The 139,767-nt window shown below is 41.5% G+C and overlaps 1 protein-coding gene and 3 pseudogenes across 1 annotated transcript; 2 read left to right on the forward strand and 2 right to left on the reverse strand.

Moving 5' to 3' along the window:
- Window positions 1-2,007: 2,007 nt before the first annotated feature.
- Window positions 2,008-9,345, forward strand: LOC124082359 (protein transport protein Sec61 subunit alpha-like; annotated as a pseudogene).
- Window positions 9,346-17,631: 8,286 nt separating this feature from the next.
- LOC124082360 (ruvB-like 1) lies at window positions 17,632-52,724 on the reverse strand (annotated as a pseudogene).
- An 8,398-nt stretch (window positions 52,725-61,122) lies between these two features.
- LOC124082361 (histone H1.10-like) lies at window positions 61,123-61,694 on the reverse strand (annotated as a pseudogene).
- On the forward strand, window positions 61,234-121,376 carry LOC124082342 (zinc finger protein 420-like). Its single transcript, XM_046428819.2, has 5 exons — window positions 61,234-61,610; window positions 65,078-65,140; window positions 90,393-90,489; window positions 114,103-114,229; window positions 119,154-121,376. Exons 3-5 carry the CDS (start codon window positions 90,430-90,432, stop codon window positions 120,722-120,724), a joined length of 1,758 nt encoding a protein of 585 aa, XP_046284775.1. The 5' UTR covers window positions 61,234-61,610; window positions 65,078-65,140; window positions 90,393-90,429; the 3' UTR covers window positions 120,725-121,376.
- Window positions 121,377-139,767: the final 18,391 nt, after the last annotated feature.

Below are 139,767 nucleotides of genomic sequence, written 5' to 3' on the forward strand. Positions count from 1 at the left end.
TTACCCAAAGACATCAAGCACCTAATTTCAGGAACTTGTGAACATGTTAGGTTAAAAGGTAGAGGGTAATTATAGTTGAAGAAGCAGTGGAGAACTGACAAAGATGAAAAGAAGGGAACAATGAAAAAGGGTAGTCTTGGGCTGGGGATGTGGCTCAAGCGGTAGCGCGCTCGCCTGGCATGCGTGCGGCCCGGGTTCGATCCTCAGCACCACATACCAAAAAAAAAGATGTTGTGTCCGCCGAAAACTAAAATAAAATGTTAAAAAAAAAAAAAAAAAAAAAAAAAAAAAAAAGAAAAAGGGTAGTCTTCTAGCTAATGCAGCAAATTTAGTATGTCTACTCTATGTTAGGCATATACTCAAATGCTGGCATCTCTTTGCCTTAGCATCCTGTATATAGGCTTTAGCCCTGAGAGTCATGTTCAAATGTATTTCATCTATACATTTCAGGAGCAGAGGTCTATTCTTCCAAGATTCCTCTGCTCCCTCTGGGAAAAGAAAAGCTAATTATGCCTTTTGTAGTGTCTTTAAGAGAAGTAGTAATTAAATCCTTATACCCAACTTGTAACAGTTCTCTTTTTTAAATTGCTGAGGATGGACTCAATTTTGTGATCCTTCTGCCTTTGCATCCTGAGTCACTGGGTTTAAAAATGGGTGATATCACACCTGGCCCAAATAATTTTGTAATCTTACCTAGCCTTCAACCATAGGTTTTGACCCTCTAAAACATCTTTCCTTTTATGACTATATTTGGCCTGCTAGTATGTATAGTAGATATAAAGTCCTGGTGCATCTAAATAGATAAAAGAATGTGAAGGATATTCAGGTACTCTCTGTAAACTTCATCAGAACGAGGACAATATAAGACTAACAAACCTCAAGAAAGAAAGCTGTTTGAGCAGAAAAGTATCCTGCGTGAACAACTGATATTTAGAAAAGTTGAGAATAAGTTGCATTCAGAATCTTGAATAGGTGATTATGGTTTTATTTTTTCTAAGAATATTAAAAAATCATGTTTATTTTCTTGATTTATTGAATCTAAATAGTAAACCTTTTCATTTCAAAGATGAGTATAGCTTTGTTTTACACATATAGTCTTATTTTAAAATTAAATTATTCTTTGTGTGCTTTGGTAATTATTCTTTTCATTTTCTTCTCTTTCTCTATTAAATGGAAATCTTGATGTTAAGTAATGCTTAACTTACCTCTGTGAGAAAACTTATGCAACCAGTCATCAGATTATGACACAAATACTGGGTCTGAGCAATGGCAATCTTCTGCTTAATTTCAGGTTTTTGTGCTTAAATACCATCCTGTAGCCTACATGACAGAAATATGAAAGCATAAGTGTACTTTAATGAGTTTTACTGGAATTAGAATTATATAGGTTAAATATTTCAAACCTTCAGTGAATATTGTGATAGAGGGTTTGCCAGTAATGATCTAGACTGAGAAGTATGGGCAGTAAAAGTCATCCCAAGATAATGGGAAATTTAATTGTCCATATTTAAGTAATTTAAAATCCATGAACTTATTACCATTTCATTTCCATTGCCCAAAAAAGGTATGTTTAATTTACTACTGTATTGGAAGTCACAATTTAATGCTTGAATGAAGGTCTGATTGTTATAATAGAGTAAATCCATATGTGAAAACTGAGTCATATTAAGTTTGAATAATAATAAAAAATAATTCTAGGAGATATGGATTCCAGTCCTGCTTCCACTCCAACTCTGACCTTGAGAAAATAATTTTTAATCCCTTTGTTTTCATTTACTCATGTCAAAAATGAAGATGGTGTATTGAATACTCCTAAGATTCTTTCCAGTGTTAACATGCAACTGTGCTGTTAAGAATGTTGAGATCTTATAGCCACTTTAGCCTCTCCCTCTATTTTTCTTCTTCTATGCAGTCTTTAAATAGTTACTGAGCACTTATCTAGTGCCAGGTGTTGTTCTGGTTGCTAAGCAGAGAAAGGCGAGGGAAGTCTAAAATGAACTGTCCTTGATGACGGAATGGGTTAATAAGCGAGGTCTTTTAAGGTGAGTATAAAAGCTCAGAAGACACCAGCAGGATATAATAGTAAGGAGCACTGAGCTGTGGTAAGGATCCTTTAAATCAAGAGTTAATGATAGCCTCTTTGTAAAAGTAACATTTTAAAAATCATTTCATGAATTTATAATTAATGTACAACAAAATGCACATATTACAAGCACACGGATTGATGAATTTTAACAACTGTGTGCACAGAAGGAATCACCATACTAGTGGTTAAAGTTTTCTCTACCCTTTTCTTCTGCCCTGCCCTGCCATTAATCTAATTTCTTTTACGTAGTTTAGCAGTTGTAACTTATCCCAAAATTTTATAGTATTTGAATCATTGAATATGAAATCTTTTGTGTCTCACTTAACTCAGTAAACATAGTTTCTGTGATATTTCTACCATGATAATTAATAATAAATATAACAAACATTTTTTGAGTACCAGTTACTGTTGAAGTGTTTTGCTGTCCAGCCTCAGCAACTTAGTGAGGCCCTAAGCAACTCAGTGAGACCCTGTCTCTAAATAAAATATAAAAAGGGCTGGGGACAGGGCTCAGAGGTTAAGTGGTCCTGGGTTAAATCCCTAGTACCAAATAATAATAATAATAATAATAATAATAATAATAATAATAATAATACTTACATTCAAAATGATATCTAAACTTTCATGTCTTGTAAGAATATTTCAAGGACAGTTAACAGGCCACAGAGTAATACTGCCTCATATGTCTTAGCAAGAACCTGCACTGCAAGGATAAAGGAGTGTTGATTTTAGCCAATTGTCTTCTGGTAGACATTTCAGTCCTTTCTCAGTCACAGTTTTCATTGAAGTGAATATCCTAGGCAATCATCTGCACATATTTTAGCAGTTGTTCTTAGCAAATAAGATTCTAAAAATTAAATTGCTACACCAAACCACTTGTTCAGGCAAGAAGCAGTTAGGTCGATGATTACAAGTTCAAGGACAGCCTTGGCAAATACGTGAGACCCTGTCTCAAAAAGGGCTGGGGTAGAATGACTGTTCCTGGGTTCAGTCCGCAGTATTGCCAATTTGGGGTGGAAGGCACTGGGGACTGAACTCAGGGACAGTTAAACCCTGAGCCCCATCCACAATCCTCTTTTCTATTTTATTCAAAGACAGGGTATCACTGAGTTGCTTAGAGCCCCAATTTGGCTGAGGTTAGCCTCCAATTTGCAATCTTCCTGCCTTAGTTAGCCTTCAGAGCCACTAGGATTACAGGCATGCACCATGACACCTGGCTTACAAATTTTAATAAAGTAAAAATTGCAAAACATGTGAGACTTCTTAGGAGAGGGAAATTGACTTTTTTTTTCCTTTTTTTTTTTTTCTTTTGGCCTCTGAACCTGAATCTGTTATTTGCTGGGAAGTCTCTCATGGAAAATATCTGCGTGCATTTTCGTGTTTTCTTGGAATTGACTGTGGAGCTGGGTCTCAGACTCCAGTGCAACATCATCAAATTGAGGAAACTGCAGCTGGGTCCCTGCAGGGCACCTGAGAGATCCCATGGGAAAGACTGGACGTCAGGAAGGAGGTCCAGTGGTGACACTTACAGAAGAGTAAGCAAAGTGACACCAGGCTCTTCCTAGAATTTCAGAAAATCTAAGGTGAATTGAGGATCTGGGGATGCAAAGCAGCTGGGCCCCAGGCGTGGATATGGGGGTGAAAGCTGGGTAGGAGTCAGGGTGTCTGCCAAAACCTCCTGGCTTTGAGGGGGGGGCTGCCTTCAAAAGGAGCGGGAGCAGTGGTGGCCACAGAGAGCCAGTCAGCAAAGGCTTGGGCTGCTGCAGCCAGCCAGAGGATCACTTTGCTCTGGAGCAGGATGGTGAGTGAGGGGACAGTTTTGGAAGGAATGATTTGCTGTCCCTGGGAGACAGCCTGAGAAAATGGCTGGGGAACTGGCATAGCCATCCAGCCTGAGCCAGCAAGTGTGACATCAGAATGAGGGCCTTAGGACTTAGCAAGAGATGAAGGCCACAGACAACTGAGATGTGGAGGTGGCTGCCCTTGGCCACCTCTGGGATCTGGCTGGGGCAGATGGGCTACTTGGGGAGCTTTGAGTGGTGCTGTAAGGAGCCAAAATGGTGGAGCCATGGGGACACCCCCAGGATGGGCAAGAAGAGGGTGGAGCAGGCACTGGTGGCTTGCAGCTAGAAGGGCCACCTGTTACCAGGAGTGCCACCACGGCTCAGCTTGCGACCTGGAAAATGGGGTGTGGAAGGGTCCCTAGGGTGGAGAGAACAGTTGGTCGTTCTTCCCTGAGGTGGGGGACAGTCCAGGCTGGGAGGAAGGTGGACAGTACAGACATTACAGGGCTCTCGCCCCCGGGTGACACTAGCACATGAAACAACTCAGTTCCCAGAGATCAGCGGGTAGTGACTTGCAAGAAATGACCACGTTAAATATTCAGAAATCTCCTAAGGGCCTTACCCTGCCATTACTGTCACTTACCTTTCATTCCAGACACTTGTCAGGCAGCTGCTGTTAAGCACCAGGCACTTCTGTGGGTGCTAAGAATACAAAGGGATAACATAAGACATGTGAGGGTCAGTGTCATCCCAGGGCCCCGGGTCAGATTAGAGCGGAGAAGGAAGATGGGGTGACTGGGGAAGAGTGTTACAGGTCTGTCTACAGAACCTGGCAGGTGGAAAGGCACTGGGACAGAGATGAGCTGGTGTGTTTTAGGGTAGGTGTATGGCTCAGTGGGACAAGTGAGGGGAGTTCAGAGAAGTCATTGGTGGCAAGAGGAGCAAGGACAAGTTCCTGCTTTCTCCCCCTGGGATTGCTTAACTTCATCCTTTACAGAATGCTCAAGCTTTCATGTCTCCAGATTCTCGACCACAGGGACACCATCTGTTGTCCCACACAGCCAGAGGCAGCAGGGAGAGGGGCTGTCAGAAGACCATCACAGGGATGCTAGGGGGCCAGAGAAAGCTACGACAGCATTTCTGTCACAGACATCCCATCCATGTGTCTACAGGACAGATGGCCCATCTGAGTGGCTGTTTAGAAGGTGTCCTGCTGTCCCAACTCTGGGGTGACAGGAAAATGCTATCCCAGGGAGAGACTGGGATGTCTGAGTCCCCAGCCGTTAGCCACTCTGCCCACAGAGGCAACGTCTAGGGAAGCACCGACCTGGCAGCAGGGCCCATGGTGACAGTTTTTCCAACTGTGCTTTTGTCCTAAAGTCAGTCTCATACCATTTCTGAAGTGCTCGGACCTTGGTGAACCTGTGCTGCAGTGTCCCTGGCTGGTCTGTTTCCTGTTCCTCAGGCCAGGCCCCTTTCTGCCTGTTGCTGAGGATGAGGCAGGAGGATCTCAACTTGGAGGCCAGCCTTAGCAACAGCACAGCCTCTGCAACTCAGCGAGATGCTGTGAATGAAATACAAATAGTCTGGGGGTGGAGTTCAGTGGCCAAGGGCCCTTGGGTTCCATCCCTGGTGTCAAAAAATATCCAGACCGCGATTCCTTGACTATGTGTGCTGTGAGTCTCCTGGCTGAGTCTCCTAGCTGATTCTGTTCTCCTGCCTCTGCTTTGGCCAGGAGGAGGCCTAAGACCCAGCGGAGTCCAGCCCCTTGTTCTTCCCTTCATGTCTGTGTCTTCTTCTGCCAACAGCCATAGAATTGGAGGGTGCCATCATTGCACTGTTCCATTTCTGAGCCATGCACACAAAGTCCGAGCCCTTAGAGAGGCTTTCTCCCACCAGAACCTCCCAGACCTCATGAACCTCATCGCCTCCACCTTTTTCTTCTCTGTGGTCATCCATTTCCAGGTGTTTCCAGCATGAGCACAGGTTGTCTGTATTTTTTTTCTTTATTTTTTTGGTACCAGGGATGGAACCTAGGAGCACTTAACCCCTGAGACCCATCCCCAGCACTTTTTGTATTTTATTTAGAGACAGAGTCTCACTGAGTTGCTGAGGCTGGCCTCCAATTTGCAGTCCTCCTGCCTCAGCCTCCAGAGCTGCTGGTGATGACAGGCCTGCGTCACTGTCTCTGGCTTCAGCATAATTGTTTTTCTTTTTTTTTCTGTTTTGATATGAATGGCCATAGAGTGGACTTTAGTAGATTTTGAAACCAGTTTTTCTTGGTTTTTTTTCTGTGTGTGCCCCAAGCACAGTGGGAGTGAGGGAAGGGGCAGGTGCTCTCCAGCACTGTCAGATGTCGGGTCCCCAGAGCTGGTGCCACCTCTCGTGTCTCTGGACCATAGGGGGCAGCGAGGCAGTGAAGGACGCCCTGTTCTGTGTCCTCAGGGCTTCCGGGTGACCTGCCTATCAAGACTGTGCTCTACCCGGGCCAGTACCACACCTACCCCATTGAGCACTTCTTCACGTCCATTGTCCCAATCGTCCTGAAGTCCGCCCTGGTCCCCATCTCTACATCATCTCCCAGATGCTATTGGCCCAATTCAGTGGGCATCTGCTCATCAGCCTGTTGAGCACCTGATCTGTCAGTCAGATGTTCCCAAGGAGCCTCTCCTGGCCACAGAGTGGGTGGCCCTGCTCAACATCTGTGCATCTTGCTCCTGACCAAGTGTCTCACCCACAGATCTCCTCCCCTGTGTCCTTTTCCAAATTCTGTGCAGGACGTTTTTTTAACAGGGACTGAACCCAGGGGCCCTTGACCCCTGAGCCCTGTTCCAGCTCTATTCAGAGCCAGGGTCTCACTGAGCTGCTTAGATCCTTTCTAAGTTGCTGAGGCTGGCCTCCAACTTGCCATCCTCCTACCTCAGCCTCCTGAGCTGTGGGGTGACAGGCATGTGTCATTGTGCCTGGCTGCAATCACAGTCTTTGATCTGCTCTGGGTTAATGTCTAAGATCAGGTTCAGTAGACAAAGCGTCCCAGACCTTCTTCCCAGGACACGTCTGTGTCTGTGTCTGGCCTGTGTTACTACCTGTCTCTGCCAGAGTCCTTTGGCTCCATGTTGGAGGACCCTGTCCATGCAGTAGTGTACCTTGTGTTCATGCTGGGCTCCTGTGCCTTCTTCTCTGAGACCTGGGTCGAAGTCTTGGGCTCCTCTGCCAAGGATGTAAGTATGAACGGATGTTCTTAAAGTGTCACTCGGTTTGTTGCTTTGTCACAGTTGTGGTTTGTGACATGCAGATGGGCCACCCACCTTGGTGAGAGTTCAGAGCATTAAGGACAGACCGACAGAGCTCAGCTATCAGCAGCAGGACTGAGATCCTGAAGCCAGAGTGGAAAATCACACCTTGCCTGGTCTTCTACTTAAGGCACCTTGTTGGTTCAGGGACACTTAACCCCTGATCCACCTCCCAGCCCTTGTTAGATTTCATCTGGAGACAGGGTCTCGCTGAGCTGCTCAGGGCCTTGCTAAGTGGCTAGGGCTGGCCTCCAACTTTTGATCCTCCTGCCTCAGCCTCCCAAGCACTGGAATGACAGGGGTGCACCCCCGGCCCTTAGGGCATTTTTAAAGTCCATATAAAGACGTAGAGCTGCAGAAAAATCCCTTTAAGTGTCCAGCAGCTAGAGACCTTTCCCTACTAACCTACCTCTGAGCCCATCCTCTGCTATGGGCATCATGAAGGTGGCCAAGCAGCTGAAGGAGCAGCAGATGGTGATGCAGGGCCACCGAGAGATGTCCATGTTGCATGAGCTCAACCAAGAAGTGCAGTACCTGCCCCCAGGCTGCAGGTGCAGCTCCTGGGCCTTGAGCATCAGTAAGCCTTGGGGTCTCCAGTGTCCATGGGTCTCATTCTTGGATCACAGGGTAGGCAAAGTCCCTGTGTCATTGGATATTCATGAACCTGCTAAGTGCTGGATGCTGGGGATATGGAAAAAGATGCCTGCTGCCCTCAGCAGGGAGCCAGGAGCACGCAGCCTGGTGACCCAGCATGGAGATCTATAGGGATGGTGCTGGAATTAGGGGACCCTCACCTCTGCTAATGCTGGTGGGATGATGCCCTAGGCATGCAGGAGCATGTGCCCAGGTTTTGAGCACAGAGTGGGGCTCCAGATGGACCTGAGCTGAAGCACCAGTCTCTGTGGGGCATGCCTGAAGGCAAAGGCAGGAGGATGGCAAGGTGCAGGCCAACCTCAGCAACTTAGTGAGGCCCTAAGCAACTCAGTGAGACCCTGTCTCTAAATATAATACAAAAAAAGGTCTTGGGAGAGGGTTCAGGGGTGGAGCACCCCTGGGTTCAATCCCCAAGACTGAAAAAAGACAGATGGTGGATGTGGCTGAGAGGCCAGCAGAGTCGCAGAGGGCTGGTGGTGTTTGAAGTGGGGAGGTCATTTCCAGCAGACAAGGCCATGGCAGAGAGGAGGCCAGAGACCAGCTGGGCCATGGCCAGGTGGCCCGTGTGGCCATCATCTTGGGATGGAGAGGGGGGAGGGTGGGAGAGGCCCCAGGATGCAGGTGCCCAGGGCAGGAGGAGTGCCTGCTGCAGTGGCACCTTGTCCTGAATTGAGTGCTTCCCCTGGCCTCCCTGGTGACCTCTGCCATTTTCTTAGCTCTTCCTCTGCCACTCGGCAGCAGCCACAGTCAGAAGGGCTGTGTCTACAAAGTCAGGTGGCAGCCCAGGTTGTCCTGTGGGTTCTCACTTGGTGACATTTCCTGAAAGAAGCAACTATAGGAAAAGCCAGTTGCAAATTCTATGTTGCTTTCGAGTCCTTGGTAGGGACAGTGGCCATTTCTAGAGACATCTTCAGCATTTGGGTCTCATCCCCATCCTGCCAACCCCCTTACTTAGGACCAAACCCAGGGTCACTTGACCCCTAAGCCACGTCCCCAGCCCTTTTTATATTTTGTTTAGAGACAGGGTCTCGCTGAGCTCCTTAAGGCCTTGCAAAGTAGCTAAGTCTGGCCTCCACCTTGTGATCCTCTTGCCTCAGCCTCCCGAGTTACTGGGGTGATATGTGTAGACCATTGCATCCGGCAGCCTTTCAGTTTGGACTCGTCACAGTTCCCTAGCAGAGACTAGGTCCCGTAGCATTAGTGGAGGCACAGGGGTGTTAGCAGATGATGCTTAAGGGAGGTGGTGGGACCTCCTGAGGTTCTGGTCTCAGTCATGGGCAAGACTGGTGGCCAGCTTGGGGGCTCTGTTGTGGCCCGGGGTGGACTGCTTGCCCTCTCTCAGGTACATACCCATGGCAGCAGCCTCTGGGGGCCTGTGCCTTGGGGCCTCTTGGTCCTGAATGCTTTCCTGGGTGCCATCGGCTTGGGAATGGGGATCCTGTTGGTGGTCAACAACATCTCCCAGTCCTTTGAGATCTTTGTCCAGGAGCAGAGCAAAGTGGGCAGCATGGGCACCCTGCTCTTCTGAGAGCTACGCCTGCCTGAGGACCAGAGAAGATGCTGGGCAGTGCCTCGGAAGGCAGTGGTGGCCGGGGGCAGCGGTGCTCTGGTGCATGGGGATGTCATCGTCTGGCTGACATCTGCCCCTCCTCTCCACTGTGGTGCGGCCACCCTCAGTGGGGCTCCTCTCCTCCTTCTGGCTTTGGCAGCTGCAGCTGTGACAAGGATGGGGAGTGCTGTCCCCATTTTCTGTCTGACTGTGGTTTTGGCCTCCCCTCCTCCCCTCAGTGATGTGTGCAGCCACAGTGGCATCCCTGGTTCCCACAAAGGTGGCTTTTTACTCTGGTTGGAAGCACAAAATCTCTGTGTGTGGCCTTAGGTTGGTCAAGCATTGGATCACACCTCCTCTGGGGACATGGACAGCATCACCAGCATGTCCTCATCGTCACCAGCAGTGGGACTCTCTGGGTGCAGACTGTTCCCGCGGAGGGGCGTTGTGTCCTCTTGGTTCAGGACGATACAGCTCCTGCCCAGCCGTGGGCGGCTGCTCTCCCACCAAGTGTCCAGACAGGCCTCGTGCTGGGGCAGACCCAGGACTGCCATCCCTGCCACCTCGTGGCTACCTTGTGGCCAGGCAGCTTTGTCCTTGTCCGGGGAAGACCTGGGGTTGCCACTTCCACCCTTGCCTGGCAGAGCTCGGTGACCTCAGGGGACCACCCCGCCACGTCCACTTATCCAGACTCCAGTCAGCCGTGTGTCCTCACTGCACAGCTGCCCCTATGCCCCTGGGAAGGGACAACTTCTGTCTCTCCCTGTGTTTCTAGAATGCTCTGACTGCACTTAGGGACCAAATGCAAATAAGAGGACAGTGAGACACCACCAGCTCTTTCGGCCTTTACCACATTCAGCCTCCACCACATTTGGAGGCTGGGAGGAGAGATTCAGGTTAAGGGCCTGAGCTCAGGGTCAGGGGCTCGGGGTCCCTGGGAAGATGCTCTGGTATCTGAGAAAGAAAGACAATGATGTCTGTGGTGACAGGTTATATAGACTATGGAGCTGGGGACCATTCAGGATTTCTCAGAGGCCTGTCTCAGACTCATCTTTAGGCTACCTCAGGAGGGTGCCCTGATTGTGCACGGGCCCTGTCATGGCTCAGTAGAGGTGGCACACTGTCCCCAGAGACCTGGGACAAGAACCAGAGGCCCAGCACCTTCTCCCATGTGGTCTTGTCTAAACCCAGTCCCCAGCAGTGCAGCCCCATCACCAGCCACCTCCCAGCCCATGGGGGCCTCCGCCGTACCTCTCCTGCTCCTGTTAGAGGGCAGGGCCTCCAAAGCCACTGCTGGGGACTCATTGGCCTCTGGCAGGCAGGCCCAGTCCCTGGCTCCAGGGCTGTGGCTTGAGAGCACCAGACTTCAGAGGAGTTGTGGTCCTGCTGGCCCCATGTGGTCTGGGCTTCCAGCCTGTGGGCAGTGATCAGAGTGGGTGGGTGGGCAGAGGCTGAGCCAGCTTCCAGGGGACTGTCACTGTGGATGCCAAAATGGCATAACTAAGATATGATGGATAAATGATAAATAAAGGCAAATTTTTACAAACTTTGCTGGTTTACGGTCTCGTTTCTACTCAGGCTCATCACCAGAGACATGCTGGCCTGCAACCTGGCCTTCCTCCTGCTGGGAGCATCCCCTTGTGCACACGCCTGCATCTCAATGACTCGGGAGGCTGACACAAGTGGATCATGAGTTGGAGGCCAGCCTCAACAATTTAGTGAGGCCCTCAGCAATTCGGGAGACCCTGTGTCTAAATATAAAAAGGGCTGGGGTGGGCCTCCGTGGTCCAGCATCCCTGGGATTCAGTCCCTGATACAGGGAAAAACCAAAACCCCATGTTGGGAACCTCCTGCCCTGGGAAGCGCTGGGCCTTTTCTCTTTGCCCTGGGGACTTGGGGATGCGCCTGGGGCCACTGCAAATCTGCCTCAGAGCCCAGGGTCAAGTAGCATGTGGGGGATGGGGGTGGGGTGTGAACTGGGGCTCAGGCCCCACCTTCACCATCCCCCCCCCAGTGTCTGCCACCAACTTAGGTGGCCAGGTGGCTCTTCCCCCCTGGAGCAGACTCTGCTCACCACTTCCTCCATGAGGTCCCTGGTCAACCATGGAGCCCCCAAGGAAGCAGCTGGTCCCCAATTTACAGATTAAGAAAGTAAGGCCCAGGGAAGTAGGAGGCCAGGAGGCAGCTGGGATGCCAAGCTCCAGGCTCTGCCAACCCCAGGCCCCTGCCTGTAAGGACCTGGTTGAGTTCGGAAATGAGGGGTCCTGGTGGTGTCAGCTGCCACCCCTGCCTCCTAACTCCTGGGTTTCCTTCCCACTGCTCCCTCCACAGCTGATCCCCACTCTGGCCTGGCCTGGTCCTCAGGAGCATGATACCCATGAGCCTCCAGTCCCAGCCTCCGGGTGGGTGGCCCAGGTATGTGCAGAGCTTCCTGATGAGGGCCAGTGCCTGAGCATGTGGCACCATCCAAAGGCCATAGTCTGGGGGCCATCAAACACCAGCCAGAGCTTTAGCACCCACTACACCCACCAATGCATCTCCTGGGAGGCTCCCAGGGGTGCCCTAACTATGCCAGCATCCACCTCACTCCTTGCCCAAAAACTTCTGTGGCTACATCACCCATCTGTCCATTCTAGGAGCATTAAAGCCTGGATGAAAAGCAAATTGACTGGAATCAGGAAAGATCTAGCAGTTTCCATGAGTCCAGAACAGGTGCATGCCTGTAGGGCACGACTTACTGCCCACTTGGAGCCGCACACGTGGCTGGGATGGTGCCTGGTGATCAGCCAGGATGCGGTGCTGTGGGTGGTGATGGAAAAAACAGACCACCTCCAGGAAAGTGCAGGACTCTTTCAAGGCCAGTATCAGCAACTTAGCAAAACCCTGTCTCAAAAACTAGGGCTGGGATATGGCTCTGTGATCGGCCACCCCTGGCTAAATCTCCAGTCCCTACAAATTGAAAAGAATACGCTGAATACTGGGTGACGGCATGTATTCTGAAGTCTTCAGGGGCCAAGGTTTTGCGTGTGCAGTTCCAAAACAAAGGACACTAGAAGTGGCATAGATAGCGCAGAGGTTGATGGAATGACAGGGAACGCCTTATGGCGGGTCTTGGGCTCAATGGCAATTCTTCAGCCTTGCACTTGATAAGTCTCAAAGTCAATGTCAGACAGACACGTTGGTCTGGTTTGGGGGTCTCCAGAGAGGAGGCCTGGGGAGCTTGTTGTCAGAGACCAGAGCGTGGGCACCGCTGGGCAATTTCCACTGAGAACCCCTTCTGTGCCTTCCTGGGTTGTGGTCCCAGGGACTGAACCCAGGGGTGCCTACCTACTGACCGTCCCAGCCCTTTAGAGACAGGGCCTTGCTGATTTGCTGAGGCTGGCCTCCACCTGGCAAGCCTCGTGCCTCAGCCTCCTGAGGCACTGGGATGACAGACACACCCCACCACATCAGGCTCCTTCGGACCTTCTAAGCCATCCCCCCCCCATCGAACGCCTACGGGGCATCGCCTTCCCAGATGGCTCCCCGATGGGCGCCTCCCCACATCTTCTGATGGGAAGCAGGCGGCAAAGGAGCTGAGCGAGCGTGGCCACCTCTTAGGGGCGAAGAGTGGGCAGCGCAGGAGTGGCGGGGGGAAGTGGCCACGACCCAGGGGCGGGGGAGTGAGCAGTGTTTGAATGGGGGCGTGGCTACGCTCCAGGGACTGGGGTGTGGGCGGAGCGTGGGTGGTGCAGGAGGGGTCCGGGTGAGCGTGGCTACGCCTCTGGGGAGAGGCGTGGGCGGGGCGTGGGGGGAGCCAGGACCCCTCTGTGCAAGTGTATCTGCAAGCAGGACCCTGCAGCCTCCGGCTTTGAGGCGAAGGCTGAGCCCCCAGGAACCACGAGGAGGCGACAGCGCATCTCCGCTGCGGGTTTCGTGAGGCCAAGACGACCCAGCAAAGGTCCAAACCTCATCCCCGCTGGTAGCTGGACTCCTCTACGGAGGGCGCGTCTGTTCCCCCGCCTGGTGGCCGGCGCTGCCGCTGCGGGACGCCCCAGACCTCCGTGGGCCCCTGCCGGTCCCGCTGAGCTTGGGGCCACCGCGGAGCCGCTGATTTGCAGGGACGCTGCCCAGGGGACAGGTCACTTCAGGGGTCTCCCCAGTCACCTAGAAGAATGCATTGGAGTCAGGTGGGGTGCACGAAAGCCCCTGGACCCTGGCAGCCTGTTGCTACCGCCACCGAGTCCTGAGTGCGACAAGTTCCCGCTTAGGGTGAAGAGTGCAGGTGGCCTGCGGCCAGAGCTGCCCCAAGGCTGCCTAGCGCGTGTGTCGTGGGTTTGGGATTCGCCCCTGGGATTGGGACAAAACTGAACCCAGGGGCGCTGGCCACTGCTCCATGACCCATCCCTTTGACTTTTAAGACAGGGTCTTGCTAAGTTCAGAGGCTGGCCTCAAATTTGCCATCCTCCAGCCTCAGCCTCCAGCCTGGGATGACAGGGGCCCGGCTCAGTTCTGGGGTTCTCCAATGTCTGGGAAAGTCGGAAAGGGGTCCGCAAGGGACAATAATGGTGGCCCTAGAGGCTGAATCTGTTGCAGGCAGGGGTGGGATCGGGAAGCCTGCTTGGTTGTCACTGCGCTCCCGCCCCAACCCCTGCTGAAGTCCCTCTGGTCCTTGGGTGAGCCTGATGCAGGAGCCTAGCCCTAGGGGTCCCCTTGAGCGTCCCCAGAGCCACATCTGCCCTGCATCCCCTGTGTTCCCCATGGTGTCCTGAGACGTCCCTCCCCAGGGCTGCTGGTGTCCCCATTAATCACATGAGGTTGACAGCGCAGACCTGTGTGCTGGTGGCATGATGGTGGCGGTGACAGCAGGTGATGGAGAGGACAATCGGTGTGTGCCAATTGGCCCATCTTACCGCGCCGCCTGTTGATTACCGCCTATCGCCGTGATGAGGGCAACAAAGGCCTCCTGCACCAGGCTGCAGGCCCGCTGTCTTCCAAGTGGGAGGTGGCAGTTTGGTGAATCGCCCTGGGGAGGGGAGAAGGCACAGTGCTGACAAATGGGTAAGCAGGGAGAGGGGTGGCCACTGCCCTCTGTCCCTGGCTCTGCTTCCCTGAGGCCTGGGACCAAGGGAGGCCACTGCTCCCTCCCCTCAGTGCAGCCCTAGGACAGCAGCCCTTGGTCTTTCTCCCAGTGGGTACACTGGGTGGAGCCAGTAATTTCACCTGGTCTGATCCTATGGGCTCTGGGGCCCTCTGCAGACCTTGGGTTCTTATCCCCCAAATGGAGATTTTTCTTCTAAGCCCAGTGTCTGGGAGGGGATGTTGGAACCGGCCGGGGGGGGGGGTCTCCTTGTTGACAGACTGCCAAGTCCTCTTCCTGGAGGGACCAAGATTGGGGGAACCTCTCCATCCGGGCTGCTTGGGTGGCTGATCACACATCACCTCCCAGGTCCATGGGATATGGTCACACACCTCCAGCGATAGTAGACGGAGGCCCATCTTACAGATGGGGAAACTGAGGCTCAAGAACAGAAAGGAGCCTGGCTTGGTTGCAAATACCTGTCATCCCAGAATTTTGGGAGGCTGAGGGGGGAGGATTGAAATGTGGAGGCCAGCCTCAGCAACTTAGAGAGGTCCTGAGCAACTCAGAGAGACCCTGGCTCTAAATAAAATATATAAAGGGTTGGGGACGGGGTCAGTGGGTAAGGGACCCAGGGTTCAGTTCGTGGTGCTAAAAAAAAGCCCTTCCTGTCCTGGGTTTTCACTCCCACAGGGGCCCCTGGGATCCGGCAGGAAGCTGGGATTGATGGGCCACCCAATCCTGCACTGGGAGGCACCCCAGAGCCTGGGCCCAGCTGTGACCAATTCAAACACTTCAGGGGACCATTCAACCCCCCCCCTTCACCACATTTTTCAGGCTGGAGCTGAAATAGCACAAAAAATGGGAGTGCTGTCATGGCCGCTAGATGGCGTGTCAGCGCAATAAGATGTGACAAATATTCTGCTCTGCCTGGGCTGTGTCCCTTTCATAATGGAAGGAGAGACTTCTCCCCATGGGCGAGGGGTCATTGGAAAAACTGCCTCTGGGAGATGAATGTGACCATCAGGCCCTGTGGCTGGGGAGTCAGAGGAGATCCAGGCCACCCAACCTGCCTACCCAGGGCCATCTCTGCCCAGAGCCAGTTGGCCACCTGAGGAGCAGGAACAGAAGACTACACACCCCTCTGACCACCAGGGCACCTCTGTCCCAACCCACAGCTGGGGCCTGCTGTCACTGCGGCCTTTCGTCTGTTCCTGGGAAAGGTTGGAGCCTGTGTCAGAGGAGGGGCCAGGCCAAAACCTGCCCTTAGAGGTCAGATCTGAAGATGCGCAGGGACCTTCAAATACCCAGGACTCAAGTGAGACAAGTTCCATGCACCAAGGGAGGGGTGCAGCCCAGGACGCTCTGGGCTCTCACTGCCACTCAGCTTCCATCTTTTTGGGGTGGTATCAGGGATGGAACCCAGGGTCACTCAACCCTGGGCCCCATCCCCAGCCCTATTTTATATTATATTTAGAGACGAGGTCTCCTTGAGTTGCTTAGGACCTACCTAAATTGTTGAGGCTGGCCTCCAATTGTGATCCTCCTGCCTCAGCCTCCAGAGCTGCTGGGATGACAGGACACCCCACTGCACATGCCTTCTTGGAACTTTTGGCCACCATGTGAGGTCCTGGGTTCAATGCCCAGTGCCACAAGGGGGAAACTTAGAATTTTAGAACAGTTTCAGATTTGCAGAGCAGTGTGATGGTGGCAGTGCCTTCCTGTGTGTCACCCATCATCTTTTGAATTTGGCACCCAGTCACCACCTGCACCCACCGCCTTCCATTTTACCTGATGCTCCTTTTTCTGTCCTAAAATCCCAGCCATGGACCTTGATGTCCCATCTCTAAAGGCTTCTCTGGGCTGTGACCTTTTCTTCGATGGCCCTTGTTCTTGGTGACCTCAACAGTTTGGGGGAGGACTGGTCAGGTGCTCTGCTTGTGTCCCTCAGCTGAGCTCATGGCCTGACCGGGACCCTGGGTGTGGGGAGTCCACCGTACCCATGTATCTGCCAAGGCACTTGCTGTGGACGCATCCAGTTGGCATTGACCACCACCTCCTGGCTGGTTCGAGGGGACGCTTCAGACCCACATGGTCCCTCTTCTCCTGTCCTCCTGTTGTCCTGGACTGCACATTTACCTCATTGACTTGGAACCCACAGGTGGCCGAGCCCAGCCCCCTGTGTTGACTAAGTTCCTCTGATATCAGTGTGACTCACGTCACTGCTCACTGGGTGACACCCAGAATGACTCTCTCTGGTTGCTCAGGCTGGTCCAGCTGGGCCATTGATAGCCTTCTGTTGGCTCCTGGTCCCTTCAGCTTATCCCCATCACTGACCATCTCAGGGTTAGAGGGCCACTGAGTGAGTGGGAGGGGACAGCCCCTGACAGCTGGCCATTCCAGAAGGTTCCTTACCAATAGGCCAAGCACAGTGTGCATGAGCACACAGAGGCATCCCCCATATGGGCAGGACTTCAGCAGCCAGGGTGTGGGGACATGGGATAGAGTGGATGAGGAGATTGTGGGCAGAGGTGGAGGTAAAGCTCAGGATTCACCCTGGCCCCCACTATCCCCTGTGACAAATGAGCTTGTCCCAGGGCTTGACCTGAGAGAAATCCCAACAGCACATAGTGGGGGACATGGAGGCACCCTTCCTGGGGACAGTGCCCAGAACCCACACCTTTAGCCTTGATCCCAAGCCATGTGAGGAAATATATATAACAATAGTAGATAATTAAGATATGGCCAGCTGGGTATGGTGGCACACACCCTGTCATCCCAGTGGCTTGGCAGGCTAAGGCAGGAGGATCTCGGTTTGGAGGCCAGCCTCTGCAACTCAGCAAGGCCCTGAGCAACTCAGTCAGGCCCTGTCTCTTTATAAAAATGTCCTTGGGTTTAATCCCAATTATTCCTTGCTCCTAAAAAAAATAAATAAATAAAGAGGGAGAGAGAGGGAGGGAGGAAGGGAGATAGAGGGGGTAGGGGTGGTGTCGTCCAAATAACATTTAAGATTTTATTTAAAAACACCTCAGGGGAGGGAGGATTCCACCAAAGCAATCCCAAAATTTATGATTTAAAACAAAAAAAAAGCTCTTTAGACAGAACTAACCACACTGCAGAGCTCAAGGGAGAGGGGAGGCCAGGCCCAGGACGTGTACACTGCCTTTGTGGGGACACAGTCTCCATGGAGTACTGGCCGGGTCCCTTCATGGACTTGTCCTGCTGGTCAGCCAGAATCTTGGCCGAGGATTTGGTGTCATTAACAGCTCGCTGCTCTCCTCTATGGGCTCTTGCTCAATGCTGTCCTTCCTGTTGATCTTGGCCAGCAAGTTGGCTGAAGTTACCAGCTGCACCAAGGACCTGCAGTGGACAGTTGGGCCAGAAGTCCAGCTGGGCCCAGAAGGAGTCCCCCTCAGGTCCACAGGCAGCAGGACTCTGCCAGCTGGGCCCCCTCCAGGCTCTGGCTGGTTGTTGTAGAGCCAGAAAAGGACAGAGCTTCCATGAGTGGGAACATAACAGCCCCATCAGGGAGGCCACCAGTGTGACATAAGTTCTGGTCCTCACATCTTCACCCTAGTCTAGAAATTCCTCAAGCCGGGCACAATGGCTTCCCAAGGGCTCTGGGGGCTGAGGCAGGAGGATGGCAAGTTGGAGGCCAGCCTTAGCAACTTTGTAAGGCCCTGAGCAACTCAGTTGAGACCCTGTCTCTGAATAAAATACAAAATAGGGCTGAGGATGGGGCTCATGGGTCAAGAGACCCTGAGTTGAATCCCTTTACCCTCATCTAAAAAAAAAGAAAACAGGCATCATCGCCCCCAAATGCCACAAAAAGCCTTCCATGAAGCTGTGTGGGGTGCAGTGTCCAAAGCTGCCCCATGTAGCCCAAAGCCTGATGCCAAGACACCCCACTTGGGAGCCCCAGGGAGATGTGTTTTCATATACAAATTCTCCTCTGCTGCACTCAGTCAAGGATCCCTTTTGGGGGCCCTGAGTTACAATGCTCAGGTTAATGAACTTTCCATCAAGTGCAGTTAGAATCTTCTCCCCAGGAAACCTGAGCAAGGAGGGTCAGAGCAGGACCAGCCTCGGCCTCAAAGCCATCAGCCTCTGCAGAATGGCAGACCCACCTCAGGTCCCAGCCCTCACCTTCCAAACCAGTGCCCCCTGTCATCAGATTGGAGCTGTTCCCAAAGAACTGGGATCTGAGGCCTGTCCTTGCCCAGAGCTGTGATGCGGGGCTGTCAAAACCAAGTTCAGAGACAGATCTGCTCTTGGCCACTCATAGAGGAGCTTAGGCTGCTGTGAAGCCTCAAGGCAACAGTGGATTCATGTTGAACTTACATTTTCAGGGTGTAAAGTGGTAATGGGCCCGAGAAGGACATAAAATTGGGGAAGAGCCAGGTGCAGTGGCACATGCCTGTCATCCCAGCAGCCAGGGAGGCTGAGGCAGGAGGATCACAAGTTGGAGGGCAGCCTCAGCAACCTAGCAAGGGCCTAAGCAACTCAGCCATGCCCTGTCTCTAAATAAAAAATAAAAGTGCTGGGCCAGGGCTCAATGGTCAAGGCCCCCCAAGTTCAATCACTGGCATAAAAAAAAAAAATAAGTCCACAAAGGAATAAGGGAGACCCACTGCTTGGGGTAAAATTTGGCACCTTTCTGGGACCTCAAAGGAAGCAGATGCTGACCTCAGCAGGACCAGAGCACACAGCGTGGCCACGGCTTCTAAAGGGATTAAAGACACAGAGAGGCACAGTGGCGGTTGCTCAGAGCCGGGAGCATATCAGAGGCAGAGCCTCAACTCTGTCTTCTTTGGCTTCATCAACTGGCTCATCATGGACAGGATGTCTTGTCACCCCTGTAGGAGAGAAGACTTTCTAGGCAGCTACCAAAGCCCATCCTCCTGACTCCTGTGGATCCCTGATGTCACTCTACTTGGAAGCCTGAGGTGGACAGGCCCAGCACAGCACCCCTGGGAAGGATGAGGGGCTCCTGAACTCAGAGGGATCCCCTCGAGGTTTCCCCTGACCTGCACGAATCTAGCAGAGTCGTGCATGGTGGCACGTGTCTTTAAAAATCCTGGCAATTTGAGAGGCTGAGACAGGAGGACCGTAAGTTGGAGGCCAGCCTCAGAAACTTAGTGAGGTCCTGAGCAACTCAGCAAGACCCTGTCTCTAAATAAAGTATAGAAAGGGCTGTGGACGGGACTCCATGGGTAAGCACCCCTGGGGTTTAAGCTTCAGTTTAAAAACAAAAAACAACAACAACAAAAAAAAACTCCATCCAGGTAGGAAGAAATTGCAATCCTAAGAGTCTCTGGCCTCTCCTGGGCAAAGCTCCAAGGAACAAAAAGCAAAACCAGATTCCCAGCAGAAAGCCCATTCCTGGTTGGGAGGAGTAGGCCCCCTTCAGGATGAAGAGCAAACCTGACTCTCTGTCCAGCGGGGCCCAGAGCAGCGCCAGCTGGGAGCTGGAGGACTTGGTGCTCAGGGTCTACAGAGGCCGGAGCCTCTGTGAGGCTGTCTGAAGCCCTGTGAAGGCTCCCGCCAGGAGCCCCCAGCCCAGGGTGGAGAGCAGCCCCCAGCAGGCTGGCAGGCAGCCAGGTGTAGACAATGCCCAGAGATCAGCTGTGACGGCATCTGGACATTGGGACAAAGGGGCCGAAGCTCATGTTGTGCAAACTGCTGAGCCTCCCAGAGGGCCTCCAGGAGGACAGCACGGCCCTGACCACTGGTTCCTAGGGCCTTGTGCATGCGCTGGGCCAGGAGGGCCTTTCCCTGGTGCCTGGCATGGGCCACATCCAGGTCATACAACGTCCCATCCTAGATAACCTCCTTCTTCTTGTGAATGTTGCCGTTGGGCAGGGCATGTCCTCCTTGGGCTCCAGAGTGAAATCCGTGGCCTAGGAGTCGCACCTGCCCTGCCTCTGCCAGCAGACCACGGGGCACTGGGACCACACAGTGCTCAGTGACAGAAAGGTCCTTGCTGCCCACCGAGGGCCCCCAACAGTGCCCTCCACCTGCGCCCTGCTGCCTGGTGCCACGCTGGGCTCCCAGACTGGCCCGTGCAACACCTGAGACTTTCTGGAAGATTCTCTCCCCTTTCTTTTCACTCCTGATAAAGGATCATCCAGGAGACTCACTGGAGCCAGGGGCCCGGCTCCTGTAGGTAGTGATTTATGGATGACACGAGGCCTTAGGCTCATCCATGAACCAGGGAGGTGCAGCCACCATGGAACATAGCATCAGATAGAGCAGGAGCCACATGGTACAGTCCCAAGGCTCAGGACTCAGGGAGGGACACCAGGGAGATAAAGAAAAATGGAAGATGCCACCTGGTGCAGCAGGAAGAGACAAAGGCTGTCTGGGTCCCTGCCCCCGTACAGGGTTTTGATTTTGCACACTCTGCTGAAGTCACAAGGAGAGGAAGAGAGAAAAGCCAAGTTGACTTAGGTCCAGGGACAGCTGCTGACCTTCCCCAACCCACCCCCACTGAGGAAAGTGAGGCCCTGGTCACCCACGTTCCCCACTGGCAGACCCTCAGGCATGGTGCTGTCCCCAGGGAGCATACTTTCACAGCCCCGCTATTGGCCTTCATGTAGATGACCTCCCTGGCCTCAACTCACTTCTTCTGCAGACTTTCAAAAATTCTGGGGTCCAGCTAAAACCAAAGAAAACCACACAAAGGGGGACTCAGATATCCAGGATGCACTTTCCAGTTACTTTTGTCCCTGAGGGAAGGCACCTTTTCGTAAGAGACCTGAGGGGTCAGGCACAGCGGTACACACCTGTCTTCCCAGGGACTCAGGAGGCTGAGGCAGGAGGATTGCCAAGTTGGAGGCCAGCCTCAGCAACGTATCAAGAGGAGACTCTCTCTCAAAACAATACAAAGCAAAATAAAAAGGGCAGGTTTCTGGCTCCCTGCTTAAGCACTCAGGGTTCAGTTCACAGGACTAAACACGAGAGAGAGAGAGAGAGAGAGAGAGAGAGAGAGAGAGAGAGAGAGAGACACCTGAGGTAGCCAGTGATCCTAGGATTGGGTGGGTATGTGGCAGGGTGCAAGAGCCTGGACGGGGGGTTAGCACACCAGGAGGTGAACCTAAGTGTGACCATGTCTGCTTGCAGGGGACAAGAGAAGGTCACCACTTCTCCTCTTTGCCTTGCCTTCAGGGTTGCATAGTGGCAGGAGCATTCTCACAGGAACCTGGCTGCCCATAGAGGGGACATGTGTCCATGGCCACACCCCACGGCATCCCCCAGAATCACCACTACAGCTCCAGTTCTTGGGTTGGGCTTCCTGCTTAGACACCTAAGGCTGCATTTGACGTGGCCTGTGATTCCAGCTCTCTGGGCCTTGGTCTCCTCCTCTATGCGACAGCACCCAGCACACACAGAGGAGTGCAGCTCAGAAGGGGAAACATAAGTTGGCATCCCCCCAAACTGTCTGGGTCAGGAGGCTAAGGAAAGAGGATCACCAAGGTGGAGGCTAGTCTAGACCACATAGCTAGGCCCTGGGGCTGGGGCAAAGCTCAGTGGCAGAGTGCTGGTTCACTATTGCCAGGGCCCTGGGTTCGAACCCCAGGAGCAGAAGAAAGCAAACCCTAGCACCCTCTGGCCCCTGGGGCTGTCCACACACATCTCAGGTGATGGTGCTCTATGGGGCCTTGCTCTTCCCCAAGGGTGTGCACTGGGCAAGGACTGCAGCCTCTGCAGGACCCGGCTGGCAGACAGGTCCTGAGGCTCAGCCTCCAGGGCAGCTGCAACAGATGGCCACCCTGTGGAAATACACCTGAGCTCTGTCCCAGACAGAGTCCAGAGTCAAAGGGGGGTGGCGGGGAACATGACACAGACTAACACCACTGCAGGGATCCCTCGGCAGGAAGTGGCCTCCAAAATGCCAATCCAGGAACAAAGTCAGTATGTGGTAGCCAAAGGCTAAGGGGAGGGAAAGCAGGTGGCCATTCAATGGAAAGTGGTCCCTTTGAAGGTCATGACAAAGTTCTAGAATTAAAATGGGGGTATAAACTATGTCATGCATAAAAATCCTGTGAGCCACACACAGTTAAAATGGGTGGATCATGTTCAAAACTGCACCCCAACAGAGATGCCAGGAGGTCACCAGGGCCCAGCCTCTCTGGCCTCCTTTGAGCACTGTGCCAACAGAAACAGGGCTGGGGAGTCCCCAGGCCAAGATTCATAAGCCTCCTTCAAACTCAGACAATTCACAACTCCACACAACACACCTGAGGTCCTTCTGTCCCAATATCTCATCCATGTGGGAAAATGCCCAGATGGACTTGGGTTTGGGGGGAGCTAGGGGTACCAGGGATTTGACTCAGGGGCCCTGGACCACCAAGCCCCATCCCCAGTCCTGTTTGACATTTTATTTAGAGCCAGGGTCTCACTGACTTGCTTAGGGCCTCACTTTGGCTGAGGCTGGCTTTGAACTCGTGATCCTCCTGCCTCAGCCTCCCGAGCTGCTGGTATCCAAGGTGCACCATCTTTTTTTGGAAGACAATTTTCCTCTTCTCCATTAGGCTATTTTCTTTGAGAAGCTGGATGAAGCTGACTGATGGATGGCTCAAATTTCCACTGTGTTCCTGTGTCCTCTCTCCTACGTGGAAGAGGACAATTTTTCTCTTTTCATCTCAGGCACTTTTATACGGTTGATTTTCCAGATGAACTGGCTCAATGTGTCATTCCTGAGAAGGGGCCAACTTCTCAGAACCTCATGAATCCAGGGTGGACAGGATGTGGTGAGGGATTAAAGAGAGAGAGAGAGGTTTGCGGAGCCAAGCTCCTGAGATGAAGGCCCCATGAAGAAACAGAAAAATGACCCTTGAAAGAAGTGACATTTTCATGGTCTTCATAAAGCAGTGACCCAGAAACCACCTCAGAGAATCAAAGAACTATCAAATTATAAAAGAGGGAAAGATGGAGATATTCTATGGTGGATGGAGTGTGGTCCAGAGATGAGAAACTGAGGCCCAGAGAGCTCAGAAGACTTGCAGGGGTCACCCAGCACCAGAGGACTAGAAGTCATCCTGCCCCTCAGCCAGCACTGGATGCAGGACGACTGTGGAGCCTCTTTTTGAGCCTGAGGCCTTGATCTGGAAAACAGGGGAAATAAGATTCATGGCATCTGTGGACACGGGCACACAGCTGTGAGGAGCCACAGGTAAAATACCTCCCCAAGCCTGAAGCAGGGGACCTGGCTATGCAGCAGGGGACAGGTACAGAGCTAGTGTGAGTCAATCATAACATCAGTGGATGAGTAAAAACATATGAAAAAGAAAGAAAGAAGAAAACAAAATTATGACCACTTTGACTTTTTGGCGAGGTGAGGGGGCAGTATTGGGAATTGAACCTAGGGGTGACTCACACCTGAGCCCCGTCCCCAGCCCCATTTTTAATTTTATTTAGAGACAGGCTCTCCCTGAGCTGCACAGGGCCTTGACTAAGTTGATGAGGCTGGCCTCCACCTGTGATCCTCCTGCCTCAGCCTCCTCAGTGGCTGCAATGACAAGTGTGCTCCACTGTGCCTGGCTGGCCAATGGTCATTATGTGGGGGACGAGATGGCAGAAGCAATTTATTGACTTAACTACACAACTCCCAGGATCAATGAGAAAAGGAAGAGCTGCCTCATGAAGAGACCTATGTCAAAGCCCTCTATGAGGTGTCCCTTTATAATACATGGTGTTGTCCTGAGTGTCCCATATGGAATCAATAGTGCAGAGGCCAAGGAAAGAGGGACACAGAGGTCACACCACTTGACTGGTACCACAGTGCTGAGGACAGGGCTCAGGACAGACTCCCCTTGAGCTGCTTGGTGCCCTTGGCTGTCTTGAGCCCTATGATCACATGGCTGATGGTCTTGTTGTAGCCGCCCATGGGGTTCTCGGTCTCACATGGTGTCAGCTCAGGCACCTGCCCCTAGTAGACCTCCTTGGCCTCCTTTATCCACAGCCCTGAGAGGGACGGCTGATGGGGACACGGTGAAAAGAAGGACCATCCTTCTCTTCACATCCGTCTCCTTCCCACCAACAACCTTCTTACCTCAAACTGCCACAGCACAAGAACTGACAAGTCAACCCAGAGACACCATCATGGGCAGAGAGCTACACTACAGGGAGCAGTGGCCCATGCCTGTCATCCCAGCTCGGGAGGCTGAGGCAGAAGGCCAGCGCGCTGGAGGCCAGCCTCAGCAACCCAGTGAGGCCCTGATCAACTCAGTGAAACCCTGTCTCCAAATAAATTCAAAACAGGCTGGGAGATTGCTCCATGGTTAGGTGCCCCCGGTTCAATCTCTGGTGCTCCTCCTCAAAAAAAAAAATAAATAAATAAAAGATGAGGTGGTTGCTCTCCTGACATATGAGGAGGCCACAGAGGACTTCTGCTGGCAAGTGGCCATCGGGCTCCCTGTGAGCTGATATGGAAATATCCCAAAGGCAGAGACACATGGCCACAGGATCAGACAGTCAGGCCAATTCCCACTGTTCAAGGGGTACATTATCTTATCACACCATCCCTTGCCTTCTCTTCTCCAGAAACCCAACCAGGACAAGGACACTCAAAACTGGAAGCTAAGGGCAAGCTCTCCTCTGCCTGTGATCCACCTGAGAGCCTATAAATGGGGCTTTTGGAAAACACCCAAAAGAGAAGCCACATTCTATGTTTGATGAACCAAATTCCCAGCTCCTGAACCCCACGACAAACTTCCCAAACAAAGCGCAGAGCAGCTACGCACATCTTGAGTCCCAGCAGCTCCGGAGGCTGAGGCTGGAGGATCTTGGGTTAGAGGCCAGCCTCCACAACACTGAGGCCCTGAGCAACTCAGGGAGACTCTGTCTCTAAATAAAATGCTGAATAGTGCTGGAGATGGGGCTCATGGGTCGAGGGCCCCTGGGTTCAATCCCTGGTACAAAAAAAAAAAAAAAAGAAACTTCTCAGACAACATGAAGGTATCACAAAACTCTGTCAAGTTTAGAAAATTCTGAGCTTTTAAGCCTACTTTGATTTTTTTTAATAGAACCTTTTCTATTCTGCAAAGAGGAAATTCCTCCAAATGGAATGCCTGTCTATACTCCCTGTCAGTGGACCGTGACATGAAATTCCTCCAGGAGGGGAAGAAAGGCATCTCTGTCTCTTAGCCACTCATATTTGTCTGGAAGTTTCTCAGTGGTGACAAGTAGACAGGGGAAGGCCCAGTGGACCATGGGCCCAGATGGTGGCCAGGAGAGGGGATGCAGGTAATGTCTCTGGCCATGACAGCACAAAGGACATGGGTTTCATCTGCTGGCTCAGGTTTCTAAGTCCCTGACTGGGACCTTTATCACCTCAAGGGAGTGGCACAGATGGGGACAGATGACTGCTCCCTTCCTCCCTCTGTAGCTTTGCAGGAAGTCAAAGGTGCAGGGACAGCAGGCTCCTGTCTGAGGGGAGGCCATGGCTTTCCCTTTCATTCTGTTGCAGGATCTAGAAATTTCTCCTCACCTGCTGCCATCAATAGCCCCTGCTGTGTCCCCCACCCCCTCACCCCAGGGCTAACTCCCATCAAATGTGCCTGGTCACCTCTACTTTTTCAAATTTTAAAAGCATTTCAGTTCCTGCTGAGCCAATGAAAAAAAGCAACTGTGTGAAGGCCAGTTTTATCAGGTGTTTGTCTCACAAATATTGTTCTTTTTAAAAAATTTTAAATTGTAGATGGACACAATTCTTTTATTTTATTTTTTATGAGGCACTGAGGATGGAATTCAGGGCCCCACACATGCTAGGTGGGTGCTCTACCACTAAGCCCCTGCCCCAGCCAAGAAAAATGGTGTTTTTTTTAAATTTAAGTTCTTAGGGGCTGGGGATGTGGCTCAAGCGGTAGCGCGCTCGCCTGGCATGCATGCGGCTCGGGTTCGATTCTCAGCACCACATACAAACAAAGATGTTGTGTCTGCCGAGAACTAAAAAATAAATAAATTTAAGTTCTTTTTTTTTAAAGAGAGGGGGAGAGAGAGAGAGAGAGAGAATTTTTTTAATATTTATTTTTCAGTTATCGGCGGACACATCATCTTTTTGTATGTGGTGCTGAGGATCGAACCCAGGCCGCACGTATGCCAGGCGAGCGTGCTACCGCTTGAGCCACATCCCCAGCCCTTGAGCCACATCCCCAGCCCAATTTAAGTTCTTGAAAATATTAATATTCAGGTATTTGAAAGGTTGTGATATCTTACTGGTCACATTTTTTTTGTTCTTTTTGGTACTAGGAATGGAATTCAGGGGCCCTCAACCCCTGAGCCCCATCCCCAGCCGCTTTTATATTTTATTTAGAGACAAGGTCTCACTGAGTTGCTCAGGGTCTGGCTAAATTGCTGAGGCTGGCCTCCAACTTGCTATCGTCCTGCCTCAGCCTCCTGAGCTGTTGGAATATGGTTCATATGTTTAATTAATGAGATAAATAAAATCACTGGCACATGTTTAAATAAAAAGTAAGCCAGGCACCATAGCACACATCTGTAGCTATAGTTACTCAGCATACTGAGGCAAGAGGATGGTTTGAACCCAGGAGTTCCAGGACTGCCTGGGAAACAAAGTGAGACCCTGAAAAATAGGAAATGAAAAGGGAAAAGAAATGAAGAAAAAACAATAGAGAGAAAAATTTTAAATGTAAAACCTAGTTGTGATTGTACACACGTATAATCCCAGCAGCTCAGGAGGCTGAGGCAGGAGGATTGAAAGTTGGAGGCCAGCCTCGGCAATTTGGGGAAACCCTGTTTCTAAATAAAATACAAAAAAAGCTGGGGATGGGGCTCAGGGGTGAAGTGCCCCTGTGTTCAATCCCTTTTACCAAAAAATAAAAATAAAAAGCCTAAATTCAATGTGACACAAAGCTTAGCTTCTGGACACATTTCAGAATTAGAACTCTTCAGTTTACCTTAGTGACACACAGGGGCTGGGGCTGGCTCAGCAGCCATGGGAGAGAGAGAGAGAGAGAGAGAGAGAGAGAGAGAGAGAGAGAGAGAGAGAGAGAGAGAGCCCATAGTTGAGTGCTTACAGGGACCTGCTGGGGAATATCAAGAGGCAGAGCCAGTCCCCCAGAGAGGCACCGCAGGAAGACAGAGTGCCAGTCACCAGGAAATCAGATGGCTGTGGGGGGTGAAACAGGGTCCCATGACATCTCCCCACTTCCAAATGCTGCACCTTCCCACTGCATTTTCTTTCCTTCTGCATTAAATCAAAAGCTCCCCAAGACTTCTTAGTTTTTTATTTATTTATTATTTATTTGGGTACCAGGGATGGAACCCAGGGGCCCTTGACCACTGAGCCCTGTCCCCAGCTCTTTTTATATTTTATTTAGAGACAGAGTATTGCTGAGTTTCTCAGGGCCTCACTAAGTTGCGGAGGCTAGCCTCCAACTTGTGATCCTCCTACCTCAGCCTCCCAAGCTGCTGGGATGGCTGGCTGCTATTTCCTGTCTTGTCAACAGCATCAAAAGAACATGAGCAGTCCAATCAACACATCACAGAAGCATTTTTAAGATGAAAGGATTCAAAGCACCGGAGAAGTAACAGCCATCTGTCACTCCAACGGGACACTCACCGATAGCCCTGTGAAAGTACTCCATCAGCACCTGTGTTCTTGATCTCCATGGAGTAAACTTTGCTCCCCACCATGGGGCAGAAAGGCAATTTACTCCCCAGCTCCTGAGCAATTGCAAGGGCCAGGGCTGTCTACAGAGGCAAGAAAAGAAAGGTTTTCATTTCACAGTCTTGAAAACATAATTCAAAGACATCTATAAAAATTTATTCAAGAGGCTGAACATGGTGTCGCACACTTGTGATCCCTGAGACTCAGGAGGCTGAGGCAGAAGGATGGCAATGTGGAGGCCAGCCTCAGCCACTTAGCAAGGCCCTGAGCAACTCAGTGAGACCTTCTCTCTAAATAAAATATATAAGGGTTGGGGATGGGGCTCAGGGGTTAAGCACCCCTGAGTTCAATCCCTGGGTCAAAAAAAAAATAACACTAACAAATCAGGAATGATTTATTACATGACCTTCATTTTATGTTAAAAGGCCAGAAAATAGTGGATGATATATGAGGCCAAATCTGAAAATGGTGGGTTGGTCTGCACAAGCTCCCCCTGACCGTGCCCTGTGGTCAACTATAAATTGATGCTCAGTAACCTGACTTAGGTTGGCAGATGCTAAAGAGAACCAGATGGAACAGATGCCTCGTCAAATACCAAATTATGGAAAGCAAATGCTCTCAAGTGGGCCCAGGACTGGGAAATGCCATGGCCTCTTAGTGCCATTTCATCCTTTCTCATCTCTGAAATGAGAATGAGGTCAGACACCAGGTGTGCAGGCCATGCAGTGCCTCCTGAGTTGCTGAGGGCCTCACTAAGTTGCTGAGGCTGGCCTCCAACTTTTGATCCTCCTGCCTCAGCCTCCCAAGCTGCTGGGACAAGGCCAACTGGAGCTATGTCCTCAAAGATGGCCCAGGGAAGGCTCCTCTTAGATTTTCTTTTTAATACCCTTTTGGAAACACCTCTGAGCAGCCGACCTGGGGGATGATCAGTGAACACTGTGGGGCAAAATCCACTAGCCCGTGGGGCAGAGGCTGGTTCTAGTTCTGGTATTCTCCTGTTTTCCAGTGTGGTCTTGGGCACACAGCAGTGCTGATGCTGCATGGCCTCACCTGGTGAATTAAAATACTGTTTAGATTACAAGGAGCCAACAACCTGCCCACAGGATGGTTTGGTTGGGACCACGTAGTCTTAGATGTGCCTTTTTTGTGGGGGGATGGAAACCAGGGGCACTCAACCCCTGAGCCCCATCCCCAGCCTTATTGGGTATTTTATTTAGAGACAGGGTCTCCCTGAGTTGCTGAGGGCCTTTCTTTTGCTGAGGCTGGCCTCAAACTTGCTATCCTCTTCCTCAGCCTCCTGAGCCAACCACTGGGATTAAAGGCATGTGCCACCATGCCTGGCTCTTGCCATTTTTTGATCCCTAGGAACTTTCGTGTAGAAATCCAGGTATTTGGCTTCTTTTGAGAAACCAGGTCTGGACCTCGTGGCCCTCTTTTAGTGAAAGGGCACCACATCCTTGGGCTTGAGCCAGTCACTTTGCTTTCCTCGCTGCCCGAATGCTTAGGCATCTGAGTTGGCAAGCCCAAAGCAAGTGTTCTAATAGCAAAGGAAAATGTTTAAAACAGAACATGGAGGGATGTGATTCCAACACCATGAGGCCTAGGGGAGGCCACAGGCAGCTCTGCCCACATGTTTTATATTGCTGGTTCTGGGAATGGAACTCAGAGCCTTGTATGTGCCAGGCAGCTGCTCCACCACTGAGCCCCAGGCCCAGCATTTCTATTTAGAGACAGGGTTTCACTGAGCTGCTGAGGCTGGCCTCCACCTTGAGATCCTCCTGACTTAGCCTCCTGAGTTGCTGGGTTTACAGGTGTGAGCCATTGTGCCTGGTTTTCATGTCCACCTTCTACCCAGAATGTCTCTTCCCTGTTCTTTCACAGCCCCCAACTCCCCATTCTCAGTTTCCAGTGTGAAAACAGTGACCACGTCCCACTGAACAGCATCCCTGCCTCTCTCCACCTAATACTGAAGGGGTGACCATGACCCTTCCATTCACATAGGATCAATACTTGGTTAAGAATGGCTCCATGTCTGTCCAGCTTTCTCCCATTAAAAGCTCATGGAAGGGGCTGGGCTGGGGCTGGGGCTCAGTGTTGTAGCACTCACCTAGCATGTGCAGGGCCCAGGGTTTCATCTTCAGCATCACATAATAATAAATAAATAAAACAATGGTATTGTGTCCAACTACAACTAAAAAAATATAATATTATTAAAAAAACTCATCTAAGAAAGCCACATATAACTACCCTTTCCTATGGAGCTCTATAGATCTCACTGATCTTTCCATAGCCTGTCATCTTGAAAGTCTAACTTGTATTTTTTTTTAATATTTTAATATTATCAGGCTTCCCAGCTGATCTACCATTACCCACCAAGACACATCCCAGACCTTTATGTTGTTTATTTTTGAACAGGGTTGCATTATTTATATTTATTTTTTTTTCTTTGAAACAAGTTTAATTTTGTTCCAGTCCTAAATTAGGGGAAGATCTTAAATCTTAAAAAATGCTCAAAAATCAAGCCATTATAAAGTTAAGCACCCCTCCCCTTAGCAATAAATATTGAACTGATATAGGTGACTGAACTGATATAACTGATTTAGTTGTAGATGGACACAAAACAATGCCTTTATCTTTATGTGGTTCTGAGGATTGAACTGGGTCCTGCCCATGCTAGGTGAGTGCTCCACTGCTGAGCCACAATCCCAGCCCACTAACTTGTATTTCATGGATTAAGAAACTTAGCTGTGTGTGTGTGTGGGGGGGGTGCATGCCTGTCATCCCAGCAGCTTGGGAGGTTGAGGCGGGAGGAAGGCTAATTGGAGGCCAGCCTCAGCAACTTAGCAAGGCCCTGAGCAACTCAGCAAGACACTGTCTCTAAATAAAATACAAAAAGTGCTAGGGACAGGGCTCAGGGGTTAAGTGCCACTGGGTTTGATCCCTGGTAGCCAATAAAAAAGGATTTCTCAGTCTTTCTTCTGTTTTTTGGGGACAGCCTTGCACTGCAGGTTGCTTGGCAGCATCACTGGCCTCTAACACCAGATGCCAGGAGTCCCCCCACCACGTTTTGAAAACCACAAGAGACGACTCTCCAGATACTGGCAAATATCTCCTGGGGGGCAAAACCAGCCCAGGTTGAAAATTGCTGCACAGCTGATCTCACTTGGCTGGACTTCCAGAAAGAGCACACAGAGAACAGGAAAAGCCCACAGCTCATGGGTTCAGAGCTGGCGAGTGTCCAAACCAACGACACCAAACAGTGAGACTCAGAAAGCCCTGTGGTCATCAAGAAAGGGAAATCAGGGGAGGATGCCCTATCCAAAAGTACCTCCAAAACATCGAGAAAGAAAGGTTCCAACCCTGAAAATCAGACTTCTTAAGAGCAACACTGGAAGACAAAAAGTACCAAATAACACTGAGAGAAACAGCACTGAAGGAAACAACTATCATGCTGGTGCAATGGCACAGGCCTATCATCCCAGTGGCTCCAGAGGCTGAGGCAGGAGGATCATGAGTTGGAGGCCAGCCTCAGAAAAAGTGAAGCCCTAAGCAACTAAGTGAGACCCTGTCTCTAAATAAAATGTAAAAATAGCTGAAGATGGGGCTGAGGAGTCGAGAGCTCCTGGGTTCAATTCTTGGTAAACCCCCCCCCCCAAAAAAAAATCGAAGATGACTTGGACAAGTTAATGTTGCTGTAAGTGCACACTGTATGGCATTCCAGTCTCAAAAAACTTCCCCCAGACAGAGGACTTCTTCATCCACCATCAGACACCACACAACACACCATGACAACTCCATATATACAACTTCAAAATTAAAAATCAAGCTTTTATTTCACAGTTGATTGTGTTTCTGCTTCTGAAAGGTCACGAGCCTGCCCCAGGCCTCCCAACTGATCAATCAATACCCACCAAGATGCAGCCCAGAACTTTAGGGTGTTTATTTTTGAACAGGGTCACATTAAGTCACTTAGAGCCTGGTGAAACTGCTGAGGCTGGCCTCCAACATGTGATCCTCCTGTCTCAGCCTCCAGAGTCACTGAGATGACAGGCAGGAGCCACCACACCTGGTAACAGCCCACTTCTTTACATACAAGAGTGCAGGCTCCTACTCTCTTATGCCAAGAGGCCCTTCCAGAGAACAAGCCATGCCCAGACCAGGAGCTCTGGGAAGCCAGAGGATCTGGTCGATCCCCTTGCAGATCCCAACAAGCTGCCCTGTGTGTCCTCTTTTGTCCCCTGGAAAGCCTGATTCCAGGGGAATTATCAAACTTTCTGCCCATTTTCAACATTTCAAATCAGTCAGCAGGGGCTGGGGATGTGGCTCAAGCAGTAGCACGCTTGTCTGACATGCGTGCGGCCCGGGTTCAATCCAAAGCACCACATACATATCTCTCTCTCTCTCTCTCTCTCTCTCTCTCTCTCTCTCTCTCTCTAAAAATAAATAAATAAATAAAATCAGTCAGCAGTTTTAAGCTCAGCACTCAACTGAGCCATTTTGTGCCATCAGGAGACTTCCTGTTTCTCTGCCTGGAAAACACTAGAATCCCCTTTAAGATCCAAAGCACGTTTCTGGTATTTGTCAATCATGCTCCTAGCCAAAATAGTGGTGGGCAAAGTTCGCATTCGAAAAAATACTGTCTGACTCATTTTTCCCCCTCCAATAATGTGCCACAGAAGATTTTTTAATATTTTTTTAATTGTGCATGGACATAATATCTTTGTTTTAATTTTTTAATATTTATTTTTTAGTTGTAGTTGGACACAATACCTTTATTTCACTTCTTTATTTTTATGTGGTGCTGAGGATCGAACCCAGGGTCCCACATGTGCAAGGCGAGCGCTCTACCGCTGAGCCACAGCCACAGCCTGTCACAAAATTTTAGGAGGCCCTGGACCAACAGAAATGGATTTTCAGCTAGGCACAGTGGTGAAAACCTATAATCCTACTGCTCAGGAGGCTGAGGCAGGAGGATCACGAGTTGGAGGCCAGCCTCAGCAACTTAGCAAGGCCCTCAGCAACTTTAGCGAGACCCTGGCTCTAAGTAAAATACAAAAAATGGATGTGGCTCAGTGGTTGAGTGCCCCCAAGTTCATTCACTGGTTAAAAAATAAGAAAAGAAAAGAAAAAGAGATGCATTTCCCAAGCAAAGAAGACTTGAAAGAGCTCAAGGACCATCCCAGCGACCAGACCCCTCAGAGGACTTTCCTCCCCCTCTGGCCAGGATGATTTTCATTTTAGAATCATGAGTTTGGGATCAGATTCCTTTCTTAAACACACATGTGACCCATGTCGCTAAACAAAGACTAGTTAAGATGTATATTCCATTTGGCTTCTACGTGAGGATTGTCCTCTTGGGCAGCAGAAATCAATGAGAACACAAGGACCTTTCCAGTTCCCAGAGGTCCCACCCACAGCACAGTTCTTCCTGCCATCTTCTTGCTTTCAATTAACTCTTCTATGACATCACCTGCCTGCAGACAGAGGGAATAAATGGTCACTATTACTGTGTTTCAGTGGGGAAAAAAATGCAGTCCCTGGTCCAAACGATTCACAGACTGGTCCAACCAACCCTGGGCACCAGCACCTTCCAGGCACTGCTCTGGATGGCCCGACAGTGGAGGTGAGAGAGAAAAGTCTGCTGGGCACAGTGGCCCACACCTGTGATCGCAGGGACTTGAGAAGCTGAGGCAGGAGGATGTCAGTTCAAAACCAGCCTCAGCCAAAGTGAGATCCTGAGCAACTCAGAGAGACCCTGTCTGTAAATAAACTGCAAAATAGGACTGGAGAGGGGCTCAGGGGTAGAGGCTTCCCCAAGTTCAATCCCTGGCAACCCCACCCCCCCAAAAGAGACATAAACAAGAAACCAGAGGCTTTTCTTTGGCCTTTTCTGTTAATAGGAGGCTCCAAGGCCACAGTCACAAGCTCATATAAATTGCAGGTTTCTGTAGATGCTCAGCTTTCAGGGAGTCCATGGGCCATGACTCTATGGTCCAGCAACTTAGAGTGCACACCCCCAGCTGTCTTTACTAAACTGGGTGGCCAATGAATGGGCCATTTTTTTCTGAATAATTATAAAATAATAATAATAATAATAATAATAATAATAATAATAATAATAATAATAATAATAAAATAAAAATACCGTAAGTGCTGGGACTTGTTACAGTTTCCACTTAACAAAAGTAGACTTGACTGGTAAAAGGATGGTTGGTCTGGGCGTGGTGGCACCGGCCTGTCATCCCAGGTCACCTGGAGGCTGTGGCAGGAGGACTGCAAGGTGGAGAACAGCCTCAGCAGCTCAGCAAGACCCTGTCTCAGAATAAACACAAAAAGGGCTGCAGTGTGCCTCCGCGGGCAGCGCCCCTGGGTCAACTCCGGGCACCAAACTGAAACTGAGTCAGGTGAACGCTAGGACGATCCCCATGCCCCCACGCCCCCCGGGCCTGCCTGCCGCCCTCTCGCACATTCTCCTGCCCCAGGAGCCCCACGGCTGCCTGCTTGGCTAGGGTGCTCTCGTCCAGCTCCAGCCCCTTCCCGTGGCTGTGTGAGGCGATGCGCGCCATCTTCGTGGCGCTCTCCACCTCCTGGATCTTCAAGGTGCCAGCCGGGAGCCCAACCCACGCGGAACCATGAGTCACTACCCTTCACCCGCCCAGGGGTTACCAAGCGGCCATTACTAGGGGGCCTGGCAAGAGCCCGCCTCCCCCGGCGCCCCATTGGAGAATATTGGAACACCGTCAATCTCCATTGGCTCAGGCATGCGCTCATCGCACCTGCCAGTAGAGCTCCACCCACACACATCCTGCTGTGTCTCTGGATTGACTTTCCTGGCATCAGTACTTCCAGCTTGCTCCGCGGGTGTGTGTGAGCACAGAAGGACTAAGCCCCATAGTTCTGCTCCCTGGCTGACGAGTTGAGGGAGGGGTGGGTGGTGGCCCCAGGAGCATTTTTCTGGGTGTTTGTTTTGTACCCAGGATCAAAACCAGGGGCTCTAAATCACTGAAGACCAGCCCCAGCCCATTTTTGTATTTTATTTACAGACAGGGTCTCACTAAGTACCTTAGGGCCTTGCTAAATTGCTGAGGCTGGCCTCCAACTTGCGATCCTCCTGCCTCAGCCTCCAAAGCAGCTGGTATTTGAGGTATGCACCACCATGCCTGGCACCTACTCAAAATCTTAATAAATGAGTGAGACTTTGTCAGAAGCAAATGGCATTGCACCATTTTGCAGATGAAAAAAAAACATCCAGAGGAAAACAGAAATTCCAGAGACAAGCGAGCTCACATGAGGGTGAAGACATGCCTGAGATCCAGTCCAGCTGCGGGGTTGCTGACTCCCATGTGATTTCCTTGTCCTCTCTAGTCAACTGTTCAATCTAATTATTTTATTCTGATCATTGACATCCGTATTGAGTCAATGTTTGCCTGTTTCCCTCTACTGCTTTACATTATGAAGGTGGAGAACACATATTTACCATTTTAATTTTAATTTTGGAACGTGTTACATAGTCTACAAACCAGCTTCTAGATAAGACTTCTTATGAATTCAAAGAAGGTTCTAAAAAACACCCCCCTGCACATGCACACACACTGTTGAATTCATGCTCTTTATTTTTATACTATGGATTGAACCCAGGGGCACTTTACCACTGAGCCCCATCCTCACCCGTTTTTATATTTTATTTACAGAGAAGGTCTCATTGAGTTGCTTAGGGACTCAATAAGTTACTGAGGCTGGTCTCCAGCTTGTGATCCTCCTGCCTCAGCCTCCCAAGTCACCGGGATGACAGGCATATTCCACTGTGCCTGGCTTCAAATATGTTTTTATCTACTAATAGGTACTAAAATGCCAGATCAATGCAATGAAACATACACCAATAATCCTATGGAGAACTACCTTCCAGAACCATGCACTGAACAATCCCATCTCTGCCACCTCTCAGTTTCTCATTCCCATCAACTTTCACCTTAAGTCCTTCCACCTCTCTTCTCTCCAGCCCAAGAATGAGGCTCTCAGTCACTTGGTTCCCAACTCTTTTGCTCCCTGCCTGCCTTGACCTCTGTCCCATTTGACCTTTGGACCCCCAAGCCCAGGGTCCAGCCTACCTTGCCTTCTGTACTGCTGCTCAGGAGGAGAAAGTCACCCATGGTTCCACAGGAGCCCTTGTTCTGTCATGGCCTCTGACCAGAGCTGAACACTCACAATTGTGCAAGTGATGATCTTGCCGCAGTCTGGCTGGGCACAAAATAACCGAGCCGCCACGAGGCACTTATAGGTTCAAAGCAGGAACTCCTTTATTATCTGCACTCCTGCAAACGCCACCCACGCGGGCCTTCCAGGAACACTACCCACCGGAATTCCCTCCTCCAGCACCTCCCCAAACAACTCTCCAGGAATCCCCGCGAGAACTCCAAAGTAGTGTGAGAACTTCAAAGTAGCAGGCGCAAGAGGCAGAAAGAGCCTCCCTATTGCCCACCAGTAAAGGTCAAATATACAATACAATCAATCCAGAATCACAGCAATTACATATAGCTTAACTCAAATTGAAGCCAGATTTAAAGTTAGGTAGTCAGTGTAGTTAGATAAATCGGGTCTAATATCGAGTGAAATCTAAAATGGAGACCATGCGGAGAATGACTCAGGGAAAACACAGGACAACTCATGGAATGTTAATGAAGTCCTGAAAAGGCCCTAGGCCAAAGTCCACCTCAAAGAAATGTTAATGAACAGCCCCCAGCAAAAAGGCGCTGACTCAGAAGTCCTTCCTGACCAGATTACTTCTTTGGCCCACCTGTGTCCCACCCCTCGGGCCTTCCCACCTACATTCCATCACTGAAAGAACTATAAAAAGGGGAGACAACATCCCTTCCAAGGATTCCACCTCTTGGGTCCCCTTCTTCCTCCGGGAGAAGTCTTTTCTGCTGTCCTTTAATAAACTTCTAATTTCTACTCTGACCTTGCCTCGGCGTGCTTCTTTGGTGTTATTCTTCAACATTGGGGAAGCAAGAACTCGTCACCAGTCAACAGCGGTAACAAAATCATTATCTCAATGGTTCACTGGCATCATCTTTCAAACATTCCCTCTGGCAAATGCCAGGCATCATCTGACTGTGCCTTGGCTCTCAACAGATCGAATGTTGTATTAGTTAGAATGTTAGTATAACTGCATTAAGTTAACAGAGAAAGTCAAAACAATGGTGGATAAAGCAAAAGAGAAGTTATTTATTTTTCTTGGGCACATTGGTGCACGCTTGTAATCACAGGGCTCAGGAAGCTGAGGCAGGAGGATCTCCAGTTGGAGGCCAGCCTCAGTAACTTAGTGAGAACTAGTCTCAAAATGAAACATTAAAAGGGCTGGAGATGTAGATCAGTAGTTAAGCAACATGGGTTCAAGCCACAGTACCAAAAAAAAAAAAAAAAAGTTATGGCTAGCTGCAAGGGATTTCCAAGAAAGAAAAGCAAAGCCCAGGATACAATGGCTTGACTCGATTGTGAATTCTATGATATATTTAAAGAATGAACACCAGCCAGGCAAGGTGGTACACTCCTGTCATCCTAGCAGCTGGGGAGGCTGAGTCAAGAGGATTACAAATTAAAGGCCAGCCGCAGCAAAAGCGAGGGCCTAAGCAACTCAGTGAGGTCCTGTCTCTCAATAAAATATAAAAAAGGACTGCGGATGGGGCTCCATGGGTAGTGCCCCTGGGTTCAAACCCCGGTGCCAAAACAAAGAATGAAACCAAATGCATCTCAAACTCTTACCAAATAAATAAATAGGAAGAAATTTCTAATATGTTCCCATGAAGCCAGCGTCATCCTGGTAACAGCATCAGGTAAAGATTCTACAAGGAAAAACAAAACAAAACAAAACAAAAACCCAGGTCAATATCCCCATGAAAATAGACACAAAATTTCTCACAAAAATCTGGTATTAGTAAACCAAATTCAGTGGCAGGTTTTCTCATTGATTGTGATCCTAGGGAGGGAACCCAGGGGTGCTCTACCATTGTGCTGTATCTATCGCTCTCTTTGGTATTTTTATTTTGAGTCACTGTCTTACTAAGGTGTGGAGGCTGGCCTCCAATATGCTTGCCATCCTCGTGTCTCAGCCTCCTGAGCCATCTGGATGACAGACGAGCACCAGTGTGCCCTGCTGGAATGAGATTCTGCCACTGCGTCAGACTTCCTCCACCTCTGATTCAGTGTGGCATTAGCTGATCTGTCAGTTCTGGGGGTGACAGGGAGCTCAGCTGGAGGCCTGACAGTCTGCTCTGAGGTTCGTGTACGACCCACTGAGGAACACACAGGGTTAATGGCAATCCCTGACAAGGTAGGTCCTCTCTCAGAAAAGAGAAATTTTCATTTCACTCCTGAAAGCATAGTTGAAGCCCAAATTCCAATCAAAGGGGAAAGTATAATAACTTCCTCTGGGCAAACTCATAATGAATCCAGGATTAATTGGCTTTAATGAAGTTGAATTCATGACTGGCTGTTTGTAAAGGAGTCTGACCACCTTGGTTTCAAAATGGCATTGAAGACACAAAAATAAGCCAGCACCCTATGACCATGAAGAACAAATCCCAAATCATCCAGTTTTGCAGGCAGTTTTCCAGCAGTCATGTCCCCAGGGACTGTGCCCAGCTGGGACTGAAGGGGACCTGGGGAGTGTGCTTTAGAGGAAGATGCTATATAGGCTAGTGCTCTAGTGGTGAGTCCCAGTCAAACTGGGGTCAAGGTTGAAAGAATTCCCCACACAAAGACACTTCACCTGGAGAATTCCAATTTTATTGCAAAAAGCAGTGTGCTTATATAGAACTAAGGGGGAGATGGTAGGGTTTAGATAAATGGCAGGCAACCCGTTTATTGGCAAGTTCTTTCAGATATCAGCTCCAGAGCCCAGGAATTAGTTCTCATTGGGGCTAAGGTTCCCCACCAGCGAGATTTGAAATTGGCGCTGGCGGGAGGGTTCACACAGGCGGGAACTTTTTGCGCCACTGTAGAAAAGAAGAAGGTAGGAAGAAGAGGTGCTTAGGCGCCATGTTGGGGTTTTTTCTCTGGGGTATGGCTGCTGTTTATACTTTTCCCAACATTCCTCCCTTTTTGTTTTCTTAGGAAGTGGGATGTCGTTGGTCAGATCCGGCTGCTTCCTGCTGTGTGGGGGCACTGTGGGGCCTAGAAAGGGAAGTGGAGGAATGCTCGGGGGGCAGGTCTGGGGATATCATGGCAGCCAGAAATAAAACCCAGTGGCTATAGACAGCTACTTCCGTAGGGGTGAAGTCTGTGAAAGTTCCCTGAAGCCACAAGTTGTCAATGGCATCGAACCAGTCCTGGATGGAGGAGATTGTTGGTATCAGCAACTGGTCCTGTAACAGACTCTAGGAAATACTGGAAGCCTTGCATGGACATGGCATCACCAGCACCTGAAGAAGATCAGAGTGAATAAAAACAGAATGAAGATAAAAATTAAAGCAAAGGTCAATTTTTGGCAGAAGTTCCATGTTGGGGGACTGACAGAGAAGAGGCCAAGGGCCATGAGGAAGTTTACAAGGACATAAAGACTCATGAATCCAGGATGGCAGATTAAGAGGTTCTCTGAGCTCGTTGTCTCCCGCTGTCTGATGTCCATTGCATTCCATCGTGCCTGGTAGTGAGCTTCAGCACTGAGTGAACTGTTCTCTTGGAGATGTGGGGGGTTCATCGGTCATCAGAGGCTGGTAGTGCCTAAGCAGAAGCTGGTTGAAAGTTTGATTAGAAATTTTTTTGCAATTTGGTTTGAAGGAACTTCATTATACAGGGCAAGAGAGCACAAAAAAGGAGCATCCCAATAAGGGGCCCCAAGATAGGTAGTAAGTATGTGGCAAGAGAGGATTGGAAGAACCGCATTATGGGATTAGAGGAGGTGGGTTTGAGCAGTTGGGTCAATAATTCCTGCAATTTAACAACATTTTTTTCTATTATCCCAGACTCACTAACATAGTAGCAACATTCCTCTCTGAGGAACAGGCATGTACCCCCTTTTTTCTGCAGTGAGAAGATCAATCGCCCTTCGGTTTTGTAAAGCCACTTGTGCCAATGAAGTAACCTGTCGCTGCAAGGAGCCCAAAGACTCAGCAGTGGTATCGAGTGCTTCCTGCAGTTTTTGTTGCAGGTCATTGGATGCCCACAGAGCATGACCTATAGCTCCACCAGAGAGTCTGAGACTTGCCACTGAGGTTGTTAAAGTGAGGCCTACCAGAACCGGCAGATAGACTGCCCTACGGGTGCGGGAAGGTATGGCCAGCTGCCGGAATTCGGTGGGAGTATACAAAGACAGCTGAGGAACTACAGTAACCAAGAAACAGGTGCCAGAGACATTGATTGTTGAGGTACTTAAAGACCCGTTACACCAGAGGAAATGTCCAGGTTGCATAAACGCAGGGCTCGATGGGGTGCTATAGCTCAAGGAACAAATGGGTAAAGGATTCATTGTTGGCAGGTGGAAACAGATGAAAGGCAATGAAGTATTGGTGGAATAACTTTCCCACAGTGGGATACGTGTCACATGTAGGGTTTGTCCTTTCTTAGAGAAATTGTAGGTTTTTGCTGAAATATTTCCTGCCGCTAATGGGACTGCTGCTAGAAGTGGACGACTAAGTGAAGCACAGAGAAAGCACTGAGAAATAGGCACAGAAAGAGGGGTGGAGTTTAATAATCGAAGAGTTTGTTGTAGCAAATTGTGCCATGTGGGAGGGGAGCCTAAGGGGGTTGAAGGCTCTGAATCTTCTTTGGATGGGCTATGGATAAGATCTCGAAGTTTTGATTATGACTCCTTGATGTGTTCCACTACCTGGATGGTTGCTTTAGGTGGCGTAATCTGGGTGCGGCCAACAGTCATCCACCCTGTGGGTCTGGCTGAGGTTGTCCGAGCATAGACAGCAAACTCAACATAGTCCCAACGTTTAGCCTTGGGGTCAGGTATATCTAAAATATACCATCCATTGTTATCGGATGAAGAGCCTTTATGCCACTTTAGGTAACTATAAGTCCACCCTTCAGGGTAACCAATTGAGTGGTAAGAATAGCTACCACGTTCATCATGGAACCTCCATGACCAATAGGGGCACCCATTATATATCTCAGGCCACCAATGACAATAGTCTTTGGTTTGATCAAAAAGGAAGCAAATGAAAGGCCAGTTCCAGCTACCAGGGATGAAGGTCCTTGAAGGTGACAATTTTAGGGAAATAGAGGTGCAGTTGTGGATGAAGCAAGTAGTTGCATCCACTGCGCTGACCTTCTGCATGCCATGTTCTGAGTATCATTCCTCAAGAGTGAATAAATACATGGTAGGAGAGGAGGGTAAAGGCCAGTCCCGACAGAGCACAGAAAATAAGCAGAGCACAAAAAACAAGCAGACAGAGAAGACTAGGGTGTTGGGAGAGCTCATTGTGCCTTCTTTAAGAGGAATTGGGCTGCAGGGAACACCGTGTGAGCCGCAACTTAAAGGGGTGAGATGGGTGTGGAGAGCAGGAGTAAAGGGGAGGTTCAGGAGGTGATTCTTGGAGTTCCTCTGGGGTGGTCCTGTCGTCAGCACGTGGGGCCTCCTGGTGATATGGCTTCAACCTAGAAATGTGAATCCAGGGAGTGAGACAGTTGTCTGGTAAGGAGAGTTTGGTGGCAGTGGGGGTACAGAGAATGACAGGATAGGGGCCTTCCCATTTTGGGGCAAGAGGCCCTTTCTCCTATGGGGTGTTATAATAGACTAGACTCCCAGGTGTTAAGGGAGGAGTGTTTGGAGAGGAGACTGGGTCCGGAAGAAGCCAGTCCTGATATTTCCAGAGTTCCGAGAGGAGATGAAACAAGAGAGGCAAAGACAAATCTCGGGTGAGAGGTCCTTGTGAAATGACCAGCCCAGGGGGTATAAGAGGTCTTCCATACATTATCTCAAAGGGAGACAGTAAAGATGGTTTCTTAGGGAGAGCTCTGATTCGAAGCAAAGCCAAGGGAAGGAGTTTGACCCAGTCTAAGTTTAATTCCATTGTCAATTTTGTAAGGACTTCCTTTAGAGTACGATTTACCCTTTCCACTTTCCCTGAAGCCTGGGAGCGATATGGACAGTGGAAATGCCACTTGAAGGAGAGGGCTTGAGAGACCTTTTGTGTGATCCTAGAAATAAACTCAGGGCCATTGTCAGAGTGTAAGGAAGTGGGCATACCAAACCTGGGGATAATGTCTGTCAGTAAGATTGAAGCTACAGTGGAAGCCTTTTTATTGGAAGTGGGAAATGCCTCAACCCAACCAGAGAAAGTGTCCACAAAGACAAGGAGGTATTTAGTGTACCATACTGTGGGCATGTTGGTGAAGTCTACCTGCCAGTCAGCAGTGGGAATGTGTCCCTGGGCTTGGTGGGAAGGGAACGGTTTGGGCCTTAAAGGAGTATGAGGGTTGGTCTGCTGACAGATCTGACAATTAGAGGCTATATTTTGGAGCATGGCTTTGTCAGAGGGGGTGAGGGAGAAGAAGCTCTGTAAAAAGAGGGTTAAAGACTGAGAATTGGAATGGAATAGAGTATGAAGGAACTTGAAAAGATCCTTGTTCTTACTGGAAGAAGTAGGGGCTTCAGATAAGCTGTCTAAAGTGGCCATTATATGTCCCCCAGGGGGGCCATAATTGGACGTGGTAGCAGCCATTCGTGCCGCCTGGTCAGCTTTGGCATTGCCCTCAGTGATAAGAGAGCCGTCCTTCTGATTGGACCTACAATGGACAACTCCCAACTGGGTGGGTAAGTGGGAGGCCTCTATCAGATTGGTTATAAGAGCCAAATTGCTGATCGCATTACCTTTGGTGGTAAGTAGGCCTCGCTCCTTCCATATTGCAGCATGGGATAATAAGATATGGAAGACATATTTTGAGTCAGTATAAACGGTGAGGGATTTGCCTTGTGCTAGAAGGCAGGCACGAGTGGCTGCTGTAAGTTCAGCCTGCTGGTTGGTAGTTCCTGAAGGCAGAGCTTTAGCCTCTATAATCTCAGGGGCTGAAACTACAGCATATCCAGAATAATGAGTGCCATTCTGCCTAAAGGAACTGCCGTCAGTGAACCAGATAAGGTCAGGCTTGGTGAGTGGTCCCTCAGAAATGGAAGAATGACAGGGGAGGAAATCATCTAAGGTTTCCAAGCAATTATGAGTTGGTGTGTTAGACGTGGGAGTCATTGGGAGCAGTGAGGCAGGGTTCAGTGCAGAGCAGGGGAGGAAAGTAATATTAGGGTTTTCAAGAAAGGAAGTGAGGAGCGACAGAACTCTGGATGGAGGAAGGGTTTGAAGGCCCTTATAAGCTAAAAGATCCTTCAAGTGATGTGGGGAGTGGATAGTTAAAGGGGCCCCAAAAGTCAGCTTACAGGCTTCTTTGTGTAAAATTTGTCCAGCAGCCAGAGCTCTTAAGCAAGGGGCCCACCCATGGATGGTAGGGTCTAGTTGTTTGGACAAATAGGCCACAGGTGCAAATGTAGGCCCATAGTTTTGACCTAAGACCCCAAGTGCTTGTCCCCCTTTTTCATGGACATATAGATGAAATGGTCTTGAAAGATCAGGAAGGTGAAGGGCGGGTGCTTTAGGAGGATTTGCTGAAGCCTGCGGAAGTGGTAGTTGGGGGAGGAGGCAAGAGATTCACTAGGGGGTCCCTTTGCTAGGTCATACAGGGGTTTGGCCAGAAGAGAATAATTTGGGATCCAGGCCCTAAAATAACCTGCTAGTCCTAGGAATGATAGTATTTCAGCTTTCGTATGGGGCACTGGAAGATTAGAGAGGAGTTGTCTCCTATCCAGTGTTATTTCCTTTTTTCCAGGTGTAAGACGAAAACCAAGATAGGTGACAGAAGACTGGGAAACCTGGGCCTTGTGGGGAGACACCCTATATCCCTTATTTGCTAGGAAATTGAGAAGCTGGGTGGTGTGGGATTGAGAGTGTTCCCAAGAAGGACTACATAGAAGAAGGTCATCAACATATTGAAGGAGAGTAGAGTCAGGACAGGTGGGGTGAAAGGATGTGAGGTCCTGGGCAACAACTTGGCCAAAGGGATGGGGGCTATCCCTGAATCCCTGTGGGAGGACAGTCCAGGTAAGCTGACGAGAATGGCGGGTGTGAGGGTCAGTCCACGTAAAAGCAAAGATATCCTGAGATTCTGAGGACAAGGGAATAGAAAAGAATGCATCTTTTAAATCTAGGACCGAGAAGTGGGTAGTAGTAGCAGGGATCTGAGAGAGGAGGGTGTAAGGGTTGGGCACTAGTGGGTGGATGGGGACCACAGAGGAGTTGACAAGGCGAAGGTCTTGAACCAGCCTGTAGGACCCGTTAGGTTTCTTAATTGCCAGAATGGGGGTGTTGAATGGAGAGTGTGTGGGCCTAAGATACCCCTTTCATAATAAATCCTGGATGATGGGTTCTAATCTGAGGAGGGCTGTGGTTGTGAGTGGATATTGTGGTTGACTTATATATCTTGAAGGGTCCCATAAGACAATATGAATAGGACTGCATTTAGCCATAGAGGGTGTAGTTGTGTCCCAAACCTCAGGGTTAACTGGTTTAGATAGTTGTGGAAGAGTGTGTGAAGGAGGTGTATCTGCCCCTAGGAATATCATGAGGAAATGAGAGGTAGGAGAGGTGTGGGGTGATATGTGAATGGTGACTTTCAATAGTGAGAGTATGTCCCTTCCCAGAAGGGGAATGGGGCAATGGCTCATAATGAGAAAGGAGTGTGTGAAGGACAAAAGGGATCCCTGCATATAACATGATAAGGGGGGAGGTTGAGGGAAAATGTGTTTACCTCCTACCCCGACAATAAGAGTTTTTGAGGGTGTGGTAGGACCCCAATACTCCCTCAAGACCGAAAAAGGGGCACCAGTATCCAAGAGGAAGTTAATGAAGCGTCCATCCACCAAGAAGGTGACCCTAGGCTCTTGCTTCTTGATGGTAACAGTCGGGAAGGAAGGCCCAGGGCTCCGTCAATCCTCCTCTTCCAAGCCCAGGAGAGGCTGGGGTTGCCGGGAAGCTGACCAACCTCCCTTCCAGGTTGTTGGGCAGTCTGCCCCCCAGTGTCCCCTTTGATGGCATTTTGGGCAGGGGTTGGAGGGTGTCCTCGGCGAAGGACAATCCCTGGCCCAATGTCCCTCCTTACCACATTTGAAGCAAGCTCCAGGGGGTGTCTTATTAGGAAGGCGTGGTGATGACCTTCTCTGAATGACCTGGGCCAACATTTGGAATTTGGCATTTTCAGTTCTCTGCCTACAGCGTTCACTTTCATCTTCTCTACCATGAAAGACCTTGAAAGCGACAGCTAGGATTTCGGTCTTAGGAGTAGCAGGGCCCTGTTCAATCTTTTTAAGCTTGGCTTTAATGTCAGGGTAGCTTTGGGCCAGAAAATATGTCATTAAGACATGACAGCCATCAGGGGTTTCTGGGTTGAGGTTTGTGTACTGTTGAAGGGCCTTGGTTAGTCTATCCAGGAATTATGAAGGTGTTTCCTCCTTCCTTTGAATGACCTCCTGTACCTTTTGAAAGTTAACAGCCTTGCGGGTGGCCTTTTTTAGGCCCGCCAAGAGGCAGGATGTAAAGAGGTCATGAGACTGTAAGCCTTCAGGGGTGTTGTAATCCCATAGGGGATCCTGCTCTGGGACAGCATGAGGGCCCGTGGGGTGGTTGGGATTGGTCCTATGACTTTCATCAGCATGGGCTTGGGCTAGCTCCCAGACCCGTCGCCTTTCCTCGGGGAGAAGTGTATTGGCCAAGAGCATGTAGATGTCATGATGAGTGAGGCTATATGCTTGTAGGACCCATTGAAACTCCTGAATGTAAGTGGTGGGGTCATTGGTGAATGAGCCTAACTTCCTCTCTAGCTGAGTAATGTCCAACATGGAGAAGGGCACGTGGACTCTGATGACACCCTCAGGACCAGCTACATCATGAAGGGGTGCGATTGTCTTGAGGGTGGGAAGGAGTCCCTTAGACCTGGTAACAGGAGGACTGAAAGAGGCAGGCGGTGGACAGGAAGGAGAGGGAGGGGAAGGGAGTGTCTCTGTGGAGGAGGAGGAGGTGGATCAGGCAGAATAGGGCGGAGAGGAGGGGGATGAAATGGAAGGCTGAGGATCTGTGGAATCAGGCAGAGGAAGAGGAGGGTATAGCGGGAGAGAAGGGGCAGATGGGGCTGGGGGATAAGGTGGGGGTTCATCTGCTGGGTCAAATGAGGAAGAATCTGCGAAGTCAGGAGTAGAAGTAGGGGAAGAGAGGGGTTTGCAAGCAAGGAGGACCTGAGAGGGAGGGCAAGAGGAGCAGAGAGCAGGGTGCTGTGCGAGAAGGCTAAAACCTTCAACGCAGGGAATCTCCTTCCACTTTTTCAGACACTGGCAATAGTTAAAAAGGTCCCAGAGGAGGTTTGGATCTAACGAGCCTTCTGGAGGCCAATGATTGCCATTATCCAGTGGATATGTAGGCCAATCTTGGGTACAGAATTTGATTAGAAGTTTGGGCTTGATGTCTGGTGTGAGGGAGAGTGTGGCCAGATTTTTTATTAAACATTTGAAAGGTGAGGCTTCAGGTATAGACGAAGAGGTGCCCATATTCACAGGGAAAGATGGAAGAGAGAGAGAGGGAGAGAATAAGAGTAAGCAAGAGAGACAAAGAGAAAACCTGGGCTGGACTGGCTTCCAGGAAGCCCAGGGCGAACGGGGGTCAGGTGGGCATCCCCCAAATGACCAGCCTTCATGAGGAAATACAGAGGGCACTACCTGGTTGTCACCAGTGAAGTGCGATCTGTGAGACCCAATGGGGTCGGAGCCACAGGCAACCTGACGTCAGGAAAGTTTTTGACCGCAGTGGAAGAAGTCAGTAATGCAAACAGAACTCTGGCTCTGGCAGAACACAGTTCCAGGCCGGGAGTTCAGTTTTCCCTGAGCAGAGAGGCAGCTTCAGCCAGACACAGCAGCCCCGCAGGAAACAGCAACTCTTAGCCGGCAGCGGCAGCAGCAGCAGAGGAGGGAAAAAACCACAGAGCCTCTCGTGTAATCTCAGAAGCCTCACGCCCCAAAGGGAAATGGATCACCAGAGGGTCCACTTCAACCAGTAAAGGTCTTAGTGGGGTGGATTCCCTCTCCCGACCGGGCTTCTGGAGTGTGCCGGACGATCATGGTCACAAATCCAGCGATAGCCCGAAGGAAGTTGGCGAGCCGGGTTCAGGGGATCCTTACCACACCAGATCAGTGTTGAGTGCAGGCAGCCAGAGTCTGAAAAGAGCGGACCAGGGCGGAGTGTCTCGGTGGAGCGGGGGACGGGGGTCTTGTTGGAAAGAGCTCACCCGTATCCGAGTCACGGCACCAGAATGAAAGAATTCCCCACGCAAAGACACTTCACCGGGAGAATTCCAATTTTATTGCAAAAAGCAGTGTGCTTATATAGAACTAAGGGGGAGATGGTAGGGTTTAGATAAATGGCAGGCAACCCGTTTATTGGCAAGTTCTTTCAGATATCAGCTCCGGAGCCCAGGAATTAGTTCTCATTGGGGCTAAGGTTCCCCGCCAGCAAGATTTGAAATTGGCGCTGGCCGGACAGTTCGCACGGGTGGGAACTTTTCGTGCCACTGCAGAAAAGAAGGTAGGAAGAAGAGGTGCTTAGGCTCCATGTTGGGGTTTTTTCTCTGGGGTATGGCTGCCGTTTATACTTTTCCCAACAATGGTAAATTTGCAGGTGTCCATGCTTCCTTATAGCTGGGTATGGTGGCACATTCTGTCATCCCAGCAGCTTGGGAGGCTGAAGCAGGAGGTTCAAAAGTTGGAGGCCAGCCTCAGAAACTTAATGAGGCCCTGAGCAACTCAGCGAGATCCTGTCTCTAAATAAAATACAAAATAGGGATGGGGATGGGGCTTAGGGGTGAAGCATCCCTGGGTTCAGTCCCCAGTACACACACAAAAAAAAGAAAAAAGAAAAAAAAAGGAAAGAAGACCAGCAGTCCTCAGGACATGGGTGGTCTCAGGAGGGCTGACCTGTGGGCTAACCTCCATGCTCAGTCCTGAGGCTGGCTTCGAACTCAGGCAAGTGGCCGGTGTGGAGAGACAAAGGGCCCAGGAGGGTCTTGGGCATATCTGGACCACAGATGGCTGTAGAGATTTCCTTACTAGCCTGCTCTCTCCAAATGACAAGAAGATGGAGAAATGTTGACAGGGGGCTCCATGTCAACCCTTCAACAAGCTGGGAACCATAAATGATGGGTCTTAATTTCTAAATCTGTGAACTACAGCCAAGGACAGGAGCAGCACTGCCTACTTAGAGGTCTGTTGGGTTAATTACAGACTAGAAAGTATGGAAATACTCATGAAGCATTAAAGGACTGCTCAAAGTTGGTGACAGCTAGAGATTCCAAAATGTCTGTCAGGTATTGCTACAGGTGATGCTTGAGATTTGTGGATGCTGTGAGTGAAAGACGATAATATGTTTTTACATCTGAGTCAGAGAAGTCTTTTCAGTTTTGCTGCCCACTGAAATCTGTTGAGATAGGTGCAGAGTCTCTCACTCATTACTCATGAAAATAAAATAAGTTTTGTGAGCATGGGAGGAACTTATACAAATTCCCATAGCTCCTCTGTGATGGAAGATTTCACTCTGCCATTTGGGCTCTTGTAGGATTTGGTACCAAGTCCTCTCTAAAGTGTCATATTGACAGTGCTGGGTTAGGAGCAGTCTGGGTGTGATGTCACATGCCAGGAGCCTTGGCTTCTTCAAGTGGATTATTGCCAGTGTCTGAGACTTGAGTGTCTCTTTTGCCCTTCCCTGTTTACCTGAGATGCATTTATGTCTTCAGAGCAACATTCTGTGCTCTGCCTTCTCTGCTATTTGGCCACCCCTGTCCTTGAGCCAGGAATTTCCTCCAGGAAGAAGCAAGGTGGTTATAATATGCAAAAGATAAAATCTGGCTTTTGGGCCAAACAGATGCAGTTGGATTCCCAGCTTCACCTTTTCTTAGTCTGGGAGATTGCACAAGCAGTGGTTTCTGAGCCTCAGTTTCCTCATCTGAACTGACTCTTCTGTGGCTCTGAGATGCTTTGAAAATGTAATGAATGAACAAACCCAAATGAAAGAGCCCAGCCTCGGGCCCAGGACTGAGCCAATGCTCAAAGAGAGGGGGCACCTTTGTCTTTCCCTCTCCACGGAATAAGTTCCATGGGAATATAAGATCAGTGTGTCTTGGGGAGCAGGCAGGCAAGACCTTACTGGCTCTGGCCACCAGGGACTTGAGAACAAAAGCAAAGATTCAGTGAGATGAGTCCTGAGAAGGTGGTGTGGAAAAGTTCAGAAACATCTGGGAGTAGAAGGGAAAGTTGCTTCTTGAAAAAAATCTATGTCAAGAAAAAAAATCCAGGGAATCTTAGGAACAAACATTATTATGTACAGAGTTGATAGGGCCTCGAGGATAATCTTATCCATCTCCTTTGACCCATGTGAAAATTGAGGCACAAAGAGAAGATGTTAGTATTGGGATCACAGAAGGCATTTGTGGAAGACTTCCTACTCCCTCTAGTGTTCATGACACCTCCCATGCGGCCTGGGTGGGACTGGAAGAGGGCCTACCTGTGTCACGGAAAGGGACATAGAACTTGCTCCTATATTTGGTGGTCACAAGAAGAACAGGAAAGAAGGTGGGTCCATTGGCAGCATCCAAAGCCTGGACCCTAACTTTTCTGTCCCAGGCCTGGTAGCCTTGCATTGACTCTGATCTGCCAGTGGAAAATGGCTGGCCAGCCTTATCTGTCTAGAATTCTTTCTGGCCCATCCTGACAAGAAAGAAGAAATTCTGCACTCAAAGTAGGGGCTGGGACAGACAGCATGTCCTTGGAGGTCCTCAACAGCTCTGGAAGTCTTCACACAGGGTCTCTGGAAAAATAAGAGGTGATGTCCCTGCAGAAGAACCATTAGATACTTCTGTGTGATGGTGACACAAACCATTTCTTCTCCAATAATCATCCTTGCTATAGCCCCGGCTCAGGTCAGAGAGCCCGCCATGCATGCACTTTATTTTAAAATACCTCTTGCTTTATCTATATCTATATCTATATATCAATCTCTCTATATATCTATCTATCTACCTATCTACTTATCTATCTATATATCTATATATCCATATACCTATATATCATCTACCTATCTATATCTATATATCTGTATATCTATATATCATCTATCTATCCCTGTGAATTTCTGAACTCCCAGTCAGAAGAAAGCACTCAATTCTGTCTTTGAGTGTGCTGATGGTGATGTGATTTTTCAGACAGAACCCTCTGAGCTCTGCAGCAGAAACAAGCCCCCTCCTGATGTAATTTAAAAGAATAGCCTCCCAATTTTCTCATCTCTTTGCTGGATACACTTTATCCAAGAACAGGATAAGCCAATGTTTGGTTAAATAGTTCAGAAGTTAATTCTCAACAGATGTGAGAACTTATTTCTTACATTCCTCCACTCTTAGAGGGAATCTGGTCAGCTCTTCTTGATGGATTCACAAGGCTACCTTTGGCCCACATGTGCTCCACTCTTCAGGCCTTCCCACCTACATTCCATCACTGAAAGATAACAGAGCAAAGGACAGGAACACTGACAGAAAGGCAGGAAAGCTAAAATAAAACCTTAGCTATAAAAAGGGGAAGACATTGCCCTTCCACAGGTACCACCTCTTGGGTCCCCTTCTTCCTCCGGGAGAAGTCCATTCTGCTGTCCTTTAATACACTTCTACTTTCCACTCTGACCTTGCCTCAGCATGCTTCTGTGGTGTTATACTTCAACATTGGAGAAGCAAGGACTTGTCACTGGTAAACAACGATAACACTGGTGTCTGAAGAAGTGAGGATTTCTGTCCTTTTTTTGTGTTCTAGGCTTCCTTTGTTCTCCTGCCTTTTCTTCTTATTTTTCTCCTTCCTGAATCTTTGACTAGGCCCAGAACTAGGCCAGGAAATTCTTGGTGGGGTGGCCCAAAGGTGGAACACAGGTGGGCTGAAGGGGGAAGGGTAGTGCAGAGAGCCAAAGACAAATGAACCACCTTAAAGCTTCCTGTAAAGAGGGGCAATTCTTGGGACAGATTACCTTGGTTACAGGTGGAGGGGTGAGGTTCGTGACAAGGGTCAAAGAAGCACTCTGAGAGAGTTAAAATTCTTCCCTTATGGGACAGTCTCCAAGTGGTTGAAATCACTCAAAATTGGTCTTGTTGATCTTGCCTGACTCAAGTTATATATCTGTACTGACTGCCTGTCTAATTCTGGCTTCATGAACACATTTGATTTTCAATTTTCAGTATTTTTTTCTATAATTTAACACTGCAAAAAAACAAAGAAAAAAAAAAAGAACCATTAAATCATTAAGGAAAACAATTAATGGAATACACTTTGGCCCCTTCCCCTCAGTCTCAGTACACTCCTGCAGCATTCCTGCTTTTTCTCTGACAGGGTCACAGAAAGCACCTGGGGTCACTGTGTTAACATGAGAATCACAGCCTCAAGAAAGAGTATTTTGTAAAGTGATCCTGAATAAATAGTGAAGGAGAGAGCAGGGCTCAAAACTAGGACCTCCGAAGCCCTCAGGCACAGGATAGGCCCAGTATTCATTTCTAGATTTTTGTGTTTTTTTTTTTTTAATCTTCATACAGATTTCCAGATTTGTATTAATTTGCAGATCCACTGAAAGACCTAAGCAAACTCATACTACTTGTGACCTCATTTTGCTATGAAACTTAACCTTTGACCTATTATAATCCTAAAGTCAGGAAAATACCACAGAAAAGCTCTGTGGAAAAAGTTCTAAAAAAGCCCCAGATGGTGATTGCTGAAGATAGGCCAAGATATTTAAATATCTGAAATTCCAGATGCTCCCACCAAGGTGTGGTGGCCAATATCTAAACTAGAAGCCCTGCAGCTGGTCATGTGCCCCCCCCCCACTTGCCACACCCTTGTGGTTTAAACCAATCATTTTTAATTGCATCAACCCCTTGAACTAACCAAGAATCCTTTTCATATTCTCTCCCGCCACTTAATCCACTAATCGTGTTTTAGAGTTGTTTTTGGATTTTCCGCGGTGTGTGATGATTTGCTAAGAGATGCTGTGATGGATGTGGGGTGCCTGCCTTCCCCAAAGAGTGTATAAACTTCTGCAGGCCCTGGGCTGGGGCCTCTCAGCACCCCCAGTTGCTGTGCACGGAGGACTGAGCTAGCTCCCAAAAAACACCTCTTTGCTGCTCACATTGATCTGGGTCTCTGGGGGTCTTTTGGGGGCCCCAAATTAAAGCATGACAGCACCTGGGTTTTAATCCATCCAGGTCACAGTGATTGGTGGAGAAGATTCCAGGAAGGGGATATGGAAAAAAGGTCCTGATAACAGCTAGTCCTGACCCTGGCCCAGACCAGTCCGCTGTCCTTGGGGGGGGGGAGTGCAGAGAGGAGCTAAGTCTGGCAATGGCGGGGCCAATACGTGAGCGGCTGGCGACAGCTGTGTTCTGTGGGGGCTGAGGAGGTTGAAAGTGCCAGAGACCAAGGCCGCAAAGGGAGTGGGTCAGGTGGGTGGCCCGCAATCTTCGGAGGCAGCCCAACATGCCCGGAAGCTGCAGCAGTGCTGCCAAGTCCCTGCCATTTGGGGACCTGGAGCAGGGCAAGGCGCCAGGTGCCATGGGCCATTCAGTCCTGGCACTCGGGTGCAACCCTGGGGCCCACCTCAGTTTTCCAGGGAGGCGGGGTTGGAACTGCTGGCCATGGCAGCACCACTTTGCTGTGTTCCAGGCACTTAACTTGTGCATTTCCATGCTCAGGCTGCACAGAGAGGTGCAGCGCCCTGCCCAAAGTCACACTGCTGGGATGTGGTGGGATGAGCTTCCAATACCCATGCAGGCCTGCACCCTTCCTGGCCTCTGGTCCTTCTCCCAGCTGTACTCACAGCTGGTTCCCTCGGGTCCTGGTGGGGCTGCTGAGGGTGTGTCTGGGACTTGCTCTGAAATTGGATGCAGCAGGGTGTGTGAGTTCCTTGGGACAGGATTTTTCCATACCTTTGTCCAATTCCTGGAAGGTCTCCCTGTTAGGTGCCCTCTGAATCTGGCTGCAACCAAATAAAACTGTTTCCCCATCTTCAGTGCTATCTTAGGTGCCTTGCCTTGTCCATCACTACAACAGTATATTTCTTTACACTTAAACATTGTTTATGTTTTCATGAAATGGTAAACAGATGGGATTAATTGTGTACTTCAAATAAAAAAATCACTTATTAAAATAGAATAATTTGCTTAAGTTCAGAAATTTCCAAGGATTGTTTTAAAGTGTGAATAAAGAAGGAGTTAACAGATGGGAAAGAGAAATTAGAAGGTTCTAAGTATGGATTTAATAGAAGGAAATGTGTTTTGGGATAAGAGCGTGTATGTGATTAAGTAAATAAGAGGGTTTAAGCAAGTGATAAAGAAGGTCTGTTTATGTTGGCTATATAGGACTCAGTAAGTGATAAAGAAGGTCTGTGTAAGTTGATTATATATGTAAGTTTTTTGAGCAAGTAATTTTGAAGGAATTAAGCATTATAAAACTGTGGTTAAACAACAACTCTTATTTTGCAATATTGTAATATGTTATTTCTTTAAGAGCTAAACTTGATTAATATAAAACCATCAATAGTAATTGTGGTAGTATTACTCTTTTTTGTATATTAAATGTGTTCATGTTTTCCAGGTATATAAGTCTTTAAGATAGAAGCTCAAACAACAACAACAACAACAACAAAAAAAAAAAAAAAACCCAAACAAACATTATATCAAGCTGGTGTTCTCCAAACTAAAGTGCTCTGGTAATTTTAGACTTATAAGAATAACATATTGGAGATTTATTTATATCATTTCATTTTCTATAACTGGACCTGTTATCAATAAGATAAATATGAAGTCCTATACACTGGGTAGAATTTAAATGTAACATCATATTTTGTTAACTACTATTCATGTAACATCAAGCAACAATATATGTAAACTTTATAAATTGATATTTAAGAAACAAAGACCAACTTCAATACTACAATGCTTTACCTAAGATTTATAAAGAGCCTTGCCTTCCCTGAGATAATGTTCTGCCTGCCATCTTACTACATATCAGAATGACTCCAAAGTAGCCCTGACTTCAGCTAAAAGCCAGTACTCTTAATTTAAGGTGAAACTTACTTTGCTGGATCTTTAAGATCAAGACTTAAAGTTAAATTAAAATGGCCAAGAAAACCAATATTTGACTCTTGCCCTCTGAGTCAGTCTGAAGCTAGGGAACAGGGAATTTCTCTAAAGAGCTTTGCAACTCTGGGCCACATAACCTCCTGATCAGGGAGATTAATGAGACCACCGGAGAATGAAAAGCCAATCAGTGAACTTGCTGTGAATAGGAGTGTCATTTGAGACTGGAGATGTCCCTGATGCTTCCAAGGAAAGCCACATGGTCAAGCAAGACCTGGACCCATCATAGCGCAGATAGTACTAGCAGAACAAAGAAGCTGCTTTCAAGTTCTCCCACCAATGACCCCTATGGGAACTCAGCTGACTCTTAATGAAAGAAACAAAGTCAATTTTGACCAGCTTGAGCTTAAATACCTACCAAAAACAGTTAAGTTAAAACACAGTCATTCCTGGGAGTAATGAAAGACAGGAACAGCTTGAAAAGAGGAGACAACAACTAGGCCAATAGGCTCCATGGGGACTGTTCAGTCAAGTGTGGCCTTGGCTCCTCCCCCTCACAGGACCCCTATTAGTCCTCTTTATGTTTCTCCTAATAGAACTCTGTATGTTAAATTGCCTACAGAAGTTCCTGCAAGATCAGATACACAAATTCGCCAACTAGCCGGTCAATCAACTACTTCTTTTAAGACTACCAGCCCCTGATGCCCAAGAAAGAGACCTACGACTCATGACCAACTCTTCTAGTGAAAAACCAGCCTCTACCTCAGAGTAAAGCCTGTCCAAGGAATGGACATGACCTTTGTCCTTGGAAAGACCCACAGAGCACTCCTAGGCACAGTCCCACCCTGCTAAGTGGTTTATCTACAAATAACAGGAGAGATCTGTTGTACCACGTGTCCCTGACTCAGTCAGGCTAGGTGGAGACCCATAGTAACCCCCTAGCAGCCACCAATCAGCATGAGACAGGGAAATACCTGGGATGCCAGATGACCCTCCCAGTAGTTTATGGTATTGGGAAACCATGTAATTCAGCATGAACACCCCTCTTGGCATAAACCAATAAGTTTGAATGAATATTTGTAACCAATAACTTCTACCCAATTTGTTCCCACCAGTGAATGTGCTAATCATGTTTTCAAGTTGTTATTTGATTTTTCCGCAGTGTGTGATGATATTCTAAGAGATGCTATGATGTATATGGGGGGCCTTGCCTTCTCCAAAGAATGTATAAAACTGCTGCAAATCCTGGGCTGGGGCCCCTCAGCTTCATCAGTTGCTGTATGCATGTGGAGGACCCAGCTAGCTCGCAATAAACACCTCTTTGCTTCTTACATCAATCTTGGGTCCCTGGTGGTCTTTTGGGGGTCCCAAATTCAAGCACAACACTAGCTCCAGAGACTCTGCCCCCACCGAACACCATTCATAACCTCTTTTCCACATTTAACAGCCTCTCTTTCACTTCCTACAAATGAGATCTGCTCTCTGGCAGGTCCACTCTGCTTGGTCTGTCTGCTCTACTGTATCCCCACAAGGAAGCATCAAACCTAAACTACCCACACATCAGATGAGGAGCCACCAGCCAGATGAAGACTGGCAGATAAACTTCACTCACATGCCTAGGCACAAAAATGTTTGCTATCTACTTTCTTTGGTTGATACTTTTTCAGGTTGGATAGAAGATTTCCCTACATCCAGGGAAACTGCTGACACAGTCACCTCCAACCTCATCAAGCAGATCATTCCCAGGTTCAGACTTCCCACCTCCACCCAGTCAGACAAAGGTCCAGCCCCCACTTATCAGGAAACAAGCAGACCAGTGCCTTCCTGCAGCATTCATTGCCTCAATACCAGCAAAACCACAAACTGAATTGGACCCTCTTCAACCGGGTGACTCAGTCTTACTTCAGGAACTGCATTCTCAGTCGTTGCAACCTCAATGGATGTGTAAGGGTAAAGGAAATTGAAGTTAAAGCGTAAAAGTTAAAGGGTAAAAGACCGGGTTTTGGAAAAGTTTCTAAGCTGCAAGGTCTGAGTTAAAATGTAAAGGAGGTATTGTTAGGTTTCTATGCTACCTGCAAAACCTGAAATTTCTGTAGCTGTTAAGACAATGCTTAGAACCGCCCAGTAAACATTTCCCCTGATTGTCTGGTTGTTTAATAACTGAAGGGGTCTGTGTGGTTGCACGTAGGCCTTTCAGGGCCTGAACCACTCAGTTTGAATGTGTACCCTCCTTAGGAATGACATATCACTCCAGCCTGACCTGTTCCCGCCAATGAAAGAACTAATCATGTTTAGGAGTTGTTGTTCAGTTTTCCCGCTCCTCATGATGATTTGTTCTGATGTATACAAAGCCCTTTGCCCTCCCCAAAAAGTGTACTTAAGCAGTGCTCAGCCCTTGCTCGGGGCTCTGGCCTGCTTTCCCTTCTTCAGTGGGCAAGGAGCCCAAGCATGCTGGTTCAATAAATCCCCTTCTGCCAATTGCATGAGTGGTCACTTGGTGGTCTCTTTCTCCGATGCTTCGCCTGACCCTTACAGATGGGACCCCATACAGTCATACTTACTACCCCAATGGTGACCAGGCTCTTAGACATTCTCCCTGGTAACATGTCTCCCACCTGAAAAAGGCACCTGTTCCAAATATCCAGTCCTGGACTTCCACCACACCCACCAAACTCAAAATTTCTCACCAATCCTGTTCTTCTTTTACTAATCATTAAATTTCTTTCAAGTTTCTATCCCAACCACAGATGGTGCTTTAACATCCAAGTGACATGACACCAGGATTACAGCACCCACTCTCAGTTTATGGGTCAAGGCGATTGCCCTTCCACTGGCTGAAATTGGGCTGTCACCCTTAACATTACTGGATTCAACCAAGCTACCTCTGATACTTCCTAGAGTCCCTACAATAGGACCAATTGCTGATACCAAGGATCTCCTCTGCCCAGGACTGATTTGATGCCATTGACAACTTGTGGCTTCTAGGAACTTTCATGGCTTTACCCCTGCCAAAATAACTGTTTATAGCCACTGGGTGTTATTTCTGGCTGCCTGGTGTTCCTAGACCTGTCCCTGAACATTCCTCCGTTTTCCCTCCTAGGTCCCACGCTGCCCACCATTAAGCAGAATGTAGCCAGAGGATTATATGATTTCCCCATGTCACTTTGAAAAACAAATAGGAGGAATGTTAGGTGCAGGACAGGCTAAACCAAGTTGTCTGTAGAGCAGGCTGAATGGATGTTAGCTGCAGGATAACACATGCACTCAATTCCCCCTCCCATGTCTGGTCCTTTATCACCTGTTTACATCAAGTCTGAACACTCAACCCCAACCCATCTGCCTGAAGGCAGAAGAGGACACCCTTAGCAACTACTGTGTAATCCAATCATTGTCCACCAACAAGGCAGCTTGCAGACTCAGAGGCCCCATTAGAATTTGGCTTTAAATACTCCCTCCTGCAGGAGGCCCCCATTTCTTGTTCCCTCTGTCTGAATCTCTTGCTTCACTCTCCCTTGCTCTCTCCATCTTCTCTCTCTCTCTCTTTCTCTCTCCTCCTCTTTTGCACTGCTGCAATAAAGATCTCTTGGTCACTCCGAGTGTTGTGGTCACTTTCCTTTCACTTCAACCCATAAAGGATCATTTGGCCCTGTGTGAGAGAGCAGAGGTGGGCTTAGAATGACTTTTGTACTCCAGGAGTGGGGTCACTCGCCCAAGGAAAGTGAAATACTGGAGCCCAAGCCTTGCCTCAGGTAAAGGAAAGTTTGATTACACTTGAAGCACAGGATTTCAGTCTGGAACAGTTGGTTGTCATCCACAGAACCAAGGCTCCTCTCCTTGGTATTGAACATTTATCAAGCCCACTTTGATACTGAGCAGTGAGGTTTGTACACAACAGAACCTGCCTACACACATAAGTGAAAGTGGCTGTGATACTTTCACTTACATGTAGAAGAGAAATAAAGGGAGGACAATATATGACATGCATTGCAGTCTCACTTATAACCAAAAACTTCAGCTGTGGTGAAAGACAGCTGCGCTTGAGTGCTTGCACCTGCTGCTACTGAAGAAGTTTGAGTTGGTTAAAAAAAGAAAGAAAGAAAAAGTACTAGGATCTAGTTCAAACAAGAAAATCCAAGAGGGAGATGAAGATGGAAACTAGTGTTGGGACACTTAGTGTTGGGACAACCTTATTTAAATTAATAAAAAGGAGAGGCTAGATTTAACTAGGGATGACATGCCAAAGTCAATTACAGGCTGCCTCAGTCTACCCACAGGTTGTACTATGACCCTTCCATGGATCCCTTCAGTTGCCAATAATAACAAGTAAAATATTAACAAGATTGAAAATTTTGGATTCATTGCAGTGAGATTTATGTGCCATCTCATACTGTTAGCATACATACTAGACTATGTATACTCACTATAAATTTACATTGAGTTAATGTGTAGTGTGAAAAAATGAGCACTAATTTTCAGACAGTTTCCTTATTCTCCTGAAGCACCCCTTACTACTTTGTCTTACATAATTAGAGGCAAGGGGTAGAGTTTCCTATAAAAACTTTTAAATATTGTGTCTTAAAGTAATGGTCATTTAAAGGGGGCTTGATTAAACCATTTTAAGATCAAAATTCTTGTGACCAGAATGAATCTTGATGATACAGATCCATCCCACCCAAGCATTTTGTGAAGCCTAGATCCTGGCCCTCAAACACTAAATGCCCCCAAACACTAAATTGGTGTCCCTCAATATCTTTGATAACTAAAAATTTTCCTTAAGGACTGTTCTGCCTCTTTGATAATAATATTAGGAACATATCCATTATTACTTTATTTTAACACGAAAGGGATGGCAAACAACTTCTTTCTGGGAAGATTATTTTTTCAGATGTGTCTTACATATAAAAAACACCATGATCTTGATTAGTGACAGCTTTGTCAATTATTCTAGAATCTTGGAAGGCAAGGTTGTGTTTGTCTGTGTTTAATGGGAATTCACATTAGAAATGTTGACATCTAAACACTAATATCATTTTAGCAGTTTGATGTGAGAACAGAGTTGGGAAGAAACAGCAGTGTGTACCATAGCAGTTCTGAGTTGAGTAGAATATACATTCATGTCATCACTTTGGGGGGGGGGTGGGTTACTTACTAGGGGTTGAACCCAGAGGCACTCTGCCACTGAGTTCCAGCCCTTTCTCCCCTTCTTGAAATGGCAGTGTCAAACTTGGGATCCTCCTGCTTCAGCCTCCCAAATTGTTGGGATTAACAAGCAAGCAGCACCATGCCCAGCTGTAATCACTTTTAAAATAACCCTTTCTACTTACTGGTGTTCATATTAGCAAATTTTGAAAATGTAGGTACGTGTACATACACCAGACCTCATGGTATGACTCATTACAAATTATTTTTTCATTTGAAACACTGCTAGTTATGATAGAGATAAATTAAAATAGTGTTCAGCTCAAGCTAGCTACAGTGTAACAAAAATTTCTTCAACTTGTTTAACTCTAAAAAGGATTTTTATTTTGACTTTTTAAAAATCTTGTAAGGTGTTTGTTGCTTATTACTATTGACAGGTGCTGTGGAAATAAACATGTAGTAAAGACTTCTCGGAAGAGAATATATTGTCAATTGTGTAGAGATGTATTGAATCTCTGTGACCTGAGAAGTCAGCCAAATTGAAAATAATTACTTTTTTTTTTATTTTGAGCAAGTAAAATGTCCCAGAGTAAAAGAGGTCAATACGGTTAAAAATACTGTTAAAAATCATTACTTTGGGGGGCTGGGGATGTGGCTCAAGCGGTATCACGCTCACCTGGCATGTGTGCGGCCTGGGTTTGATTCTCAGCACCACATACAAACAAAGATGTTGTGTCCACTGAAAACTGAAAAATAAATAATAAAAAAATCTCTCTCTCTGTTGAAAAAAATCGTTACTTTTTTTCATATTCACATATTCCTAAGTAAACTAAATAAATAATGAGTTACAAAGATATTGAAAATGTTCCAGTTTCTAAGCATGGAAGAAACGCTGTCAAATGGACAAAACATGCATGCCTTTATGGAGTTTTACATTTGAGATACATAAGAGTTAATTGGAAGAAAAACAAATAATTTACCATACAATTCTGTGGTTTATAATTAAGGCATTTCATTGATTTTTAAGATGCAAATCTGAGATAGATGGATCTTAAAATTGGCATGTTGTAACCACATGGCAATTTTTCTTCTGAGTTGTACATAGAATAAGCATGTTGTAAGTGTCTTAAAGGTGATGACATCTCAGAGACAATGAAATAGGAAATATATAAAAATGTCAGCACATTGGTTAATTTTTAGCACCAAAAAACTATTCAAAGGTGACTTGCAAAAAGAAGATACAGATTTCTGTATCCTTCATTTCTTTGGAGGGGGGTGAGTACCAGGGATTGAAATCAGGGGCACTCATCCACAAAGCCACATCCCCAGCCCTATTTTATATTTTATTTAGAGACAGGGTCTCACTGAGTTTCTTAGTGCCTCACCATCCCTGAGGCTGGCTTTGAATTTGAGAGACTCTTGTCTCAGCCTCCAGAGCTGCTGAGATTACAGGCATGTGCCACCACGTTCCACTTCTAAATCTGTCTAAACTAGAATTCTTTTTTTATTTTTTTTGCAAAGGTCAAGAATGTTTTTTTTTGTGGCTTGGGGGGGAAGGGAGCGCTGTGCTGCCCTGCACCCTGAGCAATTGTTGCGAACCCACAGGTGGTGAGAGGGAGGGGGCCAGGCCTGGCTGCTGAAGCCAGCTAGCCAACCAGGGCCCTGCCCATTGGCTCCTGGGTGGGGCGGTAACCATGGCGACGGCCATTGCTAAGGGCCAGAGCCAATCAGGGCGTCACCCGGGCTGTTTCAAAAATCTCCCTGCAGCCCTTGGGGGAGGGGAGGCCAGAGCGGCGCCTGGGGGAGGGGAGGTGAGGTCGTGGCCCAGCGGGGACGGTCCCCCTCCACGCTGTAGAGTGTGGGGCCTGGGCCCTCCCCTGCAGCCCTTGGGCACCTTGGGGACACTGGGCTTGGCTGCCTTCTTCAGCTTCTTGCTCCCAGCTGCTGCCTTCTTGGCCTTGCTGCTGCTGCTGCTGCCCTTGTCCTCGGCGGCAGCGGCCTTTGGGGGTGCGTGCTTGTCGGCTGCAGTGCCCTTGGTGGGTCAGGTGTCCGTGTGGCGCCTGCTGCCGGCTTCTTGGGTTTGTGCATGGCAGGTGCGGAAAAGGGGCGCACCATTAGCTGGCAGCCAGCTTTTGGCAATGGAGCTTGAAGGAGCCGGTGGCATCTGTACCCCTGACCTGCAGTAGCAAGTCATTCTGCACCAGCTTGCATCAAGTACTTGAGGTAGGTGCAGCTGTTCTTCTGGTCGAACCCGCCACCTTCTTGGCCCGCCAGCAACAAGCCACTGCTCGCCAAGCCTGTGGACATCTCCACCACCAGCTGGCTGTACTTGCCCGGCTGGTTCTTCTTGAGGTGCTGTTATGCTTGGGGCCATGATGGCCCTTGTCGCTGCCCGCCCCCCCCCCCCAGGGCCCCCTCGGCGCCCTGGAGCGGCAGGGTCTCCTCCAGCTCCACCAAAATGGTGGCCAGCGGATTGGTGGCCGGCGGGAAGAGGAAGGTGAGGGGCGGGGGAGGGGGGTGGGCTTGGGGCGCGGGTCCTGGGGCTGGGCTGCAGGGCTGGGGACAGATGGACGAGCACCATCCGGGACCCGGGGTGGGAGTCCGGGGCATCTCTGGGGCTCAGGGAGGGCTCGAGCTTGGTCCGAATCTCGCTGCTGCGGCGGCGCTGCTGCTACAAAGCTGCCTGCCTTCTAGGCGTGTGTGTTGTGCTCTGCTAAACTAGAATTTTGTATTCAGAAGATTCCTATACAGATCTTTCTCCTTGTGTAAAACAAATGGAAGACCAGTGTTCATCAACATTAGGACAATTTTTTTTTTTTTTTTTTTGAAAAGGGTTTGAGGAAAACAAACTTCTTGGTGCTTTTCCATGAAAGCATATGGTGGGCAGGTAATGCATTTGAGGTTAAGTTGTTCAGACAACACAGGCAGAATTTATGGAATATGGATTATTTTTGTTTCTTTGCCCTATTTCTAAAAGTTTGTAGGTCCACTTATAATTTTTTTCAAGTGAGGCATCCTTAAGTTGAATTTCAATGATTCATAGTTGTTATTGTTTTTATAAGAATGTATTTGAAAACATTTATTCTCTGTGTACACAATTTATGTAGGAAACTAGTTCCATGATATCTCTTGGATAGGAAGCCTGTATAAGGATTTTTTTCCATCTGATACTGAGGACAGGTTTCATGGGAAACTCAACCATAGGTTGAAGGTTACATACCTTTTTCCTCCAGGAGGACTTCAGCTTTGCTTATCCAAGTGTGGTCCTATGTCCTGGAGCTTGTTTGAAATGCAGACTTGTGGTGTACCTGAACCTGTGGGAAGAACCAGACAAGATATGTGACTCTCAGACTTGAGGGTGTTACCAGGATTGCTGGACTAGTACAAAGTTTCTGATTCAGTAGTCTGGGTGGGAGCCTGAGAATTTTAATTTTAACAAGTTATCACATGATGCTGATGCTGCTGATACAGGGACCATACTTGGAGAACCATTATACTAGAGTGTCCATTTTTCTCCCCTTACCAAATTTCTTACTCATTCAAATAGCTTTTTAAAAACAGATTATCATATTCTTTAACTTGATTGAAGAGCAAAAAAGCATTTTTTTTTTTTTGCAATGACCACACTAAGATTGCTTTTCAGCATCTAATTTCAGAGCAAAAAATCTCTTTAAACCTTAATTTTAAGTCTTATCTATGGGTGTCTCTTTCTCTTCTTTCTGTAAGTATTCTTTTTAATGTTTGAAAATTCTTTTAATGTAGATAACATGTTCTTATGGTTCAAAAGTTAAAATGACACAGGCATGCTTGGGAAAATGTGATTTCCAACTGCTTTGCCCCCCCCCCCTTCACCACTCTTTCTTAGATAACCACCTTTGATTTATTTCCCATAGATGTCAATTGTTTCCTTTTATAATAGGAGAAATGCCAGTGTACTCTATTATTTTTATATAAAATATAGTATACTATGTAAGTAATTCTATCCTATGGCTTTTTCTTTTTATGCTCTTGAGATTTTTTCCTATTAGTATTTATTTAGAAAAAATATAATATTTGTTTATAGAAAACACTTTAAAAAAAACAGCTGTGTTTAAAAAGTGTCTATTAAGTGCCTTGTTTACTTAGCCAGCCCCCCCCCAGTGGGTGTTTGGGTTGTTTCCAGGTTTATCACAGACCATACTATAGTGAAACAGCTTGTATACATATAATTTTATACATGTGCAAGTACATCTGTGGGATACATTCCTAGATGTGGGATCCCTGCACCAGTGGGCAGTGCATGTATAATTTAGTTAAATGCTTCCTTTTTTTAGGTGTTGCACCATTTTAAACTCCAACAAGTACAGTTGCTCCTCATTATCCATGGAGGATTGGTTTGAGCACCCCTTTGTGGATACTGAAATACAAGGATGCTTAAGTCTCTTATATAAAAAGCATAGTATTTTCATATAACCTATGCACTTTCTCCACATACTTTTAAATCACCTTTAGATTGCTTAGAAGACCTAATACAATATAAATGCCATGTAAATAGTCATTACACTGTATAATTTAGGGACTAGTGACAACAAAAATGTTTGTATGTGTTCAGTATTACAATTTTTAAAACAATATTTTCACCTATGATTGGTAAATCCAGTCTGAATACCATGGATACAAGAGGGCAGATCACATTGTATGAGAGAGTTCCTATTTTTCTGGGGCCTTTCCAATGTACTGTGTACAACCCTTGAATTTGTTAACAGTTTGATAGATGAGAATTATCAATATGGAGTAGTTTAATATGGATTGCTATCATTATTAATAAGGCTGAGCATATTATGCATAAAAACTAATTGTATTTTTTTTTTCTTGTGAACTCTCTGTTAATGGGTATTTTCACATTTTTGTTTTGGGTTGCTTTTTTCCCATTATCAATTTCTAGAAATTTGTAAATTGGACACATTAGCCCTGTGTGATATCAATTATAGTTTTCCCCTGATTTTCACTTATTTTTATTTATATTCACATATTTTGATATACAAAAGTCTTACATTTTTTCTTTAAATATTACAGTTTATTTTAATCATTATGGTATCTTGATTTTTTTTTAAATCTTTATTTCTAAGTGGTGCTGAGGATCAAACCCAATGCCTCAGAAGTGCTGGCAAGCACTCTACCACTGAGCTACAGCCCCAGCCCAGGTATCTGGAGTTTAAGTCACTGAAAGCCCTCCAAGATTTTTAGAATTTGCCCATGGTTTCTTATAGTACTTTTATGGTATCACTTTTACATTTAAATGTTCAAATTAGGATTTATTCTGGTGTTCAGAATGATGCATAGGTTCAACTTTATCTTTTTCTGTGTGTCTGTTATTTTCACCTGTTGATTTTAGAGCCGTTCTTTGAATCTGTTATGGTATTGTTAACTTTTGGAGGTATTGGGGTGTCTCTGGGGTTTGTATTCTATTAGTTTTTTTCTTCATATACCAGTATCACATTATTGGTTTTATAAAAGTTTTAATATCTTTTAAAGCTAGTTTCCCCTTGTTGCTTTTCATATTCCTGGGAATTCTTGCTTGCTTATTTTCCCATCAGTACTTTTGAACTGTTTTGTGTAGTTCCAGAAAAACAGAAATCTAAAGGAAATAAACATCAGATTAAATGTATACATTTAAAATCTATTTAACTTCTCCAAACTTCTTTTTTCAGGATCTTAATAAAGATGCTATGCAAGAATGTAAGACAGGAAAATAATTAAATATTTTTACTGTGGTAAGTGTTTTATGATTTTACATTTTAAAAATTCTTTAATTATTATTATTATTTTAGTCTGCTTCCTTAATGTGTAAAAGGGATATTGTTTTAGGAGTGTTTGAGTTCATAGAACCTCTGGGTGGTAAGTTGGATTCCAATAATGTGGGCTGTTTGAATAATAATGTTTTTCTTTAACTATCTCTTTGACTCTAATATTTTAATTTCTATTATCTTGTCATTTTAAAGTGTGGTTCTGAGAAGGAGATCCTGTATTACATTTACTTGTAACATTCAATGAATTCTTTCCTCTTAAATGGGAAGATGAAAAGATTTGAAGTAATTTTGGTGATATAGAGGCACTTCTTTCTCTTAAAAGTTTGTTGCGATTTTTTATTATAATAATTAGAAAAAAATTTCTACCCATATAAAACAACATAATGACAAAAGTAAGCCCTCAACTCCTGCACAAAGAAATGGCAGCCATTAACTCACTTTTGGAAACTTATTGATGCATATGAAAGTATATATAAGACTTTAAATACACAGCAATCTCTCTATATGAAGCTATGTGGTCATTTTTACTGTGTTATATATATATATATATATATATATATATATATATATATATATATATATATATATATTTGTGAGTTGAACCTGATGTGCATAATCATGGGTGATCATTTTACTGGCTGCCTAGTTTGTTTTTTAATTATTTTTTTTTAGGTGTCAATAGATCTTTATATATGCAATGTTGAGAATCAAATCCTGTTTGTTCTTCACAGGCAAGTGCTCTACCACTGAGCTACAACCCAGCCTTGCCTGCCTTGTTTTCTATTATTTAGAGACATCATACTTTATCTAGCTACTCTTTTCATAACCATTTAGATTCTTACTTTTTATTCTTTCTTGGGAATAATGGTATGTTGATTATAGTATACTTATTCACTTATCTTCTTAGAGGTATAACTGCCAGGTCAAAGATTATATACATTTTAAATAGTGATAAATATAGCTAAGATGTTATCTGTAAAAGCTGTCCCCCTCAATGTCCATGAGAATCCTCTTTTCAAAACCCTTGCTCACACCAAGTTTTGTTAATATTTTTAATCTTTGCTAATCCAATAAGAAAAAAAGTATATTTTTGAGATAACATGTTTTTTATTGGTACTGGGGATCAAACCCAGAGGTACTTCACTAGTAAATTAAATCCCCAGCACCTTTTATTTTATTTTATTTTTATTTTGAGACAGGGCCTCGATAAGTTGCTGAGGCTATCCTTGAACTTGTGATCCTCCTGCCTCAGTCTCCTGAGTTTCTGGGATTATAGGTGTGTTCATCTGTAAACTATTGAAGGAAACCTTGTGTTTTTCAAAGATTTCTTTCACTCAACATTCCTATTAACATAAAGAATTCTCTTCCTTAAGAATATACTAGTGATTCTTACATGTCAGATATTCTTAGGCATTAAATGTGATGAAAATATTTAAATATATTGAGTTCTTTTAGGTCTTTTGCCTTGATTTTAACTCATTGTTCATATTTGAAAACTTGAGGGTTGGGGATGTGGCTCAAGTGGTAGTACACTAGCCTGGACTGTATGATTCACTGGGTTCAATCCTCAGCACCACATAAAAATAAAATAAAAAGAGTGTGTCCCACCGTGAAAAAAAAAAAAAAAAAAAACCTAAAAAGTAAATATTAAAAAGAAATATTTGAAAACTTGATCAACCAGCTATAATTGTTTTGAATACAGAAGGATTTCTTCTGCAAAGAGCAGTACTTTTGTGTTTTATTCACCTGAAGGGAAGCCTAAAGTAACTTTCAAAATAAATTTCTTAACAATTTTAAAGCATGGATACCAATGGCTGAATAGCATACAGAATATTATTTCCATAACTGGGTGATAATATAGTTTTTATGACTTATGTAAACTATGATTGTGCGATCATGTCTAAGACTATGCGTATCTCATCTGTCCAAAGATTTTATCACTTCCTGATGTAAATATGATTTTTAATTTTATATTTGCTTTAGATTTTATTTCAATCAAATAAGAGTTACATATAAAGATGGCCTCACATGAAGCAGATTCACAACTTTATCATTGACCTACTGTTTATTCTTTGAACTGTCTTCTATACATAAACTACATCTAGATTGCCTTTCCTGAGAGTGCTTTTCTTTTCACTTCAATTAACATTGAATAATAAAAAACATTGTTTACTGAATCACCCAAGGCTGGAACAATATGGTCCAACTGGCGATTTATTCACCAGTTTTCATTCAGCACTGAATACCTACCTACCTGGTAGGCATCCACAGACACCCAAATCATTATTTACTTCTTTGTTTAATTTTTTGGTAGTGGGGATTGAATCTAGGGGCACTTTACCACTGAAACATCCCCAGCCCTTTTGTTTATTTATTTATTTATTTTTAATTTTTAGACGGGATCTTGCTAATTTGCTTAGGGCCTCACTAAGTTCTTAAGACTGGCCTTGAATGTAGGATCCTCCTGCCTCAGCCTCAACCTCCCAATGGTTGATGTATATTGTCATTATTAAGTTAAGGATGCAAAAGAGAATAGTATACATTTCAATTTAGAGAAGACTAACATGGTTTCTTTTAAATTTAGATGTGCATAACTGTATGGCACTTGCTGCCATATCATTCGATGGTACTTTATTTCAAATTTTGATGTGGACTATATTCTATTTAGTTTTTAGAATCACATAAGTCCTGTATTTTAAATATATATATATATATATATATATATATATATATATATATATATATATATATATATATGGGCAGAGTAAGTATTTAAACTAAGTATGCTTCTGGATCTTGTTTAAGATCTGTTTATGTTTCTCAGTATACACATGGCAATATTTTTCACAATATGTTGTTTGAAAATAATGATAAACTAAATACCCCCCAAAATAAAGTAAATATAATTGTATGGTTCACATTTTTTTAAAATAAAAGCAGAAAATTAGATTGCCAGACTTTGAGTAGAATGAGTAAGTTTTTGTCTGAGACTTGCCTGTAAAGCTTTTCTGACCCCTGAACCAGTTTTTTACAGCCAAAGTAAACAGAGAGATGGAACAATTAATGATTTAATAGATTTAAGCAGTATTTTGATCTCTATTTTATATACTTTATTTCTATTAGAATACAGGATTCTAAAGAATACATGTAACTTGTTTTAATTATTATTTTTGTAGAAGTCATTTGCATGTGAAACTTAAAATCAATTAAATAATACTCTAGCAAGTTTTATTTGCACTTTATTTTGTCTAGCAATTATTTCTTTTTTTAAATATTTATTTTTTTTAGCTGTAGTTGGATACAATACCTTTATTTTATTGATTTATATGTGATGCTGAGGATTGAACCCAGGGCCCTGATGTGCCAGGCAGGCACTCTACTGCTGAGCTACAACCTCAGCCCCTAGCAATTATTTCTTAATTCATAGTCTGAAATTAAATCAAGGTAGACTTGAAATTACTGAGTCTTCATTATTGGGCCAAATTAATGAAGTTTTCCTGGATTTTTCCTTCTGCTATCTTATTGTGCCTAATGATGTAATCTTATTTGTTTTCTAAAATATTGAAGTTTTAGGTTTTTGAATCTTTTCTGTGGCAATACAGGAATTTATTTATACAGTGCCTTTCATTTTACTGATGAGTTAATTTCTTTAATTTTGTGCCCTAAAACCTACTAAAAATATTCCTGGAAAGTGAGGGATTAAACAGAAGTTGTAATAAAAATGAAGGCCTTTTTCTTTATTTTTCCTGTTAGCTGCATTTGTTAAAATTTTTATACTACATTTAAATAAATATTAAGAATTTATTACAGGGATGGGTTTATGGGTCAATGTAGAGCACCTGCTTGGCATCTGGGAGGCACTGGGTTTGATCATCAGTACCACAATAAATAAATAAATAACAAATAAATAAATAAAGCAATTATGACTATCTACAACTACCCCCCCCAAAAAAGACTTTATTAAATATTAAATGGATTTGATTTTCTGTATTTGAAACAGTTTTTTCTATATTAGGCATAAAGTTTAATTTAGACTGGCAGAGTAAGTGATCATTTGATTGGAAATTTGGGTAGACAGTCTTTGGTTAGTTTCATTCTATAACCTTCCAGCTAATTGTTGAATTTCATGCTCTTTTGTTCATTGTTCTTTCTACTTTGGATCTGGTTTTATGGTTGGGTGAAATAGGAATTTATTGGTAGGAACATAGATTATTTTCCAATTTGAACAGATTGTGTGTTTTTCTGACAGCTTATTTTGTCACAGGCACAGTGATTCAACCAGACCCTTGTGCAGAGGTGTTAGTATATGATTTGGGCAGCCATTTTCAAAAAATAACAGCTTTATTGATATATAATTCACATTACCATCAAGGTCACTCCTTAAAAGTGCAATTCACTGAGTTTTAGTATATTCACACAGTTGTGTGCCTATCCAGCTATCTAATACTGAAACACATTTGTCATACCCAAAGAAGACCCATGCCCTTTAGCAGTCAGTCTCCACTCACTCTTGCTCCATGTAGGCATGAATCTTCTTTCTCTCTTTGTGAATTTACTTGTTCTGGACATGTTATGTAAATGTAATCATTCAATATATGGTCCTTTGTATCTGTTTTTTTAGCCGGTTTTTGGGGTAGCACATATCAGAACTTCATTTCTTTTATTGCTAAAAAGTGTTCTGTTATATAGATACACTGCCATTTGTTTATCCATTTATCAGTTGATGGATATTTGGGTGACTTTCACTTTGTGTTCTTATGATCATGCTGCTGTGAATATTTGTGGTTTTGAGTTGACTTCTTTTTTTTTTTAGGTAGATACTTAGGATTGAAATTTATGGGCCATAAGTAACTCTGCCAGACTGTTTTATAAGGTGACTCAACCATTTTATATTCCCATCAGCAATGTTTGAACATTCCATTTCTCCATATCTTTGCCAACATTGTGCCAAGGTATTTTTCCATAGTAGTCATCCTAATGGGTATGAAGTGGCATTGCATTGTGGTTTTTATTTGCATTTCCCTGACAACTAATGATATTCAATATCTTCATGTACTTGTTAGCCATTGTTTATCTTTGTTAGACAAATGCCTATTCAGATTCTTTACCCATTTTAAAAATTGTGCTGTCCTTTTCTTGTTTGGTTGTAATAGTTCTTCTGTATTCTGGATATACACAAATGTACACTTATCAGATATATGAAGTATATATTTTTTTCTTATTCTATAGTCTTTTCATTCTTATAAGGCCAATAGGTTTCTTGTTCAAGTTCAATTTACCAATTTTTTGACTGCTTATTCAGTTTTCTCTGAAATTTTCTATAAGTTAAAAATAACAAACCTTATTTCTCAATATCTTCCATTATTTTTTTTTTCCTATAGAAACAATGATCATTTAGTTAACTATACAATGGGTTAGAGATATTAAAAATATTTTTTTGTTTTCAAATATTTTCATCACATTTAATGAAAGAAGCCCAAGTTTTATAACTTGATATCCAGTGCACTTTTTAAAATCAGAAAATGTCTTTGATTTTTCTGCTTAGCTCAGAATGCACACATTATTCTGTAAATATTGACAGGTGTCTAATGTATTCTGAGGACTTGACTGGGCTTGGAGATCCAGGGATGCTTTGAACATGGTCCTGTCCTTAAGGAACCAGAGGTCATGTGCCAGGCTACAGATTTCTACAGAGGATAGTGGCACCAGTGGAGGAAGAGGGGTACTGTCTGGGTGAGAAAGCCTCTCAGGGAGTCAGTGATGGTGCTCTGTATACAGAGACTCATCAGTGATCAGAACCTTTTGTTATAGCCTATGATTCTTCCTTTCAGACATTTGCTGCTGCTGTGTGTTATGTACATTGGCACCAGTTATTTGTAACAGCAATATTTAGGGATATTGATGTAATGAAATATAGACATCAATGTGATGACTTTGATACCTAGAAGCAAACTGGAAGAAAGCCACATTTCTTTGATTTCTTCAGGTTTTCAAGAATGGGAACTTTCTACTGACTAATTAATTCAGTGTGGTGAGTGTGTGTATCTGAGCTCCAGACCAAACCCAAGCAGTTTTTGGTAGTCAGAGCTAAAATGTGAGTCAAGGAATAAACAGCTGTTTGACTGGAGGGAAGATTTTATATAGAGATTTGGCGAGTCCTGTTAAGGGATTTAGATCTTTCTTTAATAATGAAGAGATATTGATGAGTTTGGGTGTGTGTGGGGAACATGGTCCCTCCTGTTATCTGTACCACAGAAGCTGTTTGTGAGAACTAGAGACAGGAGACTTGTAGGGCTGTGGGACTAGTCCAGATGAGAGCCAATGAGGACTGAGCTAGGGCACTGCTGATAGAGGTGGACACACAGACTGGAAATGTTTAGAAGGTGCAAGTCAGGATGCTTGGCTGCAATCAACCATCATAAGTTAAAAGGAGGATTACTGAAGAAAGAAGATTTCTGAAGAAAGTTTCAAAGGAATGAAATGCCACAGAAACCAGCATGATTTTAGACCCTTCAGGGCTAAGCAACAGAGCAGGGGCCATACCAGGCTCTCCCACAAGAGGGAGGAAAGAGGGTCTCCTTCCAGCAATGCTTTTTAAAATCCCAAGAGCAATCTTTTTTTTTTATTTATATTATTTTTTTTTAGTTGTTGATGAACTTTATTTTGTTTATATTTATGTGGGGCTGAGAATCAACCCTGGTGATGCTAGGCCATTGCTTACCACTGAGCCACAACCCCAGCCCCCAAGAGTACTCTTAGCCTTGGGTTTTGTGCCTCCTGCTCAGGCAGAAGCTTTGCTGGGAGCTCCGTGCCCTCATCACTAGCATTGCCAGAAGTGGGGAAGGATTGTGGAGCAGAGCCAACTGTTCCTCTTTGGTTATTCAAGCTGGCTTGGGCAGATGTTAAGATCTAAAGGGGAAGGTTGGGAATGCCTCAGAAGTTTTTGCCCTGGGTAGACCATGATGAGAGCATTTCTGTGCAAGAACAAGGTTCACAAGTGAGTAGACTAGAATGCAGGAAGTAAACAGAGTTCACTTTTAGACCAGCTTAGTTTGGGATGTGACTGTCAAGATGTTATGTTTCTGTGACAATTCACTTGACTTCATTCACTAATAGAAGCCTCTCTAGGGATTGGTTATTTTCTTTGCTATGACTTTCCAGAGACTGTAAGGGTAAAAGAAATTGAAGTTAAAGTGTAAAAGTTAAAGGGTAAAAGACCCGGCATTGTAAAGTTTCTAGGCTGCAAGGCCTGAGTTAAAATGTAAAGGATTAGGTATTGTTAGGTTTCTATGCTACATGCAAAACCTGAAATACCTGTAGCTGTTAAGACAATGCTTGGAACCACCCAGTAAATATTCCCCCTGACTGCTTGGTTGTTTAATAACTCAGGGCTCTGTATGATCTTGCACGTAGGCATTGCAGGGCCTGGACCAATCAGTTTGAATGTGTACCCCGTTTAGAACTGACCTATCACCCCCGCCCGACCTGTTCCCGCCAATGAATGAACTAATCATGTTTAGGAATTGTTGTTTGATTTTCCCGCAGTGTATGATGATTTGTTAAAGGAGACTGTGATGTATGTAAAGTCCCACCCTCCCAAAAAAAGTGTACTTAAGCAGTGCTCAGCCCCTGTTTGGGGCTCTGGGCTGCTTTCCCTTCCTGGGTGAGCCTGGAGCCTCAGCGCACTGAATTGGATCCTCAATAAATCCCCTTCTGCCAATTGCATGAGTGGTCACTTGGTTGTCTCTTTCTCCGACGCTTTGCCGGACCTTTACAAGACTAGCATGGATTTTCAGAGGTACCTTTATTAGCTCTTAGATAAATTAATTAAAATTCATTTTATACAGTGCAGCTTATTCTGTTTTAGTGTTTTCTGACTTGTTTTTTTGTACCCAGGAATTGAGCTCAGGGTGCTCAATCACTGAGCCACATCCCCAACAATTTTTTTTTCCTTTTTCTTGAGACAGGGTTCTGTTAAGTTGCTTAGAGCCTCACTAATTGCTAAGGCTGGGTTTGAACTTGCAATCCTCCTGCTTCTTGTTTACAAGCCACTGGGATTATAGATGTGTGCCACCAACCTGGCTGAACAGTCTTTCTTAATGCACAGAGAACAGTAGATGCTGTTTAACTGGTCCTTGCTCCTGTGTTAGTGAAGTCTGAATTGAAATTTCTTTCTGCATCTCAAAGAGTACAATATAGTTTACAGCAATTCTAAAAGGGTGGAAGTTACATGGTTTCTGTAAACTTATTTTCTGGATGTAATCCATGAAACATCATTGTGTGTAGCAGTTAAATAGGAATTTTGGTCAGAGGACAGTGGAAGGCTGGGCTGGCACTACACTGTTACTCCAACAGCATCATTCAAACACCAGTATTCTGGGCTGGGCATGTGGCTTGCCTCACATGTGTGAGGCCTTGGGTTTGATACTCAGTTCCACAGACAACTCAGTGTTCTCTTTTCATTAATTAAATACAAAGTCGTTTTTGGAGGAATGAAGGATAAATTACTCATTTATATATCTTATGTGTTATAAAATGACACGAATCATTTGCTTATGTGATAAACACTGCTACATTTAAGATCATAATTGTTTTGAATATTTAAAGTCACTTTAAACATGGTGATGATTGATAATAGCATTGCTGGTAAGGCCATTCCATAGATGTCATTTTACTAAAGAGATCTTGATTTTGCCTGGCTTTGCAAGATATGACAATGAAGGCTTGCTGAATGCCAAAACTTGGAAGATAAATTTTTGCCCACACCAGCTCTGCCACTATGTTTTTTTCCCCTCCATGCCAAGGTAAATGGTCACATTAAGGTGAATTAGAGAAAACAATAAATTTGATGAGATTAAATGGGAGATACTCATGGTGGGATGAATCCATATTCTCTGGCAGGTGTGGTCCCATTTGGGGCCCTCTTGATGAAAGATTCAAGATATACTCTGTGCTGTTAGTAATGGGAAGTAGCTCAGTGACCTTGGACAAATATATTAAGGTCAGTGACACTCTACCTGTCTATAATATTCTACATCATAGCATTGTTGTGAGGATGAGCAGATCTGCTGCATATCAACTGGTAAGCACAGTGCCAAGAACATTTCAAATTACAAGTAGATCTTGCTCCACACAACAATGTTTTTCTTCAAAGTAAAATGCAACAGGAGGGCAGTAATTGACATCAGAGGTATCACAAGGAACCACAAATTGGCTCTTAGCTTCAATGGAACTCAAGCTGTATTAGGTGTTATTTCACAATTTTAATTAAAATCAGTATCAGAGGTGAGATGTAAATTTTCATAATTTTAACTATAAGCAGTTAAATTTCTGTGATTTTTTTCACCAAATTACCTAAAGCAAGCCATTTTCATTTGTAAAACTCCAAAAATCAATAAATAGAAGGTGCAATAACTGAATACTATGGTTGGTTTCGTCTTTTGTTTAGTGGATACTGCTTCTCAGTGAAGATGAGAATACTTGGATATTGTGCTTGCAGAGCTCATGGTCTAGGTTCCATGGTTACTGAACACTCAGGATTAGTAGTGTTTAATGTAGATATGAATTTGGGTATGATGTCTTTGGAACACATGCAGAGGAATCATGTCAGTCAAAATTCACTAAAAGCTTATGGTTTAGCAAAATTCTACCTTTGAGAACACAAAACATGACAGCTCTGAAGAACCTGAAAAAAAATTAGAAGAAGAGTAACTTTCTAAGAGAATCTGAAGCACATGCCATCCACAGTTATCACTGACAAGTGATTTTTACAGATTTTGGTGGACGTGGCATGAGTTTGTTGGGTTCTTTTTTTTTTTTTTTTTTTAATTATTCACTAGTTCTAATAAGTTATACATTAGAGTAGAAAATGCTTCAATTCATCATAAACAAATGGATCGGGTGTTTTGTTCTTTTAGAGAAACAACCTTAAAGGGTAGTATCATTGCAAGGGAAAAAGATAGTGGATGGTTTTCAAATGGATATCCTTGCTAAGCTGTAAAATGTCTTGAATATTGTGGCAGAGCTATGGATGGTTATATTTATGATGAATAGTTATGGTTGTATCTTCTATAAGATATAATAATTTCCATTCTTGGTTCAGTTAGCTGAGCTCAGTAATGAAGAATATGTTGTTAGAGTGTTATATTTAATACCACCTGTTAGAATATTCACTTAAATTTTCCTGTTTGTTATTGGTATTTTAAAAAATATCACTTGGGGTCTGTCTTCACATCCTTTTATATTTCAAAGCCAGAATGACCTCTTAGAGCTGGTAGACTCTTATACTTGCTGTGTGTGGAATAATTTTTAATCTTTTTTTCTGAGTTCACTTAAGATATGAGAGATACTTGTCATTTTGGAATTCTAAGCTGTTAGGATACAGTTCTTCAGTCATGTTATCGTTGAAATTTAATATTTTAACCTTTAATTAGAAGAGTCACTGTTCTAGGCTGTGGCCTGTTTCCATTGCTATTCTTTCATCACGTGATTTAAGTGTTCCTAAACTTTACAAATTATTCCCAAAGAAGACATGGAATAACTTTGTAATTCGGTACTGTCTATTCTGCATGAAATCCAACACTTTCAACAGTGCCATACAGAGAGCACATGTGCAGTAATTATTTATTTAAATTAGAGAATTGCTTTAGGGCAGCTTGCAAAAGTAATGTTTTCAGTATTCAGGGACTGAGCCTTCAGTACTTGTAGTTTATCTAAACATTCAGACTTCATTTGAAGCCAGTAAACAGACAACTGTGCAATCCAGGGAAACCAATTTCTTCAATTTTCTATCCAATAGTAATTTTCTTTTACAGTCATGTTTATATAGAGTAAAGGTCAAAGGAAAGGTGTATTTTGAGCAGTTACATTAGTAAGTTTGCTACAGTGAAAGATTTTTGGTATGCTGATGGAAAAGGGACAATTTAAAATAGATATTATAAAATTCAGGTAGCTCTTTTTAAAGGCAGTTTTATTGAGGTCTAATTGATAGCCAATAGACTTCATATTTAAAGTGTATGATTTTGTCAGTTCTGATACAGGTGCACACCCTGGAAACCATCATCACAATAAGGAGAATGAGCAGATCCATCACCACCCCAAATTTCTTTGTACTTCTATCCTCATGGTTCTTTGTCACTTTTTCCAGACAGCCACTGACCTCCCTCTCTACTGTCACTGTAGGTTAGTTTGCTTATTCTAGTGTTTTATGTAAATGGAATTCTATCACATAAACTTTTATTTTTTGGCTTCTTTCACTCAGTGTAATTATTTTGTAATTTATCTCTTTCTGATGATATCAATAGTTTATTCCTTTTGTATGCCAATGAGAAAAGAGAGCTGGCAAGAGAAGCACCTCAGCACTTCCCTCTCCCCCGTCTTCTCTGTGGGCCTCACTTTAGCCTGAACAATTGGCTAATACTTGAGAGTAACAGGAGGCAGGAATCCACTAGGCAGCTCTTTATCAGTCATATTTCTTAGAATGCTGTTGCTCTTTTTTTTTTTTTTGCATTCAAAGCAAGCTGTGGTTAGGTGCTGAGCAACTTGTTGAGGCAGCTTGTCTTCCTGGCCTCCTCATGATGCACCTGTGGTACTCACTATGCATCCTGCTGACTGACAAGACATTCTGCCAGCCCCAGCCTCATGTGCTCCTGGTGTGTTGCAGGCTCTGCAGGTGACTTGGAAGGTGAGGAAGGATGGCCATGCCTGATGCAGGCACTCTGTGCTTGTGGACTGCCTTTGTTCTACTAGGCTGCACTTTCAGAGCACAGGTTCAAGGATGAAATTGTTGAGGACTTCAAGATGGTGAGCACAGCACAGCAGAACAACTGGGGGGCCCTTCTGGGCATGGGACCTTTAGTACTTGTGAGGCTGGTACTGTCTGCCCAGAGTCAGAAGAAGGAATGCTGTTGGTATTTCATGAAAATATGGCCTTGGACAAAGTTCACTTGGACTGGAGGAAGGCTCTGTTTGGGAACTCAGTGGTCAAAGACCTGCTGAGAGGATCACAAGCCCAGTGCTCTTGCCTGAATTTACCTGGAAAAGATGAAGGGGGCATCTTTGAAGTTCCATGTATTGTGGATAAGAAGTGTGACTATCTATCTGGATTTGGTCCTTGAAGAGTGCTACGTGTGGGAGGGGGGGCCTGACCTCTTGGACTCGTGTCTCCATTTCTTTCTGGAGAGAACAAATCTGACTTCACAGCTGCTGCTGAGATCAGGTAGTGGGGGAGGGGGAGGTGGTGCTTTGTGGTCCTGTGCTCAGGTCGTTAAGCAGTCAGGTTAAGTCCACTTGCCACCGATGTAATCCTGGCTGACTATATGCTTGAGACCCAGGGCCTCAATGCTGAGGAGCCCTGGACCAACTCCATGTGGCAAAACTGCACTCAACTTCACATGAGGATCTGTGTCTCACTGGCACACCTAGGCAGTCATATCCAGCTTTGAACATCTGAACACACAAGGTAATTTTCATGGAAAAACTGCCCTGCCAGTGTCAACCACATCATTGTGGCTGATGGATCCTCTTCTCATTTAAAGTTTGAGGAGATTTATGTATGGACACTAAAACAAAATGCAGAGGCTGTGTGAAAAGACAGCTGTGATTTGAGCCATGAATGCTATGCAGCCCACACTCTTTCTCCTGTGTCACCCTGTCACCATGTCCCTTCTTGGTTTTGGGAAAGCCTACTTATTGCAGAGTGTATAAGAGGATGGAGTGACATAGGGCAGTCTCACAAACCACTTCATGTGATGTCTCTTTCTGCAGAATTGGTTGGTGGGGGGCAAAGCCACCTTCCTAATAGCCAGGGAAAGGATGCACTTCATGCTCACTTGGCAGGGGCCTCTGACCACTTGAGGCCAAAGAGAAATGAAGGACAGAACCTTAAAAGACAAAGTGATCTTTTCCAAACCATGACCCATTCAGGGGATTTTCCAGGCAGCACCTTTGAGGAGCACCTCTGTACAGTGATTCTAATTCTGTGTTCTGTCCACAGACATCTGATGTCCCATTATTCTTTCTCCTGACCATCACTTTGACTTGCTACTGGGCATCTCCTCCAAGACAGCTACCTGTGGGGCAATTACTCATCCCCATGAGAAAATGTGAGACACCAAAAAGACCAAAGCAAAAAACTAGTTAAGAAACTACAAATAATAAGTAAAATCAATGGCCCTTGTTAGCTTTAACAAACTGAAGGATTTCTTTCCCCATGAAACAATGAAAGTACACGTGGATTACCCAGTAAGTTTTGAAATACAGATGACAGTCATTATTCCAGGATATCAGGTTAAAAACATTCTTAGGAAACATGCAACCTTGTTAATTATGTTATGTTTTTCTTCAAACTGGAGTAAATAACAGAGTGAAGTTTACTGCCTGACACTAAATTTGTTACTGCTATGCTCTTCACAATCTCACATTTTTATTTTACCCATAATGTGCATTTATTTTTCTCAGGCTGATTGATTTTCATGTGAGAAATATACTTGCCTTGGTGGGCACAGCAGGTCACTCTTAGGCTTTATCATGATGTCCTCACCAGGCCCTCAAGTGCTCACACATGATCTTCACACCCATCTTTCCTGGATGTACAAAACCACATCATCACTAGATTCTTAGCCATGAAAATTTCTTGTGCCACCTTTGTTTATGAGCTTGATGGAAGGGGCTGACTCTATAAATTGTTGTCTCTCCTCAGAGTTTCTGGTGATGCTGATGATGGCAATGATGGTAATGGCAATGATGTTGATAACAATGATGGTGATGGTGATGATGGTGATGACAACTTTATTAAATTGACATTTAGAAGCATTCCTAATTTTCACGAAAACTCATTTTTCCTGGTGTGGCAGGAAATAAAAGTGGAACTGGACTTTATTTAAATAACAATAAAGTTCAAATGCAAGGGCTTAAAAAGAACACAGATAATTAGAAGGTTACAGGCCATAGCACAGTTGTATTTTTTTAAATAATTTTTTTCTTAGTTGTAGATGAACAAAGTATCTTTATTATTATTATTATTATTATTATTATTATTATTATTATTATTATTATTATTATTAATGTGGGTCCAGTATCAAACAGATTGCCTCATGCATACTAGCCAAGCACTCTATACTGAGCAACAACTCTAAACCCTAACCTGGTATTTTTTTTAATATTTATTTATATGTGGTGCTGAGAATTAAGCTCAGGGCCTCATATATGCTAGGCAAGCACTGTACCACTGAGCCACACCTTCAGCTCTTTCCTGGTACTTTTTAAATATCTGTTTTACATAAATTATAATTAGTAGCTTTAACCATTTTCCAATATCTGTTTGGATTAAATCAATAACATAGAAATCAGTGAAGCAAAGTCTAGTTTTATATCAAACTCTGATTTTACTTCCTCTTTCTTCCCCAGACTCAGACAACTTATCACAGTGTCTGAATTAATATTCCCCCTTAAGGAATTTACTGTATGTTGTCCACATTCCAAACTCTAAAATTTACCTATTCCTTAATTTTAGAAAAGTCTTACACAATTTGTCCAGAGGTACCAAAATCTCTTGGAGTACTCAGAAAAATCCAGATCTAACTCTTGCCTTTTAGGGAGCAGTTTGAATTATAAGTATGCAGCCTTTAAGGCAAGTAGATGGATGATCTGCAGCTGAAAGGAACCTTTTCATCAATACCCTGCATCTAAAAGGTACTTCATTTGATCCCTTTTATTAGATACTGTGAATAAACCTAAAATGAAAATGGAAGTGAGGTAATTTCTTTAACAAAAGTGTTCCAATTTCTTTAGATATTTATCCAGAATTATAATTACTGGATTATAGGGCATTTTTTAAACCAAGAATTGTTATTTATTTTTATTTATTTAGGTACTTTACCACTGTGTTACATCCCTATATTTTTTTTTATTATTTTTTTAATTTTTTATTGTTGGTTGTTCAAAACATTACAAATTTCTTGACATATCATATTCCACACTTTGATTCAAGTGGGTTATGAACTCCCACCTTCACCCCATACACAGATTGCAGAATCACATCAGTTACACATCCATTGATTTACATATTGCCATACTAGTGTCTGCTGTGCTCCGCTGCCTTTCCCATCCTCCACCCTCCCCCCTCCCCACCTCTCCCCTCCCCTCCCCTCCTCTCTCTCTACCCCCTCCACTGTATAACCCTGAGGGTCTCCTTCCATTTCCATGCAATTTCCCTTCTCTCTCCCTTTCCCTCCCACCTCTCATCCCTGTTAAATGTTAATCTTCTTCTCATGCTCTTCGTCCCTACTCTGATCTTAGTTACTCTCCTTATATCAAAGAAGACATTTGGCATTTGTCTTTTAGGGATTGGCTAGCTTCACTTAGCATAATCTGCTCTAATGCCATCCATTTCCCTGCAAATTCTACGATTTTGTCATTTTTTAATGCAGAGTAATACTCCATTGTGTATAAATGCCACACTTTTTTTATCCATTCATCTATTGAAGGGCATCTAGGTTGGTTCCACAGTCTTGCTATTGTGAATTGTGCTGCTATGAACATCGATGTAGCAGTGTCCCTGTAGCATGCTCTTTTTAGGTCTTTAGGGAATAGACCAAGAAGGGGAATAGCTGGGTCAAATGGTGGTTCCATTCCCAGCTTTCCAAGAAATCTCCATACTGCTTTCCAAATTGGCTGCACCAATTTGCAGTCCCACCAGCAATGTACAAGTGTACCCTTTTCCCCACATCCTCGCCAGCACTTGTTGTTGTTTGATTTCATAATGGCTGCCAATCTTACTGGAGTGAGATGGTATCTTAGGGTGGTTTTGATTTGCATTTCTCTGACAGCTAGAGATGGTGAGCATTTTTTCATGTACTTGTTGATTGTATGTCCTCCTCTGAGAAGTGTCTGTTCAGGTCCTTGGCCCATTTGTTGATTGGGTTGTTTGTTCTCTTATTGTCTAATTTTTTGAGTTCTTTGTATACTCTGAATATTAGAGCTCTATCTGAAGTGTGAGGAGTAAAGATTTGTTCCCAGGGTGTAGGCTCCCTATTTACCTCTCTTATTGATTCTTTTGCTGAGAAAAAAACTTTTTAGTTTGAGTAAGTCCCATTTGTTGATTCTCGTTATTAACTTTTGTGCTATGGGTGTCCTATTGAGGAATTTGGAGCCCGACCCCACCGAATGTAGATCGTAGCCAACTTTTTCTTCTATCAGACGGCGCGTCTCTGATTTGATATCAAGCTCCTTGATCCATTTTGAATTCACATTTGTGCATGGCGAGAAAAAGGGATTCAGTTTCATTTTGTTGCATATGGATTTCCAGTTTTCCCAGCACCATTTGTTGAAGATGCTATCCTTCCTCCATTTCATGCTTTTAGCCCCTTTATCAAATATAAGATAGTTGTAGTTTTGTGGATTGGTTTCTGTGTCCTCTATTCTGTACCATTGGTCCACCCGCCTGTTTTGGTACCAGTACCATGCTGTTTTTGTTACTATTGCTCTGTAGTATAGTTTGAAGTCTGGTATCGCTATACCGCCTGATTCACACTTCCTGCTTAGCATTGTTTTTGCTATTCTGGGTCTTTTATTTTTCCATATGAATTTCATGATTGCTTTCTCTATTTCTACAAGAAATGCCGTTGGGATTTTGATTGGCATTGCATTAAACCTATAGAGAACTTTTGGTAATATCACCATTTTGATGATGTTAGTTCTGCCTATCCATGAACAGGATATATTTTTCCATCTTCTAAGATCTTCTATTTCTCTCTTTAGGGTTCTGTAGTTTTCATTGTATAAGTCTTTTACCTCTTTTGTTAGGTTGATTCCCAAGTATTTTATTTTTTTTGAAGATATTGTGAATGGAGTGGTTGTCCTCATTTCCATTTCAGAGGATTTGTCGCTGATATACAGGAATGCCTTTGATTTATGCGTGTTGATTTTATATCCTGCCACTTTGCTGAATTCGTTTATTAGCTCTAATAGTTTCTTTGTAGAGCCTTTTGGGTCTGCTAGGTATAGAATCATATCATCTGCAAATAGTGATAATTTAAGTTCTTCTTTTCCTATTTTTATGCCTTTAATTTCTTTTGTCTGTCTAATTGCTCTGGCCAGCGTTTCGAGAACTATGTTGAACAGAAGTGGAGAGAGAGGGCATCCCTGTCTTGTTCCAGATTTTAGAGGGAATGCCTTCAGTTTTTCTCCATTCAGAATGATGCTAGCCTGAGGCTTAGCATAGATTGCTTTTACAATATTGAGGTATGTTCCTGTTATCCCTAGTTTTTCTAGAGTTTTGAACATAAAGGGATGCTGTACTTTGTCGAATGCTTTTTCCGCATCTATCGAGATGATCATATGGTTCTTATTTTTAAGTCTATTGATGTGGTGAATAACATTTATTGATTTCCGTATATTGAACCAGCCTTGCATCCCAGGGATGAATCCTACTTGATCATGGTGCACAATTTTTTTGATATGTTTTTGTATCCGATTCACCAGAATTTTATTGAGGATTTTTGCATCTAGGTTCATTAGAGATATTGGTCTGTAGTTTTCTTTCTTTGAAGTGTCTTTGGTTTAGGTATCAGGGTGATGTTGGCCTCATGGAATGAATTTGGAAGTTCTCCCTCTTTTTCTATTTCCTGAAGTAGCTTGAAAAGTATTGGTATTAGTTCTTCTTTAAAGGTTTTGTAAAATTCTGCTGTATACCCATCCGGTGCTGGGCTTTTCTTAGTTGGTAGTCTTTTTATGGTTTCTTCTATTTCTTCAGTTGATATTGGTCTGTTTATGTTGTCTATATCCTCCTGACTCAATCTGGGCAGATCATATGACTTAAGAAATTTATCTATGCCTTCACTATCTTCTAATTTATTGGAAGAAAAAGGCAATATCACAACAGACACTTCAGAAATTTGAATCCTATATTTTTTAATAAGACTGGAAATCACTGAGTCACTTAACCATTGCCAAGTTTCTGAGGTTGGTCTTGCATTTAAGTTCCTCCTGTTTCATCCTCCTGAGCCACTGAGAGTACAGACATTCACAATAATACCCTGCTTCAAAAAAAAATTATTATTAGTGGATTATATGGCATTTTTATTTTGAGCTCTTAAGAACCATGATAGGGGCTGGGAATGTGGCTCAAGCGGTAGTGGGCTTACCTGGCATGCATGCAGGGCTGGGTTTTATCCTCAGCACAACATACAAATAAAGATGTTGTGTCTGCCAAAAAATAAAATGAATAAATAAATATTAAAATTCTCTCTCTCTCTCTCTCTCTCTCTCTCTCTCTCTCTCTCTCTCTCTCTCAAAAAGAACCATGATAATTTTTTCAAAACAATCTTTATTAACTTTATATTGTAACCAAAATTTTTATCTATACATATACACATATACTCGGGAGTCCCTACTATCTTTCAGATATTTGTTTGGTTTGGTGTGGTTTGGTGCTAGGAATTGAACTTCGGGGGTGCTTACCATTGATTTATGTCCCCAGTCCTTTTTTTTTTTTTTTTTTTTTTGAGACAGGTGATATATCACTAATATCTCACTAAGTTGCTTATAGCCTTGTTATGTTGTTAAGGCTGTCTTTCAAATCACAATCCTCCTGACTTGCCTCTCCAGCCTCTAGTATATTTGCCACTACACCTAGCTCTTTCAGGTTATTATAATAACCTTTTCAACAACACTGCCCAGGCTACAGAAAATCTCTTTGACTGATGCATTTTATCCCTATGGAAAGTTTATATGATGTAGCCAATGTAGGACTATTCTGTAAAGATTTGTTGGAATAAAGAGAAATCATTGTCTTTTAACCTCCTTTCTGAACTACTGTTTGGTATCATAGTTCATAAAAGTGCTGGGAAAAGAATGTAAATTCATTTGTTTGAAATCTACAGAGATTTACATAAGATCCATCACCTTTTGTTCTAGAGTTTGAACTTCAGTACATAGCAATGTAAACAAAATATGTTAAAGTTGAGACATTCAGTACACACATCCACACACACACACACAAAAAACTTCCTAGGAGCAATTGGTAGTTCTGGCATTATTGCTAGTGTATCAGGGACATAGTAACATAAGCAAAATATGTTAAATTTGAAACATTCAATACACACATACACACACCCACAAAAAAAAAAAAAAAAAAAAAAAAAAAAACTTTTTCTACGACGCATTGGTAGTTCTGGCCCTATTACTAGTGTATCAGGGTTGGGGCAAGATTCAGGAAGTGCTAAAATCTCACTCAAGCTAAGAGTAGTTTACTGGATTCCTCCCTATTTAACCTATAATACAAGCTAGAGTGAACTTCATCTGTCAGCAACAGCAATTGGGAAAATATGCTGGCAGATTTTTTTGAGATAAATTGACAGCTTTGATACTTGGGTATTTTTGTGTCTTGTTCACAGCTGATGAAACACTTGTGAAAAATTTTATGGCTCCTAGATATCACCATTTTTTGGTATCATTTCTTTCATATTTCCTTCTCTTTTTTTTTTCTTTTATTGTGGTATTAGAGATTGAACCCAGGGCCTTGTGCATACAAGGCAAGCACTCAAAAAACTGAGCTACATCCTCAGCCCCTCTCTCACATTTCTGTTCACTAGAGGTGATGATGGTAATTGGGAATTTTGTCCCAAATGTGGTACATTTCTTAAGACCGGACTAATATTCAGTGTATCTAAATCTCTCTACTCATTCATGATTTTGCCAAAGAGATACTCACAGTAGTTTTTTTCTTTAAATTTATCTACAGATGGAGGGAGAGTGTCTCATTTAATATTCAGCTTTATTTTCAACATCATTCCCTGTTAATATTTGCTTTTTATAGTGTTACTAAGTTTGGAACTGACTATCTTGCACATTCTGCACACACACTCTAACAATGAACTTTGCCTCTATGCCCAATTCTAACTTTATGTTGGATAGATTCATTCATTCAGGTCTAATGTTATTTTTCATATGGTCAGTTTTACATATGCCTTTTTATTGCTCTTAACAATACTATTGATCTACATATGGTTTCAGATTTGATTTATATTATGATATATTGGTCTATATTATTGCAATATAGTTTCATAATATACATTAAATGTGTCTCATAACAATAACTATATTATTTTTTATTAAAAGTTTTGGGGTATTTTACATATATTTTATTTCTAAGATAATTTTTTTGGTCCCTTCTTTTTTTTTCTTTTATTTGGTACTTGGAATTAAACTCAGGGGAATTGAGCCACATCCCCAAACATATTTTGTATGACATTTAGACACGGTATCTTACTGAGTTGCTTAGGGCCTCACTTTTGCTGATGCTGGCTTTGAGCTCACAATACACCTCCCAAGGTACTGGGATTACAATTGTGCACCAACAGGTCCAGCTCTCTTCTTGTATTTTAAGAAAAACATGCTAAAATTTTGATAGGAAAATATTATATATTAAATTGAGTTAAAATAGTTGTTTTTGTAATGATTAGTTTTATTTACAAACATGGTATTTTATGTGCTTTTGTAAATTTTTATTTAGTTTGTGATACGTTCCACATATTTTCCTTGAAATCCATTATGCATGTGATGTATTTAACAGATGTAACTTCAGTATAATACTTATGTGGTATTTTGTACTCTAATTAAACCAAAAATCTTTCTGGGCTCCAGAAACCATTTTTTCTCTAACTTTATTATTTTTATTTTTCTGAATCACCTCATCTTTCCTCCTAGGCCACATATTTCTATGTATTGACAAGACTTATGCTATTACATACTTGTACACTGTCATTATACACACATACTATAATTTCTACAGGTGTAAGCTGCTTGGTGAGGAGTATTTCATATATATATATATATATATACAGTTTTCATGATGAAATAACAGCAATTTCTACTCCATCTTTAGTTCATGATAATTTGTTCTGGGTCCTCATCAATACATTGTATTCTTTTTGTTGTTGTTTTTTCTTACTGGAAATTTAAATCAGGGGCAAACAGAGACTGGGTCACACATAGTTGCTTAGGGCCTTGCTATGTTTCTGAGGCTGCTTTAAACTCAGTATTATCTTGCCTTAGCCTCACAATCCATTGGGATTAGAGGTGTGTGCCATGGAACCTGGTTCTATTTTATTTTTATATTTAAATATATATTACTTCTGAAAATAATTTATTCTTGATATTAAGAAAGCATAGAATACCATTTCCCCCCACAAATAACTCCCCCTTTTTTGGGAAAAGATGTCAATAGTGCTAGATGTATAATTTATTAATGTCTAAATGGCAAGTTTATTATTATTATTATTATTATTATTATTATTATTATGCTATGTATTAGTTACAAAACTTTATCTGTTCATATTATTATAAGGTATATACTCTTTTCTATAACTTTATAGCATACATCATTGAGTATCAAAATGACCTTTTGGGGCTTTGGAGGTGAGGTGAGGGATCATGGGGTTAGAAATGATGGTGGAATATGATGTATATTGTTATATAAAGTATATGTATAAAGAAGTAAATTCATGTAAATATAATTTGTATAAAACCAGAGAAATGAAAAATTGTGCTCCATATATGTAATAAGAATTGTAATGCATTCTGTTGTCATATAATTAAAAAAATATTTAAAAATTAAAGATAAATGATGGCATTATGTTCTAACTGAAAATAAATACTACTCCTTTTAAAAATTGAAAAAAAAAATGTCTGTTGGTGAGTTGTAAACTTTATGAAGTACAAAATGTATCCTGAACATTTGGTAATACATAAACCTAGATGTAGGTATTTATAGTGTTGTCAGCAAAATTAAAAAAAAAAATACTGTAGAGTTCATTTTTTGCAATGTATACTCATAATTATATGAGATGCATTTTGTACATATACATGTACACTACCATTATATATAATTATTATATGATTACTACATCTCACATTAACTACATTTATTTCAAATTAATTTGTCTTTTGAAAGCACTGATATATGACACCCTTTGATAGGTGCACTTGGTGTGTCTTCAAATTTGTCAATTTTATGTATTATGTTCTTTTCTTTATTCTCCTTTTTTATAGAATTTCTTTTTCCAAATTATTGAGATTAATAAATTTTAAACAATTCAGTATGACAGTGCAGTCTGTAGATTTTAGTTTTTTAACCTAAGACAAAATACAACCCAATTTTAATAGGATTATTTTTATGTAAATGACTTTTAAAAACCTGCATATATAACACCCTTACCTGACCTTACTCTGGACTATTGATATCTGGGTGGAGGGGATCTCAAAGTGATCCATGGAAAAAGCAGAACAGGGATGGATCAGGATGTGACATTGGTGGATACTGAGTATGCAGTAGTGAGTATTCATGAAAAAGTATTGGTCGAATAGGTATGGGTAGACAAAAAATGCTTTGAAGGAAAGAGGGAAAAATGACCAGCTCAAGAGTTCAGATTTAAAAAGTCTAATGGTGGATCAATGGTAGTGTGAGGGTAAAGGGCAGTTTCTTTGGAGGCAGAAATAAGGTAGAAGTGAAAGAAGAAGGTAACTCTGGCCCAGTCCCCAAGAGAAAGAGTCAAATGAGCACTACCCTCCCTCCCTCTCTCTCTCTCTCTCTCTCTCTCTCTCTCTCTCTCTCTCTCTCTCATATATATATATATATATATATATATATATATATATATATATATATATATATATATATTGCTAACTTCTATAACATTAGATTAATGTCAGCCAGCCTCAGCAACTTAGTGAGGCTCTAAGAAAATCAGCAAAACCCTTTTTCTTTATAGAATAACTTATTAAAGGCTGAGAGTGTTTCTTAGTAAAAAAGCATATCTGATTTCAATTTGTCATATGAGAGAGAGAGAGAGAGAGAAAGATCTTGCAAAAATTAAAAAAAGTAATCAGTGACACTGTTAGTGTCAAGGATGTAAATAATTTAAAAGTAATACTGAGCTAGTTGGAAAACTCATCTAGGTTATTAACTACTGCTTGGGAAGTTAATCTACTCTCCAAAATATAAAAGTGAGAGAGAAATCCTTTATTAAAGTGTATATAAGAAAAAAGAGGAGTTTTGACACAGCTTTTAGTTGACCCAGACTGGGTCAACTTTAGCAGGTGATTAGGGTTCTGCAAAGATGATAAATCCTTGAGTTATTTGGAATAATGTGATCTTATCTAGTCTTCATAAATGAAGATTGAGGTCTAATATAAATCAGGGTTGGCAAAGGAAAACATTTTAATGAAAAGTAAATGTATGAATAAACACATAAAACAATATTTAACCAAAAGTCAACATTCAGAATATTTATGCAATTATGTAATCACCAGTAATGTAGAAACAATGACAACTAAAAGAAAGTGAATTCATAAAAAACAAACAAATAACGTAATGAATGAATTAATTAATGAATAGCTAACAAGTGCAAAGGTGTAATGTGACTGGAATTGTCAAAGTCAGCTTGTAGCCATGAAAAAGTGTAAAGGTACATAGAAATGGTGTTTTACTACTTACTGAGACATACCCTATGAAATATAAATTCCACTCCTAGGTGGGAAGAGTTGAACACAGAACCCATTCACTTGGCTCTCTCACTTTGGAACTGTGCAAAAAATTACCTTTTTCTTTCCCTCAAATTTTATTGCTGCTTCTAAGAACACTACCCTCTATATTCACGCTATCATTGTAGACTTGTAGCATGTGAACCCCTCTATTGTTCAAGTTTTTCTTCTTTTTTTCATTGCTCTTTTTCTCCCTACCCCTATATCATCCACCAATACTTATTTTGTATAGCAAAATCTACATACTCAGCAATCACCAGTCTTATATCTTACTATATCCATTTCCTACCTTGTGCATGACCATTTTGAGATCCCCTCCATGAAAACATCAGTAGTCCAAAGTGATCAAAATGGGGGTAAAAATTGCAGAATATTAAAAGTCAGTTACAAAACAAGAAAGCTATAAAAGTGGGCTTCATTTAAAGGTGAAAATAAAAAGAAAATCTTTAGACTTCACTAGTTAAAATAAAGGATGAAAAATCTATGAGTCTCAATAATTTGAATTATACTTGTGAGTCACTTTTTTGGGGGAAGGGGTATAAAAACATTGCTAAAGAGTTTAAAGTTCAAACTTTTTATGAGACAAAGAATAAAAAAATTAAAAAAATATTAAAGTAATTGTGATATCATTTTCATAAAAAATACATATTTATTCACAAATTGCTTTAACCTTATAAACAGTTATAAGTGTCAATACATTTCTCTCTGGGCTAGGTCCTATTATTGGAAGAAAACTTTGCCTTAAAATAACCCCATACAGAGGCATTTAATGCAATTAACAGGCCTCAAATAATAATAATAATAATAATAATAATAATAATAATAATAATAAGAAGAAGAAGAAGAAGAAGAAGAAGAAGAAGAAGAAGAAGAAGAAGAGAGGTGGGGAGGATTTCAGGTTGTGAAGCATACCTGTAATATAAGTTACTTGAAAACACATCACAGGAAAATTTTATACATTGTCTGAAGACATATATGTATATATTATTTATAAAAAGTGTTTATGAGTTCTGTAGGGAGGGTGCAAAGTCCAATACAAAGTCTTTTATTTTCTTGAATTTCTTTTGTTGTAGATGGACACAGTATCATTAGTAGTTTGAGGGTTGGCTTTTTTTTAACATTTATTTTTAGTTTTTGGTGGACACAACTTCTTTGTTTGTATGTGGTGCTGAGTATGGAACCTGGGCCGCCTGTATGAGTGTGCTACCGCTTGAGCCCCATCCCACTCTTGGGTGGCTTTTTAATGCGGTGCTTCATGTTCAACCCAGTACCTCATGCATGCTAGGGAAGTTCTCTACCACTGATCCATAACCCTTTCCCCAAAGTCCTTTACTTAATATATATATTTTTTTTTGGGGGGGGGAGAGTGTGTGTGTGTAGTGCAGGGGATTGAATCCATGGCCTTATATAAGCAAAACAAGCACTCTACTGACTAAGCTATATTCTCAGCCCTGATCTGTAGTCGGTTAACAATTACAGTGGAGCAGCCTATCATTCAGACTTTGATTCTGTGCCCACTTGGCTCAGGTTGGAGGCAGTGCCTGAAGCCTTGACCAATCAGTCACTTAGGTGAGAACTGTCCAATCCTCATGCAGCCAGTGATGAGGGGGAGGGCTTCCATAATCTTCTGTTCCTTTGGTGTCTGGAACCTGCCATTTTTTAAATCTTTTTGTAGGCTTCTGTCCTGGATCTGGAGCCCAGGTGTCTGTGCTATGAAGAATCTGAAAACAAACCACAGGGAGAACGCTGAGAACCCTGAGAGCCAGGAAATGGTAAGTGTGCCTTTTTATATTGAGACTGTGTAGGAAGGTGGCTTAAAGCTGACAGGAGTGGCAATGGTGGAAACTGGCAGTCATGGCTAGGGACTCCTCGAGGTCCTCTCCAGAGTCTTGTGGCCAGAGGGTCTCTCTGGTAGCTTAGCCTTCACCTCCCTCTGACGAGTCTAGTGAGGCTTAGATCAGCATTTGAAAACCTGGGCATTTTATTCCATAATTGTATGGTGTTTTCAGCTTCCTTCTAAAGCCCTTTGTGGGCTTCCATGTGCCATGAGTCCAGCATGTCTCCAGATTGCATAGTGAAGACTGAGATAATTACCAGGGGAGAACTATAAATCCATTTATTGTATTCATGCATGAGAGAGGCTGTTAATTTTAGGGCTTGTTACTCATTAGGGTTTGTTTGTTTGTTTATTATTATTGTTATTATTTTTGTGTGTATGTTGTTTTCTTTTTGGTACCAGAAATTCAACCCAGAGGTGTTCATCCACAGATTCACATTCCATCCCTTTTTAATATTTTTATTTAGAGACAGGGTCCCGTTGAATTTCTTAGGGCCTCACAAGTTTGATGATGCTGGCTTTTAACTCATTCTCTTCATGAGTCCTGAGATTTTTAAATGTAGCAGAAGCAGTATCTCAAATTCAAAACAAAAATCTGAAATCCAGAACTTCAGTTTAGCTCTCCATAGGTCTTAGAATAAACCCCTAGTTTTCTAGCTCTCTGTTCACATATCCAAAACTAGGGTTCTCTGTTCACAGAAAATAAGTATAAAATAGAATAGATAGTAAAATGACCATGTAATGTGGATAATGGGCCTCACTCAAACACATTTGGTGGTTAACCAAAAGATGTTAATGATTACCATTAAGGCCTATTTCAAATGTAAAAGACCTTGAAGCCCACTTGTGGGAACACCTTCAACAAATTCCTTTGTCCCGGGGGTGATTCCTGATTGAATTTGAAGAAAAAAGGGTGGGTCATAGAAAGAATGAAAGTGAACCCATATGGTAGTCAGGATGCCTTTTCCAAAGCCTATTCTAAATGCATATGCTTCCTGTTCTGCCCAAAACCATCAGTAAACTTTTAAAATGGTACACAAAAATGAGTTTTTTTGTTGTTGTTGTTGTTTTTTCTGGTATCATTCCTCATACCACATGGTGGGCATTCTATTTCTTCTTGCTTAAATAGAATTTTTTTTCTTCAAAATTTATGAGACAAGCACCCAGATTCAATTTGCAAACTGAGAAATTTTGGTTAATCTCAAAACTCCACTTTCAGCATTATTAATCATTTTCCCATGTTTTATTTCAAATATATGCATCATTTATAATGTTTTTCTTCAAGAACTGGAGGGGATTTTTAAAAGATTTTAATTTATCATTCTGAGATTTTCACATGAGAAGAAAGCAGAATAAAATTAGGTGATATTAAAAAGAATGAATCTCTCCTAAATGAGGTTTATGTGTCCCAATTAAGGATTTTTAAAAACTGTAATGGGTCATCAATTGAGGGTTTATGTATTTATTAATTTGTTTGTTTGTTTATTTATTTATGGTCAGACCATCTGGGGTTCTGGCTCAGTGATAGAGCACTCACCTAGCATGTGCAAGGTCCTGGGTTCGATCCTCAGCACCACATAAAAATAAGTAAATACAAAATAAATAAATAAATAAATAACCCACACAAACATTCCAAATATTTCACGAAACTCTTTTATTCTGGTGTGGCAGGAAAAAATAAAAGTGGGATTAACTTGAATTTAAATTACATGCAATTTCAATCTCTCTCTCTCTCTCTCTCTCTCTCTCTCTCTCTCTCTCTCTCTCTCTCTCTCTCTCCCTCTCCCTCTCTCTGTGTGTGTACTGGGGATTGACCCCAGGGCCTCATACTTAGAAGGCAAGCACTCTACAAGCTGAGCTATTTACTCAGCCCCATTTTTTTTGGGGGGGGGAGACCAGGGATTGAAGTCAGGGGCACTCTACCACTGAGCCACATCCCTACCCCTATTTTGTATTTTACTTAGAGACAGGGTTTCACTGAGTTGCTTAGTGCCTCGCCATTGATGAGACTGGCTTTGAATTCATGATCCTTATGTCTCAGTCTTGTAAACAGCTGATATTACAGGCATGCCCCACCATGCCTGGCCAACTTCAATCTTTTTTTTTTTAAAGAGAGAGTGTGTGTGAGAGAGAGAGGGAGAGAGATTTTTTTTTTTTTTAATTTAATATTTATTTTTCAGTTTTGGGCTGACACAACGTATTTGTTTGTATGTGGTGCTGAGGATGGAACCCAGGCTGCACGCATGCCAGGCGAGCCCGCCACCGCTTGAGCCACATCCCCAGCCCCAACCAACTTCAATCTTAAGGGCTAAAGTACAAGCAATTTAGATCAAAGTCCATGTCAATATCTTGGTACTATATATATAAAGTTGTTGATAGACCTTATATTCCAGTGCCTCACATGTGCCAGACAAGTGAGCTCCACTGAGCCCCATCCCCAGCCCCCTGGTACATTTTTATGGGGGATATTGGAGATTGAACTCACAAACACTTGACTACTAAGACAAATCCCCAGGATTTTTTTTTTTTTTTACTTTATTTAGAGACAGGATCTCACTGTGTTTCTTAGCACCTCGCTTCTGCTAAGGCTGGCTTCGAAATTTTGATAATTCTTCCGCAGCCTCTTCAGCAACTGGGATTACAAGCTTGCACCAACACACCCAACCCCTGGTACATTTTTAATACCTGTTTTATGTAGATTTTAACCAGTAGCCTTAACTTTTTTTTCTAATATATATTTGATTTGAATCCATAACCCAGAAATCAGTGAAACAGAATCTATTTTTTATCTGCAACTCTGCTTTTGGTTATGTCAGTGTCTGAGTTAAGATTCCCCATTAAAGAATTTACTGTCTTGTGTTCTCATTCTGACCTTCCATATGACCTAGTTCTGAGTTTTAGAATATCTGAAACAAGGTTCCCAGAGATTCCAAATTTTTTGGAGTATTTAGAAAACACCACTCTCTGAGTCTTGTCTTCTAGGGACCAGTTTGAATTTTAAGTGTGTAGCTTCTGAAGGGATGGACTAATTGGATGCTTTGCAGCTGGAAGGCATTTTCTGATATACTTTCTATCTAAAAGATACTTTATTTGTTTCCTTTATTAGATACTGTGAATAAAGGTACAATAAAAAAATAGATGTGTGGCAATATATTTAGCAAAAGGATCCCAAATTTTTTACATATATACCCAAAATTATTATTACTGGATTGTATGGCATTTTTTTTTTTACCAACAATTATTATTTATTTATGTTTTTTTATTTATTTAAATACTGGAGATTAACCCCAGGGAACTTTACCAGTGTGCTACATACCCAGTCTCCAACACTTTTATTTATTTATTTATTTTTGAGAGATGGTTTTACTGAGTTTCTTCTTTCATGGATTCTACCTCTTTGGTCCCCTTTTTCTTCTGAGGAGAAGTCTTTTCTTTTTTTTTTTTTTTAAATATTTATTTTTCAGTTTTCGGCGGACACAACATCTTTGTTTGTATGTGGTGCTAATGACCGAACCCGGGCCGCACGCATGCCAGGCAAGTGCGCTACCGCTTGAGCCACATCCCCAGCCCCGAGAAGTCTTTTCTACTGTCCTTTAATAAAGCTTCTACTTTGCACTCTAAACTTGCCTTGGTGCACTTCTCTGGTGTTATACTTCAGCATTGGGGAAGCAAGGACTCTTTACCAGTAAACAGCCCTAACAGGTTTAAATTTATTTTGAGAAAGGTCCTAGCTAAGTTGCTGAGATTATTTTTGTTATGGTTTGATTTATCTAGAATTTGCTATTGCAATAAAGCATAGTGTTTTTACATACATATGTATTCATATGGGGATCTTATTTATATTGTGATTCTTTATTATTGTAATATTATATTTTCACAATATATATGAATAGTAGGCCATGATAAGTTCTCTTTTGCTCTTATAATTGAAAAGGTTTTTGGCTAAAGTTACATATAACTTTGTAGATGAATTTTAAAAATTTATGTTTTGGTTTCTTACTTCATTTAAAGTAAAGCTTGATTTTTTTTTTTTTTTGTTTTGTTTTGTTTTGTTTTTTTATGATTACATTATTGTTGTATTTAATAGTCAGGTTTATTTTGACATAACCATAAAACATGAAATATAATTTGCTCCCCTTCAGTATCCAGTAGTTCCCATTTCCCTATTCTCCAAGTTTCTTCTATCATATATTTATTTATAGTTTTTTTTTTAATTATTGCTTTATAGAATACACATAAAAGTAGACTTCACTGTGATACATTCATATTTGTACATAGCAGTTTTGGTGAGATATATTGTCAGTAAATTTGGGGGAAAATGATCACCTTTGTAATGATGAGTTTTCTTATTTACATGGGATGTATAATTCAGTCTTTTATGTGCTTTTTGTGACTTTTATTTTCTCATAAGTTCTACATATTTTGTTTCTAAAAATGTACATATGTGAAATACCACTTGCATAAGGCACCTATGTAAAATTTATACGTAGTGTTTTATGCTCTTTTTTAAACTGGATATATTGTGAAATGTGACTGGCCCCAGTGATCATTTTTCCTACAGATTATTATTTATCTCTTCCAAGATGTATATTGTATTGATCCATGCCCTTGGGCTTCAAGTGTTTGGATGAGTACCATTGCATACTTACATGTTATCATGATCACATGTGCTCTAATTTCAGTAAGTCTCTGTGATGGGGAGTATCATGTATATTCAATAGCAAAATAGTTTCCACAAATAGATACTAATTTAAACTCCTTTTGAGTTAATGATTATTTATTTTTTTTTTTTTTTTTTTTTTTTTTTTTTTTTTTTTTTTTTTTTGAGTTTACCAAAGTCAGTATATTTTTTTTTTTTTTTTTTTTTTTTTTTTTTAATTTTTTATTGTGGGTTGTTCAAAACATTACAAATTTCTTGACATATCATATTCCACACTTTGATTCTAGTGGGTTATGAACTCCCACCTTCACCCCATACACAGATTGCAGATTCACATCAGTTACACATCCATTGATTTACAAATTGCCATACTAGTGTCTGTTGTGCTCCGCTGCCTTTCCCATCATCCACCCTCCCCCCTCCCCACCTCTCCCCTCCCCTCCCCTCCTCTCTCTCTACCCCCTCCACTGTATAACCCTGAGGGTCTCCTTCCATTACCGTGCAATTTCCCTTCTCTCTCCCTTTCCCTCCCACCTCTCATCCCTGTTAAATGTTAATCTTCTTCTCCTGTTCTTCGTCCCTACTCTGTTCTTAGTTACTTTCCTTATATCAAAGAAGACATTTGGCATTTGTTTTTTAGGGATTGGCTAGCTTCACTTAGCATAATCTGCTCTAATGCCATCCATTTCCCTGTAAATTCTATGATTTTGTCATTTTTTAATGCAGAGTAATACTCCATTGTGTATAAATGCCACATTTTTTTTATCCATTCGTCTATTGAAGGGCATCTAGGTTGGTTCCACAGTCTTGCTATTGTGAACTGTGCTGCTATGAACATCGATGTAGCAGTGTCCCTGTAGCATGCTCTTTTTAGGTCTTTAGGGAATAGACCAAGAAGGGGAATAGCTGGGTCAAATGGTGGCTCCATTCCCAGCTTTCCAAGAACTCTCCATACTGCTTTCCAAATTGGCTGCACCAATCTGCAGTCCCACCAGCAATGTACAAGTGTACCCTTTTCCCCACATCCTCGCCAGCACTTGTTGTTGTTTGACTTCCTAATGGCTGCCAATCTTACTGGAGTGAGATGGTATCTTAGGGTGGTTTTGATTTGCATTTCTCTGACAGCTAGAGATGTTGAGCATTTTTTCATGTACTTGTTGATTGACTGTATGTCCTCCTCTGTGAAGTGTCTGTTCAGGTCCTTGGCCCATTTGTTGATTGGGTTGTTTGTTCTCTTATTGTCTAATTTTTTGAGTTCTTTGTATACTCTGGATATTAGGGCTCTATCTGAAGTGTGAGGAGTAAAGATTTGTTCCCAGGATGTAGGCTCCCTATTTACCTCTCTTATTGTTTCTTTTGCTGAGAAAAAACTTCTTAGTTTGAGTAAGTCCCATTTGTTGATTCTAGTTATTAACTTTTGTGCTATGGGTGTCCTATTGAGGAATTTGGAGCCCGACCCCACCGACTGTAGATCGTAGCCAACTTTTTCTTCTATCAGACGGCGCGTCTCTGATTTGATATCAAGTTCCTTGATCCATTTTGAATTCACTTTTGTGCATGGCGAGAGAAAGGGATTCAGTTTCATTTTGTTGCATATGGATTTCCAGTTTTCCCAGCACCATTTGTTGAAGATGCTATCCTTCCTCCATTGCATGCTTTTAGCCCCTTTATCAAATATAAGATAGTTGTAGTTTTGTGGATTGGTTTCTGTGTCCTCTATTCTGTACCATTGGTCCACACGCCTGTTTTGGTACCAGTACCATGCTGTTTTTGTTACTATTGCTCTGTAGTATAGTTTGAAGTCTGGTATCGCTATACCGCCTGATTCACACTTCTTGCTTAGCATTGTTTTTGCTATTCTGGGTCTTTTATTTTTCCATATGAATTTCATGATTGCTTTCTCTATTTCTACAAGAAATGCCATTGGGATTTTGATTGGCATTGCATTAAACCTATAGAGAACTTTTGGTAATATCGCCATTTTGATGATGTTAGTTCTGCCTATCCATGAACAGGGTATATTTTTCCATCTTCTAAGATCTTCTTCTATTTCTCTCTTTAGGGTTCTGTAGTTTTCATTGTATAAGTCTTTCACCTCTTTTGTTAGGTTGATTCCCAAGTATTTTATTTTTTTTTGAAGATATTTTGAATGGAGTGGTTGTCCTCATTTCCATTTCAGAGGATTTGTCGCTGATATACAGGAATGCCTTTGATTTATGCGTGTTGATTTTAAATCCTGCCACTTTGCTGAATTCATTTATTAGCTCTAATAGTTTCTTTGTAGAGCCTTTTGGGTCTGCTAGATATAGAATCATATCATCTGCAAATAGTGATAATTTAATTTCTTCTTTTCCTATTTTTATGCCTTTAATTTCTTTCGTCTGTCTAATTGCTCTGGCCAGTGTTTCGAGAACTATGTTGAAGAGAAGTGGAGAGAGAGGGCATCCCTGTCTTGTTCCAGATTTTAGAGGGAATGCCTTCAGTTTTTCTCCATTCAGAATAATGCTAGCCTGAGGCTTAGCATAGATTGCTTTTACAATATTGAGGTATGTTCCTGTTATCCCTAGTTTTTCTAGAGTTTTGAACATAAAGGGATGCTGTACTTTGTCAAATGCTTTTTCCGCATCTATCGAGATGATCATATGGTTCTTATTTTTAAGTCTATTGATGTGGTGAATAACATTTATTGATTTCCGTATATTGAACCAGCCTTGCATCCCAGGGATGAATCCTACTTGATCATGGTGTACAATTTTTTTTATATGTTTTTGTATCCGATTCGCCAGAATTTTATTGAGGATTTTTGCATCTAGGTTCATTAGAGATATTGGTCTGTAGTTTTCTTTCTTTGAAGTGTCTTTGTCTGGTTTAGGTATCAGGGTGATGTTGGCCTCATAGAATGAATTTGGAAGTTCTCCCTCCTTTTCTATTTCCTGAAGTAGCTTGAAAAGTATTGGTATTAGTTCTTCTTTAAAGGTTTTGTAAAATTCTGCTGTATACCCATCGGGACCTGGGCTTTTCTTAGTTGGTAGTCTTTTGATGGTTTCTTCTATCTCCTCAATTGATATTGGTCTGTTTAGGTTTTCTATATCCTCCTGACTCAATCTGGGCAGATCATATGACTTAAGAAATTTATCTATGCCTTCACTATCTTCTAATTTATTGGAGTATAAGGATTCAAAATAGTTTTTGATTATCTTCTGTATTTCTGAAGTGTCTGTTGTGATATTGCCTTTTTCATCCCGTATGCTAGTAATTTGAGTTCTCTCTCTTCTTCTCTTCACTAGCATCGCTAAGGGTCTGTCGATTTTGTTTATTTTTTCAAAGAACCAACTTTTAGTTTTGTCAATTTTTTCAATTGTTTCTTTTGTTTCGATTTCATTAATTTCAGCTCTGATTTTAATTATTTCTTGCCTTCTACTTCTTTTGCTGTTGTTTTGCTCTTCTTTTTCAAGGATTTTGAGATGAAGTATGAGATCATTTATTTGTTGGTTTTTTCTTTTTTTAAGGAATGAACTCCAAGCAATGAATTTTCCTCTTAGAACTGCTTTTAATGTGTCCCATAGATTCCGATATGTTGTGTCTGTGTTTTCATTTATCTCTAAGAATTTTTTAATTTCCTCCTTGATGTCTTCTATAACCCATTGATCATTCAGTAACCTATTGTTCATTCTCCAATTGATGTATGCTTTTTCCTTCCTTCTTTTATCGTTGATTTTCAGTTTCATTCCATTATGATCAGATAAGATGCATGGTAATATCTCTACTCCTTTATATTGTCTAAGAGTTGCCCTGTGACATAATATATGATCTATTTTTGAGAAGGATCCATGTGCTGCTGAGAAAAAAGTGTAACTGCTTGATGTTGGGTGGTATACTCTATATATGTCAATTAGGTCTAGGTTATTAATAGTGTTATTGAGTTCTATAGTTTCCTTATTCAACTTTTGTTTGGAAGATCTGTCCAGTGGCGAGAGAGGTGTGTTGAAGTCTCCCATGATTATGGTGTGGTGGTCTATTAGACTCTTGAACTTGAGAAGAGTTTGTTTGACGAACATAGCTGCACCATTGTTTGGGGCATAAATATTTATGATTGTTATGTCTTGTTGGTGTATGGTTCCCTTAAGCAGTATGTAGTGTCCCTCTTTATCTCTTTTGATTAACTTTGGCTTGAAATCTATTTTATTTGATATGAGTATGGACACGCCTGCTTGTTTCCGAAGTCCATATGAGTGATATGATTTTTCCCAACCTTTCACCTTCAGCCTATGTATGTCTTTTCCTATCAAATGCGTCTCCTGTAGGCAGCATATTGTTGGGTCTTGTTTTGTGATCCATTCTACTAGCCTGTGTCTCTTAATTGGTGAGTTTAAGCCATTAACATTTAGGGTTATTATTGAGATATGGGTTGTTCTTCCAGCCATATTTGTTTATTTCTGTTACTAAACATTGTTTGTTTTCCTCTTTGATTGTTTCCCCCCCCCTTTACTGTCCTACCTCCCACTGTTGGTTTTCATTGTTATTTTCCATTTCCTCTTCCTGTAATACTTTGGCTAGGATGTTTTGAAGAGATGGTTTTCTAGCTGCGAATTCTTTAAACTTTTGTTTATCGTGGAAGGTTTTAATTTCATTCTCCATCCTGAAGCTTAATTTCGCTGGATACACAATTCTTGGTTGGAACCCATTATCTTTCAGTGTTTGAAATATGTTATTCCAGGATCTTCTAGCTTTCAGAGTCTGTGTTGAAAGATCAGCTGTTATCCTGATTGGCTTGCCCCTAAATGTAATCTGCTTCCTTTCTCTTGTAGCTTTTAAAATTCTCTCCTTATTCTGTATGTTGGGCATCTTCATTATAATGTGTCTAGGTGTGGATCTCTTATGATTTTGCACATTCGGCGTCCTGTAGGCTTCTAGGATTTGGGATTCTGTCTCATTCTTCAAGTCTGGGAAGTTTTCTTGTATTATTTCATTGAATAGACTGCTCATTCCTTTGGTTTGGAGCTCTGTACCTTCCTGTATCCCAATGACTCTTAAGTTTGGTCTCTTAATGTTATCCCATATTTCTTGGATGTTCTGCTCATGGTTTCTTAACAGTCTTGCTGAGCTGTCTATGTTCTTTTCCAGTTGAAATACTTTGTCTTCATTGTCTGATGTTCTATCTTCTAAGTGTTCTACTCTGTTGGTAGTATTCTCCATTGAGTTTTTAAGTTGGTTTATTGCTTCCTGCATTTCTAGGATTTCTGATTGCTTGTTTTTTATAACCTCTATCTCCCTGTATAGTTGATCCTTTGCTTCCTGGATTTGTTTGCGTAATTCGTTGTCGAAGTGATCTTTCATTGTCTGATTTTGCTGTTTAATGTCTTCCTTGATACTCCAGATCATCTGAAGCATGTATATCCTGAATTCTTTATCTGACATTCCATCTGCTGCAGCTGTTACCTCTTCTAAAGTTGCGTTGACCTGCATTGCTTGTGGTCCTTTCTTTCCTTGTCTTTTCATACTGCTTGCGTATCTTTCCTGCAGGTGCGGGTGGCGGCTCTGCTCTCTCCTTATTCCAATTGGGGTGTCGTGGCTACCACGCCGGCAGGTCACTGGGCCTGTTCTGGGAGCTGGTGGCGGCTCTGTTCTGCCCCTACTCCAATTGGGGTGACGTGTCTGTCGTACCAGCAGGCCACTGGGCCTGTCCTGCTGGTCGGTCGCAGATCTGCCCACCTTTCGGGCACGAGTGGAGGCTCTGCTTTGCCCCTACTCCAATTGGGGTGTCGTGACTACCCCGCCTGCAGGATGCTGGGTCTGTTCCTGGCAAGGGAGGCGACTCTGCTCTGTCACTACTCCAATTAGGGTGGTATTTGTACCCCGCCGGCAGGCTCCTGGGCCTGATCCGCAGGTCTGTTGTAGGTCTGCCTACCTTGAAGGCGCGGGCGGCGGATCTGCCCTGCTCCTCCTACCACGCCTGCGGACCCCTGGGCCTGATCTGCAGGTTGATCACTGGTCTGCTCACCCTGCGGGCACGGGTGGCGGTTCCGCTCCACCCCCACTCCAATTGGGGTCACGTGACCACCACACCGGCAGGGCCTGATCCGGGCGTGGGATAAGGATCTGCTCTGCCCCTACTCGAGTTGGGGTGACGTATGTACCACACTGGCAGGCCACTGGGCCTGACCCGCTAGGCTGTCACAGGTCTGTTTACCTTGCAAGCGCGAAGGGCGGCTCTGCCCTGCCCCTCCTACCACGCCCATGTACTACTGGGTCGTGGGTCTGCCCACCTGGCGGGTTTGGGTGGCGGCTCCGCTCCGCCCCCTCTCCAATTGGGGTCACGCGGTCACCACGCTGGCGAGCCGCTGGGCCTGCTCCGGGGGCTGGCGGCGGCCCGGCTCCTTCCCTCTGGCTCGAGGACAAATTGAGGAGACTCGGGTGACTGAGCCTCACCCCCCTTACCAGGAGACCAACTGCTTATGTCACCGCTGGTATTGATGAAGATCTCTCCTCCACCGCTTTCTGCTGACATCAGATCTCTGCCATGTTGGTATCCTATGTGAATGGCAGCATTTCGTTCCCCTTGCCAGGCTACCCAAGCAATGGGTGAGTCCTGACCTGCCCTCAGCAGGACCCGGACCGAGACACAGTTTCCGCGGGCTCCCAGCCCCGGTCCAGGGAAGTTCCGGGAGCCGGAACTCGGCCGCTCCGTGCTCGGTGTAAGCTCCTATAAGTGTAGGCTCCAAGAAGCAGCCCCCGCGGGCTCAGTTCCGGGAGCCGGAATTCGGCCGCCTAGTGTTTGGTGTATGCTCTGATAGTAGCAGGGTCCAAGAAGCAGCCTCCGCGGGCTCCGCAGCCCTGAGCCAGGGCGGTTCCGGGACGGTTCCGGGAGCCGGAACTCGGCCGCTCTGTGCTCGGTGTAAGCTCCTACAAGTGTCTATTAATTTGTTTTAAATGTTCATCAATATTACCTAATTTTTCCCATGATGGGTTTTTATTTTGTATTTCTTAAATTTCTAAATATTTTGAATTTTTATAGTTAATAAACATATCTCATGTATAAATTTGAAGTTCAGACTTCTGTCTTTTATATATTTTTGGCTTAAAAGATGAGAAAAGGATCCAAAAATGCAACTAGAGATTGATTTCAAAAAAAAAGAAAAAGGTTTAAATTATTTTTTTAAATTGACTTTTTTCTTTACTCATCATTTATTTTAGGTTTTTTGTATGATTGTAAGGGTAGGTTATTTAAAGTGGATTCTAGGGCTTATCTTTGTTAATTACTACAGGAAAAATAAATTAGAAATTTCTCTACACTATGGCTGCAGGAAAATGAATAAATTTCTTTAAAATCATATGGTAATAAAATTGTTAAATGACACACTTACTAAACATCTACACCTTAAATTTTTTTTTTCTGTAATATTTTTGGCAGTGAATCATGAATTCTATTATCTGGATTTTGGGATTTAATATAAAATCATATGGAATAAAATTTGGCCAATCCTAGAAATATTCATACATAATTTGTTGTTTACTTAATGACATGTTGTGGAGATAGCAACTAATGAACATATTTATTTTTAGAAAAAGTTACTTTTTTTGCTTCTCATTTTCTAATAAGCCTTTTAGATTTATTTCCTTCCTGAGTTACTCAGGGCCACTGATTTTTTTTTTTTTTTTTTTTTTTTTTTTTTTTTTGTAATCTCCAGGCATTTACCCTTCTAAGAAATCTGTCTTGTGAGCTATGTTTCTGAAGAGTTTCTTAACATGAAAGAAAAAAAAAGTCTTTATGTTGCCCCTGAAATGTATTATCAATGCACTCTCTTCAAAATGGAAAGAAAATAATATTTCCCCAGACTGACATCCCTGTGTCAGGAGCTAACAATACATTGATGGTCTTTGAAGAAATTTCATACAGTTCTGTCTCTGGGTACTTTTCTGTGGGCTGCTGAATTGCCATTTAATATCCAGATACGCTTGTTTTTTTCATCTGTACTATGGGAATAATTTTAGAGGGCACAGATGAATAATGCTCTTCATGAGGCTATGAATACCTGTATGTTCTGTAGTGCACAGCTGACAAAGCCCCTGGAATACACTGTCCAGATTCTATTTGGTTAACCATTATCTGCCACTCTCATGATTTTCTTTCAAAAGCTTGTAATAACCTTTTCACATTAGGCATCCATGTCATCCACATTCCCAAGTATACAAGTTTGAATCTTTCTTTTCTGAATTCCAGGTTCCGTTTCTCTTGTGGTTCAATGTGGTACAAATGACTATGTTTTTTTTTTTTCTTTCTTTTACACTGTGTTTCTAATAAAAATGTTCTCTGCTCCAAACCTATATTTCCCATATCCAGCTATGTTTAGAAAATGACATAGATAATGTATTTGATAATTTATAAAGGAGAGTTGAGAATAATTCTTGCTCGTGTTTCCCTTTCTTAGAAACTGAACCAGAACTGTTCTTGGTCCTGAAAAGGGAGGGCCATAACCAATCAGATATGTAAAAAATGTTGATTGATTGTATATTCTCTTCTAAGACCTCTCTGTTCAGATCCTTGGCCCATTTCTTGATTGGGTTATTATCATCATCATCATCATCATCATCATCATCATCATCAACATCACTATTATTATTATTTGTTTAGTTTTTTTGAGTTCTTTATGTACCCTAGAGATTGGTGCTCTATCTCATATGTGAGGGGTAAAATATTCCTCCTAAAATGTAGGCTCTGTCTTCAGCTCACAGATTGTTTCTTTCACTGAGAATAAACTTTTTAGTTTGATTCTATCCCATTTATTGATTATTTGTTTTAATTCTTGTGCTTACAGTTGTCTTATTAAAGAAATTGGGGCCTAATCCCACATGATGAAGATTAGAGCCTGTATTTTTTTCCATTGGACACAGAGTATCTGGTTTAATTCCAAGATCTTGATACACTTGGAGTTGAGTTTTGTGCATGGTGAGAGATAGTGGTTTGTTGAAGAGGCTATCTTTTCTCCAGTGCATGTTTTGACACCTTTGTCTAATATATAATAATTATAATTTTGTGGGTTAGTCTCTGTGACCTCTATTCTGTACCATTCGTCTCCAGTCTTTTTTTTTTTTTTTTTGCAAATGCAATGCTGTTTTTGTTACCATTGTTCTGTAGTATGGTTTAAGGTCTGGTATAGTGATGCCACCTGCTTCACTCTTTCTGCTAAGGATTACTTTATCTATTCTTGGTTTCTTATTTTTCTACATAAATTTCATGGTTGCTTTTTCTATTTCTATGAGGAATGCCATTAGGATTTTGATCAGAATTGCAGTAAATCTGTACAGTGTTTTTGTAGCACTGTCATTTTGATAATATTAATTCTGCGTATTCATGATCAAGGTAGATCTTTCCATCTTCTAAGGTCTTTTAGATTTTTTTCTTTCGGGTTCTGTAGTTTTTCTTGTTTAGATCTTTCACCTTTTTCATTAAGTTGCTTCCAAAGTATCTTCTTTTTTTTTGAAGTTATTGTAAATGGGGTAGTTATCTTCATTTCTTTCTCAGAAGATTTTTCACTGATATACAGAAATTCCTTTGATTTATGGGTGTTGATTTTATATCCAGCTACTTTGCTAAATTTATTTACTAGTTCTAGAAGTTTTCTGGTGGAGCTTTTTGAGTCTTCTTGGTATATAATCATATCTGCCATTTGAAGGTAAATGGATAGCATTGGAGAAGATAATGCTAAGTGATGTTATCCAATTCCAAAAAAAAAAAAATGCCAAATATAAGGAGGCTGACTCATAATGGGGTAGGGAGGGGGAGCATGAGATAAATAGATGGATTCTCATTAAAGAAAAGGGGTGGGATGAAAACAAAGGGGGCAGGGGATTAGCAAGAATGGTGGAATGTGATAGAGACATTCATCAAAAGTACATGCACGAAGACACAAATTTGTATCACCATACTTTATATACAATGAGAGATATGAAAAATTGTGTTCTATACATGAAATAAGAATTGTAATGCTTCTGTTGTCATTTCTTTAAAAAAATCGATAGAAATATGAAAAAATATGAAAAAAAATTGTTCTTAAATTATATACATTAAGTATGTTATATATAGAATATATAGAATATATATATATATATATATATATATATATATATATATATATATATACATACACACACACACATACATACATATATGTTTATATATAAATCTAGGGAAAAGCAAGTCTCTTTCCTGAATTTTTAAAAATCAATTAATTTATTAATTTGTTCTAACTTGCTAATAGAGCAGAATGCATTTCACTCTGTAGCACACAAATGGAACACATAATTTTATTTCTCTTGTTGTTCAGAAAGTATAGTTACAAAACCCATGTAACTCTACTTTGTGTACAAAAAGATTTTCATCTCATTCCACCATCTTACCTATTTCTATACCATCTCCCATCACCTCCCTCTCCTTTGTCTTATTCAAAGTTTCTTCATTTCTTCCATGCTACCTCCCACTTCCCTCCTTGTGGATCACCATCCACTTAGCAGAGAAAACATTATTGTCTTTGGTTTACGAGGATTGGATTACTTGCCTTAACATGATATTCTCCAACTCCATGCATTTACTTCCCAATTCCATAATTTTATTCTCTTTTAATGCTCAGTAATATTCCACTGTGTAAATAGACCATATTTTTTTATCCATTCATCTAGGGAAGAGCATATAGATTGGTTCTATAGTTTACGTATTGTGAATTGTTTTGCTATGAACATTGATGCGGATATGCCTCTGTATTATGCTGTTTTTAGCTCTTGTTGGTCTAAACTGAGGAGTCGGAAAGCTGGGTAAATTTTGGTTTCTTTCCAAGTTTTCTAAGGAATCTCCTTATTCTTTTCCAGATTGGTGTCACCAATTTAGAATCCTACCAACAGTGTAACAGTGGGCCTTTTTCCTCATATCCTCACCAACATATATTTTTGCTTGTATTTTTAATAATTGCAATTCTGATTGGAATAAGATTACATTTTGGAGTAGTTTTGATTTGCAATTCTTTAATTGCTAGAGATGTTGAACATTTTTTATTGATTGATTGATTGTTTATATTCTAAGAAGTGTGTCTCTTCAGTTCCTTAGCCCATTTCATTTAAGGATTGGGAAATTTGTTTTTTGTTATTAAGTTTTTCAACTTTTTTATACATCCTGAAAATTAGGTATCTATTTGATGTGCATGTGGTAAAAATTTGCTCCTATTCTCTGGTATCACTTTTTGCCTCACTGAGTGTTTCCTTTGCTGAGAAGAATCTTTTCAGTTTGAATTCATCCCATCTGGTGACTCTTGTTTCTATTTTTTTGTGCTTTAGTACTATTCTTAAAGAAGCAAACTTTCAAATCCCCTACTTGGGATTACAGGTGTAAGACATTATGATAGCAACACAATTCATCTGCATTTCAAGCCCATTTTCTTAAGGGGCTTTCATCCTAGGAAGAAAAAGAAAATGTTATAGACAGACCACTGGGTCTAAGGCCATGGCATAAAATAAGGAATATACCATCCATGAATCAATTTAAATAATATACTCAAATCTTTGGATCTGGGGGAAAAAAAATATATATATATTTAATATATATAAATATTTAATATATATATATTATGCACACACACACACACCGTACACTTTCTGGTTAAATCTCCTTGCCCTCACTCAGAGCAGTTTCTCTCTAGTTTTTTATATCTCAGGAGAAATATTGGTAAAAAAATAAATGTATCTTTCACCTGTAGCATAAAAAGAAGTGATCATGTCCTTCATCTTCCTGAACTCAGGACAAGCATAACTCTCAAATATGGTTCTGTGAACTGAGATTTTCTGGAGTCTTGACATAGTTTTAAGGGTGCTGTTCCAAAAATACATATACTTTATTAGTAATATTTTAAATACATAATGGTAATTTTCACATAGTGGAAATTATGGGTTATACTATAAAATTAAATTTTTACTATTTTTATATGAATTCTAAAAAATAATTATCTTTCCACCTCATATAATTTTAATGTTCAATCTGTTTCCATACAAGAGAAGTTAACTGAAATTTTACAAGATTGTCACTCTGTTATTTCCATCAATATATAACATATTTACATATATAATCTACTAATTCAAAAGGCCTCATATGCAAGTTTAAATGCAAATGCTTTTCTGGGTTGGCTGGATTTTACTTCTCCAAAGATACCTTGCCTTAAATTTGCTGCAGCCTGAGGATCTGGATTTCAATTCCCAGAGCCTCAAATGAAAAATAAATAAATAAATAAATGTACAGGCAACACCCCACAATTGTGACATCATTTATTTCTGGATTTGAGGTTATCTCCTGACCCTCAAAAAAACTCACTAGGCTCAGATTGAGCATATGAAGAAATAAGTTGTGTCTAATCAGGACCCCTTATATAAGCATTGTCCAATCTACACATATTCTGTAAAGAGAAGCAAGTTTTGACCATCTGGTGTGAAGTCTGCCAGAGTGGGTATCCATTTCTAGGCTTCCTCACTTATGTTCAGTGAACCTGATTTTTTTCTCCTGTATAGGCACTTTGTGATTTATAGAGAGGACATGTGGTTCCTAAAAATACAGTAAATGTGAGTGTGCAGTGAAATCCTGAGACTGGATGGTGAGTCTGGTTGAAACTGACTGCACTGACTATGGTGGGAACTGGCAATGGTTGGCTAGAATCCCTGGTGTAATCTTTGGTTTCTGCAGTCCTTTGTATTCTGCTGAGAAAGGTCAGCCATGAATTTCCACTGGCCAGTCAACTGGACCATACATTAACCGTAGACACTGGAAGTCCTATAGTATCCTATACAATATCTTCAGCCCTTACCTTAAATTCTATGTGAGAACATTTGTGGCAATATTTCTGAATGTTCTCAGATTGTGTTGTGGATTCTGGAGTGAGGAGATCATCCCAATCACAACTCCATGTATTTTTTTCCTCCAGGAGTGGGGTGAGATACTCTATAGGTTTCTCAGTTTTTCTTTCCTCCTGAATTCATTCTCCTTCATTTTGGAGATTGTGGTATTGTGGATTGAGCCAGAGGTACTGTACCACTTAGCTACATACCTGGTACTTTTAATTTTTTTTTTATCTTCAAACAGTTGCTGAGTGTCATTTTAAATTTATGCCCCAGTATTGTGAGTTGTATTTATATGTAAAATTTTAGCTTCCTGTTCAATGACAACTTCCCCCTTTTCCAGTATTATCAGTTACATTTTTTGCAGTATTATCAGTTACTTTACCCATATTATATTTCAAATGAACATGGTATTTTCAATTGTTGTACCAAAAACTGGATGAGACTTTAAAGCATTTTTTTTTTCCTCTCTGGGTGCAATGGTACATGCATATTAATTCCAGAGACTCAAGTGGCAAAGTCAGTAAGATTGCAATTTCAAAGTAAACATCAGGAACTTAGGTAGACTAATTAGAAAATCAGAAAAACCTGTCTTGAAATTTTAAAACATGGCTGGGTATGGAGCCCAGAATTAACATGCTGCTGTTTCAAATCCCCATTACCATAGAAAAAATTAAAAGGAAAAATTTTTTTGTTGTTGTTTATGAGCATTTTACATGATTGAAGAGTAAAGAAGAATCACTTCACTTGGAAAAATCATGTGTTTCTATTCTTCCTTTGTGTCTCCAAAGGCAGACAACCTCTCAGAGTGTCTTTATGCTCAGATTTCCTTTTGTGGAATGTATATGAGAGCATTATCATTCCATACTCTGGTATTTTCCTGGAAATGTAATTCAGAACTATGTAATATGAGGATTCCACAGCTGGCACATCTAATGCCTCTCATAAGTCCAGACCAGTACTTGTGGCTTTTCTTGTTCAAGAGCAGTATAAATGTAGAGAGCTTAGTTTCTCAAAGAAATAACTGAGAGAACTCTCAACTTCCATTTTTTTAAATGTCTTCACTAATTTTATAGTCTATCACAGTGTTTCTTTCTTCCATATTCATATAATTGGAGTACTACTTACTATTCCACTTTTTGAGAGTAGCCATTCTAACAGCTGTGCTCATGCAGAAGATCTTATAGTTGAATGGTGCACTAAAATTTTGATGCAAGCTTTTTAGATTCCAGGGTGCTTTATGCTCACTGGAAAAAAATTGATGCACACCTATATCAGAAATAAAGAGGGATCTCTGATTGTAACCATTTTTCTTCACTAATATTCGAGAGTTTAGCCCATTACAATGTTTGCACACCAATGTGAAAACACTCTTTTTTGATCTAGGGAGATTTGCACCTGCACAGTTACCAGTGCTTTCAATGCTTTGAGGTTTCAGATGTAGTCCATTGAATGGAAAAAAGTTAATATCAGGACAAATTAGTTACAGAAAGAATTGGTTAGGTCTGGTGTTATTAGTAAAACAGCTGGGTGAGAGAACTCAGGAAGTGATAAACTGCCACTTTGGCTTTCAGTGGTGGTCTGTATTTCCCTGTTAATATTTTGGTACTGTCTAGATAAAAGTTGAACTGTCAGCAACAGCTATTTGCATTTTTAGAGAATGTTGGCAAATCCCTCTAAGGGATTATAGGGTTACCTTAAGATTTAACACTTCTTCCACTCTGGTCTAATGGAATAAACCCCATGGATCTTGCATGGCCATAGAAAACCACTTATTTCCCCCCCTGGAGTAAATACTCATATCTTATTCCTTCCTCTGTGTTTACAGATAAATTAGCATTTAAACTACAGGCAATTTAGAGTTAAATAATATATTTCAAACGCAAATCAATCTTCCTTTATTTATATTAACACTGGATTTGGGCATTTTGTTCCAGTAATTTTGCATATTGCTCAAATGAGAAAAATCTTCATGTGCATTCTACTTATCTCTTTGTCGATACATTATTATTTTTTTTTCAGTTTTCCAATTTGTGTGCCTCTAATTCCTTTACAGTTTTTAGAAGGACTCAAAACAGGAGTATATATATTTTTTGGTGTATCCATAAATGGAGGGAGGCTTATATTCTGCTTTTATTTATTTTTATTTAATTTTTTAACATTATCTCTCTTTATATCTGCTCTTTGGTGGATGCTTGTGTATAATTCCAGTGTCACACACATTCTGTACAAAAGTCACTTTTGTAATCTACGTCTTTTATTCTAACATCTACCTTGAGGTTGGATTGTATCATTCATTCACATTAAATATTTTATTGATATGTTTTGATTTATATACTTATAATAATTAACAATAAAAAGATATTTGCATACATATGAACTGCCCTTTGTAGTTTTCTGTATTGTGATTTATTTATCTTAAAATTACTACACTGTTGTAATATTATAACATGCATTAGTGTCAGGTAATGATCACTAGTACATTTGCTTTTATATATGAGAGAGTACTTGTCTAATTTTATATACATTCATCTTTCCAGGAAAATTTTAGAAGTTTTTGCTTTGATTTCTTCTTTAACAAAAAGCAAAGAATGGTAAAATTATGACCAGTTATTATTAAAGGGTACCTTGGGAAAAATGATCATTTTCATAATAGTTTTATCCTTTGTAAATATGTTGAATATTTGAGTTTTTTTTATGTTCTTTTCCGTATTTTTATTTTCTCAAATACTGCATATTCCTTTCGTAAACATACATGCATATGAAATGCAACAATCATGTGACATCAGCATAAAACATACATGGTATTTTATAGTATTTGTCAAACTGGATATAATACATCAACAAAAATTCTAGCTCCTAGAATTTACATTTTACAAAATTTAATAATTATTTCTTCCTCTCTAGCCATGCCCCTTGGTTTCAACTCTGGAAGAATGTGGATGTACTCTCATGAACAGTTGCTGTAATTTTAGTCTCTGTTTCCTCTGTGGGTGTATCATATACATATGATTACAAAACAGTTTCTACAAATGGATAATAAAAGCTTAAATTATTATTTTCTTTTTTGTGAATGCATTTATTCCACATATTCATCAATACTATTTAATTCATCTATATGATGTGATTTTATTCAATGTTACCTAATTTCTAAAGATTTTGAGTTTAATATGATTATTGAAAAGTTAGATATATCCTTTTTAAAGTGACTCTTCAAGAATATTTTTTCTTATGCATTCTGTTGTATTTCTTCTTCTTATAAGTGTTTGATTATATGTGAGGAAATTAGGGCTTATTTTTAACTTGTCAGTTTTGCAGCTTTTAATGTAATCATTTGATGAATAGGTTTTTTTGTATTAATATTTTGTAATTCATAAGTTTAAGTCTATTATATTGTATAATTTTGAAAACAAAAAAACCTATTTTTTTTTCTTTAGTGATATTAGGGATTCAACCAAAGTGTCTTAATGCTGAGCATATTCTCAGCTCTGTTTTAAATTTTATTTCCAGATGGGGTTTGCTCAATTTCTTCAGTTGGCCTTAAATTTTGAACTTCATGCCTTAGACTCCAGAATAGTAGATATTTCAGGTGTGCACCACCATATGAACCCTACCTTTTGTATGTAAACTTTTGAGCTTTGTACTTTCTTATATATTTCAGTATTATTTAGTAATAACTTATATTCAGCATTTAATGTGTCAAAATATGTTGTTATGTTTTATGAGTGAAGGGATAAAATAGCATTTTATTATCACACTCTTTTCCCAATATCCTGGCATGTTTTAAGAGTTTTGTTGTTGGTGTTTTCTGTAGTTCCACCATTTATTTTATTATGAGGTTTACCCTGATTGATTTTACTTCATAACATCAATCATGTGGCATCATGGTATTTTGGTCAGCAGTAGACTTTATGTACAACCATGGATCTAGCAAATATCTTAGCCATGTACTAGTCTATACCATCTAGATTCTATCATTGCACCCAGAGTATTGGAAAATTGCAGAAGATTCTTAGGATAAATTTTCCAGAGTGTATTTCCATAAAGTGAGAAATCATTATATATGCCTATATTTGCAATTATATACTATATAATTGATATAATTTTTATTCATTGAATTTTCAAATTTGCTAGTGCTTTTTTAATTGTATCTGATTTTTAAAAAATTTGTACTGAAGATTGAACCCAGGGGTGCTTAACAATAAAGCCACATCCTCAGTCGTATATATATATATTATTTAGAGACAGAGTATTACTGAGTTGCTAAGTGCCTCACTAAGTTGCTCAATACAATATATATAAGACAATATTATATATAATATTGTCTTAGAATTTATGATCCTTTTTTCTTATCCTCCTCAGTCACTGGAACTACAGTTGTCCATCACTAGACTGGGCTCATTTGCTTTATGAAAGCACCAACATTGATACTGGTAACTCTGTGTTATGTTTATCTTTAATAGCTTCTAATTTTGCTCTTTTGCTTAAGACTTTCTTTACTTTTAGTTTTTGAATTTTACTTTTTATTGGGATGTACGATTTGATAATAAATTCTAGTCATTTTATGGCTTAATAATATTTTGTGTATATTTTATTTTCACCTCAGGTATAGATGAATTCCAATTTTTCCAGCTGTATAGAGGTCTAAGTGAAACATAATAACCTGTATGGATATTGTTAAAGAAATCGAACCACAAGTTTACCCAGTTTTTTGACTGCACTGTATATGCCCAAAGGACATAAAATCAGCATACTACATTGACACAGCCACATTAATATTTATAGCAGCACAATTCACAACAGCTAAGCTATAAAACCAACCATTCAATGATGAATGGGTCCATTCAATGATGACAGGATAAAAAATATTGCTTATGTACACAATAAACTATGAATCAGCCATAAAGAAGAATGACTTTATGACATTTGCCAGGAAATGGATGAATCTGGAGATTTTATGCTAAGTAAAACAAACCATTTCTTTAAAACCAAATATTGAAAGTTATTGCTGATATGTGAAATCTAAATCTTATAAAGTGGGGAAGGGTAAGAAAAGAAGATCAGTAGATTGCACAATGGTAAAAAAAATAAATAAGTAAATAAGTAAATAAATAAAAGGGACAAGGATAGAAATATAAAAGATATATATCTGTACGTGAATCCTACCATCATAGCCACCAACAAGAACAGGATTTTAATTAGCATAAGATATATCCCATGCTTGCATAATACCATAAAAATCAATTTACTATCAGGTAGAACTAGAAAAAACCAATAAAATAAAAAAATTATATTTGTTTGAAGAGCTATATGTATATTCTATTATAAATATCATACAATATAAACATTGATCAAAGTTATATATATATATATATATATATATATATATATATATATAATTTTGTATGTTAAAGAATGCTAAAATTATAAAAAGGAAAATTCAAACAAGATTGTTGTTGCTATTTTTTATATTAATAACATACATAAAAACCATAAAATGTTTGAACTTAAATAAACTATTAAATATTTCCATTAAGTGGTCTGCCTACCTTGCTGCATTTCAAAATTTCTCTTTAACCATTGATATTGGAATTACTAGAGATGTCTCTACACATTCAGAGTAGCCAGCTCTATCAGAGAAATAATAAATAAGATTCTACACATTAATAAATTTCTGATTAGTGGTTGTACAATTAAAATTTGAGGATTCCCTTTCTTAATTACCATGATTTTCTCATCTGAAAAATATGTATAATTTTGATCAAGATATAAAAAATTCCAAAATATATATTTTTGTGATAATGACTGAGTTTTATATTGTGTTTCATAAATGTGGAGTATGTATACTTTTTTGAACTTAAATCACTTTTTCTGCAGAAGTAGATAATAGTGTCATTGTGTTCCAAAACACTACCTACATGATAGTCTACTAACTCTAATTTCAACTGTATTTACATTACAGACTGTGCAAATATTCCTGTGGTCAAGGTGTTATTTATTTACCTATTCTTATTTTAGGAACTGTTAACATTTATGGATATAGCCATTGATTTTACTGAAGAGGAGTGGGAATGCCTTCAGCCTGCTCAGAAAAATTTATATAGAGATGTGATGCTAGAGAACTACAGAAACTTGGCCTTCCTGGGTAAGTTTAACTTCCCTTTAAAATTATTAATTACTAATTATTATTTAATTTATTTCTGTTGCAGAGTATCTTCTGGGAACTTTTCTATAAAAATGAGTTTCAGATTTGTTTCAAAGAAAAAGGGCCTTTTTAGTACAGATATTTTACTCTCTCTCTCTCTCTCTCTCTCTATATATATATATATATATATATATATATATATATAATTTTACTCTTTAATCTGTCTCTTTCTTTGTGTGTTACACATCCTTCACTTTAGATAAGTAGTACCTAGTATAATTTAGTAATGTAAACTATTGTAGACTACACATAGCAGTGGACACAGTTGAGTCATTCAAATGTTAAGGAGAAAACCAAACTAAAAAGTGTTGAAAGAGTAGCTACCCAGCAGAAGAAAATCTCAGAAGCTTAGGTTTATTTATTTTGATTGTAATCATTGAACACATACTGCCCTATATTTATCACATTTTCAAATTCCTTGTTGTTCTCTGTTTTCTTCTTTAGTGATGTCCCAGTTTATTCAGATTAACCATCAAAACTTACCTTTTGTTGTGAGGGCCAGCATGATCTGTTTCAAATCTTCTTGTGAGGAAACATTTATAGGAACAAACAGAAGAGAGAGAGAGACACACACAATGAAAAGGAAAAAAGAAAAAAAAAAAAAAAAACTGGCCACCCCTCTTAACAGCTGCACATATAATACCCCAGAATTACATAGCTTCTCATACGATGACTACATTCTAACCCAGTGTTTCTTTAACCCCATGTGCTAGCTAACCAAGATTAGGTACAGTTAATTCAAATATAGAGCCTCTTCTCCCTAAGGACATTACCACAGAAACTAGATAGTGCACCTGTAGAGTTGTCTTAATATCTTCAGGGAGAAACTGCTGGGCATTACAATTGTGGGACTCAGGGTGCCAGTTACAATCACCCCCACACTTTCCTTTCTATTCCAAGATCAGAATACCTAATACCTCCCCTCTTTTTTAAGGCCTTTTGAATAAATAATATTACTTATCTCCTTAATGCTGGTGGGGGCAAAAAATACAGCAGGCATAGACAACAGCAAATTCCAACATCAGTAAACATCCACCTATGAATATTTTTGACCCAGATGAAATTGAGTAAACATGAAGTTAACCAATCCAACAAGTCCAAAATCCATCATCTTGTTGAACCTTATTAATGATATCTTTAAGATCATCTAAGTCTTTTGAAATAAAATTACTATTATAACTTAAATTGAAGGAACATGTGGTATTAAACTTCTGATATCCTTTATGATGTAACAATAACAGACAATCACTTGCAGCATAATTGTCAAGTATGGCTTGAAAATGTTGTTTTTGTTCTTCATTAAGCATATTTACATCCATGGAGGCATGACTAATATTGTTTATGATAGCATAGGTGAGTTTCATAGTAGTTATATAAGCCCATAGGGCTAGTCCAGGTAAACCCAGCAAGGAGAATGTCAAAGTGTTAAATTCTGCCTTAGAGAAAAGCTTCACTGAATCATCACAGTTTTTATCAAGAGGAATAGATCTTTTATGAATAAATTGCAGAGGATTTTGACCTATTAAATACTATGTGGATGGTAAGGACACATTATTCTGCTAAGACAACAATGAATACCATGAGACATTTTTGCAGGTTTATAACAATTTTATGCAAGTGAGTCAAGATATTGTAATGGGTTCTTGAAGTCCAGGATCTGGCTGTACTGAATTTCCCATAGCTGGTGTACAAAAACAAAGCAAAATTGTTGTTAAGACCAAAGCATTTACAGAGTTTTGTGTGAGTTTAGCAATCAAAGCAGTAAAAAAGTTATCTAGAGTACATTCTAACCCCATTTTAGCCAACACCTGTTGAGCTGAGGCTGTTAATGGTTTTATATATCAACAAGTAACTAGAATTTAAGTATCATGGGGTCCTCTTTTAATGTTTCTCCTCTTTTGAGGAGAATGATTATTCTCTTGTTTGGATGAACTCTTATCTTCCAGGGTTAAATGAAACTTAGAAATCAGCTTGTGAAGTCACTGATGTACATTTGTAATTGCTATTTTTCAAGCATGAAGCTAGAGTCCAAACAGGACATGTTAGCATAAGTGTAGCAGTCCATGCTTTTCCCCACGTGAGCAAAGGCATAGGAGCTTGTCATGCTGGTCAGGTGGAACCTCATATATTACATAATTTTATTGGTAATGGCTATTTGAGAATAAAATGTCTATTCAATGCAGATGACCAATTTTGAGTATTAACTTTATGTTGTATATTGAGCACATTAACTGTAAATAAAACAATATTTAATGCATATTAATATAATAGAGGCTAGATCTTTGTTTCTTTCTGTTTTAAAAGCAAGTATTAGGGTACAATTTGCTCACTCAACAAAAGCTCATCCAAAAGAATTGTGAGAAATTTCATGATTTAAAACTATATCTCATTGATTAAAAATTGTGCAAAAGGATGAGATGTCAAGGCAGGAGCATTATCCATCTTTAAACAAATAGGGCCTCTAGGAGCAGATCATGCTTGGTTTCTTTCCATGCTCTCTGCTGGAACTTACTTGACATTTTCTATTTTAGATTCAATTCTGTTATTAAATTTTTTCTTTTGTTTTGTGTTTTGCAATAATGCATTAGTAATCATAAATATTTTGAAGTGAATAAATCATTATACTTCTACTTTGCAATTTTTTAATATTTTTTTATTTTGATTAGTGATTTAATTTCTGGATCATTGTTTTTTTATTGTGGCATGCTTGGATTATTTTCTATATATATATATATATATATATATATATATATAGAGAGAGAGAGAGAGAGAGAGAGAGAGAGAGTCTTTGACTATAATATCAACCCTACACAAAACACAGTGTGTGTGTGCATGTGTATATATATATATATATGTATATGTATGTGTGTATATATATATATATATATATATATATATATATATATATATTCCACTTCTCTTTATATATCCTATAGATTTTTAATTTTTACAGTATTTTAGAAGTTGCTTAGACTTGTTTTAAACTTGGTACTGCTTGATAAGCCTCTCCCATATTTGCAGAATTTCAGATTTACACACTAGGAATTCCCCTTTCATTTTTTCTTAAAAAAGTATTCACATAAACATTGTGCCCATTGATGTTAATATTTTTCAATTTCACTCTCTAAACTTTTTTTAAATAGTTATTTAGTGTTCTTTGAGTAATTCATAACTGTCAGTATCCTAATGTTAAATCCTTAATGTTTTATTTTTGTTTTTTTGTCAATTGGATTTAGCCATGCTTCTCTTTGTTTATATTTGCTGTACTATTTTTTATTTGTTCATTAAAGGAGCCATAAGTAGATTATATACTCCATTTTCAGGAAAAAAGTATAAAAACTTTTGAATAAATAAAAATAGGCAAGAACAGTGCTGCATCCTTGTAATATTTACTAATTGGGAAGTCATGCATGAGAGAAGTCACAGAAATTTAGAAACAGCATGGCTCAAACAATTTTAAAAAGACTTGTGTTGTAGTTCATGATATAGAATTTTGGGGGTAATCTCAAGCATTACACGTGAAACATTAACAGTTGGATGACCTAAAGATCCAGAATTGCCAGTACTAAATATGTATCCATGAACAATTAAATCAAAAAATTGAAGAGATACTTCTGCTTTTGTGTTTAGTGCCAACATTTTTCTCAGTATTAAAGCTAGGGACTCAATGTGCGTGCCCATCAATGTCAAATGTTTAAAAATATGTACTTATATACTATTATTATTTAGTTATAAAATATTTTGTCTCTTAAAGTGTTATAAGAAATATATGCAGGACTTTGAATTAAGTGAAAGGTGGCATGCAGATATTAAGTTGTAGGAGCATTTGATTCACATGTGGAAGTCAGAAGTGTAGTGAGCAAAATTTTGCTCACCAAATACTGTGTTTTGTGTAGGTTTGATATTATAGTAAAGGTCTCCATATTTTTATTTTATTGAGCATAATAGGGTCAAGAGTTTTATTTTACCACATAGTGAGTGTATTATGTTCTTCATAAATACTAGTAGAAGGAATACAATATGTTGTAAGAACAAAATCGATAATTATATGAAATAATGATTGTTAATTCATTCTATTTAGTCATTTTACCTTGTATATATAGTATAAAATACCATGATATATTTGTAAATAAACAAAGTTGTGTTTGTCAATAAAGGAAATTCTCATATCACAGGAATGTAAAAATATAAAAATCAATTTATTATACTTGATTGTCATGTGTTGGATTCATCCAAATATTATGGCTATAGTCTATGCAAGGTTTTCATAGTCTTTTAAAATGTTTTTACAAAAAAAAAAAATTATAGACATATGTGTATATTTCTTAGTAAATTTTTTGTTCATATTTCTTTTTAAGAGTCCATTGCCTCTTTACCCTTGTTGAATATTTATGGTATTATCACTCAAAATCTACTAGTTATTTTCATGTCTCTATGTCATGGTAGACAAAAACCATTTTTTGGACACTCTTTGAAAAAGCCAGAAATGTTTGTTTTTACATTTCTCTTATTCTACTGAGAGTGAAGGTAGCTGGTAGATATTTCCTAAATAACCAATACTATTTTATGAAGGATAAAAGGCTGTTAATGATTCTTTTCTACACTTTATTATATTACTCTTCTTACTGATGTACTCCTCTTGGATACTGTGGTCTCTACAAGAATTTGGATAATATTCTCAAGGTAATTTTTTCTGTACATTTTTATTGAACTAATATATTTTTTGGATTTATGGTGACTTTGGAGTTACTAATCTGCTACACTCCTCATGTACTTATTTTACCTTAATTTCATTTTATGTATGCAAAATATATTTATCCCAGTCTAATAGGTATTGTTTTTCTTTTATTTTTGTTTATTTCAGCCATGACTCCTAATCATATCCAAGAATATTCACCAGAAAAGGGCCTAAAACCTATATTACATGAAGTGATAAGTGCAAAATATGGAAGTTGTGATCTTGACTATTTACAACAAAAGAAAATATGGAAAACTACATGTGAGAGTGAATACCAGAAATCATATAAAAAATCAGGCCTTGTTCATCACCAGAGAATTTATACTGGAGAGAAGCCCTATGCATATAAAGAATGTTGCAAAGCTTTTAGTAAAAAAAAAGGTCTTATTTACCACAGAGGAACCCACAATGGAGAGAAGCCCTACAAATGTAAAGAATGTGGAAAAACTTTTGGTCAAAAATCAAACCTTATTCGCCACAGGAGAACTCACACTGGAGAGAAGCCCTACAAATGTAAAGATTGTGGCAAAGCTTTTGGTCGAAAATCACACCTTATTTACCACAGCAGAACTCACACTGGAGAGAAGCCCTATAAATGTAAAGATTGTGGTAAAGCTTTTTGTCGAAAATCAAACCTTATTTGCCACAGTAGAACTCACAGTGGAGAGAAGCCCTACAAATGTACAGAATGTGGCAAAGCTTTTGGTCAAAAATCACACCTTATTCGCCACATGAGAACTCACACTGGAGAGAAGCCCTACAAATGTAAAGATTGTGGCAAAGCTTTTGGTCAAAAATCAAACCTTATTTGGCACAACAGAACTCACACTGGAGAGAATCCCTATAAATGTAAAGATTGTGGCAAAGCTTTTGGTCGAAAATCAGACCTTATTTGCCACAGTAGAACTCACACTGGAGAGAAGCCCTACAAATGTAAAGATTGTGGCAAAGCTTTTGGTCAAAAATCAAACCTTATTTGGCACAACAGAACTCACACTGGAGAGAATGCCTATAAATGTAAAGATTGTGGCAAAGCTTTTGGTCGAAAATCAGACCTTATTTGCCACAGTAGAACTCACACTGGAGAGAAGCCCTACAAATGTAAAGATTGTGGCAAAGCTTTTGGTCAAAAATCATACCTTATTTACCACAGCAGAACTCACACTGGAGAGAAGCCCTACAATTGTAAAGAATGTGGCAAAGCTTTTCGTCAAAAATCAGACCTTATTTACCACAGCATAACTCACACTGGAGAGAAGCCCTACAAATGTAAAGAATGTGGCAAAGCTTTTGGTAAAAAATCATTCCTAATTTGCCACAGAAGAACTCACACTGGAGAGAAGCCCTACAAATGTAAAGAATGTGATAAAGCTTTTGGTCAAAAATCAAACCTTATTAGCCACAGAAGAACTCACACTGGAGAGAAGCCCTACAAATGTAAAAAATGTGGCAAACCTTTTGGTCGCAAATCACACCTTATTTGCCACAGTAGAACTCACACTGGAGATAAGCCCTACATATGTACAGAATGTGGCAAAGCTTTTGGTCGTAAATCACACCTTATTTGCCACAGAAGAACTCACAGTGGAGAGAAGCCCTACAAATGTACAGAATGTTGCAAAGCTTTTGATGACAAATCAAACCTTATTCACCACAAGAGAATTCACAGTGGAGAGAAGTCCTACAAATGTAAATAATGTGGCAAGGCTTTTGGTCAAAAAAATAGACCTTATTCGCCACAGCAGAACTCACTGGAGAGAAGCCCTACAAATGTAAAGAATGTGGCAAAGCTTTTACTCAAAAAACAGGCTTTATTTGCCACAGAAGAACTCACACTAGAGAGAAGCCTTACAAATGTAAATAATGTGGCAGAGCATTCAGTCAAAAATTACACCTTATTTGCCACAACAGAACTCACACTGGAGAGAAGCCTCACTAATGCAAAGTATGTGACAAAAGTTTTTACTCAAATATTACACCTTATTTGCCACAGCAGAATTTACACTGGAGAGAAGACTTACAAATATAAGGAATGTGGCAAAGCTTTTAGCAATAAAACAGACCTTATTCACCACAACAGAACTCACACTGGAGAATAGTGCTACAAATGTAAATAATGTGGCAAAACTTTAATAAAAAATAAAACTTTATTCATCACAGCACAAGACATCCTGATGGATGTGAAATGTGAATAAAGTGATAATACTTTTAAAGAAAGATTAAACCTTGGGACTGGGATTGTGGTTCAGTGGTAGAGGGCTAGCCTTGCATGTGTGGGATATTGGGTTCAATCTTCAGGACCACATAAAAATAAATAAGTGAAATAAAGGTATTGTGTCCAACTACAATTAAAAAATAAATGTTAAAAAAAAGAAAGACTAAACCTTATTAACAACAGAATTAATACAGAAAACAATCCCTACAAATTGAAACAATGCAGCAAAGCTTTTAATAAGAAATCAATTCTTTTCACCACTAGGCTATTTATTCTGGAAAGAAGACCTATAAATGTAGAGAATGTAGAAACTTTTAAAATTATATATCATACATTACTAGACATCAGAGAAAACACACTGGAGAGAAGCTCTACAAATGAGACCATTGTACCATCACTCTAAGAAAGGGACAATATTTAATCCTCACCACAATAACCATAGCATAGAGAAAGTTTTGAAATGTGAAAACTGACAATGTGACAATGCCTGGAAAATTTATTCACCAATACTCAGCACCTGTGGATACATACTGGTTAGAGAAAATACAAATGGAAAAAAAATGTAGCCACATGTTTCTTAAACACTACTTATTTTTGGAGAATTTTTTGTGCCAAGAAACCCTAAAAAGTTAAATAATATTTCCAAAGCGTATTTAAATTTAAAATTCATTGAACATCTGAAAACTCATACTAGTAGTGAACATTGAACAGATTTTGTCCAAAATATATGCCTTATATAACAATGAAACATTTATAATAAATATGAGAGTATAGTAAAGTTATTATCTATACATTACACCTTGATGTATATGAGGATCAGTAAAATACAGAACTTATTTAAGTTTAGAAACTAAGTACTTGTCTTTAACTTTTGCTTAAATTTATTAGGCATTATCAAGTTATTTTGTAGAAATGTCAGTCATAAATATATATGCATAGTGAAGAAACCTCATCTTTGAAAGAATATAATTGTTTTTCTAATTCAAAAGTTACTATTTTCACTTTTGAATACTGAGAAAAGAATTATATGAAACCAGTTTTGATGTTTTACACTGAAGTGTAATATTTTAAACTTTATTTTTTTTTCAGTTTAAATTTACGTATTTTTAAACACTGAGCCACATCCTTAAGCTCTCTCTCCACTTTTTCAAATTTCGAGACTGTCTTGCTAAGTTGCTAGAAATCACACTAAGTTGCTGAGGCTGAATTTAAACTTCTGAAACTACTCAGCTTCCCAATTTGCTTGGATTACAAGCATGGACCGTCATGCCAGGTTTACAGTGTATTTTTTAACCTATATTTACCTTATGTATGCAATATGACTATAACTGAATATTTGTTTATATGTTAACACTCATGTAGTGCATCCTGTTGTTAAATGACAGACATCACAGTGTCCCACTTGACTAAATGTTCTATGTAACAGATTTTCATATCTAGAATTATAAATTTTATAATTTTAACTTTTTAACATTTTATCATTTCCTAGTAATTTGAATAGACTGAATTCCACCAACTTAAAGGTAGCTCTTATAGGAGAGAAGAGCTTTATATTTCATCTGTGTGCATAATGGCCTTCTAGAATTCAGCCTTATTGGAGACATTTCAGTTTTCTTTGAATGAGGTCAATGATCAGTGTTTTCATGTACGTTAGTAAATTCTGACATCATTGTTATTCCATAGGTAGTGTTATTTCAGGGCAGGAATCAGAGAAATGGGTGCGGATTCAAGGTTGAGTGTGACCTTATACTATGACAAAATAATCAGTGAGCTGTTTTATAGTCTCATTTTCTGTGGACCAAGTAGTTAGTGGTAAACTGAGAAGGTTGTATGTAAAGATTAAGTTTCTTATCATAAATTGTTGGCTTACCAGCTACAATAAGGTACAGGCTTCTTATACATAGAATCCATTTAAAAATCATTTTGAATATCATTCACAATTTTATTAACATTTCATATAATTCATGAAGACCTGAGTTTACAACAACATATGCCTAAGAACAAGGTCTGGGGACATTGTACACTCTCCAATATAGACATATTTATACCAATTTAATTATACATGAAACTATAGTAAATGAGAAGAAAAATCAATTGGATCAACACACAACAATATACAAATAAAAACTTGTAAAGACTTAAGCAAGAGACCAATAGTGGATGAAGTGTGCCTTCCAAATGCTAGGGGAAAAATGGACATATAATCAGTTAAAGGTAATTGAAGAAATATAAGTTACCCACTTTGAGCTACAACAGAATTTGAAAGAAAAAGAGTCACAAAGTAAGCAGATTATTCACTTCCATTTGTATACTTTGTAATACTTTCCAAAAGTTTTCTGCATATTTTATTGCATTCAATTGGGAAACAATCCAGAAAGTTAAAAAAGACAAGTATTTATCCTCTGGTTCTAAAAACAAGAAAAGTAATAGAGAGAGATTTATTGAACTAGAAAAAATTTACTAATTAGAGATAAAGAAAAGAACTGAGATTACCAGAGTCTAGGTATAATGTATTTCAGCCATCCCTGGCTGCACAGGGCATTTTTGCTTAACAAAGAATTTGTTCACATATGTATGCTTAAAGAACATTGCTGTTTTTAGTCAGTCTTTTTCATTAATAACAATGATGTACCTTTCAACAGTTTCCAGCCACAAAAATACACAATTTCAGATATCTTCTGGTTCATCCTCCATATATTCTGCCACAATATTCACCAGGACAAGATAATATAAACCTTTTGGCAGCCCCATCAAGGCAATCACTTCTTTAAATTTTTAGGCCAAATATATTCTGCCTAGAAAAGTATGATACATGGAACAACATAATTTTACAAGGAACAACATATGTTTACATAGTAAATTTTTTTTTCATGAAAATATATCCCAACTCCTTTGTCTTGGGATTACATTAGAAAAATATGAGGTAATTATACTCTGTACTTTGATCTTAGGCTATGAGCCTTAAAATTAACTTAAAATACAAAAGAATATTTAATGTTTATTTTTAAATATAGTTTTTATATTTCAAACATTCAAATCATATTCCACAGCAATCAATGATACAAAAAAACATGAGAAAAACAACTGCAGTTTGGTGTCTCATCATGACATTTCAATACCTGCTGTAAATTGCCTGTGGCTTCCACTTTTAATTTTAAAAAATAATAATTTTTCCATACAATTTGGGTGAAGTGGAGGACAAAATCTCTTGCATTGTTTTCCTGAGCAAGCCATCATACTTGAAACAACTGAACCCCAAATCAAAATATGTTTTCTCTACACTCTAATTATATCAGTTCTTAACTCATCTGGCATACAACAAATCCACTTTCTTTTGGTTGAATATCTTGAGCCCAAAGATATGGAATCTGGGAGCTAAAAGAAGTATGTCATACATAACGAGGTCTTTTTTTTTCATGAGGCAAATTGCACTTTTTGTATTTGATTTTTCTGACTGCGAAGATCTACATTTCTCTTCCTACAATTGTATTATGGTCGATGGTGACTTGTGTGATTACAGAAGGCTTAAAATGCAGCTATATGTCTTTGAGTCCTTTCACTGGTAAAAATTACTGTAATTTGTTCTCTAAAAGGAGATTCAAAATGGTGCTAGACAAACTTATTTTTTTAAATCTGCCTCTTTATTCATGGTTTTCTAATGGTTTTGAACTATTCAGTTCAGACCATTTCTGATTAATGGGTGTCATCAAGATGTAAATTCCCTCAGTAGCAATGAGACAATTCTTCCCATTAAAAATAAAAACATTCTCATAGAGGCTTTGCTATATTCTACAAAACCAGTCTTGCTTTTGCTTTACTAAATAAAATAAATTCCACATATTTGAGTCCCAAAGTAAATGGCAATACACTAACCTAAGCAACATGAGGAATATAAGAAATACTAGATATCACCTTTGAAATAAGAATCAGAAATGCTAAGTCATTACCATCTAAACTATACTAGAACTTTTAAAATGTAATCTTAGATGTTCTACTCACTCTCATAGTAAGAGGCCTTAGACTCACAGATATTTGATCACTCACTGAAGGTCACTCTGTAAATGCATACCAGTTCTTATTGTAAAGCTTTAACAACATTTTTTGATAATAAATTGCAAAGTCTCACCTGTCTTCTTTAGAAATAAGACCTAAGGGAAAATTCAGCTCTACTGAAGAGACAAGATATCAGGATTAAAAATCAATGTAAAGTCCCCAAATATTTAGACCTCAAACAACATACTTCTAAATAACTTAGATTTAGTGTTAGATTTAGATGTAGGGCTAGGGCTAAGTTTTAGACTAGGTTTGGGCTGTGGTTAGGGCTAGGCTTTGGGTTATGTTAAGGGATAAGGTTAGAACTAGGGCTAGGGTGAGATTTAGAGTTAGTCTTAGGGCTAGGGATATGATTAAGTTTAGGGTTAATGCTAAATTAGGGCTAGGGTTAGAGTTAGGGTTAGTATTAGGGTTAGCCCTTGGTTTAGGGCTAGAGTTAGGATTAGGGTTAGGGTATAGTATGATGTTATAATGAGGTTTTGGCCTAGGGCAAGGGATAAATTTAGGATTAGGGCTAGTTATAGAACTAGATTTAGGTTAAAGCTTTGTTTAGGGCAAGGATTAGGGCTATGGTTTTTGTTAGGGATAGAGCTAGCATTAGGACTAGGGCTAATGTCAGGTCTAGGGTTATGGTTAGGGATAGTTTTAGGGTTAGGTTTATGGCTAGGTATAGTGAAAGGTTTAAGTTGAGGGTTTGGGTCAGCTTTAGAGCTAGGGGTATCATTAGAGTCAGGGTCAGAGTCAGGGTTTGTTTAGGTTGAGGTATAGGGTTAGGGCTCAAATCAGCTTTAGGGTTAGGGAAATGGATATGGTTAGGTATAGGTTTCAGATTAGGTTTAAGGAAATGGATAGGGTTAGGGTTATGGATACGTTTCAAGTTATTCTAGGGTTAGCATTAGGGATAGAGTTAGGGTAAGCTAATTGATAGGATTAGAGCTAGAGTTAGGGCTTGGGTTATGGTTAGGATTAAGGCTAGGGTTAGGCTTAAAGCTAGGATTAGGGCACGGATTAGGGTTAAGTTTTAGATTACCATAGGTCTAGCATTAGGGCTACGGCTAATGTAAAAACTAGGGTTACGATTAGGGCTAATTTTATGACTAGGGTTAGGGCTAGGTCTAGTATTAGGGTTAAGGTAAGCTTTAGGATGAAGTTTTGAGATGAGGTTATTGTTAGGGTCACAGTCAGGGTCAGTGTTAGTTTTAGGATTAGGGATAACACTCAAATTGGAGATAGGATTAAGGCTATGTGTATAATTAGGTTTTGTGTTAAGGTTAGGGCAAGAATTAGGACTAGGGCTAATGTCAGATATAGAGTTATGTTTAGGTTAGGATTAGTGTTAGGGCTATGGCTCGGTTTGGTTTTAGGGCTAGGGCTTGGGTTAGGGCTAGTTTTAGGATTAGCAGTAGTGTTTGGTCTAGTGGTATAGTGAGGTTTAGCTTAGGGTTAGGGTTATATTTAGAGTTATGGTTACATCTAGGTTTAGAGCTAGGGTTAGGGCTAAGGTTAGGGCTAGTGTTAGGGTTATGGTAACAGATAAGTTTAGTACTAGAAATAGTCTAGGGTGAGAGTTAGAGTTAGTTTTAGGACTAGGGTTATAGTTAGGGTTACAGTTAGTGATAAATTAGGGCTAGGATTAGAGCTAGGGTTAGTGTTATGGTTAGGCCTAAGGTTAGGGCTCGGGTTAGGGTTAGTGATAGTGTTAGGGTTAGGGGAAGGGAAAGGTATGTGGTTATACATAGGTTCAGAACTAAGGCAAGGTTTGAAATTAGGAATTGGGCTAGTGTTAGGGTTAAGGTTTGGAGTAAGGCTAGCTTTAGGGCTAGGATGAGGGATAGGGTTTGTGTTAGGTTTAGGGCAAGAATTAGGTAGAGTGATAATGTCAGGTCTAGGGTTATGATTAGGGATACTGTTAGGGTTAGTTTTATGGCTAGGTCTAGTGTAAGGGTTAGGTTTAGGGTTAGGGCCAGGTTTAGAGCTAGGTGTATTATTAGAGTCAGTGTATTGTTTAGAGTTTGTTTTAGGTTATGGTTTAGGTTTAGAGTTCAAATTAGCATTAGGGTTAGGGTTAGACTAATTGATAGGTTGTGTTTTAGTGTTCAAGTTAGGTTTAGGTAATGGATAGGGTTAGTGTTAGCAATAGGTTTAGGTTTAGGCCTAGGGTTATCATTTGGGTTAGGCTTATATTTTGGGTAATGGATTGGTGTAGGGCTAGGTTTATGATTAGGATTATGGGAAGGGTTAGGGTTAGGCCTAGGCTTAATGAGAGGGTAAGGTTTAGTGTAAGTGTTAAGGTTTGAGCTATGGTTAGGGCTAGGGCAAGTGTTAGTGTCAGATCTAGGTTTAGGATTAATGTTAAGTTGAGGGCTAGAGTTAGCATTAAGTTTAGGGTTTTGGTTAGGGTAATGAATAAAGTTAGAAGTAGGGTTTGGCCTTGCTTATGGTTAGGATTAAGGCTAGGGTTAGGGTTCAGGTTAGGGTTAGGGCTAGGGTTTTGTTTATGGTAAGGATTAGTGTTTGAGCTAGGGTTATGGCTAAGGCGAGAGTTAGGGTTAGGGTTACATGTAGGGCTAGGGTTAGGGCTAGGATTAAGGCTAAGTTATGTGTGGTTTAGGACTACCGTTAAGGCTATGGGTAATGTAAGATCTAGGGTTAGGATTATGGTTAGGTGTAGGGTTGGGGTTATGGCTAGATTTTGGGTTAGCCTAATGTTTAGAGCTAGGGTTTTTTTATGAGAAGGGTATTTGATTTTTAGGGTTAGGTTTATTGTTGAGCTCAGAATTAGGGCTAGTGTTATGTCTAGAGGTAGGGTTAGTGTTTGAGTTAGGTTAAGAGTTATTGTTAGGGCTAGGACTAGGTTTTTGTTTTGGGCTAGTGCTAGAGATATAGTTAGATTTAGAATTAGGGTTTTGTCTAGATCGAGTGTTAAGGTTAGGTTTAGGTATAGGGTTAACCGTTGGGCTAGTGTTATGGTTCGGTTTAGGGTTAGGGTCAGGTTTCAACCTAGGATTAGAGTTAGGGTCAAGGTTAGGGTTAGGGTTTTGTTTGGGTTAGGGTTAGAGCTATAATGAGGTCTAGATTTAGGATTACTATTATATTTATGATTTGGGGTAGGCTAAGGATTAGGTTTAGGACTAGGGTAGCATTAGGTTGAGGGTTTGGCTTAGGGTAAGGGATAAGTTTACAGCTAGGATTAGGGCTAGTGTTAGGGTTAGGCATAGGGCTAGGCTTAAGGTTAGGGTTACATTTAATGCTAGATTTAGGTCTCGGATTAAGGCTACGTTTTCTGTTATTACAGGAATATGGCTAATATAAGAACTGGCATTGTGACTAGGGCTAGTTTTAGGGTTAGAGTTAGAGCTAGGTCTAGTGTTCAGTTTAGGGTTAGGGTTAGGGTGATGTTTAGAGCTAGGGTTAGTGATAGGGTCTGAGTCAGGGTCAGGGTAAGTTCTAGAGTTAGGATTAGAACTCGAATTAGGGCTAGGTCAGTGTTACGTGTAAGCTTAGGATTTGGCTTATGTTAATGATTAGTGTTAAGCCTGTGTTTAGGACTAGTATTAGGGTGAGGTTTAAGGCTAGGATTAGGGCTAGGGTTTGTGTTAGGGTTAGGGCTATGATTAGGGCTAGGGGTAATTTCAGGTCTAGGTTAATAGTTAGGGTTAGTTTTGGGTTAGATTTATGGCTAGATCTAGTGTAAGGGTTAGGTTGAGGGTTAGCGTCAGGTTTAGAGTTAGGGTTATTATTAGGGTCACATTCATGATTAAGGTTTGGGTTAGGTTAAAATTTAGGGTCAGGGCTCTCATTAGCGTTAGGGTTAGGGTTAAGGTTAGGGTAATGTTTATGGTTAGGTTTAGGGTTCTGGTTAGGATTAGGGTAATGGAAAAAATTAGCGTTATAGATATGTTAGGGTTATCCTAGGGTTAGCATTAGGGTTAGGGTAACGGTTAGGGTAATGGATAGTGTTAGAGCCAGGGTTAGGGCTAGGATTATGGTTAGGATTAAGGCTAGGGTTAGGTTTAGGGTTAGGAAAGTTTTAGGGTTAGGTTTAGGTTTAGGGTAATGGTTAGGGCTATGGTTAGGGATAGTATTAAAAAGAGGAGTAGGGCTTGCATTAGGGCTAGGTTTTGGGTTAGGTTACAGCTGGGATTAGGGCTAAGGTTAATGTAAGAACTAGAGTTATGATTAGGGCCACTTTTAGAATTACAGTTAGGGCTAGGTATAGTTTTAGGTTTAGGTATACTTTTAGGGTAATGTTAGAGCTAGGGTTAGTGTTAGGTTCAGAGTTAGGTTCAAGGTTAGTTTTAGGATAAGTGTAGGACTGGAATTAGGGCTGAAATTAGGCTAGGTGTAGGGTTAGATTTTGGTTTAGGTTAAAAGTTAGGGTTAGGGCTGTGGCTCGGGTTTTATTAGGGCTAGGACTAGGTTAGGGCTAGTTTTAGGATTAGCATTAGTGTTAGGGCTTTGTTATTGTGAGATTTAGGCTTAGGGTTAGGATTAGATTTAGAGTTATGGTTAGATCTAGGGTTAGGGCTAGGGCTAGTGTTAGTGATAAGGTTAGGTAACTGTTAGGGTTATGGTAAGTGATAGGGTTAGATCCAGGATTAGGGCTAGGGCGAGAGTTAGAGTTAGTCTTAGTGCTAGTGTTAGGGTTAGGTTTAGGGCTAAATTAAGGCTAGGATCAGGTAGGTCTAGGATTAGTGTAGGGATTAAGTCTAGGGTTAGCATTAGGTTTAGATTTAGGGAAAGGGATGGGGTAATAGCAAGGTTCAGAACTAGGGCAAGGGATAAAATTAGGGATAGGGATAGTGTTAGGGTTTGGGTTAGGATCAAGGCTAGGTTTAGGGTAGGATGAGGGCTTGCATTTGTTTTAGGGTTATGGCAAGAATTAGGGCTAGGTCCAATATCAGGTCTAGGGTTATGGTTAGGGATACTTTTAGGGTAAGGTTTATAGCTAGGCTAGAGTCAGAGTTAGGTTTAGGGTAAGGTTCAGATTTAGAGCTAGGGGTATTATAATGGTCATGGTCAGGTTTTGGGTTTGGATTAGTTTGAGGTTTAGAGTTAGGGATCAAATTAGCTTTAGGTTTAGAGTTAGGATTAGGAATAATAAATAGGTTTAGGTTTAGGCTTCAGGTTAGTTTTAGGGTTCAGTTTAGGTTTAGGGTAAAGGATATGTTTATAGTTAGGCCTAGGATTAGGTTTATAGTTAGCATTAGGTTTATAGTTATCATTAGAGTAATGGATAGGATTATGTTTATGATTATGGCTAGAGTTAGGGTTAGTGTTAGGGTTTAGGCTAGGGTTAGGTTTAGGGTATGGGTTAGGGTTTGAGCTAGGGTTAGTGCTAAGGCTAGGGTTAGTTTTAGGGTTATATCTAGGATTAGGGTTAGTATTAGGATTAGGGCTAGGGTTATCATTAGGGTAAGGGTAGTGGACAGGGTTAGATGTCGAGTTAGGGTTAGGTTTAGGTTTAGGACTAGGGTTACTGTGAGGTTTAGCATAGCTGTTAGGGTTTGAGCTAGGGTTAGGACTAAGGTAAGTGTTAGTTTATGGTTAGGTCTAGAGTTAGGTATTCAGATAGGGTTAGAGTAGTTTAGGGTTAGGGCTAGGGTTAACATGATGTTTATGGTTAGGGTTAGGGTAATGGGTGGGGTTAGAGCTAGGGTTAAGGCTAGGGTTAAGTTTAGGATTAGGGCTAGGTTTAGGGTTTGGTTTAGGGTTCCGTTTTAAGCTAGGATTAGCTTAAGGGTAAGAGTCAGGGATTGAGTAAGTGTTAGGGCTTGGTTGAGGCTTCGGGTGAGAATCAGGGCTAGGGATAGAGTTATGGTAAGGATTGTGGCTAGGTGTATATCAGGTTTTGGGTTGTGGTAAGGGAAATGGATAGAGTTTGAGGTGGTTTGGGCTATAGTTACGGTTAGAATTAGGGCTAGGATGAGGGTTAGGGTTTGGCCTAGGGTTATGTTTAGGTTAAGGGTTAGGGTTTGAGCTAGAGTTAGGGCTAATGCTAGGTCAAGGGTTAGGTTCAGCATTAGATTTAGTGATAGGATAATGGTAGTTTTAGGGTTAGTGTTAGGGTTAGGGCTAGGCTTATCATGAGGGTTAGGATAAAGGTAAGGGTAATGGATATGTTTAGATGTAGGTTTAGGTTTAGGGTTAAGGTTAGATTTAGTTTTAGGGTTAGTGTGAAGGCTATGGTTATGTTTAGGTTTATTTTATGGGTTACAGTTTGAGCTAGGGTTAGGGCTATGGCGAGTGGTAGGTTTAGGGTTAGATTTAGGGTTAGTTTTCAAGTTATGGTTAGGGTTAGGGTTAGAGTTATGGCTAGGGTTATCAATAGGGTTAGATTTATGGTTAGGGTAACGTGTAGGTTTAGAGCTAGTTTTAGGGATAGGCTTAAGTTTAGGGTTAGGGCTAGGTTTAGGGTTAGAGTTAGGGATAGGTCTAAGTTTATATTTAGGGTAAGAGTTAGGCTTTGAGTAAGGTTTAGGACTAAGGCTGTGGTTAGGGTTAGGATCAGGGCTAAGGTTAGGGTTAGGGTTATGCTTAGGGCTAGGTTTAGGCCTAGGATTTGCTCTAGGGTTTTGTTAGGTTAAGGCGTAGAGTTAGGGCTATGGGTAATGTAAGAGCTAGGATTATGATTAGAGCTAGTTTTAGGGTTAGGGTTATGGCTAGGTCTAGTATTATATTTAAGTTTTCAGTTACAGTCAGGTTTAGAGATAGCTTAGTGTTAAATGCAGGTTCAGTGTTCAGGCTAGAGTTAGAGTTAAGGTTAAAGCCAGAATTAGGACTAGGTTTATGTCTAAGGGTAAGGTTAGTCTTTGTGTTAAGTTAAGGGTTATTGTTAGGGCTAGGGTTAGGTTTTTGTTTATGTCTAAGGCTAGAGTTAAGGCTAGATTTAGGATTAGTTTTAGGTCTAGGGATAGTGGTAGGGTCAGGTTTAGGTATAAGGTTACTGGTAGGGATAGTGTTAGGGGTTGGTCTTGGGTTAGGGTCAGGTTTAGACCTACAGTTAGTGTTATGGTCAGCTTGAGGGTCAGGGTTAGGGTAGGGTTTGGGATAGGTTTAGAGCTAGAGTGAGGGCTAGCCTTAGGACTATTTATAGGGTTAGGGTTTTAATTAGCCTAAGGATTAGGGATAGGTCTGGGATTACCATTAGAGTTAGGGTTTTGCTTATAGTTATGGATAGGGTTAGAGCTAGTGTTAGGGGTAGGGTTAGGGTAATGGTAAGATATGATGTTACAACTAGATTTAGGATTAGGGTGAGGGTTAAAATTAGGGTTAGAGATAGGGATAAGTGTAAGGTTAGGATTAAAGCTAGTTTTAGGCCAAGGATTAGGACTAGTGATTGTGTTAGAGTTAGGTTAGAATTAGTAATAGGGCTAATGTCAGGTATAGGGTTATGGTTATGGATAGTTTGGGGGATAGTTTTTTGGCTAGGTATAATATAAGTTTTAGGATGAGGGTTAGAGTCATGTTTAGAGGTAGGGGTATTATTATGGTCATGTCAGAGTTAGGATTTGGTTTAGTTTAAGGTTTAGGATTAGGGCTCAAGTTAGCATTAGGGTTAAGGTTAGAGTTAGGGTAATGATATGGTTAGGGTTAGGGTTCAGGTTAGGTTTAGGGTAATAGATAGTTTGGGTTAGGGATAGGGCTAGGGTCAAGCTGAGGATTAGCATTAGGGTTAGGGTTAGGGTTAGTGCAAAGAGTAAAATTAGGGTTAGGTTTAGGGTAAGGTTAGGGCTAGGTTTAGGGTTCGAGTTAGGGTTAAAGCTAGGGTTTGTTCTTGGATTAGGGTTAGGTTTTGGGTTAAGTTTGGGATCTTCTTAGGGATATGGCTAATGTAAGAACTAAGGTTATGATTAGGGCTAGTTTTAGGGTTACATTTAGGACTAAGTCTAGTTTTAGGATTAGGTTTAGGCTTAGGGTGATGTTTTGAACTAGGGTTAGTGTTAGTGTCAGAATCAGGGTCATGGTTCATTTTAGGGTTAGGGATAGGATTTGAGTTTGGGTTAGGCTTAGGGCTAGATGTAGGGTTAGTATTTGGTTTAGGTTAAGGGTTAGGGTTAGTCCTATGAATCAGTTTTGTTTTAGGGCTAAGGCTAAAGTTAAGGGTATTTTATGATTAGGGTTAGTGTTATTGTTACTGATAGGGTGAGTTTAGTCTTAGGAGTAGATTTACAGTTATGGTTAATTCTAGGGTTAAGGCTATGGCAACTGGTAGAGCTAAGATTAGGGCTAGTGTTTGGGTTATGGTAAAGGATAGTGTTAGAACTAGGAATAGGGCTATGGCAAGAGTTAGAGTTAGTCTTAGGGCTAGAGTTAGGGTTAGGGTTAGGGCTAAATTAGGGCTAGGAATAGGTCTAGGGTTAGTGTTAGGCTTAGGCCTAGGATTAGGGCTATTTTTATGGTTAGATTTAGGGTTAGGATTAGGGGAAGATATGCCTGCTTGATTTCCACTTACCCATAGGTGTCAAAATGAAGTGAAACCTTAAAATACAGAGTGTTTTTGATAGTGAACCATTGAATTAGAAGAACATACCTTGTGCGCATACTAAGGCTAGATAAAAGATGACTCCTGCCCATATCAAAGAAATTTGAACAAAACTAACTCTCACCCTAATATTACCTCTAACTCTAGCCCTATCCATAACCCTAAACCTAATATTAACCCTAACCTGAATATATAACCATTGATAATAGAATTCCCACAGTAGGGGAGCCTTGTGGGGCAAGATAAGTGATGAATCCTATGCAGCATCAAACAAATCTGACCAAATAATAATTGGAGGTATTTCAGTACATGCATATTTTCTTTTTTTCTCCTAAAAGACTCATAGATTAAGTTGTTTTTGCACGCTAAAGCATAGGCCTACTTTTACAAGGAACATACCAGAGTCCCTGGAGAAAATTGAGGGAGTGTGTGAAGTTTCAAGCAGCTAGCACAAACTTGTTTGATTTTCAACTCCATTAACTTTCCCATATTGGTCAAAATGAAGTGAAATCTTAAAATCCAAAATGTTCCTGACAGCAAACCTGTGAATGGAGAATGCCTAAACCTGGGGAACAGAGTAAATCTAGCTAAAAGATAAATCCTGCCAAGTATCAAAGAATTTTGAATAAAACTAACTCTAAAACTACCATTAGCTCTAACCCTAGCTCTTCTCCTAACCCTAACATATTTGTGAAACATTTGACCATAGAATTTCCAAACTTGGGCAGCCTAGTGGGGCAAGCTAAGGGATGAATGCTGTGCCATATCAAAGAAATCTGACCAAAAAGTTGATGGAGTATATCAGTACATGCATATTTCCCTGTTATCTCCTAAAGGAATCTTGGATAAAGTTGTTTTTACATGCTTCAACTTAGGTGAACTGTCACAAGAACAAACAAGAGATTGCTCGCAGAGAATTGATGGAGTGTGAAGTTTCAAGCAGCTAGTTTGATTTCCAAAGCTGTTTGATTTCCAGCTCCATTTCCATTTACCTGTATAGGAGAGAATAAACTGAAACTTTAAAATACAAACTGTTCCTTACAGTGAACCATTAAACCTAGGAGGCCCAAACATGTGGATTATAGTCAGGATAGGAGAAAAATGAAACCTGTCCAGTATCAAAGAAATTTGAACAAAATTAACTCTAACCCTAATACTAGCTCTAATACTAGCCCCAACACTAACCTTAACACAAACTTTAACCTGTTTGAAAAACTGTTAATCCTAGAAGTCCCAAACTTGGGGGGCCTAGTGGGATAATCTATCAGAGGAATCCTATGCAGTATCAAGGAAATATAATCAAATAATTGAGGCGGTGTTTCAGTTCATGCATATTTCTCTGTTTTCTCCTAAAGGGCTCTTGTGTAAAGTTGGTTTTGCCATCTTCATCTTAGGGCTACTTTCACAAGGAACAAACCAGAGAGGTCCCACAGAGAACTGATTCAGTGTTTGAAGTTTCAAGCAGCTAGCACCAACCCGGTTTGATTTCAACCTCCATTTTCATTTACTTATATGGGTCAGTATGAAGTGAAACCTTAAAATACAGAGTGTACCTGTTAGTAAACCATTGAAATGAGAAGTCCCAAACCTGAGGAGCATATTAAGGCTAGGTAAAAGTTGACTCCTTCCAAGTATCAAAGAAATTTGTACAAAGCTTACTCTCACCATAACACTACATGTAACCCTAGCCCTATCCCTAAAGCTAACACTAACCTTAACCTGATTAGAGAACCATTGATCCTAGAAGTCCCACACTTGGAGAGCCTTGTGGAGCATGCTGAATAATGAATCCTACTCAGTATCAAACAAATCTGACAAAATAATTATAGGATGAATTTCAGTGCATGCATATTCCCTGTTTTCTCCTTAAAGACTCCTGGATAAAGTTGTTTTTGCATGCTTCAGCTTAGGCGTACACTTACAAGGAGCATACCACAGTGTCCCCCAAAAGAACTGAGGGTGTGTGTGCAGCTTCAAGCAGCTAGCATAAACCCTGTTTGGTTTGCATGTCCATTTACATTTACTTGTAAACGTCAAAATGAGATAAAATGAAAATACTAACTGTTCCTGACAACAAATAGTTGAACCAAAAGGCCTAAACCTGAGAAACAGAGTAAGGCTAGTTAAACATGAATCCTGGATTGTATCAAAGAAATTTGAATAAAGTAACTCTAACCCTAACACTACATCTAAACTGAGCCCTAATCCTAACCCTAAACGTTAACCTAACCCTATCTCTAATCCTAACTTTAACCCTAATTTTAACTGTAACCATTGCCCAAGCGCTAGCTCTAACTCTATCCATTCCCAAAACTCTAACCCTAACCATAATGCTAAACATAGCCCTAACCCTAACATTTAACCTAGACCTGCTATAACCCTAACCCTCACCATAGCCCTAAATCTAGCTCCAACCATGCAACTTACCCTAAACCTAAACCTAACCCTAACCCTAAGCCTAATCATAACCCTAACCCTAACCTTAACACTAGCCCTAATCTTAACCATAAATGTAGCTCTAACCCTAGCTGTAATTCTTTTACCTAAATGTAAGCCTATCACAAATGTTAACAATAGGACTAAACCTAACTGTATAGCTATCCCTAAGGCTATTCAAAAACCCTAAACCTAACCTGAACCCTAAACCTAACCACATCCATTACCCTAACCCTAATGCTAATTCAAGACTTAACCCTAAACCTTAACCAAAACCAATCCTTAATCCTGACCACCTAGCTCTAAACCTGACCTTTACTCTAAATCTAACCCTTACAGTAGACCTATTCATAACCAAATCCTACAACTACACTTAACCATAATGGTAGACCTGACATTAGCCCTAGTGTTAATTCTAGCCCTAGCCCTAACACAAACCCTCATCTGAGTGGTAAACCTAGCCTTAATCCTAACCCTCACCCTAACCCCCTAACCCAAGACCTAATCCTAACCATAACCCTAGCTCTAACCTTAACTCTAACTGTATCCATTACCAAAAACATAACCCTTATATAATGCTAACCCTAGGACTATCTCTAACCCTATCACTATCCCCAAAACTATCAATTATCCTAAACCTAACTTGAACCCTAAACCTAACCCTATCTTTACCCTAAACTTATCCCTAACTCTAATTCGAACCATAACCCTAAACTCAAACATAAACCAAGTCCTAACACTGACCCTGGCCCTAAGAATTCTCCCAGCTCTAAACCTGACTCTTACCCTATACCTAACACTTACAATAGACCTAGCCATAAACCTTTCCCTAAAACTATCCCTAACTGTAACCCTAGACCTGACATTAGCCCTAGCCATAATTCTAGCCCTAACCCTAACACAAACCCTAGCCCTTATCCTAGCCCTAAACATTGCCTTAATTATAACCCTAACCCAAACTCTAGGCCTAACCCTGACACAAAACATAGCCCTAATGTTAGCCCTAATTTAGTCCTATCCCTATCCCTAGTTCTAAGACTAACTCTAACTCTCATATTAGACCTTTCACTCATTTTAACTCTATCACTTACCATAACCCTAATCCTAGCCCTAACCCTAGTCTAACCCTTGCCCTATCCTTTGCCCTAGCACTAACTTTAGATAAAACCTAACTCTAAATTCATCCCTAAACTGAAGACTAAGCCAAACCCTAACACTAGTCCAAACCATAACTTTAATCCTAAAACTAGCCCTAATCATAGTTCTAGCCCTAAAACAAAACATAGGTATACCTGAAAAATAACCCTTAACCTAAATCAAACCCTAACCTTAAATCTAACCCTAACCCTAGCCCTAATATGAGTTGTAAGCTGAAACCTTAAACTAACCCTGAACCTGAATCTGACCATAACACTACTAGGTCTATACATCACCCTAACCCTAAACCTAACCATAACACTAACTCTAGCCCTAAAAACCTAACACTAGCCCTAAACATTACCCTAGTACTTACATTAGCTGTAACCCTAACCCTATCCTTAACTTAACCCCAAACCTAGCCCTAATCCTAGCTTTAACCCTAGCCCTATTCATAACCATAAACCTAGCCCTAAACTGATCTCGAACTCTACCCATTACCATAACCATAAACATAAGCCTAATGCTAACCCTAGGCATGAACCTAAACCTATCCCTAATCTTAACCCAATCTATTATCCTGAACCTAACCTGAACCTAAACCTAACCCTAACACTAACACTAATTCGAGCCCTAACTTTAAACCATAACCTATCCCAAACCATAACCCTGACCTTGACCCTAATAAAACCCCTAGCTCTAAACTTGAACATAACCCTACACCTAGCCCTTACCCTAGACGTAGCCATAATCCTAACCCTAAAACTATCTTTAACTATAATTCTGGACCTGAAATTAGCCCTAGACCCAATCCTAGCCCTAAACCTAGTTTTAATCATAACCCTAACACTAACCCTACCCCTAACCCTAATTCTAACCCTCACCTACCTCTATACCTAGCTATAATGCCATCTTTACCCTAAACTTAACTCTAACCCTAACTCTAGGCTTAAGCCAAACAATAAACCTAGCCCTAATCCTAGCGCTATTTCAGCCCTATCTATAAACCTAACTCTAACCCTAGCCCTAAGACTCACTCTAACTCTTGCCTTATACCTATCCCAGATCTAACCCTATCCCTTACTGTAACCCTATCCCTAGCCCTAACCCTTGCCCTATCCTTAGTCCCAGCCCTAACCCTAGATCTAACCCTAACTCCAAATCTAACCCTAACCCTAAGCCTAAGCTTAACACTTACACTATCCCTAAACCTAAACCTAGGACTAAACCAAAACCAAGCAACAGCCCTAACCCTAAACATTAACTTAAACCAAACCCTAACACTAAACCTAGACCTATCCCTAGCCCTAATTCGAGTTTTAACACTAACTTTAAAACTAAAACTGACCCTGACTCATATGCTAACCCTCAACCTTGCTCTAAACACCACCCTCACCTTAAACTGAATGCTAAGAATAACCCTCACAATAATTTGAGTCCTATTCCTTACCCTAAAATGAACCCTGACGTGACTCTTATCCTAACACAAACCCTAGCTATATATATCACCCTAAAATTAAACCTAACCTTAACACTGAACCTAACCATAACACTAAAACTAACCTAATTTTAACCCTAGTTCTAACATTAGCCATGGCCCTAATCCTATCCCTAACCCTAACACAAAAACTACCTTTAATCTGAGCCCTAATCCTAGATTTAACCCTAACTCAAACCCTAACCATAGCCCTAAACCTAGCTCTAAACCAATCACTTACCCTAAGCAAAGCCCTAAACCTAAGGTAACCCTAGACCTTTCCCTAATCCTTAGACTAACCAAAACCCTCAATCTATTAATACCCCTAACCCTAGCTCTCATTCTAGCTCTAACCATATCCCAAATTCTAACCCTTACCCTGACCCTTATACGGATCCTGCCACTAATCCTATGTCTAATTCTAACACTAACTCTCACCAAAACCTATGGTAATCCTATTCCTAGACCTAACCTTGAAACTAACTCCCAGCCTAGCCCTAACCATAGCTCAGAACCTAACCCTTATGCTAAACATAACCCTAAACCTAAACCTGGTTCTAACCCTCACCCTAACCTTAACTCAAAACCCTAGCCCTAAACTTAACTCTAACTGTATCCATTACCCTAAACATTACCCTTACCCTAATGCTAACCCTAGGCCTAACCATAACCCTATCACTGTCCCCCAAAATGTCAATTACCCTAAACCTAACCTGAACCCTAAACCTAACATTATCATTACCCGAATGCTAGCCTTAATGCTAATTCGAGCCCTAACACTAAACTAAAACCTAAACCAAAGCCCAACACTAGCCCTGATATTAATAATTCCCTTAGCTCTAAACCTGACTATTACCCTATACCTAACCCTTACACTAGACTTAGACTTAAACCTAACCCTAAAACTATCCCTTACCATAACCTTAGACCTGACTTT

This window comes from Marmota monax, unplaced genomic scaffold (genome assembly GCF_021218885.2).
Source record: "Marmota monax isolate L192 unplaced genomic scaffold, Marmota_monax_Labrador192_F-V1.1 WCK01_AAM20220418_F8-fsc00179, whole genome shotgun sequence".
Lineage (NCBI taxonomy): Eukaryota > Metazoa > Chordata > Mammalia > Rodentia > Sciuridae > Marmota > Marmota monax.

Bases quoted from the DNA above. Each gene is read 5' to 3' on its own strand.
- LOC124082342 (XM_046428819.2), top strand. From the start codon at position 90,430: ATGAAGAATCTGAAAACAAACCACAGGGAGAACGCTGAGAACCCTGAG. The intron at 90,490-114,102 runs GTAAGTGTGCCT...TTCTTATTTTAG, and splicing joins ACCCTGAGAGCCAGGAAATG to GAACTGTTAACATTTATGGA. The intron at 114,230-119,153 runs GTAAGTTTAACT...TGTTTATTTCAG, and splicing joins CAGAAACTTGGCCTTCCTGG to CCATGACTCCTAATCATATC.